The sequence below is a fragment of the Schistocerca piceifrons genome, chromosome 11, assembly GCF_021461385.2.
Source record: "Schistocerca piceifrons isolate TAMUIC-IGC-003096 chromosome 11, iqSchPice1.1, whole genome shotgun sequence".
NCBI lineage: Eukaryota > Metazoa > Arthropoda > Insecta > Orthoptera > Acrididae > Schistocerca > Schistocerca piceifrons.
The window spans coordinates 72,043,680-72,187,858 of NC_060148.1; the positions used below are offsets into that span (position 1 = coordinate 72,043,680).

General features: G+C 43.5%; 1 protein-coding gene across 2 annotated transcripts; it reads right to left on the reverse strand.

The window, feature by feature from the left end:
• Nucleotides 1-30,977: 30,977 nt before the first annotated feature.
• Nucleotides 30,978-96,782, reverse strand: LOC124719967 (ankyrin repeat domain-containing protein SOWAHC-like). 2 transcript variants are annotated; one of them, XM_047245185.1, is made up of 4 exons: nucleotides 96,541-96,782; nucleotides 51,031-51,604; nucleotides 47,163-47,309; nucleotides 30,978-31,405 (listed from the first exon to the last, which is right to left on the reverse strand). In XM_047245185.1, the coding sequence occupies exons 2-4, from the start codon at nucleotides 51,591-51,593 to the stop codon at nucleotides 31,018-31,020; spliced, it is 1,098 nt and encodes a 365-aa protein (XP_047101141.1). In that variant the 5' UTR covers nucleotides 51,594-51,604; nucleotides 96,541-96,782; the 3' UTR covers nucleotides 30,978-31,017. The 2 variants fall into 2 exon arrangements, with proteins under 2 accessions (XP_047101141.1, XP_047101142.1); XM_047245186.1 differs by lacking the exon at nucleotides 96,541-96,782 and adding an exon at nucleotides 88,506-88,652.
• Between the last annotated feature and the right edge of the window lie 47,397 nt (nucleotides 96,783-144,179).

The following is a 144,179-nucleotide window of genomic DNA, read 5'->3' on the forward strand; positions in this document are numbered from 1 at the left end:
TACGTATATCTGCCAACTTTCATGCTGACTGACGAAACGATGTTGAATTTATTTAAAGGTAGGCCAACCCTCCGCCATCCAGCATACGTTGGCTTTTATGAATGCCTTCACCACGAAAACATACTTACATGAGCCAACTCCCAAGCTGATCAGTCAAACGGTGTGTAATTATGTTGTAAGGTACTCTCCATCCACCATACGCCGTATGAAATTTCACGTAGACGGTGAGGTTCCCCTTGTTTTGAAGATCAAATGTACAAAATTTCATCAAAATCGGAGCAACACCGTGGTTTTTGTTGAAATCCGTAAGTAAAGTACCCTCCACCATGCACTGAACGAAGTTTTATGTAGACAGTGACCTTCCACTTGGTTTGGGAAATAGGGATTAATTTTTATACGCCCCGCTCGCTCTATGCCGACTTAATTGCAAAACATAAATAATAGATTCGAACAACAGAAATCATGTAATGAATTCCGTCGTATGAGGGGCAACATAGCTATTAAATAATAGCAACGAGATTACGAGAGCAGTCACTTTCAGTGTTACGTAAAATAACGTTATACATTGTAAATTATCATGACACAAAATGAAGATGATAAGCAATGTGGGACTTCCTTCCGTTTGCGTTTGAAACTCTCGGAGAACTCATGTGTGGCGAGGAGTGTGGGAGGGGAAAGCAAGGGGAGCCTCAATTTGTTTTGCCGGCCCGGCCCTCTGATAGGTTTAGTGCGAAACTGCTCCTAGGAAACCCAATGGTAGGAAACCCTACGACACCGCCTGTACGACGCCCGCAGCTCGTGGTCTAGTAGCTGACGTTGCTACCTCTGGATCACGGGCCCCCGGGTTCGATTCCAGGTCGGGTTGGTGATTTTCTCTGCCCGGGGACTGGGTGTTTGTGTTCTCCTCATCATTCGTGAAAGTGGATAGACTGGACTGTGTACAGATTGGGAATGTGTACTGGCGCTGATGGCCGTGCAGTTGAGCGCCCCCCAAACCAAACATCATCACCGTGTCTGTGCGACACGCGGGACGAAGAGTATAAAAACAAAGACAACAAGAGAGAGTCGTGGTGAGCAGCTACTGCAGCCGTTTTGGCAGAAAGGGGGATGGTCTAGATGACAAGCAGAAACCAGATCTTGGCGAGTACTAACAGTAAAATGTTTTTTTAGATCCATAAACAGTGTACAGATTCACGAATAAAATACCAACAAGTGAATTGCTACACTAATAAAACTACGTCTTTGTTCGAGGATGTTACCGCAACGATCTTGCAGCGCTACAGATCGAAGCCATGATACAGAAGTAATCAGCAAAACGATCTGTGATACTTTTCCCATTATTATTCCCTTTTGTCTCATGTGCAGGAATACTTTCCATACTGCATGTCAGAGTGTCACCGAAACTGTAGCCATCATGTTTGTGAAGTGCGCAACGTGCCTGAATGACAGTATCTGCCACATTCACATTAACTTCGGTTGGACGACGAAAAATTCTCCATTTATTAACTAGAGTGCCAAATGCACGTCCTACATGACGATGTCATCGTGACATCCTCTAACTGAAGACTTTTTGTTTATTAGTCAGGTTTTTTGTGGGATATGGTCTCATTAAGTTGTTACTCATTGTGAGAACCTCATCAGCTACAAACACGTGACGTATTTTCGGCCACAACGATCACTGGGAAGTGGTGAAGCAGCTGGCAAATTCAAAGTTTGATTCTAAATGTTTTTAGCTAATGCAGTAGCTTTGAATATGTTAGAGTCTCCTTGATGACCAAATGACCAAGCGTTTATGAATCTGAAACAATAATTGCTGTCTGATATGGCCGTCAGTACAACAGAAAAGTACTTCTTGCAATTGTAATAACCGCTGCCTGATCTGCACGGTTTAACGATTGTGACGTGTTGTCCGTCTGTGGTTCCCGTACAGTGAGGGAAGTTTGCTGTCTTCTCATGTTGGTCGCTAATAGTCTTCCACTCTTCTGTGGTGAGTTGCTTCACGTATTCCTCTCTTAACATCTGCCAAATGATCGTCCATGTGTGTCTAATAATGCCAGCAATTGTAAATCGGCCGAGCAGAAATTTAAAATGTAGAGAACGCTTCGAATTCCCATGCCCTAGATACCTGTAAAATTTGACTTGATGCATTATAAATAGTTGGCGAAAGCCTGCGGATTTTCTTTTTACTAATTTTTTGCACTTTGAGTTTCGGGAAATCAGTTCCACTTTAAAGTGTGTTTTCTGTGCGCTATGCCATTTATTTCTGATGATTTACGTGTGTGATGTGCTAAGTGATTTGTTGTCTTTACTGTAATGCATAAAAGCACATGCAATTTTTAATTAATGATCGATCTGAATATAAAGACCAATTAAAAATTGCACTTTTTTTTATATGTTACAGTAAAGACAACAGAACAATGGAGCACTTCACACATGCGAAACGTCACGAATAACTGGCGTATCACAGAGAAAAAGCAACTGAAAATAAGAACCGTTCCCCGAAACACGTTGTGGAGAATATAAATAATAAGAACATTGTGTTTCAAGAAAGGGCGTAAGGGAGAATTACACATTATTGTCGTTGGATGTACAACTCCACTGGTTGAGCTGTAGTAGCTCGTTCAGTTAACGTACGAGGTGTACAACCTAGCTTCCGCCGTTTGCCGATAGGTGACTACAACGGTAAGTAGCGGTCGAAAGAAACAGATGGCAGACGTCAGGCAGTTAGCTTGGAACTCGGTCAACATTAGTCGATTTGTGTCTGCATCATAAACTTGTTCTTGATTGAAAATGTCAGTTTACGAGACTAATCCTCGTCATTTGCGGGAGGTGTTACTGTTTGTTTCAATATGAAGGAAACAGCGGCTGAATCTCATCGAATGCTCTCAAGTACGTATGGTAAGGACGCTATTAGTGAAAGAACGGGTCGCGAGTGGTTTCAACGGCTCAAGAACGGTGATTTTAACGTCGTGGACTGGCATAGTGGTGGAAGAGAGAATGTTTTCGAAGATGCAGAATTGGAGGCGTTGCTGAGTGAAGACTCGCGTCAAACTGAAGAAGAACTGGCACAATTAGTGGGAGTGACACAGCAAGCCATTTCAAATGTCTCGTGGTTATGGGCACAATTGAGAAAGAAGGAACTCGGGTCCCGTATGAGCTGAAACCGAGAGACGTTTGAAAGGCGTTTGTGTGTTGGTGAACAGTTGCTTGAGAGGCAAAAACGGAAGGGATTTCTGCATCGCATTGTGACCGGGGACGAAATATGAGTTCATTACGTTAACCCTAAACGCAAACAATCACGGGGATATCCCGGCCATGCTTCCACGACGACGGCCAAACCGAATATTCACGGCTCCAAGATCATGCCCTGCATCTGGTGGCACCAGCTCGGCGTCGTGTACTGTGAGGTTTGAAAACCAAGTGAAACAATGACAGGTGCTCGATATCGAACGCAATCAATGTGTTAGAGCAGAGCATTTAAAGACAAACGGCCGCAATACAGCGAGAGGCGCGATAAGGTGATTTTGCAGCAGGACAACGCTCGACCCCACGTTGCAAAAGAAGTCAAAACGTACTTGGAAACGTTAAAATGGGAAGTCCTACCCCAGCCGCCGTATTCTCCAGACATTGCTTCCTCTGACTATCACCTGTTTAGATCAATGGCACACGGCCTGGCTGACAAACACTTCCGGTGTCATGAAGAGACCACAAATTGGATCGGTTCGTGGATCGCTTCAAAAGATGAAATATTTTCTCGACTGCCCGAAAGTGGGAGAAAGTAGTGGCCAGCGATGGAAAAAACTTTGAATGATAGATGTGTAACCAATTTGTTTCATGAAAGCCTCAAATGTTGGGGAAAAAACGGCGGAAGCCAAGTAGTACACCTTTTAATATTCGTTAAATTATATAAAAAACGTTATTTTTTCAGAACTTGTGGGAATAAGAACACCATTGCAGGTGATCTGATTAAAGTGATAACTCAGTCTCCATCTGGAGGAAGTACGCTCGTAAGACAAGTGTCCAAAGGAGATTTGGCACACTCTACACCCCGTGTGCCTGACACGGATGACATGTTTCTCGTGTCGCAGCTTCCTGTGATTAGGATACTGAAACTGCAGGTCAAACTTTACTTTCAGTTTAAATTTATTGAGCTTATAAAATCTTATGTAATGCCCAAGCCTTCCTCTTGACTGTTAGTGCATAAAGTCAGCGCCGGCACGCCAATCGGCAGTGTGTGGGAAGGCTGTGAGGAGAGGACAGCCAATCACACGCTCACCGACCTCCCTCCAGGACGACAACGCTACAGCAGCGGCTCCTACGTGAAGGGGACATAAGCGCCGCGCCCGAATGGTGGGAGCCCACTTCGGTAGCAGCTTCTACGTTAGCCACTTCGTTAGGAATCTTTATGTAGCACAGACGAAGAAGATTGCTTGTTTTGTATGTCTCCCTTTGCTTCCCCACATCTATCAAAGTTAAGTATTCTATTTGTTTTGATGTAATAAAACTCATTAATACGAGTTGTTTGATTGTTTGTCTACCGAACCGAGTATGCAGGATTTCTAGACACGACATCCACCATCTTCACCAAGTGGCACCACAGTTAAACAGCATGCAGTACAACACTACGAAAGCAGCGTATGAAACTGTGAAACGTCCCCTTTGAACAATTATACACGACTGTGCTTAAACTGACACACAGTATTTTTAGCGCAACGCAATCTGACTTTAAAAACATCCCTACAAAAGAATGGCCCTGACTAACATCAAACTATACCTTTCATAAATCACTTACCTCACAAAAATCTTCGCTACTCAAGCTACTGCAATACAGCGAGCGCCACTACTGCCAGCTAAATGAAAGATTCAAACTACTGAAGGCACTAACTACTGATAGGGATAGTTAGCAAATGAAAGATATTAATAGAGAACAAACAATGTACTTACCTTAATATCATTATATATATATATATATATATATATATATATATATATATATATATATATATATATATATATATATAGAGCAGTTCATGACAAATTTCAAAACTCTGCCATCTCTCTCCCCACATCCACCACTGCTGGCGGCTCACCTCCAACTGCGCAACGCTACGCACTGTTCACAGCCAGCTGCCTAACACTACAATGGCGAGTATTACAACAATGCAAAGCAGCCACAGACTGCACACAGCACAGCCAGTGATTTTCATACAGAGGTGGCGTTACCAACATAAAAACCTAAACAGCCTACTTACAACTGTACTGAACAAGGTGAACAAGAATGTTCTGTTACTCTTTTTGAGCTTTAATTGAGCTTTAATTGTATTCCGTAAAGAATTTGGGTTCATGGACTTTAACATTATGCACTAATATTAATTAAAATAATTTTTAACGATCATAGACACGGAGATGAGAAAATAAAAAATAAGATATACCTTAAAGCAACTGCGAGTATTTCTTCTGCACTGATACGTCGCCTCATAGACGTAGATGTGTTCCTTTTAAATTCCGTCTCTGACCATGCTCAGAAGCATTTCAAATCAGTCAACAGACATGCTGTAGTATTCGAAAAATTTGTCTGGATTTGCCTTCAGTTTTCTGTGTAGAAGCACAAATTTTCCCTTTGTCGATCTCTCGCTTGGCATACGATGAATCAAGTGGTTTTTCTCATATAGTAGTTTTGGGCCCCTGTGGACAACTATCGCAGCACATCATGCGAGAACCGCATTCTTGTTCAATCAACTTGCACTCACAGTTCCAGGAGATGTTTCCGCAGCCTGCACCGGCGCGGCGCACTGCGTGAGAAGTGCGCCCTGCGGCTACCACTGAACAGTCTTGAGTGTTGCGTGAATTACGTCACAGACGCGAGCGAAAAACACGTTTGCGAGGCTGTAGCCTTGGAGCCTTCTATAGTTTTATCTCTGCTTTCTCTGGTTATTCCGCACCGTTTCTTCTTCGTGCTGCGTCTGAGCAGCATATTGCTATGTTTTAATTTTTGCCATTCTTTTGTGCTATATGATTTACTAATCTCAATCTCTTAGCTGCAAGTATGTTGATAAACATTGTAGGTACATATCTACACCTACATCTACATGGATACTCTGCAAGTCACATTTAAGTGTCTGGCAGAGGGTTCATCGAACCACCTTCACAATTCTGCATTATTACAATCTCATATATCGCGCGCAAAGAACGAACACCCATTTCTTTCTGTACGAGCTCTGATTTCCATATTTTATTATGGTGATCGTTTCTCCCTATGTAGGTCGGCGTCAACAAAATATTTTCTCATTCGGAGAAGAAAGTTGGTGATTCAAACTTCACGAGAAGATTCCGCAGCAGCGAAAAACGCCTCTGTTTTAATTATGTCCACCCCAAATACTGTATCATTTCAGTGACTCTCTCACCCCTCTTACGGGATAATACAAAACGTGCTCCCCTTCTTTGAACTTTTTCGTTGTACTCCGTCAGTCCTATCTGGTAAGGATGCCACACCGCGCAGCAGTATTCCAAAAGAGGACAGACAAGCGTAGTGTAGGCAGTCTGTTTAATAGATCTGTTACGTTTTCAATAAAGTCCAGTCTTTGGTTAGCCTTCCCCACAACATTTTATACGCATTCCTTCCAATTTAAGTCGTTCGTAACTGTAATTTCTAGGTATTTGGTTGAATTTACAGCTTTTAGATTCGACTGATGTATCGTGTAGCCGAAGTTTAAGGGATTCCTTTTAGCACTCATGTGGATGACCTCACACTTTTCATTATTTAGGGTGAATTGTCAATTATTACACGATACAGATATCTATTCTAAATCGTTTTGCAATTTGTCTTGATCTTCAGATGACTTTATTAGTCGATAAATGACAGCGTCATCTGAAAACAACTTAAGACGGGTGCTTATACGTATAAGGAACAGCAAATGGCCTATAACACTACCTTGGGGAACGCCAGAAATCACTTCTTTTGGACTCAATGACTTTCCGTCAATTACTACGAACTGTGACCTCTCTGACAGGAAATCACGAATACAGTCACATAACTGAGACGATATCCCATAAGCGCTCAGTGTCAAAAGCCTTCTGGAAAACCAGAAATACGATATCAATTTGAAATAACTTGTCAGCAGCACTCAGCACTTCAAGCGAGTAAAGAGCCAGTTGTGTTTTAGTATCACTAAGAATTGCAAATAAAAATGTGTCAAGAAAAGGGAAAATCCAGGAATGACAAGTTCGAAACAGTAGACAACTGTATCATTCACTTTCCAACCCCTATTTGGACGCGTTGGAATCTGTGGGAGGGGGTGGGGGGTGAGATAAGCACCCGCCAAGCGCGCCGGCAGAGAGGGGGCCCAAAAGCTGACCGCCAAATATTAATACAAACAAGACTGTTTAACCGTGCAGTACTACACCTATGCGAAATCCTCCTGAACTGGGAAACAGTTGATAATTAAATATTAATGAAATACAGCTGCAAATTGCGAATGCCATTGTACAATTACAGTCATCTTGGTCTGCTTCGTTGCATCCACATTCGTCTCGTCCTGCAGCGTCACATTCGTCGTCACAAAAAAGTCGGTCGAGAATCTACTCGTACGGTAATTTTTTCACAGCCATTTGCAGCAAAACTGTTTGACAAAATAATAAAAAACTCTATCATTCATCCCTTGGATTTGTGTAATTTATAATTATTAGAAGTTCCTCAATTTTTCACTTTGGACTTGTTTTCTTCCTTACGTCCATGTGTTTTTGAATTTCAAATTCATTCCTATTGAGTTCTTGGCTGTGAAGTTATGTGCACTGATTTTCTGCTTGTATGTTGTACATGTAATTGCCAGTAGGTCAACACCGATTTCTTTAAAATCACTTCGGGTGTCTACTGGGCAACGTATTTTAGATTGTCGGATCCTGTTGACGATGTGGAAGATTTTCTTGATCAAGCGAGAGTCGTCCACTCCTGCTATATGACCGTAGAATTCTATGCTTCTTTTCGGTGCAAGTGAGGCGAACCACACAGTCAGCGAATATAGTTCTTCCGAGCTTTTGTCTCCCAGATATCATTTGAATTTTTGTCTAAATATTTGCTGTTTTGTCGTTTTATTTTCTCCGTGTCTTTGACATCGGTTGGCCCCTCCGTCACGTGGAGTACTTCTGTGAGGCCGACTGTGTGGTGGTGACAAAGGTTGGCTCTGATGCGCAGCGACTTCTTGTTGTACACATACCACGTAATTGCGCAGGCTTGCGCAGTTTTTGTTCACGTGTTTTGTAAGCTACTCTTCCGTTGCTAGTGTTTCCAGCATTTTCCTCTAGGTACCTCAAGTGTTCTACTTGTGTGGTGTTACCACACTTGGTTGCAAGTGGGGAGAATTTTGGGCTCTTGCAGTCTGTGTATTGCGTTTTTTCGTAAGAGATTTGGAGTCCGGTGTTGATGGCAGTCTCGTGGCATGGCTGGCTTCTTTGCTAGATCGTCAGCAAAAGCAAGGCACTTGATGTTCATTCGTTTACCTTCATTACCATTCTCATTGCAGGTAATTATTTCTCCCGAGTTTTACGATCTTATTGAGTACTGTTGAATAGGAGTGGAGGTAGTCCAGCTCTAATTTGAAAAGTTTCGAAGATTTCACCCATGAATTTTACTTTAGAGATTACCTGTCAAGGCCTGTTCGATTAACATAGTCGTCTCGTTATCCACACCGTATTCACGAAGTATATTGAACAGGGTGATGCGGTCTAACGAGCCGTATGCTTCTTTGAATCTAAAAAAGTGAAAACTTTGCGGTTTGACTTTCGGTGTTGCAGTATCGTCTTGAGGTTCCAGATCTGTTATGCACATGGTCGGCCAGGTCGGAAGCCTGCCTATCAAATGGTCTGTCTATTGCTCCAGCCCAGTAAGCAGAGCATCTGAGACAATTGCTAGAAGTGAAATACGTAACTGTTTGCGTCTGTATCATCCACCCTTTTGTGTAGTGGGTGGATCAAAGCAGTTTTCGAAAACTGGTATGATGCTGTTTTCCCATATGTTGGCAATGATGGCTGGTAGACTGTAAACCATGAGTTCGCATGCGATCTTGAGCATTACACTACTTCCCACCTTGTGTATTTTGTGCCTATAGACGCTTTCCTCTGTGATCTCTGCTGAATATACCTGTGCTTTTTCCATATCAATTTTGACTTGTGCCATCAAAGGTGTAGTGGTTTTGAGCCTCCGTATGTGTCTGAGTATTCTGTCGGTGAGTCTGGTCTGTGGGAGTCTGCTGGTGTGCCCGTCAAATTTTAGTCACCTTTTTCTGATATCTGCCGCAAGATTGGTCAACTTCTCTGTCGTGTCTCTGGAATGAAGCCTGTATCCTTTGTCTCTCAGTTTTGGTCCAATAATTTTCCTCGTAATATTTCTTTCCTCAATGAGGACCTTCCCTAGGTCGCCCTTTGTGTGTAGCGTCAGAGTCTCGCAGAGGTATAGCACCTCAGGTTTCATTACAGTATTGTAGTGACGAATTTTGATGGAGGTTGGACAGACATTTTTTCTTGTAGATATCCAATGTCTTGTATAAGGCTAAGGTTAAGTAGTACGTAAACTTAGGGACTGATGACCTTAGCAGTTAAGTTCCATAAGATTTCACACACATTTGAACAACATATGTGTGTGCCTGTCCTGTCTCCCTTCTTACGTGGCGGATGGATTATGGCTTGCTTCCAGTCGTCCGGTACTCCTCCTTTCTCCCACCAGTATTTCGTAACCTCGTAAAAGGTTTCAGCTGCCCGCTCCCTCCTAGTTTTCACATCTCAGCCAATACTCCGTCTTCTTCTGGCGCCCTGTTGTTTCTCGGCTGGCCACTTCATTGTTGAGTCTAATGCAGTTCTATGGCTCTCAAGACGGGATTTCCTTTTGAGGCTGTCTGAAAGATTGTCTTTGTGTTGGTTCCTCGCAGTTTAGAAGGTTGTTGAAGCATTTTGCTAGTAATACAGAGTTGTGTTTGTTGTTGGTAGTCATTTTGCCTTTTGAATCGTTGAAGTACAACTGCTTGTACCCTGTTATTACTGCTTTTAAAACTTTTTAGAATTCCTTGTGTTGTTCTGTCTGGAGTCTGTATGTATACGTTTCCCATATGTTCCTAATTATGTCATTTTGCCATTGTTGTGTTTGATTCTAAATCGTCCCTGCCAGAAACACCCACTTTCCCATAACGAGCACCAAAACATATACTGAGATTAGTGAACACAGGATTGTCGTAGCGAAACTGAGTGTTGAAACTCCCCGACGAAAGATTCGTAACCCAAAGACTGGAAACTTGCACAGGTCACACCGATACTTAAGAAACGCAGTAGGAGTAATCCATCAGTTTACAGGGCCATATTACCAACGTCTATTTGCAGCAGGATTTTGGAACATATATTGTGTTCGAACATTATGAATTATCTCGAAGAGAACGGTCTATTAACACACAGTCAACACAACTAGCTTTTATTCACACGAAGTATTGAGTGGCATTGACAAGGGATTTCCGATTGATTTCGTCTTTGTAGAGTTCCAGAAGACATCTGACACTGTACCTCACAAGCGGCTTGTAGTCAAATTGCGTGGTTTTGGAATATCGTCACAGGCTGGCCAGTGACTTGATTCGTGATTTACTGTCACAGAGTTCACAATTCGTATTAATTGGCAATTGATCCTAAATAATGAAAAGTGTGAGGTCATCCACATGAGTGCTAAACGGAATCGGTTAGACTTCGGTTAGACGATAAATCAGTCAAATCTAATGGCCGGAAATTGAACTAAATACCTAGGAATCGCCGTTACGAACAACATAAATTGGAAAGAACGCATAGGAAATATTGTGGGGGAGGAGAACCAAAGACTGCGTTTTATTGGCTGAAGATGCAACAGATCTACTACAGAGACTGCCTATACCACGCTTGTCCGTCCTCTTCTAGAATACTGCTGTGCAGTGTGGGATCATTACCAGGTAGAATTAACGGACTTCATCGAGAATGTTCAGGGAAAAGCAGCACATTTTGTATTGTCGAGAAATAGGGGAGGGAGTGTCACTGAGATGATGCAGAATTTGGGGCGGCCATATTTAAAACAAAGGCATGTTTCGTTGCGGCAGAACCTTACCACGAAATTACGATCACCAACTTTCTCCTCCGAATGCGAAAGCATTTTTTTTTTCGCCGACATCCACAGGGAGAAACGATCATCATCATAAAATAAGGAAATCAGGTCTCGCTCGGAAAGGTACATCTGTTCGTTTCTTCCGCATTCTGTTTCAGACTGGAATAATAGAGGATTATTGTGAAAAATGGTTCGATGAACACTTTGCCAAGCACGTAAGTGTGATTTGCAAATTGTCCATGTAGATGTAAATTACGAGTTTACTACGAGTGATATTGTAGTGGACATTAAAGGACATGCATGGTGCTTTCACTTGCACGCGTAAACTGTGATAATTTGTTTCATGCATGTATGTTTTTTTATGTTGTTACTTTCTTTTTTGTTAGCTCAATTTATTTGCAATATAGCTTATAGCTATGTAATTAATCGCATGAGCTGCAATCGAATTTTATTGTATGTGTACATTATCTGTCTTTTTTGTGATACATTCTTTGGTTTAGGATTGAACCTCATTGTCTTTAGATGTCGCCTCTAAGTAGCATCTGTGAGTCAGATATGACGTCCAAGAAAGCCATAGAGTAGAAAAATCTCTGGTTTGAGCATTGCGTGGTGTGCATGTTGTCAACATTAAGCTGAAATTGTCGCATGATCTCGGGATGCCGTCAAGTCTCGTCGTGTGAAAACATTCCACAATGCATTTCAAATGGCGGCATTCAGACAAGTCGTCAACAGACCGTCACGTCACGTCACGTCACGTCACGTCACGTAACCTCACGTCACGGCAGGTCAAGGTTTCCAGGGAATAAAGTGTCGACTGTATCATCATCTGCTATCAGCGTAAGTTAACTCGTTGTATAGTAGTGGAAATTGTGCTTTTGTAACTTCTTACTCTTCATTTTATTATTGTGCTTTGATTTCGTGGCAAATTGTAAATGTTCGATGCCGACTTGGAGGTTTTTTGCACTGGATGTTCTCACACAAGCAATGTGAGATATCTGAAAGCGAAAAATTGTTTAGGTTTGGCAATAACAGAAGAGACGGCCACTCACCCATAACATAGAAATGTGGATGTTTTGAGGTGTTGCTTCACGCCTCAGCACTTCAGCAAACAAGACTGATCAAGAACACAAGTTATGAGGTTTGCTTTGGCCATTAATAACCTTGTTTCCTCAATTGAAATACTGTACTCTGACACGGACTAAGCGAATTGACGTTACATGACGTGACAGACAGTGTGAATACACGCTGACGTGACGGTGCTGCGACGTGATGTCTGCTCATTTTGCTCGTCAAAGCTGAGAAAACAATTTATTCCAAGTATAAAATGCAAGTTGTTATGGTGTCTGCAAAACGCCTGTCCCTAATACACAGCACATACGATTGGAATCTATCTGAACTAACAATTTGGCGACATTCAAAATTTATAGGACGTTTTACGCACAAACCTATGCCAACCCAAGGATACACAACCACTGTGGCAATGTGTGTCGACAACAGAAAATAAATTCTGTGCGTGTAAATCCTCACGCTATGGTCAAAGCGGAAGGTGAAATCGAGCACTAGAATATGTTCACTGTTTTTTTCCGTTTATGTATCATTAAATGAGGCGTCCTTATCATCCTTGTGCCAATGTAATTCGCATCCTTAACACCAGTGCAGTACTCCCATGTTATCTTGGCTCCTCATCTCCCTAGAACTGAATTAGTAGAGACTGCGCGAATTTGAGCTGTCGGTATGTTGACTCATGTCACTGTCAACTTTGGCATTCAGGCCATAGGCTTTACACTGTAGTGATCTGCCACATATCAGTTACAACGCAAACTATTTTTATGGCAAACTTTCGCAATTTTCTGTACCATGGTATGTATGAAACATGGACATTTTTCTCATTTAAACCAGTAAAGACGTGGGTATTTCTTTCGGCATGATGTCATATTTTTGTGCTACAAACATACTTTTTACACCTTGTGCTCACAGATAACACTGCCCTTCCACAGATGTATTTACAAATGTATTCACAGATAACATAGTTCTTCCAAAGTTGTTTGATTTTATGTACCTATGATCTTCCTGTGGACTTGGATTGTCCAACATAGACATGTTATTCATCTTTGGCCATGTCAACCAGTATCTTCCATAGTATAATTTCAGATCAGATTCATTACACATGTAACTACTGTACTGATGTTCATTCTGTGGCTCGATTGTTTAATGACCGGAAACCATATTTGCTACCTGTCTGTCGTTGACTTGGACCATTAAGCACTTTCTTGATGCTCAAACATCCATTTTAGATCTTGACGATGCCTTCACATACACTATGTGGTCAAAAGTATCGGGACACCTGGCTGAAAATGACTTACAAGTTCGTGGCGCCCCCCATCAGCAATGCTGGAATGCAATGTGGTGTTCGATTTGTTATCATCCACAACTCCAAATGGATTACACGCTTTCTCTTTAAAGTACTTTAATCACCACATGGGGTCGCAGTAACCTTGAAAATTAAATTTCAAATGGTCTTGGGAAATCGTAAATTAAAAAAAAAAAAAAAAAACAGGAGAAAAGTTGTGCATAATTCGGGCTAAGCTTGGCACCACTTACTCAGTCGTATTCCACGCTAAACTCCAGCCGTGACAGAGATCTCGTTCAGACACCGACTTCAGTTCTCCAGTCGCTAGGCTGGAGTGAGAGCGGCACTGTTGCAGGGACGTCGCTAATGAGGAAAATGGAAGAGGAAAAGGGGTTGATTTCGGAATCCCAAAGTGGAAGGAGTGAAGATTAAAGAGAAAGGAAACAGAAATAAACACGGAAACACTATCTAATACAACGTTTCTGGCGATTGGCAACCCAGTGTTGGACGCCATTAATTGGAAAGGACCAAAATAACTCTTGGCCCCACCCGATTCTGCCGAAAGCCCGCAGAAATTGACAGGTATGTGGTATTAACGTCGGAAGAAAAACAGTACATTGCCTCCTGTGGGGTAAACGTTCGTCACAACTAGTATTGCTGTGTTTGGGACAGAATTGTACATTTCGATTTGCAGCTTCAGAGTGAATAATGTAACAGTTTCTGAAACAGCCTGCTGGACACCCAGTACTTGCCGCCTACCAGAGTGGAAACTTTCTGAGCCGAATTACCTCTCTAAGTGTGCGTCATCATGGTTTCGTGCAACTTACATAATCGCGACCTTTGGTCGTATGAATAAAACGGAGAATGTACTTTATACTGGGAATTGTGGAGAACATTCCCAGGTTCGCGCGAATAAAACGAGTCGGAAAATATACTTCACCCAAGAAATTTCTCAGCTTGAGTAAATGGGTGGAAGAAGTCGCTAAAAACAAAGAACATGCTACGATTTCGTATGAATAAAACTAGAGGAGCGATCACGAACCGTGAACATTTTCCGTTTTTTGAAGTGTGCTCTGTAGCATACATCGAAATGACTAAGTTTTGATGGCGTTAGCTTTTGCAGACTTTTTGGTATTAAAGGCAAAGTTTATATTGCCTGTAATGTAAGAAGGTATACGTACCCGAAGAAATACAGAAGAGAGGAACCGTAGAAACTTCTACGAGCCTTACAATAAAAACATTATTTGCGTTGCGAATTTCCTTCCAAAAAATCATGAAAGAAAAGATGAGCGACCTTTCAAAAGAAGTGAAAATTAAAATGGTTTCTTCTTTTTTTTTTTTTTTTTTTGCTACTTAAGAGACTCAAGTTTTCACACTGATGTACGAGAAAACTTTGGTATACACAGAACAAGTGCGCAACTGACATTTCCGGATATTCTCACACCGTAAATCTTTCATTTTGTTACGTTAGAAATATAGGCGGATCAGAAAAATTAACAGCTGGCTGATTACAAACCTAGCGATCTGCTTCTCGTAACGAACCCGACGGGCGATCGCTTGCGACCTTGACACGCGAGCACACCATTCTGCGTCGTATTTGAACAAAATTATCTCTTCTTAGAAAACTCGGCCATAGTTCCGGTTTGGAGTCGATGAAAAATGATGTAATTTTAAGATTTCATTCACATAATGTGTTCACCTAACTTCAGTAACAGGAAAGGTTCGTACGAGTCGTATACTCAATACGATCGCAGAAAATGCGTTTTTCCAATTGTCTTTAATCGTCTTAACTATTTGCTGCCGCACATAAAAGTGAAATCTAAACGTAGTGCAACTCTTTACAGAACACACTGACGCCAGTTCCATCTTCGTACACTGAACGGTTTGCCTGTTTGAGCGAGCTGAATGAAGTCTGACGTTACGCGTGACACGGCAGACGACACACACAAGAGAACCTTCTCAGGGAGGTGGGGAGGAAACTCTCTCGCCACAGAATACGCTTGCGATTTTTCATTCATGCGAAACTGAAAACTTTCTGAGAGAATATTCTTTTGCTCTGATAATCTTCTCCGGAGAAAGATGTCTTTTTATGTGTACGACTCTTTATCCTCACTATTCGTCCCCATCAATGCGAAATCGAAGGGCGTACCCACGACATAAACTAGAGCAATTGTGGCGGGAGGGGGCAGGTCATACTATTCGCAAAGAACTGGGAGTAGGCAAACCAGGCATCATTTCTCGATAGAGAAAACAGAAAACTGGCGACAAACTGCTTTCAATGAACATTTTAAACGTAAGAATGCACTCCCGAAAGAATACAATAATTTAAGTTCTTGGATTGGACTCAGATGTTTCTGATACTTTCTTTTTTTAAATCTCGCAGTATTCTTTCACGTAGTTTCGGTGTTCGCTCAGCAGGAACAACGCAGCCACTCTCCCTGGTCTGTCTCGATTCGGTTCTAAGGCAAGTCTTTGCTGGTCGTAGGGTATTGAAGCATCGTTCCATAGCCACCGTTTCCGTGGAATAGTACTCAAAATATTTTGTGCTTCTATAATGCTAGAGAAAAGATTCTTGCCCTAGTGAAACAGAGCAGCGACCTATAAACCACTTAATTTAGAGTCAGAGACACACTTTCTCCTCGATCAGTTGTACTGCGCGTGCAGCTGAATGGCAATGGCCTTAAAACCGTGAAGCTTTTAAAACAACTCGGTGTTTTTATGGAAGTTCAGTGCGCTACTTTTGCACATATTCAGGGGATGTAGCTTGTTCAGAGCAAGCGCTGGAACACTTTCAGGGGAAACTGAATACTTAACGCAGACGGGAGTGATTCGATATACGGTAATACGACCGAACGTCATCAGCACTTCGTCTCAATTTATGTCAAATTTTTTCTTTCGAATTTTTACTTACGAGCCAAAAGTCAAAATTTAATTTCTACCTCCGGTCCCCCTGCAGGAGCAGCCTGTGCTTCTACAAGTGATTCCACACTCATCGTGTCTCGTTCACTTAGGTCTGCACTCAGATGGTCGATAACCCATGCCGTGTGTTCACCCACCGACTTACATTGCAGGACATCCACAACGGGTACCACAACTCTAGAGACCTCGCTACTACTATTCTGCGAAGAGAAGATAAACTACACCTACGTTGTCTTTAACATGTGGATAACTGAAAACCACTTTCTGTTACTTGGTAAGTAATTATATCTGATTAACTTTTTACAGATTCATACACGTCATGTAGTAATACGCTTATTCTCCTGTTCTTCATCAGCAGCATAACAAGTACCGCCTGCCTGCCACCATTAACTCTACAGTCGACTGCCTTTCATCTGAAAACAGAACATGCCCTGCTCGAAAGCTGCCTTTGAGATGTAGGGATGTGTCTTTCTTTCTTTAATTTGATAAAAATGATATCTACAAATTCCTATACGAAATGTAGTGCATCTACACAGATGGGTTACTGCTGCTACGATGGCAGCTTATCAACATTTAAGTGAGTCTGAACGTGGTGTTATAGTCGGTGCACCAGCGATGGGACACAGCAGCTCCGAGGTAGCGATGAAGTGGGCATTTTACTGGACGACCATTTCAGTGGTGTACCTACAATATCAGGATACAGGAAAACATCAAATCTCCAACGTCGCTGCGGTCTAAAAAACATCCTGCAAGAACAGGAGCATCAACGACTGAAGAGAATCGTTCGACGTGACAGAAGTGCAACCCTTCCGCAAATTTCTGCAGATTGCAGTGCTGGGCCATCGACAAGTGTCGGCGTGCCAACCACTCCTCGAAAAATCATCGAAAAGGTGTTTCGGATCCGAAGGCCCACTCGTGTACCCTTGATGACTGCACGACACAAAGCTTTACGACCGTCAACACCATCACTGGACTGTTGATGATTGGAAACACGTTGGCTGGTCGGACGAATCTCGTTTCACATTGTATCGAGTGGATGGACGTGTACGGGTGTGCATACAACCACATGAATCTGTGGACCCTGAATTTCAGCAGGGGACTGTTCCAGCTGGTGGAGGCGCTGTAATGGTGTAGCTGGAGTGATATGGGACCCGTGACACGTCTAGATACGACCCTGACAGGTGACAAGTACGTAACCATCCTGTCTGATCACCTGCGTCCATTCACGTCCGTTGTGCACAACGACGGACTTGGGCAATTCCAGCAGGACAGTGCGACATCCTGCTCGTCCAGAGATGCTACAGAGTGGCTCCAGGAACACTCTTCTGATTTTAAACACTTCCGCCGGCTGTCAAACTTGCAGCACACTGTTCAGAGGAGATCTCCAGCCCCTGGTACTCTTACGGATTTACGGACAGCCCTGCATGATTCATGGTGTCAGTTCCCTCCAGCACTACTTCAGATATTAGGCGAATCCAACCCACGTCGTGTTGCGGCACTTCTGCATAAAATATGTCGACTTGAACAGCAAATATTAAGTGTGTCTTTAGGGTTACATCTACTCCTTTTCCTGAAACTGCTCCTCTATCTTTAGTCTTTTCTAGTGGGACTGTAGGGCAAGAATTATTGGGACTGCGTTTATTACAAGCGGCATAAATAATCAATGTAACTCGAAATCCATAATCAATTACCGCGGTGAAATTATGTGAGTCAATTGATGTCTTTTTAATTCCATGATACACCTCTTGCGGCTGTTTTTTCCCTGCAATAACGTGTCTCTTATGCCTTGCAACGTGATAATATGTTCTGTTACTGTGTTCATGTGGTAAAAGTGTGCAAATTGATTAAATCCTAAAATTAACTATTGATCTACTTAATAAAAACAAAGTGGTCCTCGTGTGTTAATGCTCCTGTTGGTGAAATGATCCCTGTCCATTGATGATTTTCGTAGCAAACAGATCCTGGAATGGAAATACCTCACCTCGTAACGTACTTGTTTTGCAAGTAGTGGCGACTACTCGCTCATAAATTATTTTGCAGAAAGCTTCGTCCATTTCGTGCTCAGGTGAACGCCAAGTCAAGTTACAAATGTTGTTTACATTGGTGCTCAGGTGTACTCAGAATACGTTACATTTCGTTTGAAAGAAGTGTGCGCAAGTTGAGAAAATGGTCTACTCCATTATTGTCAACTAGCTATAAAGTCATCAATTGAGGGAAATAATTACATTCATTGCTTTATTTTTTATCGTTGTTCTGCACAAAATCTCGTGAGACTTATTGTGATTACGTCGAAGCAATGTCTTTTCGTGGTTTTCACACACGCAGCTGTTGGCCTGAGAGTACCCAGTAAGCTATGCAGCACATGTTGGAGTGTCTTCCAGCACTCGTGACGTTGTAACAGCTCTCCAAGTGAAAGCGTCGTATCGTGACTGTGTGGCAGGCGGCTGAGAGCAGACTTGGTGCACTCCGTACGTGTCAGCAACAAACCCAGTGACAACTCAGAGCCAGACCGCTCACAAAAGGTACCTCCATGTTACTTTAACAAAATGTCTGTGAAGTCATCTAAAATCACGGTAATCGATTTGGCATGTCGTGATAAAAAGAAAACTTTCATAATACGTTCAACTTTCTCACAGTGCAGAGAATAACTCTACTCAAGTCTATCAATGTGCTGGCTTCACATAGTACGTATATTCTGTTACAATACAGTGAAAGCAAATAAAGCCAAGATGTTTATCTAAAACTACGTATGGTAGATTCTCGGATTACATGACAAAGACTAACAAACATTTGTCACGAATATCGACATTGCAATTTAAACAGATGTGTCCGTAGTAACATGTCAAACAGAAAAATCATAATCGAAATTTGTTTTACTGTGCTAGAAAAGAAACATTAAAATACAGTAATCATTACATGTATAATGCATTACGAAAATATCAATAGGTAAACATTGTGTTATGCAAGAGTACAATAGTGATTTCTGCAGAGTGCGTGTTTCTATGTACTCGAGTAAATGCGCCGAAGTGTACAGGCTAAAGGAAAGGAACAATGTGTTGCTGCATTCTCTGTTGTCTGTCAATCACACAAAAAAAGATAAAGCAAATGAAAATGTGTCCACAAAACCTTAATCTATGCACGTGCCAGTTACTTATAATTACCCCAAATGCGAAATTTAAGTGTTATCAAGAAGAGTACTTAATACTTATGAACAACTAAAGGCAACGTGCAGAATAAAAATAATTAAGAAATGATCTCTTTCCGATGAAGTCGATTAAATGTGGGTGAAAAGTAATGATAAATGATATTATTCTGTGAATGAGAAGAAAATCGATTAGTGGAAGCAAAGTCACAATTTCATCAAAGCAAGTAAATCGTAATAAGCGTCTTCAATCCTGCAGGTTGTTATTCCCAAAGAAAAACATGTAAATGTTTGAAAGAAAGTGTTTATCTTCCTGTAAATTCACAGTTTTGTCTTGCCGCTTTGTAACACCTTATCGCAAACCATTAGACATTCCAGAATGAGAGTTTCACTCTGCAGCGGAGTGTGCGCTGATATCAAACTTCCTGGCAGAGTAAAACTGTGTGCCAGACCGAGACTCCAACTCGGGACCTCTGCCTTTCGATGGCAAGTGCTCTACCATCTGAGCTGCCCAAGCATGACTCACGCCCCGTCCTCACAGCTTTACTTCCGCCAGTACGTCGTCTCCTACTTTCCAAACTTCACAGAAGCTCTCCTGCGAAAGGCAAAGGTACCGAGTTCGAGTCTCGGTCAGGCACGCAGTTTTTATCTGCTGGGGAGTTTCATTAGAAATTCTATTCATCAGAGAAACACACCAAAACACAATCAACAAAGCATGCTCCAAAGGTTAAATCATCACGCAATACCTAACACTCCCAAACATCAGTGTGCCACACTTCATATTATAAATCATAAACATCTGCATAATAATCATGAAAAGTTCGCTATCCTCACTTCCTGTTGTCTCACCATATCTTTGTTGCAAAAATCCATAAGTCATTGCTGCACATGCTCCATCTATAATTAATCCTTAAGTCTTCACATACGACGCAGAGTAAAATTCTTACAGTCAATGAAGAAACCCTGGTTATAGCTCAGGATTAGAGTATCCCAGTGGAAGACGAAGAAATTAAATATCTTCTCCGATAGTTGACAGTACGTGTCGAACCTGTGCAAATATTCATACTCTACCTGTTTTATCAGTACTATCTGGAATCCGTTATCGCATACTTCTGTACGTTAGCCAGTAAGAGAAAATGCATTATGACGCGCAAAATTCGATGTTATTGTTTCTCACGTTGCTTTTATCTTTTGTGATGCCTTTGTCTTTGGCGAAAGAATGTTTGTCTTCTTTTACGTAACCTTTGTTTTTAAAATGATGTACTGTAACGATCGGGGTCAGATGTTAGAACACGGAATGATATATATACTCTGTAACAATCATGAAACAGAGAAAATAAACATCCGAAATGGCTTGTGCTGTATGAGATAAAAATGTTATTGTCATGCGCACATACATGTCAATGAAACTACGTACAAACGGTTGGCGTCATAGGGAAACGAAGTGTAGTATATCGGTATGGTGTTGTCTTCATGAGGAGTACAAAGTCAAACAATTACACAGTGAACGGTTTTGTATTGGTGATGTGATGAAGACCTGTCGAAGCTTTCGTTCTGAGTGTGTCAAGATGTCCTACGTTCCGAAGTGGGATTCGTCGATTCCGAAATGGTCCGTTATAAGGCAATGCAAATTTGTGACACCTGTTCTTTGCTTTACTAAGACAATGGGCGTGTTTAACCAAAAAATTACTGTCCAACTTGAAATTTTTTAGTGTGACTTACCTTCTGTTGTAAGGTTTTCCTCTTCTCAGCTGCCTCTTTTGTATTAACTGTTCCAGTGTCTGTCAGTTTACGATGACGTAGACGCTGTGACTTGGGGAGAGACACAAGTTCTTTTACTTTGTCTGGCTGATTTTTATCCTTCAAAATTAAATGTGGCGAGAGCAAAGTTGTATCAATAATAGTTGAATTAGTGGTGATCTGAAAAATCTGTCCAATGGAGTGGGTTGTTTGGTTCGTCTGTTGCTGCTTCACGACTGTCTTCCTTGGCTTTGACTGTCTGCGAAACGTCGAAATTTAATCCTTCATCCGCATTGACTGTGGCAAAATACGTGTCAGTTAAAAATGATGTGTACCATTGGTTATTTTTTGTGTATGAAGAAAGCTCTAATCTGTTAATTTCCCATTCGTGTATTGAAATGCTCTGCTGAAAGTGTAATGCACCTTCATAGTCCGAAATGGCATCATGTTCTGTTAAAAAACCCATACGCAGCTTAGCTTCAGTTTTTAAAAAGTTGGACGATCCAAAAATCTGCATAAATTGTGTGGCTGTGAACAGCAAATTTTAAGTGTGTGTGAGTGGTTTTTACATCTACTCTTTTTCCTGAAACTGCTCCTCTAACTTTAGTCCTTTGTAATGGGATTGTAGAGCAAGAATTATTCGCATTGTGTTTATTGCCCGCTGCATCACTAATCGATGTAACTGGAGATCCATAGTCAGTCAGTGTGGTGAAATTATGTAAGTCAGTTGGTATGCTTCTAATCGCATGATGCACATTCTTTTGTGGCTGTTCTTTTCCCTGCAATTACGTGTCTCTTGTGTCTTCCGACGTGATAATATGTTGTCTTACTGTACTGATACCGTAAAAACTGTAAACTGATTAAATCCTGAACTTTACTATTAATCTCATTAATAAAAGCAAAGTAGTCCCCGTGTGTTAATGGTCTGCAAGTAATGCTGTTCGTGAAATGGTGCCTGTCAGTTGATAATTTTCGTAGCAAACAGATCCTGAAATGGAAACATCTCACCTCGTAATGTAATTGCTTGGAAACACAGTGCTTGGCTGCTCTCTGCGCTCCAGTTGCAAATTTCTGACTCCAGTTGCTGAGAGCCCAGTGCAATGCTCCAGACAGCGAGCAAACTGTTTTACACACACCACTGAGTGAGAGACTGCTTTGAATAAAAATGGCTTGGACCGAGGATGTCGTGAAATATGCCTTTAGCAAAATGTTTTTACATTATCAGATATATTAATACCTGTATGCACTTCATATTACAACATTAACACTGTCAAAGGAAGACACCGATACCAAAATCTTACTCTCACAAACGTCAGTGAAATTATTGACAGACATGAAAAAACCCTCAGAGTGAAAATTAAACATTCTTTAATGAAAAATCTCAATTTCCTTGATATGGCTGCCTAATTCAACAATGAAACTAATGTAACTAGCGCGACTGCAGTGCCACGAAATAAAAAAATGTTACCTTCATTTGCTCTTCATATTCTTTTCTGATACCCTTACACCTCATTTCATTCTGAACCGTTAATCGTATCTCTCTCCTCTGTTTCACAGCATTCAAACACAAAGCACTTTACTTAAACGCAGGTGCACTTAACTTCACGCCTGCACTGCCCAGAGCCCCCTGCTCGGCGTCTCAACTCACAACTACCCCCCTGGCGCTGGAACTCCAGCGCCCCTCTCTGTCCCCGGCAGCGACGACAAACACGTGGACACCCTCCAGCGACGCAGCTGCTCCTCCCTTTTTCCGCTTGGTAGGTAAACAGACCTGGTCAGACACTGTTCATATGGGACCCTGCTGCCTCAAATGCTGTCTCCTGTTCCTTACCAGCAGGTTAATGAGCGCCACGTCGCTACCGCCATTTATTCTGATATCGACTGCATTTTATTATTATTATTTTTTTTTTTTTTTTTTTTTGCCAAGGAAAGATGCCCTGCCCTGCTCGAAAGGAGGCTTTTAAATGAAGAGAAATAAGTACTTCCTTCCAGCACTGGGTAAGTAATTACATGTGGTTAACATGTTTTGATATTACTCTCTGCAACGTCAAAGGCTATTGTCTACACCTTCCTATTTGGAATGTGGTAACGGGGGGTATTCTGCTGTTCTTTATCAGCATTTAGTCTACTCTGGCGATGACTGCATTTTATCTGCAAATGGAAGATGCCCTACACGAACAATCTTTTTGGGAACATCTTTTTTATAACAAATTACATCTGGTTAACGTTTTAAACATTACATTCTGCTGCCTCAAATGTTTTCTACAGAGCCCCACATGAATTGTAGTAATAGCACTGTTCTTTTCCAGCATGTCATTAATGTGTTCTGGCTGCCACCATTTCCTCTGTCAACAACTGTGTTTTATTTGCAAAGTGGAGATGCCCTGCCCAAAAGCACGCTATGAAACGTACAGAAATCAGTACCTCCTCCTTTCATTTGGTCAGTGATTACATCAGGTTTAGACTTTCAATACTACGTTCCACATATTGAAAATGTTACAGTTCTCTTGACGATAATGGAAGAGAAAAACGTTGTAATTTTGTGTCGCGTCACCAAGACCTCAGTGAGTGTGTCTGCAGTTTCTCTGCCTCAGTCTGTCATCAACTGGAGGCCGCGGCAGGCGCCTCTTGCCGACACACTGTGGTGACGTCACAACACCACCGCCCACACACGCTGGCCCCGCAATCGAGTGAGTCTGGCCTTGTTGCCTCTCACCGGAACAACAAATCAACACTTTGAAGTCTGGGAACAAACAAACTGAAAGGCATTTACTAAAAAATATCTTAATACACAACTAAATTAAATTACTATTTTTTTTACAAATAATTTGTATACGTAATTGGCTTTCGTGTGAAATGGTTCAAAGCATTCTGGCATGCACAGCGCAACATCACACACTGGACAACAGTATGTTGTTTCTTTCCTTTCCCACACTCCAGTTTCTTTTTTAACTTTGCTACCAGACACTTTACACCAGGCTGTTCCAACCGAGCTCCAGGGAGCCGGAGCGCTCCGGAGCGCTCACTGCGGCAGCTCGGAGCCCACGTGGAGGGGGAAAGCGAACCCACTGCTCCCTGGCCGCTTGCAGACGTAATAACCCGTGCTCAATGACAGCTATGACTAGCCGCGGGAGCCCTGTACCTCTGCTGGAGGATACCTTTCTATTCATTGAGAGGGATGGTCGTCTGCAATGTCTTGTACGTCATAAAGTATTTAATTCTGCGAAGAGGTGCAATATATAACGACATTATTCACGTCTTCACGCAGCGCACTACGATCAGGTAGAAGGCGTTGCACGCAGAGACCTGGTAGCCAGGCTTAAGAACGACATACCAGTAGACGTATGTTTAAAAACGGATTCGTAATACGGAGGGTATCAAAACATGCAACGTAGTTCGTGTTCTGTAATGCGTTTATAATTTTCAGGTGAATGAGAGCGGAGAAAACACTACTGAATCTGCAATTCGAGCAAGCTACAGGGTCGCTCACATCACTGCGACGAGTGGCAAACAGTTTTCGGTGGGACCTCTCGTAAAATCGTGCATGGTAGCAGTTGCAGAATGTTTGTTTCCAAGGGAGGTGCAGGCAATTGAAGGGGTTTGCCTGTCGAAGCAACCAATGTCTCGTCGAATCCTGGACATGGCGGATTTAGAGACACAGCTCAGGAAAAAGGCGGAGAGCTTTGTTGCATTTTCGCTAGCGCTTGACGAAAGCACCGGCATATCGGACTGTGCTCAGCTTGCAGCCTTTGTGCGTGGTGTCGACATGGAGCTGCAAGTAACTGAAGAACTCTTGGATGTGGTAGCACTCGATTGCACCGCAACAGGACGTGACATTTTTGAAGCTGTTTGTGAGTGGACAATATGAATTTGCCGTGGGATAAGCTCCGTTGTGTAGCGACAGACGGTGCACCACAAATGATCGGGCGTCACCAAGGTTTTGCTTCTCGTTTGAAAAATAAGCTCAGGGATGAATTCGGGAAAGACATTTTGACTCTTCATTGTTTTATTCACCAAGAGGCACTGTGTGCTGAAACAGTAGAGCTAGGTGGCGTAATGAAAGATGTCGTGAAGTGTGTGAACTTTGTGCGGCGTCAAAGGATTCCTGAAAGATGTGGAAGCGGAGTATGGGGATATATCTTACCACAGTACAGTTCGTTGGCCGAGTCGGGGAAAAGTTCTTGATGTTTTCTTTGCCATTCGTGGGAAAATATCCCTTTTTCTCGAAATGAAATGGGAAGAAATGCGTTGTCTGAAAGGTATAAAATCGATATCAGACCAGGCGTTCCTAGCTGATATAACTATGCATCTGAATAATTTAAATCTGTCACTGCAGGGCAAAGGGCAGCTAATCGTTGACATGCACGACCAGATCAAAGCGTTCATGGAAAAGTTACGTTTATTTGAGAGGCAGATGAGTAATGGAAATTTAACGTTCTTCAATCGTCTTGCTGCTTTAAAACTACCTGAAGGCACTACTTCCGGATATTACCAAGCAAAGTTAAAACAGCTCATCACGTCGTTTGAAACACGATTCCGAGACCTGACTAGTTTGGAAATGGAACTTAAGGTGTTCAGCACTCCTTTTTCAGTTTCCCCCGATGGCTTGTCACCGTCACTTCAATTGGAGATTATTGATTTGCAAAATTCAACTTTGTTTAAAGAGAGGTACTAGAATACGTTGGATTTGTCACGATGGTATCGTTCATTACAGCAAAAAACGTTTCCCAAGCTTGCTACAGTCTGGAACCACGCGACCGCTACGGTCGCAGGTTCGAATCCTGCCACGGGCATGGATGTGTGTGATGTCCTTAGGTTAGTTAGCTTTAAGTAGTTCTAAGTTCTAGGGGACTGATGACCTCTGAAGTTAAGTCCCATAGTGCTCAGAGCCATTTGAACCATTTCCCAAGCTTCATAACAATGCCGCTCAGATCATGTGCATGTTTGGATCTATGTATTGTTGCGAGCAGCTTTTCTCAGCAATGAAAAGAGTAAAAAGTAAGGAACGATCGTTTCTTCAGGATGCAACAATGAAGGCCATCTAATGAAAAGAAAATGTCAAGCTACAGAGGCCCGATAAATTCAGTATGCAATTTCTTGTAAAACAGTTGTTTCTTATTTATTTCCTGAACATCGTATTTAATGATGTAGCACGTCACCACGTCTTAGCATCTAAGAGTATGCGGTTGTCGATCTTGTAAGACGCAGCTGGCACATCAGAACGCTTGCCTTGCCGCCTGCCTCAGCCAGCCGTGCCACGGGCCGGCCCACTGGAATGGTCACAGCGAGCGACACGGCTCCCTGGAGCAGGGAGCGCTCCGCGGCTCACAACGGAGCCGACGAGCTGGAACAGCCTGCTTTACACCACCTCCACGGCCTCGCTTTGCTGTCAGTTGGAGGAAATTTTCTTCCAAAATGTCGCCCAGTTAGTCTGTCGCCTGCAGTCGAAGGCTTCCCGCCTACTTGTTCCTTTCCAGCCACCGTGGCCAGTGTTTCTCCAGTTAACACACATGAGTTTATCTGGAGGACGTGGCTGCCTGTGTAGCATTTTGTACATAACTGTTTACTATTCCCCAAATGAAAATTCTGTAGATAAGTAAGTCAGATGTAGGACTTGCCAACATGTTTTGTAGTATTTACAGTGTGTTATGTCATGTGAACGAATTTTTTTAAAATTATTTAGTGCTAATTACTAATTATTCTTACAAGTTTCAAATAATTCAAAATGTAATTCACACTTTACTTCAATCCTGTAGGCGACATTTGTAAATAATTTCCGAACACCGGATATTGCAAGATTCAGCCGCGACTCACTCGCGTTACGGAAGAAGCGTTTGTACCGAGCAATGAAATGTATATTCACCGATGTTATGTGGAGGAGGTTACAATTTAATTTCCATTATCCTCTGCCAATTATTTTGGGACGAGGTAGACCTTTTGCTTTCACAACTACAGTGTCACGGTCAGAGAAGCTGACAGGGGCTGCGTCGTAATCCTGCACAGTTACTCACAGCCCGCTGTGGTGTGGAGTCTGTCAGGCCTCGAAGCCGACACTGCGGAGACGTGCGTGCAGTGAGTGCGTGTGGCGGCGCGCCGCTCAGCTACGGCTTCCGTGTCCAGACCTGCAGTCAGATTTTGCAGGGCGCCACAGAAGGGTGTCGCACCTTCTGAGTCGATGGCTGAAAAATCTTTCCCTTGGAGATCTCTTGTTTGATGCGGAGGGAGTGCAGAGGTTTAGAGAGGTGACCACATTCGCAACGCCTGTCACAATGCGTCCTCCCGGCTCTTTTTCTGCATCTTTTAGTTACTGTGTTCGTGAAGAGTTACTCACCGCAAAAGGCGCAAAATCTGCATTACGAAACTCTGCACTTGGCCGGTGGCCACCCGAGCGAGAAGCAGAACGGGTACTTCTGCGCATGCGCGGGCGTATCGAATTGGTCTGCTGGTTCTGTGATGCTGGCACCCTTTCTGCCTCCAGACGGCTGTCGCGCTGGACCTGTACCGTACGTTTTTGACAGTTCCGTCACTCTCTTAATAGTAACTGGTTCCAGAACAGAGGAGCGTTCCGTTCGGACAGCTAGGCCCACAAATTTAATTAGAATCAACGTTCATGTCGCGCTGGACCTGTTGCTGTTTGCACGGGAATAACAGTGTCGTAAGCGTTTCTGCCTTACAGACAAGACCGAATGTTTACACGGGCTTTCGTTACATAGGGAGTAATGCAACATGTTACAGATACGTTGCTCTTTCCAGAAACAACTGTTTCTTTGGCGTCATTTTTATCGATGAAATTCGGATCTCGGAAATTCCTTTGTTATCTCGTGATCTGGCGTGCGCAGACGCATACTTAAATGAAAAGAAGTGCCGTAAACTCATCGCTGTGAAACCGGGCTTGAAACGCATTTGGTCGGTACACACCTGTCTGAAGCTTATTTCACAATGCTCTTCAACTTCTTCCACTGATACCCGCGCTGTTGGTGCTGCAGAGGAAAGGTAACCTGAAGCCTGTTTCTCGTCGCTCTTGCTAAGCACAATAATATTCCCAACTTATTTTCTATTTCTCTTTACGGTCGTATTCAGTAACACTGTAACGGTCTTGGCATAGCTGATTCCCCGTTCTACCCTAACAGATTCGAAAAGTTCGGGTCTATTTGTCACTTGCAAGTGTAAGATGCTGTCTTCACGACTCGTTTCTCAGATTAATGGCCCGAGGTAGTTTTTGAGTGAAGCACTTGGATCAGTTTCTCACGATTCCCTGGCCCTGCCGTCAGTGTCAGCCACCTATGTCGCCCACTGCAGAGGTGGCAGGTTAAAGGTTCCACCTAAAACTGTAACATGGCGAGGAAATGCACGCCAGATGATCTCCGGGTTTCTTACTTTCCATTCAGAGCTCTTAATAGACGAGTAGTTCAAAGATATTTCTAGCATCGCTACTGCAACAGGAAAAGGCCGGAACAGCTGTGGTACTCAAACTACCCTCCGCCACACACCAGAATGTATCTGTGAAATTATCATTTCAGACTTTCCGAATCCCTAAATTATTTCAGAAAGGCGTTATCTTGTGAATTTTGGAGCAGTTTTGACACAAAGCGGGATGCGTTACATTTTATCTTCATTTGCACTATAAATACGGTAGCAGATCTGGTGCAGTTATTGTTTACAAGTCTGAAGATAAAGATTTACAATATTCAGGACCAATATTTTAAATTGAGTTACCTGTTTTGCAGATAAATGGTATGTATAAATTACATTGAAAACGACCTCCTCTCTCGCAGGCGAATTCTTTGATGTACCGGCTAGCCTGGATTTCGCATCGTGTAGCGTGTGCTTCGCATACTTCCGTACAAAATTTAATTTTTACACATTTCTGTCGCACTGGACTGAGATTTACGTATTTCGTTATCAAAAATTTTAGCCATTTCTCAGATACCAACCACACACTTAGAAGCACTAGTTTAAATAAATGCGAACACGTTTCAAAATATATGACGTCTGTTTGGACAGCAGATGTCTGCCGTGAGTGCTATTGTGTTTGACGATGCGAAGAACACAGATGGAGTTCTGGGCTGTTCTCCGTCTACTGAAGCGTGCCATACCGTTCCAAAGTGCCGTAATAGCAGAGTGCAACAGGTGAATGGCGTTAGGCGCGATCCGAATTTTGGGGAGTCACCGTTTTTTCAGGACGCTCTAGCGCGGTCACCACTCGTTGTCAGGAAATCACTGCTGATTGCTGCATGTTGTAGAAGAGTTTGTCCAATTTAATTTTGTGTCGGGTTTTCAACTTTGAGAAACACGTAGTCTTTGTGAAAGAAATTAAAATCTGAGAAAAGTCGGAAAATTTTGAGGCTTTCGTTGTTAAGTCGACATATTACAGGGCAGGAAGCATTAAATTTGGATTTAGGAGCCCAAAACATATGATTATGGAATCGCTGAGAAAAGACCTGCCGCAGTTTCTTGGTAAGTGGTGTCATTCCACGTAGGGTGGCTCTGGATAGTTACTCCTACGTAACTTACTGTTTCCAGCAATTTGTGATCAGCAGCGTAATTGTACAGTAGTGGATTTCTTTTCCTGTGTATGCACAGTATATTACATTTATTTATGTTGAGGATCAACTGGCAGAGCCTGAAGTATTCATCAATGCCGTGGAGGTCACTCACCAAGTCAATACTGTCTCCTGGCGCCGCTGCTTCCTCACAGAGAATGTTGAGGAGCTTGCGTGTGTAACGCCGCCACATGAGGGCCACAGAAGCTCTTGTTCAGAATGCAGTCTGCCGCTTTGGTCACACATGCACGCACGGGGATGCCAAGTCTAATTGTGTCACAGCAGACAGGGGAATGAGTGTTCGAAGTGTGGTCTGCTTCCAAAGCGTCTACAGAGACGCAAAAGTGTAATTTGGGGAAACTGCCGTATACTTCCAGTGATGGCTGCATGTCCCACGTGATTGAGTGTAATTCCTTGAGAGATGGTAGGTTGTTCTGTAAGAGCAGCAAGTGAGGTGTTTGGGAGTCGAATGATTTTAGGTGGTTCTTCATATTTGAAGGTGAGCTGGCAAGAAGGCTGCAGATGGTGTGAGCATGATGTGGTGTGAGCACTGCTACCAATGTGACATTACAATTAAACACGAAAAGTACTTGTGCAATGCACACACGTAAGTGAATTCAGTGTGAGGTCGCAAGTGATGATACATTCTAAGTGAACAGCTTATATGGCAGTAATATGAGAATGGTGCAGTTCGCAGTGATGTAATGTAGCAACATAAGACACTGCTAGCAAATAGTTTGCAGTAATTAGGTAATGTAGGAGACTGGTGGAAAGAACTAACATTAACGCACAACAACCGGTATTCTCGCATTTGTGTCTTGGAAGAGATTGGGTGTTTACATTTCGAAATACAGGCGGTTGTGAGAGACGTCGGCTGTATTCTTGTAAGCTGTTTGAATATTGTATGTGGGACGAGAAACACAAGACAGAGAGGGAGAGAGAAGTGGAGTTTATGAATGATGGAGTATTTTGCAATTGTTGCCGAGCTTTTGCAGAAATTGCTTGTGAAATGTTTTACAGAGTGAATTCTGAAAAGGAAGGTTTGTCACGTTGGTTTACAGATGTCTCCTGTTGTTGCAGTAGTTGTGGTGTTACTGGAGAAATTGTGTGGACTTCAAAAGGTAGAAATGAATAGAGAAAGCGATCTTTTTTTTTCAATTTTTTATTTTAATATCATGTAGAATGAAGTGCAGGATGCCATTTCCTCTAGTGGCGTGTATTAACTCTGTGTTAGCATGCTGACGATCTCCTGATGGTTGTACCGCCTGGCGATGTCCAGGGCGGTGTTCCCACTATTAGTCCTCACCCCCCTGTCGGCTCCGGCCTGCAGCAACGCAGCCGCCGCTTCTGCGTGGCCATTCCATACCGCCAAGTGCAGCGGCGTCTCCCCCCCCTGACTCCTGGCGTTGGGGTCGGACGCCGCAGAGAGCAGCAGCCGCACCACAGCCGCGTGGCCTCTCCATGCAGCCCAGTGCAGGGCGGTCCCCCCGGCCCCGCTCCTCGACCCCACGTCCGCCCCAGCCGCGAGCAACGCCCGCACCACCTCCACCTCCCCCTCCTTAGCCGCCTCTATCAGCCTCCTGCCTCGCTCCTCCTCAGAAAGGCTCCTGCACAAAACATCGACACACTTACTCTCTACTATCGAGACACACACACCAAATTAAAAAAACTGTCACAGCCGCAAAACTGCCAACAATTCGGAATACACTTCTTCCGAGCGACAAGTCACAAATCTAGAAACCTCGCTTCTGCGATACGGGTTAACCAGCGTATTACAGACAGATCCACAGCACTAGCCCATAATCAAAAACTTCAGCCATCTCCCATTAAAAATAGGTGCACTCCATCCCGTAACAAATACATTTGGCACATTCCCTCATAGTTCACTCCACAGATCCGCCTCCTTTCACCTCGGCATGCAGTTGCTACCCAATCCTTCATCTACATTCAAATAGACCCCTAAAACTACCTTCTCTGGGTACCAATTCCTTCAGTCACTTAGGAAGAAAACACTAGAAACTAAACGTATCTGTAAGTACTGAAATACAATTTCCTCACCAGACAGCTAAGTGATTCAGACCAGTAACATGGAAATTTCCTGACATACCGACAAAAGATATAAAAGTCACTCCTTCGTACACAATAAGTTGGTCGACATATTTCAAATACAACAAGGGCACCAGGTCGACTCTCCCTGACACACACACACACACACACACACACACACACACACACACACACACACACACACACACAAACTACCCGCTGCATAATAATCATCACATGTGCTCATATAATCATGCATGCAACAAGAGATACATCCACTGGAACATTCATTTCCATCTACTTACAAACTTTGCAACCCACCATATGGTCTGTGGCAGGCGGCATCCTGCACAACTACTATATTCAGTCATGTTAACTTTGTGCAACTTTTTGCATTTTCTGAAAATTCTGGACACAAAATAAGTTACACACCACCACAGAAGGCGTAAAACTTTACATTTATACTTAAAAAGTTCTAAGTAAACTTCAAGTGTACACCAGCTACGCTGCTTCCGAGTAAAATTTCTCTTTCAGTAGTAGTACAAACACTTAAACCATAACTTTAGACCAGTCTCAAAAAAGTACTGTATTTCCTGTATCTAATGCAATGCATAAATTAGATCATGCCAGAAAGAAATCAGGTGGCTGTAACAAATACAAACAGAGTGTTGATTCATTATCGCATGTTCACTTACAAATATCAAAATACTTGTATAGATCCGGCATTGCTGAACTTTAACCAATGTCGCGGGAACCTCTCCCCACAGCTGATGCAAGTTAAAGGCTGATCCCAAGCGAGAGAGCCAGTAAGAAGCTCCAAAGACAAGTGAAATACCAACTAGAAACTACAGACGTAATAAAACTGCTGCATTCAGTACAAAATAATCAATGTAGGTGGAGCAGCAACCATATGAAACAATAGTAGTAACTGGTACATATAAAAAGTTCTCAACTGACTGCAGTCATCTGCTTTTTCCGTTCCGCTCCCAAGTAGAGCGAGGGAGAAACGACTGCCTGTATGCCTCTGTACGAGCGACAACGCCTCTCACCCTATCTTCACACGCCTTGTCTCAAGTGTACATTGCCAGAACTTGAATTGTTCTGCAGTCAGCGTCAAAAAACAGTTCTCTAAATTTTCTCAACAATTCCTCGAAAAGAATTTCGCCTCCCCTCCAGTGATTCCGATTCGAGTTCCTGAAGCTTCTGCACAATACCTCTGCGTCACTCGAAACTACCGGTAGCAAATCTAGCAGCTCAGCTCTCAGTCCTATAGCTGTGTTCCTTTAATTATACCTGTTGCCGATACCAAACACTCTAGCAGTACTCGAGAATAGGTCGCACCAGCGGCCTACATGCAGCCTCATCTACAGGCCAACGACACTTTCCTAAAATTTTCCCAACAAACTAAAGTCGACCTCCCGCCTTCCCTACCACAGTCCTCTCAACCTCGTTCCATTTCGTATCACTTTGCGAACTTTCGCTCAGACATTTAAGCGACGCCTCTGTGTCTAGCGCAACACCTCTACTGCTGTACCTCAACATTACATGTCTGTTTTTCCTACTCACCTGCATCAACTTACGTTTCTCTACATTTACAGATGGCTGCCATTCGTCACACCAACTAGAAATTTTGTCCAACTCGCCTTGTGTCGTCCTACACTCACTCAACGACGACATCTTACTGTACACTAGGGGACCACCAGCAAACAGCCGCAGATACCTGTCCACCAGATCATTTATGTATACAGACAGCAACAGCGGCCCCACCACCCTTTTCTGGAGCACTCCTGCCTCTGGCGAACACTCGCCACTGAGGACAACATACTGGGTTCTGTCACTTAAGAGCTGAGGTCCACTCACATACATGGGAACCTATTCCACACGTTTCCATCTTCTTCAACAGTCGACAGTAATCCACCGTGTGAAATGCTCTGTGGACATGTACGAATATGTTATTCAGAGATGATCGACAAGCGCACCACATCACAGGAAAATCTGCACAATGCAAAGAATTGCGATCTTTGGGGTAAAAATGGCTCAGTCACCTCTGTTGCAATCACGGATTGTATTAAAGAGTCGGCACAGAGAGAACTGGGGGCTAATGTTGCCAGTCTCAAAAAGAAAGGATTGTAGTTTACACACAAGTCAGCCTTGCCGCTATTGGACGCATCAGAAAGGCGACCGAAAATAAACCACGCGGTTTGCCAGAGCCGCCAAGAAAGTGCACTACGAAATTTGGAGTATAAATCCATCATTGCAAGCAGTTTATCAAAATAGGTAATTTGATCAACCATAGAGACTTTTGTATGGCTAAAAACTAGTGCCGACATTACACAAATTAGTTGTTGCCGTAAAAACAAAAAAAAAATTACTCGTATCACAAGAATGGTTGCGCTTCAATCCACCCAATCAAGGGGAACTTTTACCTCTTAGAGGAAACACAATGGAAGACCAAGTCTTTAATTGTCCGGTATAATTGCACCACATTTCGTTTATAATCGCTTTGGAATATATCCATCCATTTAGGAGGGAATTGTAGATGAAAATGCCTTTAGATGAACAGCTATTTGGTACTGATGTATATTCGTAATTTATGTAGCAACCTTGGCTTTTGATTTCTGTTCCTGTGTTGATGTAATTTACTCCACAATGTTGTGTTTCGGGAGATGGCTATCGTCTGCTGTCTCGCAGTGGTGCCACCTCATTTACCCAAAAATGAACGCTGCCCGGATGGGCCTGCACAGTGCGTCGCCATCGATTTAAGGCGCGCGCCGCGGAAACGCCGACACGGCATTTCGGAACCGAGGCATATAGGAAAAGCAGGCCGGCCATTCCGGCCCCAAGCGAGTAAAAAACTCGCAGACGCCCTCGCGCGCCTTGACGTCACGGAGAGGAGAGGAGGCTGCAGCGCCGAGCATTCAGTTTTGAGACAGCCACGAGCAAGACTCGCTGTAAGTGTGCCGTGGCACATTGCATCAATGGTGCTCGGACGACGACGGACGTTACGTATCACGTTTTTCCCAAGGATGAGCACTTGCGACGTGAATGGATGGTTCGATGCAAACGCAAGGACAAAGTGAATGCGGAAACTGCACGTGTGTAGTCAGGTCACTATCGGCCAGAAGATTGTGAACTGGATCTGAGAAATGAGCTTCTAGGGTTATCTTCAAGAAAGAAGTTATTACCAGCAGCAATCCCCTGCATAAATATTCCGAACTGGCGTGGACAAGAAATTGTGGAAAGCGGTGATGCAAACGAAAGGGTAAGACGTCTGCACATACATAACACTTTCAATAATTGAAACTGAAAAATTACCGTAATAAAAACGAATTCACATAAATGCGATGCCTTTTGACGCATTACTATATTGCTTTACGGGAGTGAATGACTCGCTATATTGTACAGGCAATAAATAATGTTGCTCAAGTGTATTTGCTTTTCCTCCTGGATATAATAGCTACATTTGTCTTAGAAATAGCCGTTTTTTTTAAGTATTCTCGATATGTTGAGTATTTTAAAGCTAGTATATAGTTAAAATGACAAAATCATCATATTTCGCGTAATTTGTTTACATTTACTTCTGTAACAATAGCTGATGCTGACCAGTTGACTTGGCAGCGTAGTGGTGTGGTTTCTGACTCCCATGTTGGAGGTTATGGGTTCGTATACCTGTATTTCCTCTTACATTGTATATTTACATTTTATCAAACTGGGCTATTGCAGCCGCTTATGCCACTCATATTTAATCGCTTTCGTCAATTGATCTGATTTTTAGTGAGAAATTAATGCAGTTGCATAGTAATTTTTAGGAGTAGTAGGCCTACTCGGTAAATAATTTTACGAATAATAAAATTAAAATTAAATTTATGCTTTAGAGATCCGGAAGACGTGCACAATGCTGTGGAGTAAGAAGTTTGCAAAAGCTGTCTCTGACAGCTTTAGAAACTGTGCCGCCGAAAGAAAGAAAGTCGACCGAACCGCATGTACAGACTGCGTTCATGAACCCACTGAAGTAGTGAATAAGAATTTGGGAATTAAGGAACTGAGGGCCGAGACTGAACTTTTAAAAAAACTGAATGCACAGAAAGAAGCGGCACTAAAAAATGTGATGCAGCCTTACGAAGTAAAACGAACTGTCTCCGACGTGTTCTTTCGTCGAAGCGGGCAGAAAAGTCATCTGGCGTGAAAGCAAAAGTCGTATTGCACAAAAGTGTAAATAGTGTATTGTCAAAGTGTTTTACACCGGCACAAATAAGATGTCTATTAAATGAAAATAAAAGGGCAAAGTGGAATTCGGAGGACATTGCCCATCCATTAACTTTAAGAGCTCTGTCACCTAAAGCATACACTTATTTGCGAAAGCGAGAAATTCCTTTGCCTTGCAGGGCAACCCTTCAGAAACGGACGAAGGAATTTAAATGCAGAGCGGGTATTCTTTAAGATATCCTGTGTTCATTGAATGAGGGGTCAGGCAGACGAGTGTCTCTCGCACCCCGCATTTACATTGATGCCACCCTTACCATCTGACACTCCACTGGGAACTCCTGAGGACGTGATTTTGAACGTGGCTCAAAATTTTGTCTTTCTGCGCTGCAGTGCATGGCAAACGATTCTGAAAATGTGCGCTCGCTTCATCAGGTAGAATACTAACGGTACTGAATTACCAATGTATGATTTGGCACGATATGAAATTATACTGTGGGACCTTACTTCTTCCACGGGGTGATTAAATGGAAATACGTATGCACATATTCTTACTAACATCGAGCCTATTCTTCTGGAGGTAGTTCCGTGGACAACCGACAGTGTATGTGGATCGAACACGACCACTGCCCAGACTCTTCGCCTGCTCCAAAGCGACCAATGAATGGAAAGTTTCCTGGCCGTTGTATGGGACGGAATGCTGCAGTACAAAGGCCAGCCAGGTGCCCTGATATGACTCAAATGGATTTCTTTCTACGGGGAGCACTGAAAGATAGAGTCTGTCATGAAGGGACTTATGTCAGATGATACGCGCCAGACCACACGACAACGTATCATCCAATGTAGCTTGTCCAGTACATCTCTCTCGCTCAAACAGCGATTCCAAATGTGTCTAGCAGTCGATGGTGTGCTATTTCATCATATTGTTCATTAAAATGTGAAACCACACTTCACTAAGGAAAGTATTTAGTTTGTGGATGACAAGGCATCAGTTGTTTTGAATAAATGTTTAGCTTATTTAAAATCTATTCCGTCTACGTACAATTTCGAGTAGTTTCTGATTTCTAATTGACAGCAGGTCTTTTGCGCTGTAGAACCACCCGGGTGCTTCCAGGCAGAGACAGGCTGAGCTGACAGAAGGTCATGGGATAGCGATATCTACGCATACAGATGGCAGCAGTATCGCGTATACAAGGTATAAAAGGGCGGCGGGTTGGCCGCGCTGTCACCTGTACTGAGGTGCCTCCTGGGAAAGGCTTTCCGACGTCTTGATGGCCGCACGACAGGTTTTAACAGACGTCGATTGCGGAATGATAGAGCTTGCCTATGACTTGATATTTTTAAAATGTACAGTATCCGATGTATCGATACAAAATAAAATACCGTTATCTGCTCCCCATGTATCGACAAAAGGATTGATATATCAGCGCAAAATCATCAACGTGCCTGCCTATAAAAATATGGGCTGCACGTTGTAAGTACACTCCCGGTTTTAGAGCTGTCCGTTGGAGTATTGATTTATTATTGGATACTCTGTACATCAACAAGCTATCCCCCTCAGAGCAAGAACTGAAAGGAAAACGACGGATGTTCACGCCTCCCGACAACCACCGTGCAAGCTGCGGTAACTGCATGTAAGTGGCACACTGAAAGGTGTCTCGTGGGTCCATCGTTCGGTATCGTCACGTATCGGATTTGTCCGCAACACTTCACGTCGACTTCCCTGCTTTTTCATTTCTGCAAACGCCATCAACCCTGCAGCTGTAGCGCCAGAACTGGGTCGTGAATCTGAAAGTTTGCCGTTTCTGTTGGTAGCTCTGGGCGCCGATTACGCCAGCAGTTCCTTGAGTCCACTGCAGCGACCAGTTTTGTCGTTTAGAGTTTTGTTCATTTTCAACGTCTGTTTTTGAAGAATGTCGATGTGAAGAAAGAGCACACTAGTTCCGATAAAAATTGTGTAACGCAACAGTTGTCCTGTTTCTTCACATTTGAAATCGTCTTATTCCATTCAAACCGCCCCTCCCCCCGGGGCAATGGGTGTCACATATACTTGCCTCACATAATCAAAATTACACACTGGACCTGATGAAAGTTCAAAAAGCGACAACACTCCTTTACACAGTGAAAGTAAAATTGTGCCTCAGTACAAATTCAAAAAAGCAACTTCAATATTTTCCGGAAACTGTGAAAAAAATCTAAATTAGAGAGACTGTCTTTAGTTGCCGTGGCGAGAAGACTTATTTCTAGTGATGCAGAATGTTGTCTGAATAATACACCACTGGCCATTAAAATTGCTAAACCACGAAGATGAAGTGCTACAGACGCGACATTTAACCGACAGGAAGAAGATGCTGTGACATGCAAATGATTAGCTTTTCAGAGCATTGACACAAGGTTGGCGCCGGTGGAGACACCTACAACTTGCTGACATGAGGAAAGTTTCCAACCGATTCCTCATACACAAACAGCAGTAGACTGGCGTTGCCTGGTGAAACGTTGTTGTGATGCCTCGTGTAAGGAGGAGAAATGCGTACCATCACGTTTCCGACTTCGATAAAGGTCGGATTGCAGCCTATCGCGATTGCGGTTTATCGTATCGCGACATTGCTGCTCGCGTTGGTCGAGATCCATTGACTGTTAGCAGAATATGGAATCGGTGAGTTCAGGAGGGTAATACGGAACGCCGTGCTGGGTCCCAACGGCCTCGTATCACTAGCAGTCGAGATGACAGGCATCTTGTCCGCACGGCTGTAACGAACGGATCGTGCAGCCACGTCTCCATCCTTGAGTCAACAGATGGGGACGTTTGCAACACAACAACCATCTGCACGAACAGTTCGACGACGTTTGCAGCAGTATGGACTACCAGCTCGGGGACCGTGGGTGCGGTTACCGTTGACGCTGAATCACAGAGAGGAGCGCCTGCGATGGTGTACTCTACGACGAAACTGGGTGCACGAATGGCAAAACGTTATGTTTTCGGATGAATCCAGGTTCTGTTTACAGCATCATGATGGTCGCATCCGTGTTTGGCGACATCGCGGTGAACGCACATTGGAAGCGTGTATTCGTCATCGCCATACTAGCCTATCACCTGGCGTGATGGTATGGGGTCCCATCGGTTACACGCCTCGGTCACCTCTTTTTCGCACTGACGGCACTTTGAACAGTGGACGTTACATTTCAGATGTGTTGCGACCCGTGGCTCTACCCTTCATTCGATCCCTGCGAAACCCTACATTTCAGCAGGATAATGCACGACCGCATGTTGCAGGTCCTGTACGGGCCTTTCTGGATACAGAAAATGTTCGACTGCTGCCCTGACCAGCACATTCTCCAGATCTCTCACCAATTGAAAACGTCTGGTCAATGGTGGCCGAGCAACTGGCTCTTCACAATACACCAGTCACTACTCTTGATGAACTGTGGCATCGTGTTGAAGCTGCACGAGCAGCTGTACCTGTACACGCCATCCAAGCTCTGACTCAATGCCCAAGCGTATCACGGCCGTTATTACGGCCAGAGGTGGTTGTTCTGGGTACTGATTTCTCAGGAACTATGCACCCGAATTGAGTGAAGATGTAATCACATGTCAGTTCTAGTATAATATATTCGTCCAATCAATACCCATTTATTATCTGCTTTTCTTCTTGGTGTAGCAATTTTAATGGTCAGTAGTGTATCTTCCAACGGAAATCGTAGGGTCAGTATTGCCTCATATTCCTAGACATCAACAAAACCCAAACTGATATTCCCCGACATCAGCTTCTACGAGTTTTTCCATTATTCTGCAAGGAGCTGATGTTCATACTTTGCAACCCAATGACTTAACTGGTATCTCATTAGTGCTCACACCTGTCACCAACTGCTTTCTTTGGAACTGAAATCTCATTATTTTTGAAATGTGAGGGTATTTCGCCTCCCTCATACATCTTGCACACTAGATGGGAGATTTGTGTCATACCATATGGGAGAGTTTTGCCATGCCTTACTCTCCCAAAACTGTCAGTAGCTCTGAGAACACCACACACACACACACACACACACACACACACACACACAATTTCTACACAGTCCTCCTTAGCCATTTTCCACTTCTCGTCAATAATTTGTTAAACATTCATATTTCCTTTTGCCTACTTTATTTGCTGAATTTTTATAGTTTCTTCTTTTTACAGTTGAACTCAGTATCTCCTGCATTAACCAAGGATTTCTATTTGATCTTTTTCTACCTTCTCTGAAAGCTACCAATTCATCCCCAACAACTTTATTCTTTGTTTTTCATTGTCCTAGTTTGTTATTGTGTGTGCTGTAAGTCCATTGCTTCCTTCTCTAACATTAAGTTTCTCACTTTTTTCGTTGTAACATAACCTGTTGTGTTTGCATCCTAAACATTTCCCCACTTCTTACCTTTCAAAGTCTTGCATCTCATCCTGGTGTTCTATTTTTTTCTGCTTTGTTTCACATTCTCTACGGAGCATACTGATTTTGATATCAGCATGTGCCGCATAATCATTACTATCATCCTGGACACTAAGTATACAATTCGACACTATCAATGATGTTTTCAGTGTGCATGTAATACATGTAGGTGTGTGTCATCTTATATTTAGCGTTTTTAAATTTTTTTTACTTGTAGCTATGTACTTCCTGTGCCAAATTACGCATTATTACCCACATGATTTGTATGCACGAAAATTGAAAAATTTATGTTTGTTGCCTGGCAATTGAAATTTCGTAAACAGATCTCATCGCAAAGAAAACCGCCTTTGTTTCAGTGACTGCCACACCAACTCGCGAATCATGTCAGTGACACTCACCCATATTGCGCCATAACACGAAATGAACTGCCCTTCTTTGCACTTTTTCGCTGTCCTCCGCCAATCGTACCTGGTAAGGATCCCACACCGCCCAGCAATATTCCAGCAGAGGACGTACAAGTGTAATGTAGGCTCTCTTTGGTAGGTTTGTCGCATCTTCCAAGTTTCTGCCAACAAAGCGCAGTCTTTGTTTCGTCTTTCCCACAATATTATCGATGTGGTCATTCCAATTTAAGTTGCTCATAATTGTAATTCCTAGGTATTTAGTCGAATTGACAGCCCTTAAATTTCTGCAATTTATCGTATAACCAAAATTAAGCAGATTCCTCTTAGTACCCACGTCGATGACCTCGCACTTTTCTTTGTTTGGTGCCAACTGACACTTCTCGCATCATAAAGAAATTCTCTCTAGAACATTTTGTAATTGGAATTGATCGTCTGATGATTTTACTGGAAATTACAGCATCTTCTGCAAACAGTCTAAGGGGCAGCTCAAATTATCACCTAGACCCTTTATGTAAATCAGGAACGGCAGAGGGCCTATGACACTACCTTGCGGAACGCCGTATATGACTTCTATTCTACTCGATGATTTGCCGTCTATCAGTATGAACTGTGACATCTCTGCGAGGAAATCAAGAATCCAGTCACACAACAGAGACGATACTTCATACGTATCAAATTTGATTAATACTGGATGTATACGTGGACAAGGAAAAATTCCCAGATTTCCCGCTTAAAAATACTCTCTCCCACATGAAAACACTTTTTCCGTCTTAAGTGACGGTATATTATCCCTCGGAAGTGCAAAACTTATCAATCCTTTGAATGGTTATGGTTTTGGACATGGGCGTAGAATTTCCCGGCACTTTAGAAAACGAAACTCAGGGAAAAAGTCACATTTTGGAAATATCTTTGATGTGCAGCAACATGTACGTTGCGTATTTTCGTATTACGACAGCACACAATGGAATTCCACCAAACACCGCATTTTACTTTCCGAATCACTCAAATCGAGATTGTGATGCGCTTTTGTAAGCCAGTCACAGCTCATGTCACGTGATCTCGCCAGCTCATGACAGCGAGTACTCAGGGCATAGGATGCGTGATGTAGTCAGCCAATAGCAACATCCCTGTTAAGCAGCGGTAACACACAAGTTAATGGCTTACATTAATATACATAGTGTTGCTACAAGAAAAGCAAAGCTTCCACATATAATATTGGTCACTAAGGTTAATAAGCTGCAAGAGAAGCTTATCTTTCGAAATGATGTCGATTTTTTGCGCGTGTTACACTTTCAGATACATCACACAAATGTGGCAGTAAAATTTCTAATAATGACAGAAATGTCTGATCTCCAGGGTTCGAAATTCTTCTACATGGTTTGTCATTAAAGAGTTGATTTTGAAATGGAGTCAAACACTTTGTGATTTAAGAATTTCATGGTACATCCTCGCGCATAGTCCAACTTACGTTAAAAGATATTTACTTTGAAATTAACGCTTTTCAAACCAACATTCGCAATATTTTTCCACGACCTGCTGGAAACAGGTTCGTTCCAGCAGCTGCCGGAGAGCGCCAGGTAAGAGGCGCCCCGAGCTTGCGCAGCTAACATGACGTAGGAAGCCCGTATGTACGTACGTGTAAAACATTAAAGGATCTTACATTACGTTGTAAAAGCAGTAAGACGTCACAGGGTACTCCAAGAGATCAGAATTTCGTGAACCATACTAAAATGTGCACATTTAAACTGCTACTTAAAGCGCACATTCGTATGTCCAGATTCAGATGTAAATTTTCTTGGAGTACCAGTACTGCATTATCTAATGTTTGGTTCTTTATTATGGCATAATGCCATACGTGCTAGAAGATGAAAACTTGCACTTGAAATACAGCGACTAGTTGAAACTAGCCAGTACTGTGGAATTAAAAATTTCGTTTCAAATACATTGGATGCCTCTGCGGAAAAGGTTAATAAAAGCCGAATTACTTCAGCAAAGCGACAAAAGTAACTTCATTGTTCTGCAAGATAATTAATGCTTGACTGTCAGAGAGGTGGAAATTGTATTAAAATCTGGAACTAATGACATATTTTAATCTTCCATAATTGTGTGAACGTATTTTAATTCACTTGATATCTCCCAGCCACAGAAACCACTCTCTTTCATTTGACATGACAGCAGTGAACAAAGAGGAAACAGCAAAGTCACTAAATGTGAACACAGATCACCCCCCCCCCCCCCGTCCCTCGAGCGCTTGAGATAGGGCGTCAAAAAAAACTTTTCAAAAAATGTTCATTTTGTAGAGCACTTCTTCCTGAAGAGTCCTATGCATAAAACATATAACTTCGAACGAAGAAATTTAAGACGCGTTATTTGGTCTTAAGTGTGCTGAAGTGCAGTGCCACGCCTCTTCACACAGCGTTCTCTTACTGCACTGCACATCACTGCACTTCGCACTGTGGGACTCAAATGTCTATTTTGTAACGGATGCCATCGAAGTACATTCAGGACAGCGAAAATTAAAATGTCCTTTGATTTTAAACAAAATAACCTCACAATTAATACTGGATGGAATTATTTGTAACCGGAAGAAGAAGAACTCTTCAGAAAATCTGGATTCTTTACTGCCTAATAGCTGATAACTTTCTGTTCAGTGTGACATAGAATCAAGTATAGGATAGACAAAACCAGATAAGACAAGAGACAAGCAAGACAGTACATATTTCTTCAATCCTTGCGTTCTTTTCTCACTAATCTTGCTCCAGCTTCACTTGCCGTGCTTTCCTTTCTGCGAAAGAATCTGTTACTTAATCAAAATTCGTCAAATGTTTTGCTACGTGAAAAATCGAGATGTCGTTGTCTAATACTCAAAAAGCTTTTAATACAAATAGTACCAATGACTGGTGTTTCTCGATCTCATTACGTCTATTTTCACTGTTTGCAGGACGAAAGAAAATAGGCCTTTCTAATATTGCAGCAGCTGTAACACACACGAAACAAGCGAGATTGTTTTGCTAATAATGGTCATTTTTATAATACGGCAGAATATAACTCTGCCAAGTAATAATATGAAATGCCTGTATGGCCTACTGCAAGCAAAAGGCTTTATGTTAGGAAATAGTTTCATGTTTCATTCATAAGCTCCAGTTTCTTAAGCATGAGATCGAAAAGTAGAAAAGTAGTAGTACGAAATTTTTGTATAAATTTGGAACCGCCCCGTTTCTTCCCCTTCCTCGTTCTAACAAAATCTTCTTATCCCTAATTCTGTAACTATTCCTATCATTGTCAAAGCTCAATTCTCCAGTTAACTCTACTAACTCTGCCAGAATCACCGGTTTAGTAATTATCCAGCGATTATTCTCCGGTTAGGCGTTATTACGTGTTCGTACAAAGCGTTTTCCGCACTACTCCCAGAATGGAACTTAAGCGGCTGCTAACCAGGAAATGTACAACTTGCCCTCTCTAGTGTAGCGACCTGGTCAAAAACTTTCTGTCAAACTTTCATTTTCTTTGATACAGCGACAAGATAATACATTAATATTTTGTATCTGTTATTCCTGTTGGTCGTTCATTACCACTCTGGTAGTCTGAATCTATGGACGTAGCTATTCGCTCATCATCTGCATACCAGTCAGTCACACACACATACTACATTCACCCGTGCGGCTTTACTCCGCTCAGCTCGTGTAGCCCCGTCCCCTTTTGTCTGCAGGAAAGTTTATTTCCAGATGCGACGAGGATTCCCCTGACAGGTACATCACGTACACTATGCACGCATTCAAAAATCAACTTACGATTCATTCAGAAATCAACAATGTTCACAAATCAACAGCGATGAGCTTCAAACTCTTTTGAATAATCGATAGACCAATGTGCGCTAGATGCTAGGTGCTTTGTGAAACAAGATTATTTTTCCTCAACAATACGAATTTTCCCACCCTCGCCACAGAAATTGGAGGCCGGTTCAGATACTCTGGTTTGCTGCGTGCAGAACCAACAGCGACATTTGTTTCCAGAAGCGGGAGAAGGTACTACTCAGAAGCGACTCAACTCCGCATGCGCGTGATTCCGCTCGTAACTGCTTAAATGAATCTAATGTAAACAGTTGTGACTTAACGCTCATCAGAGGTAATTTGTTGTTACGAAGCACTGCATTGTCTTCCTACAGCCTTTCACACATGTTGCTGTTGGCAGACACTTGTATGAGCATTGTTTCGTTTATATATAAAGCATCCCCTCGTTCATATTTTGTTGCTGCAGTATTATTTTCCAGCAGCGGGATACAGTAATGTCCTTAGTTAGAGTATCGGTTATTAACAGTCACAATGACAAAAAATTAACTGAAAACTACATCAATGAAAAACTCCCGGGATTCTAGAAAATTCCCGTTTTTCCCAGTTTTCTTGCGGATGAAAAAACTCCTGGGTCTTTCCGGGATCTTCCGGGCCGTATACACCATGTAATAGTCTCTTGTTAGGAATGGTATCAAAACCCTTCTGGAAATCTAGGAATATGGAATCGATCTTAGATCCCTTGTCGACAGCACTCATTACTTCATGGGCATAAATAGCTAGCTGTGTTTCACACAAACGATATTTTCTGAATCCGTGTTGGTTATCTATCAGTAAGTCATTTTCTTCGAGGTGAGTCATAATGTTCGAATACAGTATATGCTCCAAAATCCTACAGCAAATTGAGGTCAGTAATATGTCTCTGTAATTCAATAGGTTACTCCTATTTCCTTTCTTGAGTATTGGTGTGACCTGTGCTACTTTCCAGTCTTTAGGAACAGACCTTTCGCCAAGTGAACGGTTGTATATGATTGCTAAGAAAGGCACTATTGTGTCTGCATACTCTGAAAGGAACCTGATTCGTATTCCATCTGGACGAGAAGACTTGCCTTTCTTAAGTGATTTGAATTGTTTCACAACACCTAATATACATAATTTTTCGTGAAGGAATTAAGGAAAACTGTATTTAGTAACTCCGGTTTAGTGGCACCATCACTGAGGAAACTGCTGTTGGGTATATATAAAACTGAAGTATAAAATGGTCCATACTTGATACTGAAATCCACAGGCTATGAAGTCATCTTGCAAATGTATCAGTTCACTGTGAGATGTCAATATATTTTTCAGTACGACCAACTATCTTTGCCCACGTCAGTTGCTCATTTCTGAAACTATGCAAAACTTCTCCTCTGTGAATCAAATCCACTACTCATCACACCTGGTGACCTCCATCGTCCATCGAATACAGGAGTTTGTTTACGAGTGACGAGCCATACAGTGCTGTACGCATCTCCACTCAGCCACACCCACTGCATTTCTCACTTCTCGAGAGCAGATACCTCAACCATTAGACCAGCTGATGCGTTTGCTGGCGTAGATGGAATTACCATTGTGGATCATGTTTTTTACCCATGGTTTGCAAACACTACCGCCAGAGGTTCTCATGTACATCCTCTGCAGTAGGGTAACATCCACCGATTCGATTTCCCTTTTGCTACTCTTCCCACAAGTCCGCCGGGATAAACTCTAGTGCAAGTGTCGATGAGAAGCTGAGTCAGAAGTGGAGGTGTGCTCAAGCAGCCGACTGCTCAAGGAGACTGCCTGCAATAAGCAGCAAATCTGGGTTCCTGTTCCAGTGCGGCACAGATTTCCAATAGTCACTACAGATGTAACTCACTAGGGAACCATTTAAGGAATATTCAAATTACATTTTAAGACAAACCCGAAACAAGCTGCATCCTCATACCGGTACTAAATAATAACTTGTAATTATTACTTTTATTTCTGTTTACCTTTCTTTCGTCATTTCTTCCCGAGTGTCTTCAATAACTTATATCTACAACCATTCACGTAAGTTTTGTTGAGTGGAATTGTGTGAAACATCCCGTTTGCATACCCATTTAATTCAGAATCAATTTGTAAGACACACAATCATCACTAAAAACAAAATCTAGATTCAACAGATCAATATATAAAGAATCTTTGGAAATGGGTATGATTTGTACGTGACACTTCCTACGTAGCTAAAGTTGAGCGACTCTGAACTGAACTTAATTCTCACGGCAAATACAGAGAGCGAGAAATCTTCTGCACATGTGCTCAATCTTCAAAATATCATAGCCAAAAAAGTGAGAAATAAGTGATGTTTAATGGCAACTGTAACCTCTATCCAAAAACTGAAGGAATCTGTATTTTATTTTATTTACTATATCGGCTGATTAATGCCAAAATAAGCAGTACTCTGAGGGTAAGACTTGGGCACGTGTGGCAACACAACTTACCGGAAGCGACAGACGGCTGCGTCATCAGGTGGAGGGGTGTGTCGGGCAGACGTGGGAGGCGCAGCTGCAGCAGGAGTCCGGCTGTGGCCGCTGTGGGGTTGACTGTCAGAGTTGGGGGTGGACCCGCCCCCTGTGGCGGCCGGCGAGCTGCACAGAGAAACACTGTGTGGGTGGGCGTGTTCACACAGGGGCTCACTGCAGGCGGTACAGCTGAGGGACTGTCCACCGGGGCAACAGAACGCTCAGTGCCAACAACACCAGCCTGTCACTTAACGTGACTGTGCCACCAATTAACTGATCTTTTTCTACACTACTTCTGCTATATACCCCAATGGCATAGCTTGAGATGCAAAACAACAAATTGTTCACAATGAAGCACAAACCAAATCCCAAACATCAGGGCCAACAATTCTGCTGCCCTGACAGAACAACTATCAGACACAATTTAGAAGCAGTTAAAGTCATCTGGCTGCTACTTTTGGTTGTGAGGTGATTTGAAAACTGATATATGGATGCTGAATTATATCACTGGAGGAAGAGAGAGAGAGAGAGAGAGAGAGAGAGAGAGAGAGAGAGAGAGAGAGAGAGAGAGAGAGAAACTGGTAAGTTGGGGTATCAACTTACTGTTTAAACTATATGGTCATGGATATGGAGGCGCTCTGATGTGAAGCCCGAGGGAATGAAGAAGATGGACAAGAATTACAAGAGCTATGCTATAAAAGTTATCGAGAGTATATTCAAAATTTGCATTTCAGTAAAGCAAATAGAACTGTATACACGCATGTAATGTCTCCACAATTCGATTCCTTGAAAAGACAGCAGTGGTGATGTGTTTCATAAACAACAATTTTTGTGTTGAGCAGTTTGCAGTAGAGGCCACCATTAAAAGAAAAAAATGGATTACACAGTGTATGCAATTTTATCTGATGGACAACGTTTACAACTTGCGAAGTAACCTGTAGTCTACTGAATATGGATTTTTTTTTTAAATTTAAAAAGAAACAAAATAGACTTGTCTGGAGCATATGTATCCGAGAGAGAGAGGCAACAAATGATAGCTGGATGAAAACGTCACATCAATACTGACATTGTGGGAGATATGTCTTACACCTGTAGATGAACAGCGAATATAATCTGCTGTATGCCCGTAGCAGGAAACCTGATAGGATTCCCTGGACGACCTCTGGTAACGCCACAAGGAACTTCAAAAAAGACAGGGGGCAGAGATTTCCTGTCTGCTTTGTTAAAGGGAATGCACGGAAAATATTCAGGGCGATAGCTGAACAGAGACGAGAAGGAAATGTGATTGTAAGGCACAGCCTTGAGTGTGACAATGATACTGTGCTGGCTGGAGTATTCTCTTCTTGTTTGCCCCCAGTGTGCATGAGTAGCTCCAGTGCTCATAGCTCCTGCTTTACTGGATATCTCAGGGAGACATACCCTGCTCTTTGGGGCCAGTCACCCAGGGGTAGCGTCTTTTTTAGTAATCAGGAAAGTCTTCAGTCCCAGGTTTGAACCTCACCATCACTTGAATTTTGAATACGAATCATCAGCATTGGTGTCTGAAGACTTCCAGCATCAGGTGTCGCCCTCTTTCAGCCAACAGCCTTTCCAAAGAGGGCGGAGGGGCCGACAGAGGTTCAGGGCACTCTCTTTCCCTTGAGGTCTGAAACTGCTCCTAAATGAGGAAGAATTGGCAATGATCAAAGGTTGAGTAACCAACGAAAGGATAACGTTCTATGATTCTGGAGCTGGAAAGTTAGGAGTTCGAATGTGGTTGGGAGCCAGAAAATAAGAAACGGATTTCTGGTCACATGAGAATAGGGTAGTAGCAACAGCAGTAGGATTCAGTATCAATAGAAAGGCAGGGCAGAAAGTGAGTATAGATATGTTCTCATGAGAATGAAAAGCAAACCAACAACATGCATAGTTCAGGTATACATGATGACGTTGCAAGTTGAAGGTGGAGAGAGAGAAAAAGTGAGGATATTGAACAGGTAATTCAGTACTATGTAATAGTCATGGAGGGACTGAAACGCGATCATAGGGGAAGGAGTAGAAGAAAGGGTTACACGAGAATATGTACTTGATAATAGGAATAGGAGAGAACAAAGGCTAGTTAAGTTCTACAGTAAATTTATCGTAGTAATAGCTGGTATAGTCTGTTCAAAAATAACTAGACGAGGAGGTATACTTGGAAAAGGACCGAAATACGGGAGGTTTAAAGTCACACCATATTATTGTCAGGAAAACATTTTGAAATCAGATACTGGACTGTAAAGCATACCCAGGAGTAGATATAGAGTCATAACAATTTAGCAGTGATTAAGAGGAGGCTCAATTTTACGAGACTCGTCAGGAGCAATCGATGTACAAAGAAGTGGAATACAGTAGTACTAAGGAAAGAAGAGATGAGATTTATGTTCTCTGAGGCTACAGTTACTGCAATAATAAGCAGCTCAACAGGTAGTTCAGTTGAAGAGGAATGGATATCTTTAACAACGACAGTAACAGAAGTTGGAAAGAAAAACGTAGGTACAAGGAAGCTAACTGCGAAGAAACCATGGAAAATATAAGAAATCCTTCAGTTGATCAATCAAAGAAAAAAGTTCAAAAATATTCAGGAAAATTCAGTAATAGAGAAATATGTTACTTAGGAATTAAATGAATAGGAAGTGCAGAGAAGCTAAGGCGAAATGGCTGCACGAAAAATGTGAAGAAATCAAAGAAGAAATGAGTCTTGGGACGACTGACGCAGCATATAGAAAAGTCAAAGCAATCTTCCACGGAATTAAAAGCAAGCGTGGTAATATTAAGAGCACAATGTGAATTCCAGTGTTAAATACAGAGGCGAGATCAGATAGTTGGAAAGAGTACACTGAAGGCCTCCCTGATTGGAACAACTTGTGCGATGGCGTGACAGAAGAACAAGCAGGAGTCGGTATGGAAAATATTGGTGATTAGAATCAGAATTTAAAAGCGCTTTGGAAAATTTAAGATCAAAGAAGGCAAAAGGTATAGACAACATTCAATCAGAAGTTCTAAAATCATTGGGAGAGGTGGCAAAAGGTCTATTCTCACTGGTGTGTAGAATGTATGAGTCTGGCAACATACAATCTGACTTTGAAAGAAATATAATCATCACGATTTGGGAGACTGCAAGAACAGAGAAGCGTGAGAATTATCGCACAATCAGCTTAACAGCTGAAGCATCCACGTTTCTGACAAGGATAATACACAGGAGAATGAAAAGAAAATTGAAGTTCCGTGACGTTCATAGGATTTGTGGTCCTGGAGAAAGCGTTCGGCAATATCAAGTGGTTCAAGATGTTAGAAATTCAGACAAAAATACATGTACGCTATAGGAGAAGTCAAGTAATTTGCAATATGTACAAGAGGCAAGAAGGTAAAATAAGAGTGAAAGACCAAGAATGAAGTACTCGGATTAAAAAGGGTGTCGGACAGGGATGTAATCCTTCGCCCCTACTGTTCAGTCTATACATCGAAGAAGCGATGACGGAAATAATGGAAAGATTGAAGAGTGGAATTAAAATTCAGGGTGAAATGATATAAGATTTGCTGATGACCGATTCTCTCAGTAACAGTGAAGAAGAATTACAGGGTTTGCTGAATGGAATGAACAGTCTAATGAGTACAGAATATGGACTCAGAGTAAATCAGAGAAAGGCGAAATTGATAAGAAGCAGTAGAAGTGAAAACAGCGAGAGACTTAGCATCGTGACTGATGATCAGTAATTAGATCAAGTTAAGGTGTTACGCAACATGGGCAATAAAGAAACCCATGACGAACAAAGCAAGGACGACGTCTAATTCACACTAGCACTGCCAAAAAGGGAATCGTGCTTACCTGGCTTCTGCTGGTGGCTCTCCGAGCATACTGCTGACTTCAATGACTTCTTGCGGGTACTCGAGCACAGCGTCCGCCCAGCCCCGCGTGGCCATCACCTGCAGGTGGTCCTTTATGAAGGCGACGGCAGCCCTGGTGGCGTCCGGGCACGAGTGCCTCACTGCCGTGACGGCCGTCGCCGCTGCGGTCTCGACGGCCAACTGCGACATCAGCTGCCGCTCGCAGGCAGCCTTCAGGGCCGACAAGCCGTATTTGTCGGCCGCCGAGAGCAGCTGGGCGGCCGTGTCGGGCAGCTGGGGGGCCTGCAGGGTATACGTGTAGGCCACCAGGAGCCTCAGCACCGGGCCCTCCACGTCGTCGATGCTCACCTGGCCGCAGCTGGCCTCCAGCATGTCGTGCGCGAACATCGCTGCGAACACGGGGCTCGCGGCTGCCAACACGGCCCTGTGAGCCGCCACCCTCGTCTCGCCCGCCACCAGCGTCACCAGGGAGCCTTCACCCCCGTCTAGCAGGGCGGCCAGGGCCTCGGTTGTGTTGTTCTGAACCTCCGTAACTGCCGACATGGTGGGTGGTCCTGAAACACAGTGCCACTGAGCAGCCCTCACACTGCACCCTCAACACTTGTACGAGGCGCATGCATACCTGTATGAAACAGCAGCTGTGAAAGTGTTGTCCACCCTAAATCAATTGCAACGTCACCAGTTTCCTTAAAATGACAAGGGCCCGTACTGCTTTGCGATCACCTAAGGTTTGTGACTACCAGCGTGGTGCTACGATAGACTGCTTTCACCTTCTAAAAATGTTATCGTTCTCAGTCAAAAGATGGTTTATTTATGTCATAGCAAAAAAATTAGCAAAGCAACAAACGTGTTTCAGCCATAAAGTTACACGACTTATATTTAAATCCAAGTTGGTGGCACCTCTAACTAGGAAAAATTTTCTTCCTCCTTATCTCAAGTTCCTCAGATCCGTGACACCTGATCAGAAGCAATGTACATGTAATGCAGAAATCAGTTTCCTCGGTGAATGTCTCAGGGTAGGCACGATTAAACTTGACCGGCCACCGTGGCCGAGTGGTTCTAGGCGCTTCAATCCGGAACCACGCGCCTGCTACGGTCACAGGTTCAAATCCTGCCTCGGGCATGGGTGTGTGTGATGTCCTTAGGTTAGTTAGGTTTAAGTAGTTCTAGGTTCTATTGGACTGATGACCTCCGATGTTAAGTCCCATAGAGGTCAGAGCCATTTGAGCGGTTTTGAACCACTAGTCTAAATTCATTGGTATGTTTAACTCTCCTTTGAACAGATTGATACCTGCGTCTTCTTTCTTCAGAAAAAGATGCAGCGCCCACCTCCGTGGTAAAGAATGCTGCATAATACAATCATAAATCATGTCGCCATTTTATCCGATTGTTGCGAGCTACGGTGTACCCAGTTATTTCCAGGTTGAGCAGTTTAGGAATGAAACTCGTTGCCTCCATTTCCAGAGCATGTGTTGTGGAACTTTCGCACAAATATAAATTTGCATCTCCTTTTGGCGTGGACGTGTTTGTATAGCATCTTTGCCCCACAGAACGTTCGGGTACTTATTAGATGACACATACGTCATGGCTAAACCAAAGTAAGCTGTATCACAGCTCCGACATCACTCTTGACTCTCCTGGTCGTATGAGGGGGCAAACGACGGAGTCAGTGAAATAGTTCCACACACTACAGTGTAAACTGGCTTCCCAAATTCAGACAAGTGGGTTTTGCGAGAACGGCGTCCACTTTTTTCGAAACGTGCCGAATCAGAATCTCCATTCCACCAGCGCAAGACGTCTGCCGGATCGTTACGGTGCCAGCAGAGCGCCTAAGAATTCGTCCGAAGGCTTCTGTCGCGCCCGCCCGACGTGGATCGAGACGCCGAGGCAGTGCTGTACAGCGTAGCGCCGGACGTCAACGCAGGGTCGCAGGCCGACACGTACACTGCAGGCTTCTGGAAGCCACCCGACCAACCCGAGTCTTCCTTCCCCATCCCTCGTTAGTTAGTTGTACATTTGCTTGCGTTTTATATCGCTTTGCGGGTTTTTTCGCCTCCCCATACCAAGTATGCACTCAATGTTATAGGCTCAAGACTCTTGACACTGGCGTTGTAATCGCATAATGAACGACTTTTTACTGTTGTTTACAGGTACTGTGACCGTATTTTCCTACATCCAAGTGGTGCTGCATGTAAATAAACGAAGCGGTAAAAGCTGTAAAGCGGTTTACATTTCCATACAGTCTTCGAGCATCGATATGTTCCTCGTCTAAGAATCAGACGTCATTGTCTTATAAATGTTTAATGTATCCTGAGATCAGTGGTGTAGTATTCTACTTTATTGTCACACTCGCAATGCGACAGTAGTTTACACTGAGCTTCCGCAGAGTCTTTCACTCAAACGGTTTTCTAGGTCATCACAACTTTGTCGAGATACTGAGCGGGATCGCGTCTGAATTATTAGTAGACAGAGAGCCATGGTCCCGATCACCTTCAGCATATTTTGGAGACACAATCTTCGTGCGTGTCTGCGCCATGTAACCGGCAGAGAAACGTGTGTGAAATGCAAGTAGTGGACTGGATATGCAGGCCGTGGCGGTGAGACTCTCTGGAGTCGCATTCGGGAGGACAGTGGTTCGACCACACACCGTGCAGTGGTCTGCAGCAGGTCTGCAGCAGGTCTGCAGACGAAGGGCGAATGAGTGGATGTGGCTGCTTGTCATTTGTGTCTTCTGCACCGGTTCTCTGTTTGCTGTCCACCCACACAGGTTTTTCTTCATAGAGTCTCTCTCAATAGGAGTTCCGTGATGGTGCCTCTGGTTTGGAGCCGAGTGGAAGGCTTAAACCAGAGGCTCAGACGATTCTGCGGAGATTTGGGGTGCAAATTTCTCGACCTCCGCTATCGGGTGGAGAGACGTAGGGCCCCCCTGAATAGGTCAGGCGTGCACTACACGTGAAGCGGCTACAAGGGTAGCGGACTATGTGTGGAGTGCACATGGGGGTTTTTTAGGTTAGAGAATTCCCTCCCTAGGCCTGACAGGATGCCTCCTGAGACGCGGCAAGGTAGGAGTAGGCAAAATGCAACAGGGAATAACAATATTAATGTGCTAATAGTAAACTGCAAGAGCGTCTATAGAGGTCCCAGAACTGTTCTCATTAATAAACGGTCATAACGCCCATATAGTACTAGAGACAAAGGTGCCTGAAACTAGACGTAAACAGTAATTAAATCCTAAACTTTGATTGGAATGTATACCGCAGAGACAGCCTGGACAGTCAAGGGGGGAGGCGTGTTTATAGTGATAAGAAGTGCTATAGTATCGAAGGAAATTGACGGAGATCCGGAATGTGAAATGATTTGGGTGTAGGTCACGGTTAAAGTAGGCTCAGACATGGTAATTGGGTGTCTCTATAGGCCCCCTGGCTCAGCAGCTGTTGTGGCTGAGCACCTGAAGGATAATTTAAAAAATATTTCGAGTAGATTTCCCCACAATGTTATAGTTCTGGGTGGAGATTTTAATTTGCCGGATATAGACTGGGAGACTGAAACATAGATAACGGGTGGCAGGGACAAAGAATCCAGTGAAATTTTTGTAAGTGCTTTATCTGAAAACTACCTTGAGCAGTTAACAGAGAACTGACTCGTGGCGATAACATATTGGACCACCTGGTCACTGGACTCGCATTCGGAAGGACGACGGTTCAATCCCGCGTCCGGCCATCCTGATTTAGGTTTTCCGTGATTTCCCTAAATCAATCCAGGCAAATGCCGGGATGGTTCCTCTGAAAGGGCACGGCCGACTTCCTTCCCCATCCTTCCCTAATCCGCTGAGACCGATGACCACGCTGTCTGGTCTCCTTCCCCCAACCAACCAACCAACCAACCACCTGGTGACAAACAGACCCGAACCATTTGAAACGGTTAACGCAGAACAGGGAATAGGCCATCATAAAGCGGTTACGGCATCGATGATTTCAACCGTAAATAGAAATATTAAAAAAGGTAGGAAGATTTTTCTGTTTAGCAAAAGTGACAAAAAGCAGATTACATAGTACCTGACGGCTCAACACAAAAGTTTTGTCTCACGTACAGATAGTGTTGAGGATCAGTGGACAAAGTTCAAAACCATCGTACAATATGCGTTAGATGAGTATGTGCCAAGCAAGATCGTTAGAGATGGGAAAGAGCCACCGTGGTACAACAACCGAGTTAGAAAACTGCGGAAGCGAAGGGAACTTCACAGCAAACATAAACATAGCCAAAGCCTTGCAGACAAACAAAAATTACGCGAAGCGAAATGTAGTGTGAGGAGGGCTATGCGAGAGGCGTTCAATCAATTCCAAAGTAAAGTTCTATGTACTGGCTTGGCAGAAAATCCTAAGAAATTTTGGTCCTATGTCAAAGCGGTAGGCGGATCAAAACAAAATGTCCAGACACTCTGCGACCTAAATGGTACTGAAACAGAGGATGACAGACTAAAGGCCGAAATACTGACTTTTCCAAAGCTGTTTCACAGAGGAAGACTGCACTGTAGTTCATTCTCTAGATTGTCGTACAGATGACAAAATGGTAGATATCGAAATAGACGACAGAGGGATAGAGAAACAAAATCGCTCAAAAGAGGAAAGGCTGCTGGACATGATGGGATACCAGTTCGATTTTACACAGAGTACGCGAAGGAACTTGCCCCCCTTCTTGCAGCTCTGTACCGTAGGTCTCTACAAGAGCGTAGCGTTCCAAAGGATTGGAAAAGGGCACAGGTCATCCCCGTTTTCCAAGAAGGGACGTCTAACAGATGTGCAGAACTATAGACCTGTATCTCTAACGCCGATGAGTTGTAGAATTTTGAAACATGTATTCTGTTCGAGTATAATGACTTTTCTGGAAACTAGAAATCTACTCTGTAGGAATCAGCACGGGTTTTGAAAAAGACGGTCGTGTGAAACGCAGCTCGTGCTATTCGTCCACGAGATTCAGAGGGCCATAGACACGGGTTCCCAGGTAGATGCCGTGTTTCTTGACTTCCGCAAGGCGTTCGATACAGTTCCCCACAGTCGTTTAATGAACAAAGTAAGAGCATATGGACTATCAGACCAATTGTGTGATTGGATTGAGGAGTTCCTAGATAATAGAACGCAGCATGTCATTCTCAATGGAGAGAAGTCTTCCGAAGTAAGAGTGATTTCAGGTAAGCCAGGGGAGTGTCATAGGACCGTTGCTATTCACTATGTACATAAATGACCTGGTGGATGACATCAGAAGTTCACTGAGGCTTTTTGCAGATGATGCTGTGGTGTATCGACAGATTGTAACAATGGAAAATTGTACTGAAATGCAGGAGGATCTGCAGCGAATTGACGCATGGTGCAGGGAATGGCAATTGAATCTCAATGTAGACAAGTGTAATGTGCTGCGAATACATAGAAAGATAGATCCCTTATCATTTATCATTTAGCAGGTCAGCAACTGGAAGCAGTTAATTCCATAAATTATCTGGGAGTACGCATTAGGAGTGATTTAAAATGGAATGATCATATAGTTGATCGTCGGCAAAGCAGATGCCATTCATTGGAACAATCCTAAGGAAATGCAATCCGAAAACAAAGGTTACAGTACGCTTGTCCGCCCACTGCTTGAATACTGCTCAGCAGTGTGGAATCCGTACCAGATAGGGTTGATAGAAGAGATAGAGAAGATTTAACGGAGAGCGGCGCGCTTCGTTACACGATCATTTAGTAATCGCAAAAGCGTTATGGAGATGATAGATAAACTCCAGCGGAAGACTCTGCAGGAGAGACGCTCAGTAGCTCGGTACGGGCTTTTGTTAAAGTTTCGAGAGCATACCTTCACCGAAGAGTCAAGCAGTATATTGCTCCCTCCTACGTATATCTCGCGAAGAGACCGTGAGGATAAAATCAGAGAGATTAGAGCCCACACAGAAGCATACAGACAATCCTCCTTTCCACGAACAATACGGGACTGGAATAGAAGGGAGAACCGATAGCGGTACCCAAGGTACCCTCCGCCACACACCGTCAGGTGGCTTGCGGAGTACAGATGTAGTTGTAGATATGCAGGGCGCGGCGGTGAGACACTCTGGACTCGCATTCGGGAGGACAGTGGTTCGACCACACACCGTGCAGTGGTCTGCAGCAGGTCTGCAGACCAAGGGCGAATGAGTGGATGTGGCTGCTTGTTATTTGTGTCTTCTGCACCGGTTTTCTGTTTGCTGTCCACCCACACAGGTTTTTCTTCATAGAGTCTCTCTCAATCGGAGTGCCGTGATGGTGCCCTAGGAGAGGCATGACCTTTAAGGTAGCCCTACCGGTCTTCATTACCGAATGTTCCACAAATTGCAACAGGTATTTAGCTGTCGGTGTGTCGTTTCCCAGGAAAACCGTGAGGAAGTGGTCTCATTTCGTCCATCATTAAAGTTGTTTACAAGCTTTCCAATGAGTACGACTTGCATTAAACTACTTTTCAATATTATATAATTTCCAATGGTGGTCATGTTTTCTTCTACAGAGTAATTTCCGTGTGTGGGTCTCACAAGTCAGAAACGATTTCACGGTGCCATCAATTTGGAATCTTTACAGTCGCCTCATCAGTATGAATTGCAGACTTCTTTATTCTTTTTCCATCCGAATTAGAAATTAATCAGCGAAAGAACTACGCCCTCTTGGTTTATTAATGACTAAACATTTGGCTGAGCTTTTGATATATTATCAATTTCTTCCACCCCTGAGAGGCGTTTTTGATGTGATGGGGCCTTCCACTGTAATTCCACATGTCTGATGGCATCTGGTCTTTATCAACCAACTGGTCCAGAAATAGTCAAATAATCGACGAAACTAGTTTTTCAGACAGTATTTTCTGAATAGACAGCCAACCATGGTCCAATATTTCTAAGACAATATATCGTAGTCCGCATAGATTGTTAGGTAACAATGTCTTTCTTAGTTTTTCTTAAGAGGGGACTTCTTTCCACGTTGATTAAAATGAAAATTGCAACTCGTAATCTCTGGTTCAGGAAATAATTTTCCAGCTGATGGGAATGGACATTAGCAACTTCCAGAGTCAGTATGAGAGAACAAGGTTCGATCCGAGCACATTTTTATTTGCCAAATAATAGTAATTATTAGGACTATATAGTATGTCTCAAATAGTGAGGTGCATTCTGACTCCTAACATGTACACAATTATCTTTCATGATTCAAACCAACTGTTAGCAGTGGTTAAATTGTGCTCTGTGCAAAATTCTGCCAGGCAGCTTCCCCTTTCATTCCCTTAATTCAATTCATTTTCCTCCAACTTTCCTTCCACTTCGTATTCCGACTATCAATTTCGAGTGCCGCATCACAAGTTTTCATCTCGCTTAAAGATCTGAGCAATTTCTCCTCTCTCAAAAAGCATTTCCTTAATCTCTTCGTCATTTTCGGAACTAGTTGACGTGCAAGCCAGTACTTCTGTAACTGGTTTGGCTGTGTGTCTGTCCTGGCTGTGGTAGCGACTTCACTGTGCTGCTCAGAGAGCTGTCACTGAGTTTCTTTCGGATGAAAACCAGAGCATCTTCATACCCGCTTGCAGAATGTCTGAGGAGATTTGGCAGTGGACAGAAGCACCGTGAGTCGTAGTGCGAGGTGTCTGTCAGCGTCAGAAGAGCTTACTGGTGATCCACGCCTGGCCTAGCAGCGCCATCGTCGCAGCAAGGTTGTGCACATCTGGCCGACCTCCACGTGTCGGTCAGCTGCAGACGGCTGTGACTCCTGCGATGTGGGGACGTGCTCTCATTCAGGGTGACCGGTGGATCACTCAGAGCTGAACAACCCGCATCTCGCACCTTCCGACTTCCGTCTGTTTCGTCCAACGAAGGATGCACTCCACGGCAAGCAGTACACGGATGACGGGCAGGTCACTGATGCAGCAAGACGTGAGTGGTTGATCAACTGTTTATTCACTATCAGTTTAATGGAACTACCAGATGAAACTGGCCATGTCAGCTATATGAACACTTTTTCAACCACTCTCTGGGTTTGCAATGTAGCTAATTATTACGAATTGTCATGTTACATCGAAAGCGGAGCTGGGAGGAGAGCAGAATTTTGGTTCTCACGCTGGCCCAGCTGATTTCAAGTGAATAACTTCAGTACTTTCGGAGATATAAATTTTTACCCAAGGGACGACTGTGATGGATTCATCTATAGTATCAATTGAAACTACAACCAGAAGTACAGGTCCATAAAATCTAATTGTCCGGAATTTTCTTTCGTTTCATTACCACAGATTTCTGACTAAATAAAAAGTACTTTGGAAAATTATTATCTGAACGTGTTTCGGCTACGCACGTGTTTCGCAGGGTCTGAGGAGATACGTTGAAATTTTATGGAAATTAAGTAAATGTATGTGTGAGAACGTTTCTTGTACAATAGTGGAATTTGTGGCGTATGCCCGACTTAGTTTGGTTTTGTAAAAGGCATCCAGAAGGGGAGTTGAGTATTAAACTTGTAAGTAATTTATGTTGCGGAATGGAATCTAATTTTGTCTTCATTAAATTTTATTTTGTTTCAGAATTACGCGATTTCTCGTCTAAATTACCTGCAGTAATCTGACTGGCTGTTATTAAAAATACCTGAAGTACACAAGTGCTCGAAATGATCTGATTGGCTGTTTAACATATTAGCCAATAGGAATTAAGCATATCCCGTGCGTACGAGTATGGCTTTGTGCCTCCGATCTAGGAGCCGATTAAGTTGTTCGGGAACCATCTTCTGGTAAACGCCTATGTTAAATCGCGCTGATCAAATTTATTCCAAAATAAAGAAATTTGCGCGTTTTATTGCTTCTGTTGCCGTTGACAAAGAGCGACTACAGTACTGAATATTTTGTGAAAGCCTGAGATTTGTGAGTGATTTATTTTAGGAGATATTCGCATGTGAACATTTTATTTCGTACACAAACATTGCGCGCCGTGTTTCGTGCAGATTACGAGACATTATATGCATTATAGGAATGTTTCTATACTGCGTCTGGGTGAGTGATTGCCGCAATTGTTAAATCAGCCCAGAACATTGCCATTCTGCATGCTTTTCGAGGAGCTAAGGACTGCACTGAGTACAGGTTATTTCTGGAGGAGACAATATTCCATAAAACCACATTTAGAAAGTCTGTAGAACCAACGTCAAATCCTGACTCTGCGAATACATCACAACCCCATTCGTATGGCTCTCGCACAGATCACGAAGACAAGTTTAGACTGATTACTGCACACACTTTAATGATTCTTCACACACCCCTGAACGTGAATGGACCATGCGGAACTCCTAGTAAGTGATACGATGGATGTACCCACTGCCATGCACTTCACAGTCGTTTCAATGGTGTAAATAAATGAGACTCAGTTTGGGAGGAGGAAGAATCACACTACCTTTTAAAAGACTGTAACTGATTGGTTTCTCCAGTAAATATAAGAGCCTTGCTGCTCTCACACGTAAACAACTTGGGTAATACATAACGAGTCCGTAATTATGAGCAATACATCATCCATCTGCGGTAACTATAGACTTTGCATTACTGTACTGAAACTTCCTGCAGAGCTGAAAGGAACATTTACAACTTAACGGTCGTTAAATACTGGAAGAAACCCATAGTGTGTGGCGTTTTCAGTCCTTATTACGGCCATGTGCTCCCTCTGAACGTCATCACGTCACCAGCGCACACAAATGCAACTGTGAGGCTACATAAATGGACGGCTGTGTGTCTATCAAACGTCAGTTTTCGTCACTTGGCTTTTTCCCTGTATGCAGACATCGTGAAGTGATCAATGGGCAGAATTACTCACAACAGAGTCAGTGCCCATACTGACACATACGATGAGTTTCATTATGCACTTAGTCGGGGAACTGCGATTGTGGAACACTATTGCATTGTAGGTAACATATGAGACACGTCGCCCGGCTAAAAACCAGGACGGCCTTCCCGAAAGACACACGCGCGAGATTCTCCTGTCCTCCGGCAAAGTGGCTCTGCTTCCCCACTCAAACCACCAACCTCCGAAAACCATGCAGTCCTTAAAGGACTGCTTAAAACCTATTCGTGGCTCAAAGTCAGATCCCTTATCAGCGAAGAGCCGTCGAATGACATCAGCTGAGTGAAAAAAGCTAGTCAAGAGGTATCGATTATATTTATCATATCACCCACCAAATGTCTGAAGTACGGCAAGCTGCAATCATTCTGGAGTGTTCAACATGGTAGAAACAGATTTCCTCTGGAAAAAATTAACAGCAGCTACTGCACCTTAAACACATTCCCGCTGGGAATCGAACCCGGGACCCCGTGCGCGGGAAACGAGAACGCTACCGCAAGACCGCGAGATGCGGACACCTCTTCACTGTGCACGCAGCAGCCGGTTTCCACCAGCCTCGCCGCGTGACGTCACCCGCTGACCCTGGACTGGCGACCCGCAGTTGTCTCCACTGCGCGGACGCCCGCTTCCCGCCCACAAACCGCTGTTCCGCAGCGCCAGCGCGTCTCCTCGAAGCTTCCAGGCTTGCAGCGAAATGACGACGACGAGAAAAATCGAGAAACTGCGGCCAATACAGACGCCTTACCGAGGATCACCCTACCCACGCGCCATTCGCTAGCGTAACAGGAGTGAAAAGATAATATCAAGAGAAATCTTGTCGAGATCAGTATCTTAGTTGCCACTAATGTCCGCTGTGATACTATCAGAAACCGACAGGGTCCCCCCCCCCCCCCCGTTGGTAATTGTTACAGTATTACATCGGCTGCATTCTAGGGCAGGACCAGAAATTCGAGGGTATTTTAGTCAGCACGTACTCCAAACTATGTTACCTATTTCATCGTCAACACTGTCATAGTTCGACTTCTTAACGTACAATAACATCTGTTTCGTAAAAAAGCATTCCTGGGGGAACCCGTATTTCTCTCTCGTTTCTGTTCTGCCACTTAATAGCAAGCTGAATCTATCCTACCTACATGACCTGTATAAAGGTCAAAGCTGCATGTCGCTGCCTCGTGGTATCACCGAAACAACGAGAAAACTCGTTCGTTCTGAGATTAAACTGAGCACATAGAATAGTCGCCCAGAACAAGGTTGCAACCCTCATTTTTACAGAAGTTGGGTTTTACATGGAATAAGGTTCCTCACAGTAATTGGCGCAAGGTAGGGATACTGGAACTGTCTACCAACTCTTGTGTTGGCGTCAGATTGCCAAGTTTGCGTTGCACAGAACGAGGGTGTATCCATACGCAAGATGGCGGACACAGCAAGTACCGGTACACTTATTACGGTCAGTACTCAAAAACCGGTCACCTCTGTACAACATGACTGTAGAGGTCTGGTCTCTTGAGTATGGAACTGTAGCGTGTCTGCCGATTCATGTGCTTTGCATCGTCCGCCATGTTGTAGTTCGGCAAACATATTTCCATCGGTCCCTACGTGATAAAGAATTGCAGAACCATTTCTTGTTTTGAACTTTATGTCAACATGTGATGTAATAGCCTGATGTGGAAGCCGACTCCGGAAGTATTTTCTTTTCGTGTTCTAGTGACGTTTCCTAGCAGCCATGTTGCAGTTTGGCAAGAATCGAAATACGAGCACCTACGGCTGTCACGACCTGACAGCTGAAGTTCAACATGGAGGAAGTACAGAGATCACTGTGAGGAACACACGAACAGAGGCAAACAGTGTAAACAACGTGTGAGTGGGTGGCGTTACGTGAAGCGTAAACGACTCACGGCTGCTGGAAAACAGTACACTACTGGCCATTAAAATTGCTACACAAAGAAGAAATGCAGATGATAAACGGGTATTCATTGGACAAATATATTATACTAGAACTGACATGTGCTTATGTTTTCACGCAATTTGAGTGCATAGATCGTGAGGATTCAGTACCCAGAACAACCGCCTGTGGCCGTAATAACGGCCTTGATACGCCTGGGCATTGAGTCAAACAGAGCTTGGATGGCGTTACAGGTACAGCTGCCCATGCAGCTTCAACACGATACCACAGTTAATCAAGAGTAGTGACTGGCGTACTGTAACAGGCCAGTTGCTCGGACACCATTGACCACACATTTTCAATCGGTGACAGATCTGGAGAATGTGCTGGCCAGGGCAGCAGTGAACATTTTCTGTATGCAGAAAGGCCCGTACAGGACCTGGAACATGGGGTCGTGCAGTATCCTGCTGAAATGTAGGGTTTCACATGGATCGAATGAAGGGAAGAGCCACGGGTCGTAACATATATGAAATGTGACGTCCACTGTTCAAAGTGCCGTCAATGCGAAGAAGAGGTGACAGAGACCTGTAACAAATGCCACCCCATACCATCACGCCGGGTGATACGACAGTACGGCGATGACCAATACACGCTTCCAATGTGCGTTCACCGCGATGTCGCCAAACATGGATGCGACCATCGTGATGCTGAAACAGAACCTGGATTCATCCGACAAATGACGTTTTGCCATTCGTGCACCCAGGTTCGTCGTTCAGTACACCATCGCAGGCGCTCCTGTCTGCGGATGCAGCGTCAAGGGTAACCGCAGCCACGGTCTTCGAGCTGATAGTTCGTGCTGCTGCAAACGTCGTCGAACTGTTCGTGCAGATGGTTGTTGTCTTGCAAACGTCCCCATCTGTTGACGCAGGGATCGAGACGTGGCTGCACGATCCGTTACAGCCATGCGGATAAGATGACTGTCATCTCGACTGCTAGTGATACGAGGCCGTTGGGATCCGGCACGGCGTTCCGTATTACCCTCCTGAACCCACCGATTCCATATTCTGATAAAAGTCATTGGATCTCGACGAAAGCGAGCAGCAATGTCGCGATACGATAAACCGCAATCGTGACAGGCTACAATCCGACCTTTATCAAAGTCGGAAACGTGATGGTACGCATTTCTCCTCCTTACACGAGGCATCACAACAACGTTTCACCAGGCAACGCCGGTCAATTGCTGTTTGTGTATGAGAAATCGGTTGGAAACTTCCCTCATTTCAGCACGTTGTAGGTGTCTCCACCGGCGCCAACCTTGTGTGAATGCTCTGGAAAGCTAATCGTTTGCATATTACAGCATCTTCTTCCTGTCTGTTAAATTTCGCGTCTGTAGCACGTCATCTTCGTGGTGTAGCAATTTTAATGGCCAGTAGTGTACAGAGGTATCAAAGAAGGGGTGTTAATAGTCGCAAAATCACCAGATGAGGTATGTAGAGCAAGATTATTTTTCAAGTACTTGTTTTTTTAATCTACATGTGACCCTTACAAGTGCTTGTTAGTCAAATAACGAGGTCAGTACACTTGTTTCATTGTAACTTTGTCATTCGCGGTATAAACCTGTGTGCAACAGAATGTTTCCTTCTTCCTGAAAAAGGAAATTAGTTTTGTCTGTTACAACCTTGTTCTGGGCGGCTATGTAATTGTAATAGTAGTCTCTACTTTGCCGCTCTTTATACTGAATTCAAGGTATTACTACCGGCAACAACTGCAAAGTAAAGCTTACTCACTTAATAGAAAAGTACGTATGTCACTGGATACGCGATGTTCTGTGGCTGCAGGTCCTAGCGCATTTAGACGAGCCTCGAAATAAAACACGACGCTGTCTTCAGCTTTAGAAATGACTTCCACAGCTCAGGGACATTACACAGCTGAGTGTACCTGGCGTCAACATGACAGCGATTACATTCTTAGACCCAAATCCTACGCATTAGATCGCATGCATTACGACAATTCCAAGCGTAAGAACTAGGAAAAACAAATAAAAGGTAATTGTCATCGTCAAACAGGAAAGCGGGACTATGACATACGACATATTTCTTTTAACGATAGCTTACTCATGACCATTTATGCTTCTGCTCTCTCTCTCTCTCTATCTATCTCTCTATCTATCTCTCTCTCTATCTATCTATCTCTCTCTCTCTCTCTCTCTCTCACACACACACTCACACACACACACACACACACACACACACACACACACACACACACACACACACAGCATTAATAAACTAATTATACAACAGTCTACACAAATGAAGTAGTGGTCGGTATTATTTCGAAAGTACGAGTATCGTGAAAGTCTGTGGTGATTTGATGTATTTAACTTGTTGAACTGTATTGCCAATGAAGGCAGATCTAATTACATGGCGATGTCTTTCGAACGACGTGATCTCTTCCTCTCACAAAGCACAAACGGCCAGCTGCCGTATTCCTGTCGCGCGCATTATTCTCAGCTCACTGAGCAATGTGTTGTCACCTTATCAACTGTTTACTTTTCTCAGCAACAACCGTTTTATTCGCGAATCCCATTGTCACTTTGCAAGCCGTTCAGTCAGTAACCAGTATACGGCGTGTGCGTCTCGTATTGCCCGACGGCTACGCTCGTCATTAGTTTTAATACTCGTCAGATGAAGAAAAGGAATAAAATACTTTGTAAAGTTTCCATTCCAGTCGCTCAGTGTTAAAAATACGATGGGTTATGGGATTCAATCACAATTCCAACAGCATTGGCGGTTTATTTTTGTGTCAATTGCTAACCTTTCCTAATTCGAAGAAGCATCACTATTTTGTGAGTAACGGTCACATTCCTCTTGTTGACCGGTTTAATTGTACTTCTTGCCAAAACACACTATAATTTTAACATTCATTTTTGGAACAGCTACTGTGAAAGAATTCTGAAAGTGTCTCATTAAACAAGTATTTGGCGACCAGAGAGCTCAATAGCTTACGAAGAACCTCATTGTGTCTACTTGTGGTATAGTTCAATTCTTTTATCTCGGCGGTTCGCGCATGCCCGCCCAGACGCGGGAGATTGCTGCGTTGCCAGTTGCACGCACCAAGAGAAGCAACGCCATAGTATAGTATAGTTCGCAAACTTACGTTTATGGGGGAGCGCGCAGTTTATGAAGTAAAGCCGCCACGGCCGCATTAACCCTTTCGCTGCTACAGAGACGTGCTCCCCGCATTCCGCGCTGTGCGCGATTTTGTCATCACTGCACTGCTCGCCTGTGCAGACACATGGTGTTCCCACTGCTTTGACACACTTATTCGATTTCACACAATCTATCTGGCCCAAAAATTTGATTTTAACACATCATCTTCACTGATAACTTCCCCCCATAACTGACGATTTTGTTTCGATGTTCAACGCAGTTATTGCGCAGATTAAGTGTAGTAAACCATTGCACGAAATTTTGAAGTGTTTGCAGAGGCAAAAGTCCACAGCGTATACTTTCCGTATAGTCGATTTTAGTTGCCACTAGAAATTTCAAATAATTACATTCAAACGAATGAAATTCATGAAGACACTTCGATATTGTTTTTAAATAAAGGAAATATTAAACACCGCACAATGTTTGAACTCAGAACCTTTTGCTTAGCAGCCAAGCACCTTCACCATTACGCTAATGCAGCTCGTCATTCAACATAATTCCTGGAGGACTTTAAAGTATCACGCAAAATACCGACAAACACTGTTGGTATGACTATGAATTATTCACGTTTCGTGGAAGTACAATAGGAAATAGCCGGCCGTGGTGGCCGAGCGGTTATAGGCACTACAGCCTGGAACCGCGTGACCGCTACGGTCGCAGGTTCGAATCCTGCCTCAGGCATGGATGTGTGTGATGTCCCTAGGTTAGTTAGGTTTAAGTAGTTCTAAGTTCTAGGGGACTGATGACCTCAGAAGTTAAGACCCATAGTGCTCAGAGCCATTTGAACCATTTTGAACAATAGGAAATAATTACTGCTGTTCTTTATTGTGAAAAAGCGGTTAGTGAGAATTTCCTTGCTATTGCCTGAATTAGGAGGCTTATTGCTTGTTTGGTGTAATTAATTAATAGAATATGGAGCAATTGGTATAAAGAATGCTTTTTCCAAACTATTTTATAGAAAGTCTGCTATCAAGACATTGCTTCTGTTCAATTACTTTATTAATGACTGAACGTTTCTAAAACTGAAGACACTCGTCCGTGCTCTGCACTGCAGTCGAACTCTGGCAGCGTCGTTCTCTGTTCATTGGCTGACTTGTTTTGTGACGTCAGAAGCGCAGAACGAACCTAAACTCGGCCGCCATCGTAAATGACGCGCACTTTAGCATAAGAGAAGAAATTTCCTGTTTATTTTCATACTAGGAATGTCTTGTTTCGCTAGCTGCGATAACTCATAGATTTACAGTCGTTGGAATCTATTAACTAAAATAGAAAGCACAACTTCAGATGAATCGCCACAGATAAGAAAGTTCGATGTGTTTACGAACCGGTAAAGGTAAAGTAATCTCCTTGTGTGCGATCATTCGCCAATACTTCGTTTCCATGTCTGTAGCGGTTTATGAGATATGAGGCACGTTCTAAATATTTCATTCCTGCAGGCGAGAGATAGGGAACGAACGCGCTACGCAGGATCCATTTTCTCGAGATCGAGACCGCCTAACAAGTCTAAACAAAGATTCAAATTGTTAACTAAATTTCATTGTTGTTGTTGTTGTTGTCTTCAGTCCTAAGACTGGTTTGATGCAGCTCTCCATGCTACTCTATCCTGTGCAAGCTGCTTCATCTCCCAGTACCTACTGCAACCTACATCCTTCTGAATCTGCTTAGTGTATTCATCTCTTGGTCTCCCTCTACGATTTTTACCCTCCACACTGCCCTCCAATACTAAATTTGTGATCCCTTGATGCCTCAGAACATGTCCCACCAACCGATCCCTTCTTCTAGTCAAGTTGGGCCACAAACTTCTCCCCAATCCTATTCAATACCTCATCAGTTATATGATCTACCCATCTATCTTCAGCATTTTTCTGTAACACCACATTTCGAAAGCTTCTATTCTCTTGTCCAAACTAGTTATCGCGCATGTTTCACTTCCATCTAAATTTCATACCGAGGAACATTTCATACGCACCAAACATAAAATCATAGCGAGCCCTATTTTTCACTGCAAACTTTTCGATTTTTGCGAAGCGCCTTACGAAAACGTGCTCCTTTGTCCCACTCCAGTCCAGTCCAGCCTCCCGTCTCCAGGACAGAGGGAGGCTCCCTCCCGCCTGCTGCTCCCCCCCCCCCCCCCCCACAGCCGCTCTGACGTCACGTGACCCCCCTCACCCTGACCCTACCACAAGCAACGAACACTGCAAGCCGTGACCTTCGCGCTTCGTGTAGTCTTATTTTGTTCCACGTAGCGAGCACACGCAACGCTTCCCGCGACAGAACGCCGCGTTCCGAATAAACAACTCCGTCCTCTGCTTGCGCCTACCTCCGCTCAGCCCTGTTCAGTAACGACACGACTGAGATCGTAAGCGCCTGTTTTAATACCGGAGGCCCTGCTTTGCAGTTTAACTGCAAACTGTGCTTTGCACCGTCCACCTCTTTTCCGGACAATACAGGAATTACTTGTAGACGGGATACGACCGTAAAATTTTGCATGTACTTATGAAAACAGCGCCATTCGTCACGTCAAGGCTGGCTATTGCATCTCTCATACTGTGAGAACAGACACTGCCACACACATACTTCTTTCCAGAGCTCCTGGGTGACGCCTGCACACGTTTTGGGACAGTATGTGACCGCCGTGTCGGCTGCTGAGTCCTGACTGCACTGCGCCGGGTTTCTCCTCGCACTTTTCGTGATTATTCACCATCGCTGTTGGTCCGAGTATTCAGCTTTCCTGATACTCGTTAATAGGCGACGATAAACTGCTGTGACTATAATAAACATCAAATAAGGATGTGATTAATAAGTAAGCTGACTCATTCTCATTTAAGTAAATAGGATTCCTCCATTATTAATCTTGAGCCACACAGAAAAAAGATGATAGTAATTCTCTTTTGGCCTCATTAGAGAGTAACCGTCCACAGACACAATTTGCATGATTCACGTCTAGCTAGGCGGTAATGATCATTTGGATATTTTTACGCAAAGAAGTAAAAAGAGGAAATCACTTGTAGAGGCGGTAGATGGAAAGAAATATTCAATACTAATTTTCATAATAGGAAAAGATAAAGAGAAATAGCTTTTTGAAACTTAAATAAGGAGACAAATTATGCGGCTGACTTGCCAGTTAACTTGTCGGCTTGCAGTTCGCAAAATTTACACGACAAAAGAAAGACGACGTGAAGATCGAAGCCATTTTTTGATAAACTGTAAGTACAACAATATTTGCTATCATTAGATTTGCATACGTATTCAGAATTTTAAGCGTAAATAAACGACAGACGGTATCATTCGTGAGTGGTAACGAAAAATTATATTACCGGTACAACTCTGCGATATAATAGAGGTCCAACTGCGCTTAAAAGCACGTTGCATCACCTACTGTGGCATATATATGAGCTTCTCGTCTTATGGCGGAATCAGTTTGTGTGCGCTGTGGCACCAAGAAAGATGTTTCGTAGCAAAAACTTACGTGTATTTCATTATCCAATATAAAACTAAGTTATCCAGCTGAAGTATTCATCTAGTTTAAGCCACACCACATTTTCTCCATCTATATGAGTATCACGCAATTCGCTCGTAAGAGCCTGGCAGAGGGTTCATCGAATTACCTTCCGACTAACTCTCTTTCCCGTTCCACTTCCCAACAGCGCGCGAGAACGGCGGACACTTCAAAACGACCCACGACAACTTGTCTCGCTACCCTGATCATTTCTCTCCGTGCAGGTGAGGATCGCCAGAATATTCTCGCATTCGCGAGACAAACCTCGTGACTGAAATTTCGTGAAGAGATGACACCGCAACGAAATGGCCTTTTACTTATTGCCAGCCCAACTCGCGTATCATATCCGTCACACTTTCTCCCACATTCGGCAATAAAACCAAACGAGCTGCCCTTCTTTGGACACACTCGATGTCCTCAGTCAGTCGCACCTGGTCAGCGTCCATCACCGCACAGCAAACACTCCCAGCGAGGCAGGACAAGCGTAGCGTAGGCAGTCCCTTTAGTAGACCTGTTGCACCTAACTGTTCTGCGAATAAAACACAGTTTTCGGTTCGGCTTCCCCACAACATTTTCTGTGTGTTCTTCCCAATTTAAGTTGTTCGTAATGGTAATTACAGTCGGTTCTCTATTTCGCCTCACACTTCTCCTTACCTAGGAGCAGTTGCCACTTTTCACCAACAAGTTATCGTCTCCAAATCATTCTGCATTTGGTTTCAATGTTCTGCTGACCTTACCAGAAGGTAAATGACAGCATCATTTGTATACAATCTAAAATGGTTACTCGCATTGTCTCCTAAAGCATTTACGTAGATCAGTAAGAGCAGAGGGCCTTGAACACTTGCTCGGAGCACGAAAGATCCACCTTCTGTTTTACTCCACGACTTTCCTTCAATTACTACGAACTGCCACCTTTGTGAGAGGAAACCACGAATCCAGTCGCACAACTGAGAAGGTACTCCCTGGGTGCGCAGTTTGATTACCAGTCGCTTGGCCACCGTCAAGAGCCTTCTCGAAATTTATAAATATGGGATCAATTTGAGATCCTCTATCAACAGTGCTCGTTGCTTCTTGTGAATAAAGAGCTAGTTGTGCTTTACAAGAAAATTTTTCTCAATCCGTGTTATATGTGTGTGTCAATATATCTTTTCCTTGAGGTAACTCATGGTCGAACAAGGTGTAATTTCCAAAATTCTACTGCAAATCAATTCCAGTGATATGGGTCTGTAGTTCATGGCATTACTTCCATTTCCTTTCTTGAATACTGGTGTGACCTGTGCGACTTTCCAGCCTTTAGCTACGGATCTTTCGTCGAGAGAGCGGTTGTATGAGGTCCAAGGGACCGTGCCTTGATACTCAACATTTACTTTGCCAAAATAGAATACTGAATAAGTGACGGATTAATCACCTTTGAAGTACTACAACAATTTCTGAAGCGAGCCATCAAACAGGTAACTGTACCTTACAGCGTCACTGAGTACGGCTGTAAATGCGCATAGAAAGAAAGGCAGATTATCTGAGGGGTCAGCATGAAAATATCACCACAGGTGGCTGTGTTGAACACCAGTGGAAAAAGTTCTAGAGTCCTGTGTGACACGCTTCAGGTGTGTGTGTGTGTGTGTGTGTGTGTGTGTGACGGGCAGAGTAGTGGGGGAGGGCGAAGACCGGCCGTGGTTCCACATCAGCGTTAGAAAGCAACACAACTCAACTGCAAAACTACACGCGGCCAAAGCCCCACAGCAGAATTAAATTAGCGTACGGTGAGCCTTATGTGCAGCATTCAACGAATTTACAAGTATAATTCTGTCGATCGTTTTAAGTCAACAAATAGGTCGAAACCATCTGTCCAGCTGCCCCCCCCCCTCCCCTTGTATACTTCCCTCCATTACTAAATTGGCGATCCCCCTGTCTCAATGTGCCGTATTAAGCGATGCATTCTTCTAGTAAGGTCGTGCCACGAATTCCTTTTCTCGCAAATTCTCTTCAGTATTTTATTAGCTACGTCATCTACCCATCAACTCTTTAGAATTCCTCTGCAGCACTGCAATCCGAAACCTACTATTCCCTACTGTCTAACGCGTTATCGTGCACATTTCACTTCCGCACAAAGCTACGTGCCAGACAAATACCTTCAAGGAAAGACCTGCAAAAACTTGAATTTATATTGGAATTTGAAACCTCTCTTCTTCAGAGATACTTTTCTTGGCCACACCAGGTTGCATTTTATATCCTCTCTACCTTGTTCCTCATCAGTTATGAATAAATAGCAAAACCCTTCTACTTTTAGCGGCGTTTCCTAATTTATTTCCACAGCATTGCCTAATTTTATTCGGCTACACTGCATCGCTTGATGATATCTTCCTTCCACGACACTGTCCATTCCGTTTTGTCCTCAAAACATTCATTTTGCTCCACGAACTTTAATTCCTTCGCCACATTTTTCTTTGGTTTCTTTTACCGAGTGTCCAGTGCAACGACCGAATAACATCGGGGATAAGCTATAGTCTTGTCTCAGTCGCTTCTCAAACACTGCGTCCCTTTCATGTCCTTCCCTTCCAAGTCTTGTAACTGCTGTCTGGGTTCTGGTCAAGTGGCGTAGAACCATTCGTTCCCTGTTCTTTACTCCTGCTGCCTTCACAATCTCAAAGAATATTCCAGTCATCATTGTCAAGTGTTCGTATGTATAAAAACGTAATAAAAACAGGTTTGTCTTTGTTTAATTTTATCTTCTAAGAGGAGTCATAGGGTCACTACTGTCACGTCCCTACAATTTTCTGCAGCACAAACTCATCTTTTCCGAGGTCAACGACTTCCAGTTTTTGCAAGCTTCTGCAGATATTACGTATCAGCATTTTGCCACCATGACTTATTAAACTGATACTATTTTGGTAATATTCACACCTGTCAGCACCTACTTTGTTTGGAATCTGAGTTATTACATTTTAGCACAATGGTATAAAAACGGCTATTACACAGAGAGGCCCCAACGTCTTCTCAGAAAACTGTTTTACTGACGGTGTTAGTCCTAGTTCCGCTTTAACCATCGGAAGAATATCAGAATGGCGGATATCGAAAGGTGCGACCATGTGATAGAAAAGCAACTGGAATCAGACAGGAGATAACGCCACTGCGCATTTTCCGACAACTGTCTCGAACCGCTAATTCGAGAACCCACACAGAATGGCAACTGATTAGACTATAAACACAGGGATTAACGATCACGATTTCAACGTAGGGGCGATGGTTACTGAAGCCAATACATCCTTCACCAAGTCTAGGAGAATATTTACGATGCAAAGAGTAGCTAAGCAGGTGTTAGTATCTTAAGACAATGTGCATCATTTATTTTCGATATGATGGACGTGAAGGAATTATGGGCAAAGTGTAAAATGACCAGATGGATAGAAAGTAATGTGCAGCACAATGTCTACCGTCTTTCAGGTTTTGGGTTACGTAATTACTGTAATTACGTAAAAACTGTAATTACTGAAGCCGGCCGGAGTGGCCGAGGGGCTCTAGGCGCTACAGTCTGGAACCGCGCGACCGCTACGGTCGCAAGTTCGAATCCTGCCCCGGGCATGGATGTGTGTGATGTCCTTAAGTTAGTTGGGTTTAAGTAGTTCTAAGTTCTAGGGGACTGCACAGAACCATTTGAACCATTTTTGTAATTACTGAAAAAATGTGAAGTCACTAAAGCAAAGTCAACAGTTAGCAAGCTACTAAAGCGACCGCAAGATTTAATTGAAACAAAAATAGCTCTTTTAAGCAATGACACAGCTATATTTGAATTTCACTATCGTTTATGACGAACACGCTTCGTCGATAAACTTTGATTCTGACACGACATTCTTCATCTAGCAGTACAAAATGAGTCCTGAGCTGAAGAGCGATCCAAAAATAAAAAGAACAGCTACTTCCGGCCACTTTACGGTGTGTGGCGGAGGGTACTCGGGGCACGAAGGCCATTCTGCGCTCCGTCGCCGCGTCAGCCTTGCTGCCGCACACTCCTCTCCCCCACAGCAACAGGTACTTTTTTTCCGCGGGTGTGGCCGCACTGCGCCAGCTGCCCGGGGAAGTCCCAGCCTCTGCGGAGCCTGGGCTGGCCGCGGCGGGCGGCCGCTCCCCGGTGGCAGACCACGCTCTCTCTCTCTCTCTCTCTCTCTCTCGCAGTGACTGTGTGCCTCCTCAGTGTTTCAGCCTCGCAGCCGGAGTATTTGCTTCTGCGCCTATCAGCAAAGCGTCAACCACACCCGCGTATTCAGGCTGTCGAGACGTTTACGCCCCACATGAGGATGCTAACGTGGAAGCTTCACTCTTGCCAGCTAAGGTATCCGCCCACGCCTTACGGCAGAAATTTCAACATGTCTAGATACGCAAGCTTCATCCATCGTGCTTTACAAAACTAAAGTGTCAGCAAGTTTTACAATAGTATAAGCAACCCGGCAGTGGCAACGATTCACTTTAGGTTATCTCCTTTATACACAACATGTGCAAGCGTAACATCTGACACAGTAATGAAAAACTTACGAAATCGCCATTTATTCTGATTTTTTTCCGATATACAAGTTGTTAGGGCTTGACAAACATATCCCTATATATAACGGTAGGTTCGTGTGGATGGGAAAGTTTTACATTTATTGGATACTGTATTAGAATTTCGCGATTCCGGACTGACCGCCGCTGTTTGCGAAACACGAAAATTTGGGCCCGGTCTGAACTCTAACCCGAATGCCGCACAAACTTCCACAGCTCACGTCAATCCGGGTTCGTAGAATGCGAAACCATTTGGTAATGTTTACCACAGCTGCAATCGTGAGAAGAGTGTGTCTGCATCTCTCAAGGGCACTGAAGTGTGATCCGGAGATGAAATTAACACGTACATTGCAAACATGGAGTTGAATTTATTTCAGAACTACGTATCACTGTATTTCGATTTAGAATCTCGTTGGGTACACGGGAATATACAATTGGAATTATCGTACATTGACGGAGACTAATGGGTTACGATTTCCCACAATACTGTTGTCACAGCGTACACATGAGACTGGAGCTATGGCTTGGCCCAGTTTAAAAGTGTGCTCTCTTCATCAGCGGAAGGGTTAGCTTCCGTTTTGTTTTGCAAAGACGCAGTTGTATTTCTTGCACGAAAGGACGTTTCTAAGGGAACCTGTAGTTTTCTTTCACTTCTATTCCGAGCTCAGCAGCGAACTGCAATAGCGAGTGACGTCGGCATGAGAGCTTCCTGCAGCACATTCCTGTTTTCTGGTATCACGAGGTCTCAAAACGACGTCGTCCTTATGTGTAAAACACAGCCGGTATCGGTAATTTCGAAATTTGTCTGTGCCCGTACCTCTTCAAACTGATGTCTGCATGTATCTACCAAAACCAGGTATCACGTTTTTGTGAAAAAAGCTAACGCACTCTAGAGAACAACACGGGCTGCATGCCGTGCAGACAAATATGGCCGCCGATATGCGGCAGTCGGTGTCGGCAGCTTCGGCAGCCTTTAGTGCGCACCGCGAATACGGCACGACGCTGCTTTCAGCTGTAGGGACAATCTGTGTGCGCCTCACGCCGCCCTGCACGGCGCGTGGAGCAGCCACCAACGACGCTCTTAAAGCCCAACTCCAGAAAATAAGCTGCTTATGTGTGAGCAGTAATGAAGAGGAGACGAGGTTATTGCAACATTTTCAACATTTCGCGGCCCTGTCAGCAACTGCATAAATATTAATTTGAAATTAACAACAGCCTCAGTTGCAATGTTTACCTAGATTTACCTAGGTTTCAGTTGGGACAACCCAACCATCTTCAGAATAAAAGGAACTACGATTTGTCCATACAGGGCAACGTCAGAAACTAGAAACTATAATACAGAAATACGTCGCCACATTGTAATAACTTACCCGGGAAACAGCCACGGCCCCACTCCGCGACCGCAGTACGGCAGCAACGGACGTTGTACTGGTACTGTCCACAGCCTCGAGAGCGCATGCGCGACACACTGTGTTAACACTCGTACCAACGTGTACTGCTAAACTTAAAATTTTATGAACAACCAGGTGCGGCTAACGAAGTTGACGTACACGTTGTCCAGTAAGGAGCACAGACAAAGCGACTGTCTGAACATTTGTAATAATTTGTTGGACGTCAAAAGTGAAGGGACCAATGCGTTTACTATTTTAAGCCAACCTAGCATATTTGAGCTAAACATCGAACTTGACCGCATGGGGATAACTACGGGTTTGAAATACCGGATAATCCCAGCTATTCGGCAAAACGGGAGTGCTAAAACATGTTGATTACTCCCTACGATTATGGCGGATGGAATAACGGTTGAACACCTTCAAAAAAGTTTTTGCTTCGCAGCTGCAGCTGGTCGTTGAGAAGGTAATTTTTGTCATGTAGTACGTGAACTTCGCAGTGCAAGAGCTGAGTATTATTCGGAGGGTTGGGTGCGTGAGCCGTTTGCACCAAGTGTTCAAGCGAATGTCGACCCACGCTTGTCATCTGCAACTTAAGTAGGGATAGGCTCCTTATATCTCTTTAGTAAGGCTCTTCCTGTTTGGCCGATCTAAAATTTCGGACAATTGCCACATGCAACCTTGTAAACTCCGGATAATGACAATATAGGCTTTTTCAAAGTGTGAATCAGGTTCTTCTGCAGCCTACTATTAGTAGGCAAAATTGTCTTGAACCCCTGGTTCTTTAGAAGACGCCCTATTTAATATGAAACTTTACCTATGAAGGGACTAACTTCCAGCACGATAACCTAACGTGGAACTTTTACTTTTATTACTATTTACTTTCCTGTCAGAGCCGTCTCTTCATTTCAAGCTCGTAACCATTATTTCGGGCTGCTGTTTCCAGGGTTGCCAGTTCGTGTTCCAAGGCTTCTGCGGATGGGGGAATGGATATCGCTCTATGTATACTAGAATGAAAAAGTGCCATTTTATGCGCCAGCGGGTGTGCAGAATCGGCAGATATGCCAGTTTTCAACCTATGCTTCCTGGAGATGATGTATTCAATGTGATCATCTACTATAGATAACGTAAGATCTAAGTAGTTCAACGTCCTACTGGGCGACTCGTTTTCAAGACTAAAAATAATTTTCTCGTGGAGATCGTTAAACAGTACAAGTATCTGATCTAGGTCTTCTTGGGATTAGTCAATCACCAAGAGAATATCAACCACGTATCTCGGCATACAACTTTATTTTCTCCGCCATCTCTATATTATTAACAAAATTGAGATTCTATCGTATCCATGAATATATCGGAAAGAATCCCTGCTAGAGGGCTACCCAGTGCTAACCAGTACGGTTGTGAGTATATTTTGTCTTTAAAAGAAAAGTAATTGTATTTCAAAACAATGCGCGGGAGATTCATGAGCACATCAATTTCAATATCTGACAATTTCTTATGGAAGTGTAAGTCCGATCTACAGGTACGTTGGTGCGGAGGCTGGAAACCTCAAAGGGGGCCAGCTCGGATGTGGCATGGCAGATTACGTTATTCAGTTCATTTACCATTCGACAGAGTTTCTGAAAGTAATTTTTCTGGAGAGCGAAGTTGTCCGTAATTTTGTAATGTAAACAGATAGCCAGCTTGTGGTACGTACTATTTGTACTGTCCATGATCGGACGTATCGGATGGAAGTTTTTGTGAACTTTGAATTGTCTCGTTAGTATGGGAGGCTTCGGGTTCATATTCAGGAGCGATTTCTTTAGAAACACTCCTATTAATTTATTAGTGTTCTGCAAACCTGTTCTTATCTCTTTATGTAACGCTTGAGTAGGATCTGATTCGATGGGAGTAATGCCATTTTGATCGAAAATGCTTGTTTTTTCTACGTATTCCGCTTTGGAAGCTATAATTAACGAGTTCCCGTTATCGGCTTTCGTAATTAGAGCGCCATTATTCTCCAGTTTACGATTAATACTTTTCACCGGTCTATAACGTAATGCTTTGATTGAGCGACAGATCATTCATTTTCTAAGATTTTACAGGATTATTAGCCAAACCGCGTTTGAACTTTCTTTGGCGTTTTGGTACACTCCAAACCTAATTTAAGGCCTACTATGAAATTGCCTACCACGTGTGGTTCTTTAATCGCAGGTGCGATATTGAATTTCTGCGCTTTGGACAGTAACTGCGTCTTAGCTGTTGAAAACATTATAGAAGTTTTATTAATAACACGTTCACAGAACGTGTGTGTGAAACCTGTATTATTGGAACATCCTTGTTGGTTACCTCTGATAACACCCTTGGACAAATTTGACAGTTTTTTCGCATGCCTTGCAGCGATTTCTTCTTTCTGTTTGGCAATGACATCAGTGGCCTGTGCCCAAAAATCATCTATTTGATAATTGGAAGACTTCGAATAGTGCGTCAATATTTCAAGATTGAACAAATAAGCTTTCTCGTTTAATTAATCTTTCTTTGTATGCAATTCCACAACCACAATTCTGTTGTTGAGGATCTGAGCTATGAATTTCTTTTTGAAAGTAGGCGATTTGTAATATTTTCCTACAGAATTTCGAGTACTAGAATGGCCATTTCATTTACTAAAAAGTGTAAACGGAATAACGTGACCCCCAAGTTTGTCAGCGGATATACCATGCCGCAAAAAACAATCTTTGTTTTCGTTGAACGGACAGCACGGCTCTCATCAGAGACCCATCTGAGAAGAAATTCCTATGTTCTAGGTCAAAATGCGAGTACATTTTTGTTTTGTATAATATCTTCACATCCCCCCCTTGGCGCCCCCCCCCCCCCCCCGCTCCACAGAGACAAAACGCGACGTTGTTAAGGCGGTAATGAACTGAAGAATTTCGAAACACTGGCTACTTCTAACAGGGAAGAGAGGTGGTGAGCCCCACACAGCGTATCCCAGACCGAACTGTGTTCACGGTCGGTGCAGCAGTGTCCGCAGTCCGTGTTTAGCGTCCCAGGTTCGATTCCCGGCCGAGTCGCTAATTACCTTCTCTCGGGGTCTGGGTGTTTGCGCCGCCCCCGTAACTTCGGGTCATCTCCACCGCCGAGCAGATCGGCCAAGTTGAAGGAAACCTTCTGCCTGAAAACTTCCTGTGGCGTACACATTTTTTACGCACCAATGTTTTCCGGCTCAGCGTGAAACATCGCTTTCAAACGATATGAAGCGCACAAAATGCACCGTCATGAATGTAACTGTATACCCTCATGTACATAACCGTAATACGTTATAGTGCTCCTTTCCAACACACTTCTCGTGTATCAATCAAATCTAAACCTAAAGCACCACAAAATTAATATCGTGATGGGGCATGCAGTAAAACTAAGTAACCACCTACAGATCCAAACCTGAGACGACTCTGCGGAATGTGGTGGTGGGTACTTTGTTCACCGAAGCCGCTCTTCGCTGCGCCGTGACGTCAGTGTTGCTGCTGCCGCCGTCGCCCACCTCCCCCACCACCCCCGCCGACCAACCGTGTGCTCGCAGCAGCCGGTTTCCACCAGCCTCGCCGCCTGACGTCACCCGCTGACCCTGGACTGGCGACCCGCAGTTATCTGCACTGCGCGGACGCCCGCTTCCTGCCCACAAACCGCTGTTCCGCAGCGCCAGCGCGTCTCCTCGAAGCTTCCAGGCTTGCAGCGAAATGACGACGACGAGAAAAATCGAGAAACTGTGGCCAATAAAGACGCCTTACCGAGGATCACCCCGCCCACGCGCCATTCGTGGGCGGAAGAGGAACCTAAGTTTTTCCTGTCTGTTCCCTTGTGCTGCGCCGAGTACGATGGTCAGAACTTATTTTATGGCGGCTGTTTTTTTGCAGTAACCCTTATATATTTGCGCTGGTCACTTTCAGCGGTTCCCAGTAAGTGGCTGTTGTCTGCGCTCTGATTCGTTGATGCAGAAGAGACTGACCGGTCGCCGTATTCGGTTTTATACTACCGGAGCACTGGTGCCACATTTAGTGGCTTTGTATTGAACAAAGAGCAAGGAAAAAATCCCTCGAAATCTCGTAGTTACAGGTACGAATTCTTACAATATAACCGCGCAGAATATTGCTGTATGACGTCATCCCCGCAAGCTGCACTTACTTTAGGTTCAGATACCAAGTTTAATTTCTGACGCTTCAAACTAAGCACAGTAAGAAACTAACTACAGTAAGGTCCGCACTGTGGATCACTACACAAAAACTGTCAAGAGTTGACGCCATCGTTTTCTTTAGTCCTGTCTGAAATATTTCGGTCGAGAAAAGTCACTTTAATCTTTGCGTGAGTTTATAAGAAACTGCACCGTTCATCATGTAATGAATATATTTTTAAAGCATCTACATAAAAAAGAGGCTACAAAGATGGTAGTAATTCTCTTTTAGCCAATTTAGAGACTAACCGTCCATAGATATAATTTTCATATTTTACGTCCATCTAGGTGGTAACGATTATTCGCATATTTTTATGTAAATAAGTAAAAAAGAGGAAATAATTTGTACACGCGGTAAGTATAAAGAAATATGGAATACTAATTGCTGTAAGAGAAAAAGAAAGAGAAACAGCTGTTTGAAACTGACAGATAAGGGGACTGAAATCCCTGATTTGCCAGTCGTCTCGTTTCCTTGGAGTTGGCAAAATTTACACGACAAAAGAAAGAAGACATGAAGCTCGGGGACATATTTTGATAAACAGTAAGGAGAACGATATTTGCTATCAGCAGATTTGCCCAAGTATTAAGCAGTTTAATCTTCAATAAACGAGAGACGGAATTATTCGTGAGTGGTAACGAAAATTCGTTGTATCAGCTGTGCAACTCAGAGACAAGCAAAGGTCCTGCAGTGCTTTAGAGAGGGCGTTACTTCACCTACTGTGGCATTTCGTAACTTGTAATCGCAGTTTTACGTACGGAAAGGAACGACGCTTCAGTGACACTGTAAGTGAACTAAGGGTAGGTAGGGCGTGAATTACAAGTTAATGAACAGCAACACTGACAGCTCACCATACACTAGGTATTTACGCGTTAGAAAGCACTTGTGTATAAATTTCTCAGCATTATTTTGGAAGAAGAATAAAGCCATTGGTGCAGTGGTTTTTCGTACTTGGCTCTCCACATAACGAACTTCTACATCCAATTTTAGAACTCCAACACTTACACTCGACGTATTAACGATACTGCGTCTTTGTATACGTCAGTAACACGCGGAACTGCATGGGTTACATGTACGTACATAATTAACTTGTGTACCACAAAGGAGTAATATGGGTTCAGTAGAAGTAGGCATATACTCATCATTTACGTACATTATCTTTCATTGCTTACGGAAAGATTCCCGACACTAAGGTACACAGTGTATGTACTGGGATTAAAGTCAGCACGTGAAGTGTAACCACGGGTGTTCAGAAAGTACCAGATTCTGTGAATTAAAATTAGGGGCACCAGTGATTAATTGTAAGGGCACAGAAGTACTTTGATGGTTAACATTTCGCGGGTGTTCCTGGAGGCACATTACGTGTACAGATATTACGTACGTTATTGAAATAATCCGTAAATGCAATGTTGTCAACCAGACTGACTAAGAATTTAAAGACTTCTTGGCCTTGTGTAAAATGAGCAAGGGGATCGAGACCATGAGTTGGGCTGCTCAGCACCGTACTGGTGTAGAAACTAAGGACGACGGGTAAAAGGCGGAACAGAGGGCTACCGTCAACGATTCACTCGTTTCCAGAATTCACATTTTTCCGAAGTATTAGATGTACGAATATGATTGCATGCCATTACGATTTCAGCGCCTTGCCAAAATGCCGACAAGGCAAGACTTTTCATGTGTTGGAACATGCGAGGTATTTGACCAAATGTGGCAGCTGCAAAAAACCGTATAAGGGGGTGGGGGGGCTGAACGAGATTTCTGTACGCAGTCCACACAAGTCAACAGCACGCAATAGCCACGAACTCTGAACACCGCAGCCAAGTGTGTGGAAGACAGTGCGTCGGCGGTTACACTCCAAACCGTACCGTCTGGATCCGTTACAACAATTAAAAGCGGACTGTTACGGCCGGTGCCTTGAGATTTGCGCCACATTGCAGGGATCAATTGCGGATGGACATTTTGCCCCCACGCTGATATTCAGCGACAAAGCAACTAACACTTTTCTGAAAAAGTTTATCTCCGCAATGTGAGCGAGTGGAGTACTGAAAAACCTCGTGATTTCGACGCATGAAGGAGATTCGCCGAGGGTTAATAGGCGAAGCTGAATGGGCCGTTTTAATACTGTGAGACAACTGTGGCGGGTACATCTTATCTCGATATGTTGCAGTTGTGGTTGTTTCGACTACTCATTCCTTCAGGGAGCATCGATGTTTGTTGCTACCTGAACGACGAAATTTCGCATCGCTGGATTGGCCGTAGGCGGTTAACGCAAGTACTGATCAGCTTGCAGAAGCACTTAATGGATGTTTGAAAATCTGAAACTGGTCACGGGTTTGTGTAATTAAACTGTGTCTGTCGTAATTGCCGTTGTCTCCTATACTTTAGTCATAATGTTTATAATTGTACTACAGTCCTGTTTCTCTTAATGTTTATTTTCGAAAATCTAGCGATTAAAATAGGGTTTCATTGCACTGTGGCTGACTCAAATGAACTTGAAATATTAGCAGAAGGCCACTCGATCACTGACTACACAAAATAGAGGCCATAATGGATGTTACCGGGAACTCGCGTCACACGTATGTATGCACGATGATCTTCAGAGCCATTTTGTTTCTTTTTAGACCACTCGGCCAATGGGCTTGCGAAAATTTGAAAGGGCGCGAAACACAGGAACGTAACAGTGAGACGCAGTACAAAAAACAGACAAAAAACACCGTGGACGGGAGAGCGCGGTCTGTACTCGTCCGGAGAGTGGGGGCTGCCGCGGGGCGCCGTGCTCACGTGTCGGGGGCGTGCGCGGCTGGCCGGCCGGCTGCACAGACTGCACAGGCTGCGTGCGTCTCTCGCACACGCAAAGTTGCACAGGTGTGGACCTGCCTCCACACTAGGGACAAGCGGTGCCCAGCACTGAACCTGCCGATTCCAAGTGTGCGTCACCAAAACACTCTTCGAAAGCTAACATGCGTGAAATACGTGCCACACAAAAATTGTTACTGTAACATTTCATTTCTTTGGCTCCGCTGACTGACAACCACACTGTAACCTGACAACCTGTACCAGAACTCTGGCCAAGCAACGGATCACTATTCCACCACAACACTTTACAGAAAATAATATAGCAGCCACGCGTTCTGTTGTATCCGTGAGTGTGTGTGTGTGACGTCACGCAGCACACCATTACGCCACGGGTCAATGTCGACGGCCGCTATCAGCAGCTGCGAGCTGCTCCAGTTTAGGCAGCCGCCTGTACTGGAAATACGGGTACTTGCAGAACCTTGATGCTTTGAGGAAAGTGAAACACACGAAGAAGTCTGAGAAAACTGCAGATTTTTTTCACAGATTAACTACTAAATGGTTTATGACCACATGGGCCACCAAGGCGACAGCGAAAATTTCACGAACCGTTTTTTTCTCCGTCTGAGACATTCAAGTACCGGGTGCTTGTAAGTAAAATGCAGCTACTGACCCAAGTCCACTGTGGTCTGAGTATGGTAAGGCAGCGAAATACTGTAGACATGCTAAAGCGTTAACGCGAAACCAGTTGGCGCCGGAGGAAATCGATTCCAATACCAGGTGCGAATCTGTCACTGTGCAACACCTCGCGGAAGTCTCCGGTGCTCACACTGAACAAGTTCTGCAACTGGCGGTTAATAATATCGACATTCTGCCTTTCTCACTTGTTTGTCCCTTTCCTGTCCACACTCCGTTCCCAATGCATTAGATATGGGAACATTTCTTTCCAGTGTAAATCGGTTCCCCAAGGGCGCATTAGCATACCAAGTTTCGCCGCCATACAGCAGTCACAGCCGACGATGGGCCTCTGCTAGTGGCTCAACTTCAGACTACAAGCACACAGTGGTACAGCGAATGACGGACATTTGCCACGCTGGACATATGCAACACTTGACTAGCTTGACGAGCGATCCCTCAGGTTAGGGACGCCCTTCCTCGTACTACTTCTGTCCGCTTTCGAACCGCCGTCTTCACATCTTACTCAATACAACCAGTACATAAGGGACCTCCTTCATCGACATCTTGGGGAAATACAGAGCTTCTTCTCCGAAATCGAAACATTTATAACTTTTGGGAAACGAAAGCAATACCGACGATTAAGTCAGATAGTGAGATAGAGACAGCCCATCCAAGGGAACAACAAGGACGGAAACATGTAAAAGAGTGCGAATGTACGCTAATCATTTCTTTTTGATCGCTGCATTTGTGCCTACTTTAATTACTAAAACTGCATGCCCAAAAGACAATAAGGAAAGAAGAAATGGGTATGTGAACGTTTGAAAAGAAGAACGACATACTCCATATTAATATACTCTCTAAAATCCGATATCTCTTGCGGCGAAACATTAGTTAATAAAGTGTAGCGGGACAATGTTCAAAACATGACTGAAAATACGCTACTAAATAGAGATAAGAACTTCTATGACTGACATGTCATCTAAAGTCTACGTACATTTTTAAAATGTTAGAGATAAGGAACTGTAGTAATACAGAATGCTATGCTTATAACGTTGTTGTTCTACATTGTTTAGCTCTGGTATTTACAGTCAGAGACAAAACATCCTAGGTTTTGGAGGGAAAAACCGTAATTGTAATGATCTGCACTACAACAGAAACAAAAAGCACAACGTAAGGAAAAATAATGTAATGCCTGTTCCAACTCACAAGTGACATTGAAGTAGATAGTTCCTGTGACAGTGTGGGCAGAGGTTATATTCGACTACCTGAATAAAGTAATAACTGGCTCCTTTTGCCGACCCCCGGACTCATATGGAACAGTTGCTGGACAGTTCAAAGAGAACTTGAGCCTCATCACAAATAGGTACGCTACTCATACAATTATAGTTGGTAGCGACTTCAATCTACCTTCCATATGTTGTCAAAAGTTCATTTTCAGACCCTATACAAAACAACTTCTGTAATTGTTCTAAATGGTCTCTTTAAATTATTTTGAACAATTAGTTCACGAGACCATTCACATTGGAAATGGTTACGAAAACACACTTGACCTCTTAGCCACAAATAATCCTGAGCATCACGACGGATACAGGGATTAGTGAACACACAGTCGTAGCGAGGCTCAATTCCGTAAAAAAGAAATTCACCAAAACTAAACGAGAAATATATCTATTTATAGAAGCTGCTAAAAATTCGGTTGATTTCTTTCTAAGAGACACTCCCCAATCCTTCCAAACTAGGAAAGTTAAGACCACATGAGGCTTAAAGTTCAAAGAAATGTTATCAACAGCACTCTAGAGATTCGTACCAAATAAATTAATAAGAGACGGAACTGATACCCCATGGTACACAAAACGACAGAAAGCTGCCGCCGGAGCACCGAAAAAGGCAAGAACGCAAAATCTCCGAGATTGGCGAAGATTTACTGAGGCTCGAAATGTGGTGCGAATTTCAATGCGATATACATTTAATAGTTTCCACAACGAAAGTCTCTCTAGAAATGTGGCGGAAAATCCAAAGAGATTCTGGTCCTATTTTTAGTAAACCAGCGGAAAGGCTCAGTAAGTAGCTTTACTACGCCGCGGGTGAGGAGGGGGAGGGGGGGGGGAGACAAGGGACCCAACCCTTCGGAGCAGCTAAAATCGTGGCGAATGTCCGCACACCGGTACAGCACGGTTCCTCGACACCTCGCCACCGCCTCCATGTTGAGTCACGTTTACTGCCGGCCCAAGTATCATGTGAGACACCACAGTGTGAAATTTTATGCAGCTATCACATTTTGCTGGTGGACAGAACACCTAATGAATTGAAAGCACCCGGAAACACTGTACACATTCCCAAGTCACGATGACCTTACTCCCTTATTATTGGATATCTGTGTGTGAGCTAAAGAGCTGATTCCACACACTCGCGATTAAATGGAGGCCTTTTTAGGAAACTGTTTTGGCTGCCGCTACTGTTCATCCGTGAACGCCACAGTTTTCTACAATTCAGCAAATCTTATCTCGCTACACACGATACGTTTTGAACAGGTCTTTAATACTGCGTGCATGAATTGCGTTGTGTATTTTGTGATAGGCGAGTATAAATACGAAAACCACCACACATAGTTCCACGTCACGAAAGTGAAGGGCATTTACAGCACCGATTCCGGGTTACTTATTATACATAAAATTCGCGCAACTTTTATCAAATCATCCTGTCCCTCACGTGTGACGACAGTCACTTTTCCGTGACGTCACGCGTTCTTTGCTGGCAGTGGATGAGGGGAGCACACTGAACAGTCGTCGTGTTGATCTACCCGTTTCCGAAGATAAAACTGTCAATTTTATGGTTTTGGTATTCAAATTTGCGTTTTACGACGATGTGCAGTCTAACTGATACATGGCATTTTTGAACTCTTCAAGACAGGGGTCGTCTTCAGTACTTTGTCATGCCGAAGTGTCTGTAAATGCGACGTCAGTGGCCACCGACGATTCCGAAACTGTGACTTACCATCAATAACGGGTAAGGCTTCTGTAACAGTACCTGGCTAAACGAAATAATGTTTACTGTAGGTTTCTGTCAAACATAATTAGCAAATGCCCCCACAAATGTCATAATTTTGACGTGATTCAGCCCTCTGACGGAACAACAAATCTATCTCGATTCTCACAATTGTTGCACTGGAAATGGCACAAATTAAATCTAGATTCTGCCGCCGTTACAGGCTGCACATAGAAATCTACACTGCACTTTAATCGTGTAATTTGAACGTGAAATGAAGAAGCTGGTAAGTGATGGCGTCAGAATCACCGACATTCATTCCTCCCTCACATAATACACGACTGAAGCGCAGGCCGCACACAACACGGCGCCTCTCTCAGATGGCTGACGCGTTGCTTGGTCGACACACCGGGCTCTCTCATCAGGCAAATAGTAACACGAGAACAGCCCAACAAAGCGACGCAGCGTTGTAGAGTGCTAAAAAAATTTCATCAGCAAATCACAAACGAGGAGACGTGACAGAGCGATAAAAAATACGAAATGTTTATTTCGTGCAGTACAAACATTACGATAAATTCTCAAGAATTCGCCAAATACTATGCAAATGGTCGCCTCTGTGTAATGAGGGTGTTGGGGAAAGCTACAGATTGCTCGTTGACCATAACCTTAATTCCAGAACATTGTGAAAATACGCAAATGAAGGCGAGTGCTGCGTCTCATCGCCACAAGCGTGTCGGCGTCACGCCACGAGTTGTGATTCGCGAACGGATTTCAGGATCCGCAACGCCCACGCACGAAACAGCTTCCGACGTCTCATTACTTTGCAGACGAGTTTACGTGTGTAACATCTGACGGAAACACGGAAGCGTCCGATCCCGCCCGTCTGCTTTGGCCCATGACGTCACAAATATGGCGGAAACAAAAACAAACACACACACTTTCCACAAGTAGCCTAATGACACTAACGGGACAAGCGCGGGAAATGGGGTGTTTTGGGTGGGGGGCAAACTAAATATAAACAAATTTAGACGCCTTGCGTAGCTACAACGTGTAAGTGAAGACAGCCATCCATGAATACCCACCCACCTCCCCAGGGGTCGGAACCCCTGCAACCCATAGAAGATAAAGATGCTTCAGTAGCTGATTAGTGTTTTTTTTTTAATCTCACGGGATAGAACGAACAGATCAGAAAAGTAAATAAAATAAGATAAAACAGAACTGGAGACAGCCACACTCAAACCAAACTCCGCGCCGTGATGACGTCACATACGACAACACCCTTACGTCACGGGTCAAAGCCGACGCGTGGGATTGGACGCTTCTGTCGACCCCATCTGACGTTAAGCATGTAAGCGAGATAAAGTTTACAAACGGTTTGAAATTGTTCTTAACGTGTGTTCGAAAGCAAGTGCTCATTCTGAAATACTGGGTAAACACAGTCTGCTTAATTTGCGCTCCTTTTTAAAGAAAAGCCCGTTTATCGCGCGTCTAAATTTTTGACACGTCATGTCTGCTGAAGTGTGGGCCGTACGACGACGTAATTGTTGCAGATACCCTACGGGGTGCGGCGATACTGTGTGCAAACTGCGTCGCGAATAGCTAGGTACCGATAAACTACAACGATACGTCTGATTGACTCCATGAACAGCGACAACGTGGCCGGGGGGGGGGGGGGGGGGGAAGGGGGGCGGGAGGTAGCGGAAATATCTCTCCAGTTCTCGTCGTCTTCCGTGCAGTTTCTTGGAAGTCGGTAACTGCCCTCATTCTGAAATACTGGCTGAATAACGTCCGCGTATTTCGGCGCCCTTAGTCACGTTACCTCGCGACGCGCAATGTTTCCAACTGCGGTACTTCTCTTACTGCGTGACAACAGCAATTTAAGATTATACCTCTGAATGAGTACATCACGACAACATTTTAGATGTCTGAATTCGGCCACATTACGCGAAACATTAAAAAATAAATTTCTGCCACGCCTGCAAGCCGCTACACGCCTTGTCGCATTAAAACTCGCTTACTCCAAAAGTTCTGCGTTTGATGGTTTCCGTAAACTTGCGTCCTACGAACATAATCAAGAACGCGAGGTTTTCATTTTAAATGCCTGTTGTACGTGAATTCCGTGGAAATATACACTGGCACATCGAAACACTAGCCGGCTGAATGTGGCGTTATTTTCCATTCGTTCCACGTTATTCTCGCTCAAGTTTTCATAGACTGGAGCAAGGCCATAAGTAACGACCAATAAATCACTGAACACTCAAGACGGTAATTTAACACACTGTTAGCCACCCCTTTGTTCGTAGCGGTCGTAATTTTTCAAAGTAAGACAAAGTATTAGACAAGAGCAGTAAGTGAGTTACGCGACAAAAACCACACAAAAGCGTGCAGAACATCCGCCGCTCCCATAAATTCCTGCCTTACCTTTCTGAGGTATTCCCGTGCAGACACAAGATACACAAGCTCTGTCTGGGCAGGCAGGACAACGTGGCACGCCGCTTCCCTCCAGGCTGCTGCGTCACAACTGGACCGCACAGACAGCCGGCTGCCCCACCCAGCGCTGACGTCACGGGTCGGCGTTGCCAGCTCGCGCGGCAGGCGAGGGAACGGCTGCAGCAGGGCGTCTACGTCTGTGTCGGCACTGCCGGACCGCCTGCGTCCCATCCACGCCACAGTCAGTTATCTCGAACCGCGCTATACAGCTGCCAACACACACACCCTTCGCCTGGCGCCCCAAAAACCGGATTTCGTCAACCGATTCTCCAGTACCGCTTTTGGTGAACGCAAAGATGGAACAAAGACGCTGCATGTTGGTCACGGGATGAGGACAGGTGTGAACACAACATCTTCCGTCATCGTGCTGAGAGCCAGTGACTTACGCGCGAGCTTCGCGATTCGTATCTATCATTTGCTACTCCAGAAATGACGGACGAATGTGACAAGTTTTCGTTAAAGAACGTTACAGGGATATCAATGCTGAGATCGTCGGTGCCTGGGCTCACGTACTACTTTAACTTCAAGTTACACTGAGGACGACACATTTACCCTCAACGTGTGGACCAACTGAAATCATTCTGTGATTTCGTTGATACCGGATACGGCAAAGTTCTAGGTAGTTTTAAAACTAGATGGTTGTCATTGTTGCCAGGAGTTACGAAAGTTATTGAACCTTTGAAATCTTGTTTTCTATCTCAGAATAGGTGTCCCACGTTGCTGAAACAAATTTTCGAAAACCAACAGTCACTTCTTTGGCTTCATTTCACACAATGCCCATTGAAAATGTTTTTAAATTCAATCCAAAAGTAGGAAATAACCACGGTTTCAGCTTGCTTCAAGAAATAATCAATACCATTTTAATTAACTTGGAAAAGGAAGGTACTTTCACACTGTCAAAATACGAGCCTTTTAGCAATTCTAAGACACTTCGACACTTTTGTGACTTGTTTGGAAAAGTAGAGTTCTCCACTTCAACCTCGATATTTCATTGGAGAACACCAAAAAAAAAAAAAAATACTGTTTCTTGGGCTGAACTTTTAAATTTTCTGATATTTCTTAAGGCAGTAGACTCATGTGCAACATTTCAGACGAGATAGGATGCGTGAACAACATTGTATCCCAGAAACTTGAGGAATTGGAAAAAGCTAACTTGGAAACAGTTAAGAGACTGTGCGATATATTCCACAAACTTAAAAGTACAGGTACTTCATGTAAAAATATAGACACGCTTGTGAGTTTTGCTCCTGCTGTACCAGACAAATATTGTTGTGGAAAGAATATTTTCAACTGTGAAGTCCCTTTGGAGGGTGGAATGTGTAGTGCTAGAACCACTTCATTCCCCACAGGTGTTAGTGTGTCTCATATTAGAGGCCAAAACCGAACTTAAAATTCTTTGTCAAGTACAGAGTAGAGTTGCTCTTATTCAGTAACTGTACTGCCTAATTATTGGATTTATAGTGAATTCTTGCAACGGGTCTTTGTCCTCAGAAGTTGACTGTCTAAAGTAGTTGTTCTCTGTCCCAGTGTACTTAAAAGCAGAACAAGCAAGCATTCTTCAAAACTATATAATGTATGGATGGTCAGTGTCTGCATCAAGTAAATCCTACCCCATATTTAGCAGATTGGGTTCCACATTTGGAGGCTGCATTCGAGAGAGACGTACCATATGTTGAAGTTTAAGCACCATTTAATATTTTCGTGTGTTTTAATTCAGACATAAATGTCGAGTGGCTCTTTACATACCACCTCATAGAGCCACTCTGCTTCCTAGTCAAGCTCCCTAAAATCATTGTTCTTATCTTCCCTTAATAGCGATCAATCAATAAAATTGTAATATGTTGTCTTGTGTATCCAGTACGAGGATATTTCATTCCTTAGCTCATACAACAGCCTGACAGGTGGTGGTTTTCTCTGCTATTTTTCCAGTACATGAACGAATTTCAGCCACAATCTAAGTTTGTGTGTCTGGTGCGTGCTCAATGAAATGAAAATAACCTCTGTTTGCCTGGTGGCTGTTGGTATTTGAAGTCAGCAACAGGTTTCATTCGGAACACCGACTTTGCCATTAAATCTGAATTTTGCGGACAACAGGTAGCCTTCATAATGGCGAGACCCTTTTGCACATGATTTCGGTCACCCCAGGGATCTTATATCGATGCTGTGACATTGTTAGGGTGTACTAACACGTAAATTTTATTTTCTACAGATCTCTCAATTTCTTCATTGTGGTTGATCAGCGTTGTTGCTTGCTTTATGAAACAGTGTCGTCTTTGATGCCTGTTTTGAATTTTGTGTGAAGTGTGTTTATGGTACTTTGGGAGCTTTCGTCGTAATCCTTTTCATTGGGGAGTTTTTCAAGTGTAATTAATGCTCGTGTGACGATTTTGCGCTGCGAATTGCGTGTGAAGCTCATTTTCATTCTACTAGGTTGCTTGTGATGAATACTCTTGTTTAGCCAGTGTGATGAACTTAGTAAAAATTTAGCATGTTATTTAAGTGAATCTGTTTCAGATAGTGTTTTTTTCTGTATAAGATTTTCATTTGCGTTTTTCGAAAATAATTACGTGTAGTCGCTCCAAAAGCAGTACGAGGAGAAAAGAAGAAAGGTGGTGAGGAGTCAGTAGACGAAATGCCCAAAAAAGAGACTGCGACGGTACAGAGACGTGGGAGATGGATGCTCCCCACTTTTAGCCACGAAAATGTGCAAAATGAAACAGTAGATTCCTCCGATGCGAGGCAAATGAGTGAGCCAGACTTCAGGGGTGCAGCGGAGATGTTTAGATTTAAAAGATGTGCACAGCCTGTTGTTTCGGGTCGAGTGCACAATTTACTAAGTGTGAGTGCGGGCGAGGCTGAAGCAACGATAAGTGAACAGAGGGCAGCAGAGAATGTAGCTCTGAGCAGAAACAGGGTTGAGAGTGTAACTGATATGATACGCGAGTTGGGCTGAGAGTCGCTGAATTAAAGGCAGTCTTGATTGAGGAGAGATCTATTTACGAAATTTCAATCTCCAACTTTCTCTCCCGAATGTGTAAATATTTTGTCGACACCCAACTACGTAGGAAGAAATGATCACGATAATAAGAGACATCAGAGATCGAACGGAAAGATTTAGGTGTTCTTTTTTCCCACGCGCCATTCGAGAGTGGAATGGTAGAGAAGCAGTATGAAAATGGTTCGATGAACCCTCTGCCCAGCACTTGAGTGTGAATTGCAGAGTAACCATATAGATTTATATGTAGATGTGATGAGTTTCATATTTATATGCTTTAGGTATTCAAACCAAACAAAGAAAATTACGCACCACGTGGAGCGTAGAACCACCGCCCGCCGGCACACACGATGGTCAGTCTACGACCCTGTCTATCACGCCACGCATGTAGTTAACACTTCCCTTATTTCTGATACATAGTCCTACTCGATAAGTCAAAAGCTGATTTTTGTCTGTAATCTTGTGAAGAACATTAACTACTTGTTTCTCGCCATTAACGGTGTTCCACGCGCGTGTTTCACTACGAAGCAGGAAGCAGTGTCGTCCATTTTCGCGGTACGTATGAACAGCGAGACAATCAGAGCACAAGTACTGGTTACAGAGAGACTGTGACTGTACACAATTTAAGATAAAAGTTACGTAGGTAAAGTACGATTAAGACAGACGTTGATGGCTGTTAATACGTCAGAATGTCTGAAAGGTTCTTCCGTACTGACATACTAATAAGCTACCGAACACTTACGTTGGACCTACTTCCAAGAGCGGAACACCACCAGTTTAAGAGAGCTATGGCTGCTGATCAATCATCCCGCTTGTGTCAGTTCACATCTGGTTTGCTCTTATGATGAAGTACATGCTACATACGAACCCCGTAGCTCCACCCTTTATTTCGCATTCACGTTCATTGTCTTACCCGTCTCACAGCCATACCACCTTACTCCACACCAATCTAGACCTCTCGCTGTGCTACGGAGTACTGAAAGCTTGTTCCCAACGAATAAGTAAGAGTCTCAGCCAAATATGTATTTTTCCTGATAGACTGAAATACTCTGTTGTTCAAAAACTGCGTAAAAATGAGGGGTCGACAGAAGCGTCCGATCCCACGCGTCGGCTTTGACCCGTGACGTAAGGGTGTTGTGTGTGACGTCACGACGTCGCGGAGTTTGGTTTGTGAGTGTGGCGTGTTTGTAGATGTCGTCGTGTTGTGGTTTGTTGTGCTCTGGTGGTACGTTCAGGGTTTTCGTTTGTGTGGTGTAATGGGCTCAGTTTGCTTTTGATCATTATCCAGAATTGTTCGAGTGTTGACTGTGTTTGTGGTGGAATTCGTTTCAGTGAGTAAACTGATTTTGTGTGAAAGTTAATTTAGTGTTCGCTGTACATCGTGTGGTAATTTTAGTAAAATTAATCGGTTGTTGTTTTTGTTCAGCAATGGATATGACGGATAAAATTAACAGTGCACAGGTCAAGGGAAGTCGATCCCAATGTGTGGCTGTGTATGTTGGTATTGGTATCGGGAGATGTTTTTGAGCTATATAGGCCAAGGAAAGTGTTTGATCCTAATTTATGGGATCGGGAGCTGCTGTTGAGCTATATAGGTCAAGGGAAGTGTCCGATTCCAGATGATATTGTGTTTAGTGGTATTTGGAGAGTTTTGTGTTTTGTATTGGGGTGGGTGTCTAAATTAGTTTATATTTAGTTTGCCCCCACCCAAAAACACCCCATTTCCCGCGCTTGTCCCGTTAGTCTCATTAGGCTTTTTGTGGAAAGTGTGTGTGTGTTTTTCGATGTATTTTCGTCCTCATAATGTGTACGTAACGACTTTATATTGGAATCGTGGTTATGGTCGTTTCCGCCATATTTGTGACGTCAAAGCAGACGGGCGGGATCGGACGCTTCCGTATTTCCAAAATGGGGATAGGTCTGATGCTAACAACTACCAGCCAGTCTCACTTCTGATAGCTTTATTCAAAAGTCTTGAAAAAGTTATGTATTCAGGAGTAGCATCACGTACCTGTAAAAATGAAGTACTAACAAAATGTCAATTTGGTTTTCAGAAAGGCTTTTCAAGAGAAAATGCTATATATGTGCTTTCACTGATCAAATATTAAATGCACTGAATAACCAAACATCACCCATTAGGATATTTTGTCACCTCTCAAAGCTTTTGATGGTGTGAATCATGAATTTCTTCTACACAAGCTTAAGTACTGTGGCATGAGTGGGACAGTGCACAAATGGTTTAATTCATATTTAACTGGAAGAATGCAGAAGGCTGAAATTAGCACTACAGATTGTCTGCAAAAATCAGCAGAGTCCTTTAACTGAGGAGGTATCAAGAATGGTGTCCCACAGAGTTCAGTCTTGGGTCCCTTACTGTTCTCAATATATATTAATGCATGCAAAGCTAGTTCTTTTTGCTAATGATACAAGTACAGTAATCACACTCAAGGAAATTGTAAATAATGTCTTTCACAAAATTATTAAGTGGTTCTCTGCAAATGGACTCATTAAATTTTGAGAAAAAAGTGTATGCAATTCTGTGCAGTAAATGGCGTAACACCATTGATAAATATAGGCTATGAAAGCAGGTCTATTGCTAAGGCAGAGTATTCAAAATTTCTGGATGTGTACACTAATGAGACATTGAATTTGAAGAAACATCAATGATCTGCTGAAATGATTAGGTTGAGCTACTTATGCTACTGGGGTTATTGCAAAATTTTGGTGATGAACATCATTAAATTAGCCTACTATGCCTATTTTCATTCACATGGTATCGTATTTGGGGGCAGTTCGTCACTAAGAGGAAAAGTATTCATAGCATCAGGCTAACAGCTGGAGCCCACCGAAGATGACCTTGCGGACATTTATTTAATGAACTTGAGATATTCACAGTACCCTCGCAGTACGTATATTCATTTATGACATTTGTCAATGACTCACCCCAATTCAAAAATAACAGCAAAGTGCATAGCTACAACACTAGAAGTAACGAAGATCTTCACTACTCTGGATTAAATCTCACTTTGTCACAAGAAGGTGTGAATTATGCTGCCACAAAAATATTTGGTCATTTGCCAAATAGAATTAAAAACCGGCAGATATCCAAGCAACATTTAAAAGAAAATGAAAGTATTCCTGAATGACAGCGCCTACTGAATAGATGAATCTTTAGACATGAAGTATTAACTATAAAAATATTTACTATTTTGTGTAAAGAAAACTTATGTTAAAGTGACATCCCACATCATTACGAAATGTATTAATGCTCTATGCAACAAGGATCAATGTATGTATGTATGTACGTATGTATGTATGCAGACCAATTTGTCAACACAACCCATATTTCAGGGAGGTGAGGAGGTGGCTATCGTATCAGCCCTTCTTTGTGGAAGTTTGTCTACAACCACCTGCATTGCTATATTTCATTTACTTCCTCAAAAGACGATGAAATTACTCTTAACGTATTGATGTCAAGAGATCCGCTTGCTATGATATAAACTGTATTTTTCTCTACGCAACAGCAACACACTTTATACTGTAGGCAACTACAGATGTAACAATGCGTTCTTCTTAAAGCCACAACAGTTTAATAATTCTTTATTTGTCCTAATAAAGTATTACTCAGGAGCACCGGTTTGGTTTGACAAGAACATGTATGTGAAACTTCAGTTTCTCCCAGCTTATTTTTTGATGCAACAGTCCACAGGTGAACTGCCTGTTCGTAGTGTCCAGCGTGCACGCTATGAACCGAAAGTACAGCTATGGACTGTTCCATCAAGAATATGTATAATAGTTGAGTTCTGCAGTGAGATTTGTAACTGATACTCTGTATTTTGATATCGTTCTGAGCACTGACAAACGCTTGTCAGAAAGGATTCTGAGGTTGGCTGGTTTTACTGCCACACTGTTTCAGTACTGGGCCTTTACGTGGGATACTGCTTCACTCGTCCAGATACCCCCTTATCAGAAAACCGACTACTTTTCTGGTAAGAGTACGGCACAGTCACTGCCTGGAGATGCACGATTATTAACAGAAGTGAAGACTAAGCCCCTAACGCCGGGAATTTTGTCAACTTTTCTAGCAAGAGGATCAATTTTAGGTCAACGTAAGAATTCATTCATTTCTGCACTTACACATATAGAACAAAGACGAAATGGACGATAACATTAATGTCTTACTGACTACCCAACAGACTAGCTTGTCACCAAAAACATTTCTCTAGAAAAGTGAAGATATCGAAATTAAATGGAAGAGCGTTCTGTACTAAAGTACATTTGCGTGACTTAACGTGCTGACGATTGCTAATGCAGGACTGGGGGAAAGACGCGAACAGATTAGTTGTACTAAATTCGGCAGTTTTCGTGGAGCCGACGGCTTCGGGAAATATCTGATTCAATGCTCCACTATGGAACTGTCAAAATGCGTCTAGCTTGGTTTGATTTCAAGCCATTAGGAATAGGATCAGACTCTCCCAAGGTCTACGCACTATCCTGACGTAAAGTAATTGTTTAATTCCTCAATAGTCGAAGTTGCCATAGCATCTTATCTACTTGCAGAAGCTGTGTTCCGTCATTATGTTCTGTTATTCCTAACACGCAGAATAATCAATTTATGGATCACATGTGTACAAATACGAACCTATATTTCGGGAAAAAAATTCAACAAAATGGCGCGAATACGAGTAGAAATCTCGTCCGAGCCTATGCTTTTCACTCATGCCTAATGTCCGTAGAATAGCAGAATTAATAGGAATGTCGGTAGGACTTAAAAATAACAAGATTTGTAATACGAAATTCGTTAGTATTTTGAGAGCGTAGTAACCGAACGCGGTTTGCTTTATAAGCGATGGTCTCCATAGTGAACGTAAATGAAACCTTACAGCTACCGTGACTTTGCAGAAACAAACCAAAAGAAAACAAAGAAAATAATTCAATACTGTGGGAACGCATGAAAACAGTCGTCCTTACCTTATTAAGGGTGTGGGTGTAGCAGAAGAAATTCTCGGCGCAGAAACAGCAGCACGAAATCCCAACGCAGAACGTCACACTGTGCACGACTCGCTACAAATGCGACAGACGCCTGGGCTGTGGCACGCAGTCAGTGCTGCCAACGGCTGCGAGGCCGGCAGGTACCAACTGCAGTCTGCTACGGGGGCCTCACACAGGGGGCAGCGCTTCCAGGGACCCCGCGCAGAACATGCGAATGTAATACGAAGACCGTCGTCCTAATTTTGTTATTGCTGATAAATTCAGAAAAATAAAGTAATTAAATTTCATCATTTTTTCACTTGCTATTGGCTTTTCTTCATAGGTAAGACAGACTCTGCGGTTAATTTGGCGCAGCGTACAAACCATGCTTACAGGTGTATGAAAATCTAGAATTTTCCAAATCTATAAAAACTCTGGTAAAAACTGAGATAATTGACAATAAAATTAGATTTTTTATCTAAACATAAAGTTTAAAATGTAACAGCTTACTCATTTTTTCATAAATTAAGTAAACTCTAGAGCTTCATACGGCTGTAAGTATGGTTTGTATGCTGTGCCAAATTCATAATAGAATCTCTCTTACTTATCAAGAAAAGTATACCTATAGCAACAAATGCAGCCAATAGTGGGTGAAAAATGTTGAAATTCCACATGTAAAAAGAAAATTATTTTGTTATGTTTTTGAACTTCCACTGCTATGAGTGTGATTTCTGAATAAAATGTCCTGTGGTGCCTCTCCTGTTACAAGTCGGGTCGTTTGACGTCCTACCCCCTTAAAGACAGCACAGCTGTTCATGCGCCCAGTATGTGCGGCGTTCCTTGTAAATGTGGCAGCATTTACATGCGTCAGACAATTCACAGTTGCAGAGCGTTGTACTGAGCATAAGATATTAAACAAGGGGAGCTTGTCAAGTTGACCATAACTGAACTTTACTTGGAAAACGGACGTGAACTACAGTTCGAAAACACGAGAGCCCTAGCTCACGTGTCAAACATACTGGGATTCCTTTATAAAAGAGATGAATGAGATTAGCTGGCCGGAGTGGTGGAGCGGTTCTAGGCGCTTCAGTCTGGAGCCCCGCGACCGCTACGGTCGCAGGTTCGAATACTGCCTCCGGCATGGATGTGTGTGATGTCCTTAGGTTAGTTGGGTTTAAGTAGTTCTAAGCTATAGGGGACTGATGACCTCAGAAGTTAAGTCCCATAGTGCTCAGAGCCATTTGAACCATTTTTTGAATGAGATTAGAGTGATCAGCAACAGTTTTAAAAGAGACGAGGGGAACACAGTTATTAGAGCGTGGGCGCGGCCATTGTATGTTGAAAGGAAACAACGGTGGGCGCTCGACGTTTTCAGAGAGACGGGAGCGGCAGCTTCAAACGTGGCGCCGGCCCCTGGTTCCAGATGACGTCACTCGGTCCAGCGGCGGGCCAGCGCTGCTACACTATGTGACCAAAAGTATCCGGACACCCCCAAAAACATACGTTTCTCATATTAGGTGCAGTGTGCTGCTACCTACTGCCAGCTACTCCATATCAGCGGAACTCACAAACTTCGAATATGGTCAGGTGATAGATGTCACATCTACATCTACATCTACATCCATACTCCGCAAGCCACCTGACGGTGTGTGGCGGAGGGTACCCTGAGTACCTCTATCGGTTCTCCCTTCTATTCCAGTGGAAAGAAGGATTGTCTGTATGCTTCTGTGTGGGCTCTAATCTCTCTGATTTTATCCTCATGGTCTCTTCGCGAGATATACGTAGGAGGGAGCAATATACTGCTTGACTCTTCGGTGAAGGTATGTTCTCGAAACTTTAACAAAAGCCCGTTCCGAGCTACTGAGCGTCTCTCCTGCAGAGTCTTCCACTGGAGTTTATCTATCATCTCCGTAACGCTTCCGCGATTACTAAATGTTCCTGTAACGAAGCGCGCTGCTCTCCGTTGGATCTTCTCTATCTCTTCTATCAACCCTATCTGGTACGGATCCCACACTGCTGAGCAGTATTCAAGCAGTGGGCGAACAAGCGTACTGTAACCTACTTCCTTTGTTTTCGGATTGCATTTCCTTAGGATTCTTCCAATGAATCTCAGTCTGGCATCTGCTTTACCGACGATCAACTTTATATGTTCATTCCATTTTAAATCACTCCTAATGCGTACTCCCAGATAATTTATGGAATTAACTGCTTCCAGTTGCTGACCTGCTATTTTATAGCTAAATGATAAGGGATCTTTCTTTCTATGTATTCGCAGCACATTACACTTGTCTACATTGAGATTCAATTGCCATTCCCTGCACCATGCGTCAATTCGCTGCACATCCTCCTGCATTTCAGCACAATTTTCCATTGTTACAACCTCTCGATACACCACAGCATCATCCGCAAAAATCCTCAGTGAACTTCCGATGTCATCCACCAGGTCATTTATGTATATTGCAAATAGCAACGGTCCTATGACACTCCCCTGCGGCACACCTGAAATCACTCTTACTTCGGAAGACTTCTCTCCATTGAGAATGACATGCTGGGTTCTGTTATCTAGGAGCTCCTCAATCCAATCACACAAACGGTCTGATAGTCCATATGCTCTTACTTTGTTCATTAAACGACTGTGGGGAACTGTATCGAACGCCTTTCGGAAGTCAAGAAACACGGCATCTACCTGGGAACCCGTGTCTATGGCCCTCTGAATCTCGTGGACGAATAGCGCGAACTGGGTTTCACACGACCGTCTTTTTCGAAACCCGTGCTGATTCCTACAGAGTAGATTTCTAGTCTCCAGAAAAGTCATTATACTCGAACATAATACGTGTTCCAAAATTCTAGAGATATAGGTCTATAGTTCTGCACATCTGTTCGACGTCCCTTCTTGAAACGGGGATAACCTGTGCCCTTTTCCAATCCTTTGGAACGCTACGCTCTTCTGGAGACCTACGGTACAGAGCTGCAAGAAGGGGGGCAAGTTCCTTCTCGTACTCTGTGTAAAATCGAACTGGTATCCCATCAGGTCCAGCGGCCTTTCCTCTTTTGAGTGATTTTAATTGTGTTTCTCTATCCCTCTGTCGTCTATTTCGATATCTACCATTTTGTAATCTGTGCGACAATCTAGAGAAGGAACTACAGTGCAGTCTTCCTCTGTGAAACAACTTTGGAAAAAGACATTTTGTGCCATACGTCTGCACGCGAGATTTCCACTCTCCTAAACATCCCTAAGTCCAATGTTTTCGAACGCAAAGGGACGCGTCCAGCACAAAAGCGCACAGGTCGACCTCGTCTGTTGACTGACAGAGACCACGGACAGTTGAAGAGGGTCGTCCAGACAGTCACACAGGAATTCCAAACTGCACCAGGATCCACTGCAAGTACTATGACAGTTAGGTCAGTGGTGGGAAAACTTGGAGTTCATGGTCGAGCGGCTACTCACAAGCCACACATCACGCCGGTAAATGCCAAACGACGCCTCGCTCGGTGTGAGGAGCGTAAACATATGACGATTGATCAGTGGAAAAACGTTGTGTGGAGTAACGGATCACAGTACATAATCTGGCAATCTGATGGCAGGGAGTGGGTATGGCGAACGCCCGGTGAACATCATCTGTCAGAGTGTGCAGTGCCAACAGTAAAATTCGGAGGCGGTGGTGTTATGGTGTGATCGGGCTTTTCATGGCGGGAGGGGAGGCTTGCACGCCTTGTTGTTTTGCGTGGTACTCTCACAGCAAAGGCCTGCACTGGTGATTTAAGCACCTCTTTGCTTCTCACTGTTGAAGAGCAACTCGGGGATGGCGACTGCACCTTTCACCACCATCGAGCACCTGTTCATAATGCGCGGTCTGTGGCGGAGTGGTTCACGACGGTAACATTCGTGCAATGGTCTAGCCTACACAGAGTCCTGACCTGAATCCTATACAACACCTTTGGGATATTTTGGATCGCTGACGTCGTTGCAGGCCTCACCGACCGACGTCACTACCTTTCCTCAGCGCAGAACTCCGTGAAGAATGGGCTGCATTCCGCAAGAAACCTTCCAGCACCTGATTGAACGTGTGCCTGCGAGAGTGGAAGCTGTCATCAAGGCTAAGGGTCGGCCAAGACCATTTTGAATTCCTGTATTAGCAAGGCTAGTGCCAAGAACTTGTGAGTCATTTTCAGCCAGGTATCTTGATACTTTTGATCACATAATCTAGTTAACCGCCTCTTAACAGCCAATCATACACAGGTGCGGAATTACCAACAGAAATGTCCATCACAGAAAAGTAACTCAGCGACTCATAAACTATTGGATTAGAGCAGGCGGCACTGAAAACGATGAGACAACTAGCTGTTAATTAAAGTACTGGTCAAACAAAATGTAGAATGATAATGAGACTGCATGGTAGGCTAAAAATGACTGATGAAAACCAGTTAGCAGTTCATTACCATAGCACCAGCACTGGTGGTAGACATCCAAACAGTTGTCTGTACGTTGTCAGTTTGGATGCTCCATACTCAAGGGGCTGATTTCATGTATCAGGGTTTGACTTGCAATTGCAGACAAGTATATGTGATTTTGACCACTACCAGTATCCCCTGTTTTTCTGTTTCTTTTTTTTAATGAAGCATTACCACTATTATTATTGAGCTTATAGAAAACAGGAGATTATACAAAAATGCAACTGATGAACAAAGAAAAGCTGAATACAGAAGACTAAGGAATTTAGTTAATAGAGAATCTAGGAAAGCAAAAGAAAATTTGAAACTTCCTGGCAGATTAAAACTGTGTGCCGGACCGAGACTAGAACTCGGGACCTTTGCCTTTCGCGGGCAAGTGCTCTACCAAGTCAGCTACCCAAGCACGACTCACGCCCCGTCCTCACAGCTTTACTTCTGCCAGTACCTCGTCTCCTACCTTCCAAACGTTACAGAAGCTCTTCTGCGAACCTTGCAGAACTAGCACTCCTGAAAGAAAGGATATTACGGAGACATGGCTTAGCCGCAGCCTGGGGGATGTTTCTGGAATGAAATTTTCACTCTGCAGAAATGTGCAGGGAAGTGGAAGAAAATATGCAAAACGTAAGAAACTGATTTAGCCTACAGAAAGGCAAATCAGTTTTTTAACAAACGTAAAACAACACTCCTAGGCACAATAGAAAATAAAGAGGGGAAATTGCTGTTTGGTGAAGACTTAGTGAAGAGATGGAAAGAATACATAGAGGTGTTGTACGCCGAAACACCTCTTTCCGAGGAAGTAATAGGAAGAGAAGAGCAAGAAGATGAAGGTGACAAGGGAGAAGCCATTCTGCAAGAAGAATTTTACAGAGCTCTAAAAGGACTACGAGACAACAAAGCAATGGGTATTGATGACATCCCTACAGAACTAATAAAGAACGTTGGTAACAGCACGAAAATGATGCTGCTTAAACTCATTACGTCCATCTACAACACAGGAGAGATACCGACAGACTTCCGGAAATGTATCATTGTTCCTATTGAAACGGAACTTGTTGTACCGTTCCAATGTTTTATTAAATTACTAGCACGCAGAAATTATTTGCAAGAGTTTCTTCTCTTGCAGGTAATAGCTGGTGTCCAGACGGAGAGAATGGACTAAACAGTGTTATTTATGGAATTTTTTTATGTTGTGTACCACGTTTCCCATTTTCTTTTCGTTAGTGCGGCCTGGACGGTATAAATGAGTGAATGTGTGAACTAGCAGAAAGCTTTAGGCACAGATTGTAACACTGCACGAATGGTCGTCCTGGCTTAAGGTAGTACAAACCCCCCAAGCGTGAACAAGTTTAGCAGAGACCAAGTTTGGAGGTCAGGGCAAAGATGACACGTGGGCGCGCGTACTGGCTCTGTCAGGTTGACACGCCATCCACACCACGTTTGTAAGCGGAACTGTTAGGCGAATTCGCTTGGAAGAGCACTTGTTCCTGGGTCGTGGTGCGGGACAGACATGGAGACGCAGCTCCCGTCTTGGTAATGTTAACATAGGTATTAGATTGTCTCAAATCTGCTGTGTAATGAAGTCCAGATGTTGAAATCAGGTGCGAGATTACCACTGAACACCATAAGAGAATTGCTTTTCTTAATTTACTCGAATTTCAGTAGACCTTGCGTCAGTGCCTTGTTCAGGCAACGCACCATGTGCCTTAAGCTCACGGTCACGTTACTGCTCTGTGCTTAACGGAAATTCACTCATTCAATGTATTTTAATCTGCTCTTCCATTTACAGTAATATTTAGGGGATTTTTATTTATTTTCCATGTGTTTTCTTTGTGAATGGGTTTCGCGCCACGTGGTCGGTTGGAGCAACCGCTGCATTGATAAATTGTAGTTTCGATCTGAAAATATATTGTGCACGATGAATAATCATACGATAGTGAGCGAGTGTAAAATAGGGAAGGGATAATCGTGTGTGTCCATATTTTTTCTGGGCTCTGTTGCCTACTGAAACTTGGCCATGTGGGTTGAACAGCATTGCAGTGATGTTTCTTGTGCACCCCCATAACGATCTGATTTCTTGGCGATGTTGTGCGTTAAGTAAAATACTCGTGCCACTAGGAAAAGTATCGGATTTTAATGCTCACTGGTTTTACTCCGTCCATCATAAAAATAGGTGGCAGTGAGTACCCCAGGCGAATTCTGGGTCATGAAAGCAAATAAAAGCTGTATATTGCCTATTAAGCCCTGTATAGGTACCTTCTGTAGTGGTTCAAAAAAAATGGGTTATCCGTTGCGTTCAAATTTCTACCAGTCCGTTAAAACCTTCCGCTAGAAATTATTAATACCCAGCAATAACTCGCAGGGGCCAGTAATTTCGTGGACCACACGAACTTAAGAAACCATTTACTACAGATGGTAGCTTGCAGGAGCGGTAGGAGATGTCAAAGCGACGGTAACCTACCTACGTAGGTAGACTTTTACCACCACCAGTACTGGAAGGTTATGTTGCACGTGGCGACCCCGCCTGGATATCGAGTCACAGGTCCTTTTGATCAGTAATTAGGTTGCATTAAATTAACAAAATTGAATGAAATAATAATTTTTTTTCTTGTGTAGTGGAGCACAATTCTGCTTGTGCTGAATAGAGCGTTGCTTCTATCTATGTTGTGTTCTGCTGATTTTGTTGTCTCTTGGCCTATAGTTGAATTTACGGGTGTTTTGGTACATGAGATCGGTTAATTAGATATTTCTGGGTTATTTTGTTGTACGTTGTATAGTGTGGAGGGGACAGTGATTAAAACCGTAAACATAGGTAATGAGTCAGATTATTACTAGAGTGCGCGCGAAAAGCATAGCAGAGATGGATATGTTGCACGACGAAAACGGTGGTGTGTGCAGCACGCAGGGATTGCCGGCTGGTGCGGAGTACCAAACCGGGGCGAGCTGACCGTGGGCACAGAGTAACAGAGTGCCGCGGGCCACGGACAAACAGTGGAGCCTCGTGCGTTCGTAACGGGACTCGGGCCCCAGGCAGGTCGTGCGGAGGCGACCTCGGAAGCCACCAGCACGAGTGAGGGTGCGACTCAGGAATGTGCATCCGAGCCAACTTTCACAGCACAGGCTAGCGCGGGAAATACGGGCCACGAGAACCCACTGCTAGCAAGTGTTTTGCAATTCATGAAGCAGCAAGCCGATCATCAGAAGAGGGTAAATAAGGCGTTAGAAGACTCAAATAAGACTGTAAGTAGGCTGTTTATGTTTTCTCTATGTAAGTAGGCTGTTTATGTTTTCTTATTGGCAACGTTACGTAGCGCTCAATATGAAAATCACTGGCTGTGCTGTGTGCAGTCTGTGGCTGCTTTGCATTGTTGTAATACTCGCCATTGTAGTGTTGGGCAGCGGCAGCTGGCTGTGAACAGCGCGTAGCGTTGCGCAGTTGGAGGTGAGCCGCCAGCAGTGGTGGATGTGGGGAGAGAGATGGCGGAGGTTTGCAATTTGTCATGAACTGATATATATATTATGACTTGTGATGATATTAAGGTAAATACATTGTTTGTTCTCTATTAATATCTTTCATTTGCTAACTATCCCTATCAGTAGTTAGTGCCTTCAGTAGTTTGAATCTTTTATTTAGCTGGCAGCAGTGGCGCATGCTGTATTGCAGTAGCTTGAGCAGCGAAGATTTTTGTGAGGTAAGTGATTTGTGAAAGGTATAGTTTAATGTTAGTCAGGGCCATTCTTTTGTAGAGAATTCTGAAAGTCAGATTGCGTTGCGCTAAAAATATTGTGTGTCAGTTTAAGCACAGTCATATATAAAATTGTTCAAAGGGGACGTTTCATATGGCGACCCTTAGCCTAGGATACCTCACTGGAATCTTCTGATTTTTTCTTGTAGTTTGTGTAATTAGTGTAGATTTTGTTTATTGCTAGTGCGTAATTGTAGAGAGAATCTCCTTTGTAGTTGCAGTCTTTCATTGTTGTACTGTAAAACAGTTGTGGCATGCATGTAGATTTGCACCAAGTATTTCGCAGCTGCGCTGGTAATTAACTAGATATTATTTTCAGTGCTATGTTAATGTGTTCTCTTATTTTTGATCTTCAAATTGTGCTTTTCTTTGTTATCGTGTGAAATACTCTGACAATAATGGCGTGTGAAAAACGTAATACTAGGCTCCAAAGTAAACTGAGAAATGACAGTGAAGACGAAAGCAGTGTGTTAACGCCACCATGTAATGAATTAACAAATATTCAAAGTAGTAATTTGGTAACTGTGCATAGGGAAATGGAGCGGGCGTCAAATAATGGTGTAGACATTGAAACATGTAGAGAACAGGGAAGCATTATCGATCGATCGGTCGGCAACAGCTCGCCTCAGGAATCCGAAATGACAGGAAACAATCTCGCAAATACTGTAGATTCAGGTTTTGGATCCTCACCGTTTTCTCAAATAAGTCAAGACACATTTTCTGCTTGTCAAAATGTGAATGTTGCCGGTGCAAATGCACTGCCGAACAGCGTAGAGAAACTGATTCCAGACACTAATACATTATTATTGCAATTAATGCAACAAATGGAACAAAATCAGAGACAAACACAGCAACAGTTAGACACAATGGAACAAAATCAGAGACAAACACAGCAAAAGCTTCAAAAGTTAGACACAGTGGAACAAAATCTTAAAAAGTTAGACTCATTGGAACAAACACTTGAACAAACACGTGAAGATTTAACTACTGAGTTACATAACATTGAATCGAAATGTCAAAAAGTCTGTAATGACGTAAAAACACAAATTTGTGAGCATTTTCAACCTATTTTTTCGCGGCATGAAAATGCATTACAGAATCACGAAACAGCCATAAAAGAACTGCAAATTATTGTTCATGAAAATCATGAGACCTTGCAAGCTAAATTTGACTCAGTTGCATCTACCGATTCGGTTACGCAACTTGCAAAAACTCAGGAAAACTTTAAGGACACAGTAGATACTCTGAAACTTGGTTCAGAAAAACACACTGAAGAAATAGGTACACTATCGGAGAAAGTAGCCGAACTTTCGGATCAGGTCACTAACTTATCTACAAAGGTAGATGATGATCTGAATGACACAACACCCGTAGCCTTCACTGACACAGAAGAGTATGAACAAATAAGAAAATTCAAACAAAATCAGAATCAAATTAATACACAACACCAAAGAGAAATCCGGGAAGTACAAGATCAGCTGACACAGGTAATACAAGAATTACGTATTTCAGAGGACACTCGCGCTCCAACACGGGAAGAGGGACTTAGAAACACGGAAAAGCCGCAAAATAATAACACAGGGCATTTCGGAAATTATGAAAGAAATTGGCAATGTGCACCGAATTTTGAGATGGAACGGCCGACACGACCTAACAATGACCAATATGCGACTCGCCGACATGACGATTTTGACTATAAGCTGTTCATTACTACACGTAAATTCAAAACATTTAAGAATTCTGGCAACGACATTCATCCACAAGCATGGCTCCATCAATTTTCTCATTGTTTTCCTCCCAACTGGTCATTGGAGCACAGATTAGAATTTATGTGTGGCCACTTAGAGAATGAACCAGCTGTGAGAATGCGATCGGTCATTCACGATTGCCACAGTGAAGGAGAATTTTACCATGCCTTCCTCTCAGCATATTGGTCGCAAGCTACACAAGACCGTGTAAAACATGGCATCATAATGATGAAACATTTCGAACAATCTGAATTCTCCAGTCTTGTGAAATATTTTGAAGACATGTTGCACAAGAATCAGTACCTGTCAAATCCATACAGCCCCTCAGAACTCATCCGCATTTGCGTAATCAAATTACCTGAACATTTACGACACATTATTTTGGCAGGACGTTGCAAAGACGACATTGAAGCTTTTCAGGGACTGTTACAAGAACTGGAAAGTGACACTGACAATCGCGGAACGCAGGAGCACAACAATTACAGATCACATCAGTCGCAATTCCGCGATGAAAGAAATAATAACTGGACGCGACAAGGCTATTCTCACAACACAAATCGTGACCAAAATAGACACCACCCGTATGACAACCGTTGGCAGAGTAGTAATAACTACAGGGAAAGATCACCTCTCCGTGGTAATGACTATCACAGAGACAGTAAGAGAAACTGACTATGGAGAATAGGTAAAGAATGCATTGCGAAGTTATATAAAAAGGATTTGGGCCCAAATGAGTATTGTACAATCAGAAATAATTATTTTGAAAGAAATATGAACAGAATACAGAAAGCATGCTTGGATAATTTTTTTGGTGGAAACAAAGGATGAAATAAGAGGAAAGATATATGAAGTTTTGGGTTGGACTGCAGTACCAAATGTTACACTGAAAACGAACCCTGTCCTTTCCTATTGGTGTTATCCCACTATGTGTTTGTGTACCCTTGAGTATTTGTTTTCTTCCTGTCTCTGTGTACTGTTTCATAGAATTTTTTTCTCTTCTAATACTAAGCTATATTCACTATGAGGAGGAATACTGTTATCCTCAAATATAAGTTGCATTAATAATATGTTATTTTCTTTGTAAAGTTGTTTACAATTTTGTTCTGTTTCAATGTTCATGTGTGAAATTAATGTTTCGAAAACTATTCTCATTATTTTATGTATGTACTTATGTCACTATTTTTGTAACACTCATGTATATGTTTATTTCTATTCTTTTGTAAAGCCTGTACTACAAATGTTATCTGTATTATTATGTTTTTAATGATGTATTTTGTACCTTTGTAATTGTATTCTTATGTTATAAAATTGTAATTGTCACCAGTTCATGACATTTTAACTTGTTAGTTACATTTCACTGCACACGTTTCTGTTGGTCATAGTATGTGGACAATATATGAGAAGTAGGGACTGTTAGTGTTTGCACGTGTGTTAATAACTCAGCAAGGGACTGGATAACAGCATTGCTGGTTCTAAGGACAATTTCAAAAACTTTGTGAGTGCACAAGTGGTGGTTTATGGACTTGCTATATTATCCGCAAGACTCTTCAATGGTAATTGTGCACCTGCACAGTCACAACAGATGGCTGCTGGCCATCTCTTCAAGGACTACAGTGGGTCTACATCTTTGATGATCCATCAATACCATTATTTCTACAAGGACTGCAGTGGGTCTGCACCTCTGGTGGCCCACCAATACCATACTCTCTACCAGGACTACAGTGGGTCCGCTCTGTGATGACTTACCTACCAATACTCTTCAAAACTTCGAATGACTCTGCTGTGGGTTTGCTCCATTGTGGCCCATTACCTGTCAGCATGTCAAGAGCCAGCACTGTCTTTCCTTTGGAAGGACAACACTACTTCTTCAAGACTGCATGGAAATCCACTACTTCTGTGTGCATTTTCTTTTACTGCTTAGACTTTGAGAAAAACACTGCTATTTTACTGTGATGAATCAGGACTGTCTTTATGGACTGTGACAAAATTTTAGCTTTTGACCAACGTTGTATCAATAAGTGTGGGCATTTGATATCTTTGTTATTGTAATTATGAAAAATTTTTTTCAAATCTGTATTGGGCACTGCCCAAACCAATTTGTAAAAATTTTTGTGGGGAGCATGGGGGCTATGTAAGTAGGCTGTTTATGTTTTCTCTATGTAAGTAGGTTGTTTATGTTTTCTTATTGGCAACGTTACGTAGCGCTCAATATGAAAATCACTGGCTGTGCTGTGTGCAGTCTGTGGCTGCTTTGCATTGTTGTAATACTCGCCATTGTAGTGTTGGGCAGCGGCAGCTGGCTGTGAACAGCGCGTAGCGTTGCGCAGTTGGAGGTGAGCCGCCAGCAGTGGTGGATGTGGGGAGAGAGATGGCGGAGGTTTGCAATTTGTCATGAACTGATATATATATTATGACTTGTGATGATATTAAGGTAAATACATTGTTTGTTCTCTATTAATATCTTTCATTTGCTAACTATCCCTATCAGTAGTTAGTGCCTTCAGTAGTTTGAATCTTTTATTTAGCTGGCAGTAGTGGCGCTTGCTGTATTGCAGTAGCTTGAGCAGCGAAGATTTTTGTGAGGTAAGTGATTTGTGAAAGGTATAGTTTAATGTTAGTCAGGGCCATTCTTTTGTAGAGAATTCTGAAAGTCAGATTGCGTTGCGCTAAAAATATTGTGTGTCAGTTTAAGCACAGTCATATATAAAATTGTTCAAAGGGGACGTTTCATAAGACATTACTGGACTCAAACAATTATAATATAATTTGACCTTACAAATTAATAACTCAAATAAGGCATTACGCGAGGAACTAACAAGAAAATTAGATGAACAGATAGGCGCAATTAATAGCCGTTTTGACGAACAAGAACGCAAGCTAGGGCACCAACAGGAACGCCTAGAAGCGTTAGAAACCCGAGTCGAAACAGCCACTGCTGGAAACCAGGCACTGGCTGACTCCATGTTAAAGGAGTTACAGTCTGTGCAAACCGAAGTCAGCGAGGCCACAAACAGACTCGAAAACCGGGTCACAGTGCTTGAAAGTGATCTGTCCCTGCGAGAAATAGTGCTTCCTTCCGAGTCGCGAGTTGGACAAGTATAGGAGAGCGTCTGCAAGGAACAGAGAGAAGTGGTTGCTCGTGTGAGCGAACAGGTGGCCGCTCACGGTGAGCAGCTAACGGCGCAAGCAGACGAGACTGATAGGGTCATCAATCAGGTAGGCGTCCTGACGAGTGCGGTAGAGGAAATCGCGCTGAAAAATGGAACGGACTCGGATAGGACACGGCCAGTACCTGTCGCGGAATCCGCAGAAATTCAGTCACTTCTGCAGTTTAAAAGGGTGCAGGCGGATATTAGCAAATGCAATCGGCACACGATAGCTGACCTGCATAATAAGCTGCAGGAAAATGAAAGCGCCAACGGCAGTAATTCTGTTAGTAATGCGGCTAGGGGAGCAGAAAGTTCCAGCAGTGAACGTAGACGCAGAGAAGAAGAGGAATACCGTGATTTTGAAGAGAGACTCGGTAATTTGAGGCGTAATACGGAGCCGCCTACTCGGACGACTGATCATGGTATGAATTTTTGATACTGATGCGGAAGAATGCAGGAGACACTTTGTCTCGGTGCAATCTTATTTTCTTTTCCCCGACCCGACCCACGACGTAGCGCCCTCGATGTGGCTCAATCAGTTTGAACACTCGCTCTGCTCGCTCCTGGGGAGATGTGCTAAGAATAAAATTCTCGTGCAGTCACCTGAGAGGTGAAGCGGCTAACCCGATTACAAATAATGCTTAAGGACTGTCGAATGTACGAGGACTTTAAGGCGGATTTCCTCAGCGAGTTCTGGTCTCGGAGCACGCAAGAGCGGGTGAAATTGTGCAACTTAACGCGAGAGAACTACGTACGCAGTACGTCCAGACACCCGGTAGGGTACTACAAAGACATGGTCAAGAGCAATCACTTCCTTGATGCACTGTATGATCCTAAGATACTCAATAGTATCTGCCTTACTAAACTCCCGCGCAAATTGCGTAAAGAAATTACAATTGCGGGAACAGGCATGGACGAAGTTAGTGGCTTTCAGAACCTGCTGCAAGAGTTGGGTACTGAAAGAAATATAAGTGAGCAGCAAAACGCCGTTAGGTTTGAAGGAAACCGCGACGAGAATGTCGGGCGAAGGCGCAACCAGAGTTGGAGACCTCAGTTTCCCGGTAACAATAATCACGGTCGTGGGCATGATAGGCGTAGGCGCGCCCCTTGGAGCCCGCGACACCGCAGCAGAGGCTGGGGACGCCCTAGGGAAGAGCGGTTCCACCGTAACGAGCAGAATTCACGGCACGCAGCAGGCGGGAGGTCAGAGGAGCCACGTAACTCCCGCGGTGATACGGAACGCGGAGACGGAGAAGCGTGACAAGAGGTGACAGGGGCTGACACCATTGCCATGCCGGTGAAGTTCACCATGTCAATGCAATGTGCTTGGAGTACGAGGACATACGGGACATATTGCTGGAGGAGACAGTGGTAGTAAACTCGGTCAAGTGCCCTACGATCAGCATTACAATTAATGGGCTTGCAGTTCCTTGTCTACTAGACTCGGGAAGTGAGGCATCGGTGATGAGGGAGTATGTTTCCACGCGATGCAGCGTGGGCAGTCCGTGGCCGACTCTACCTTTACAGAAAACAAGAGTAAGGGGTGCCGTGGGGAACAAAAGTGTAGAAACGAAAGAGCAGGCGTATACCGACTTTACTTGTCAGTCGTGCGAACTTACGGCCGTGTTCCTGATTGTGCCATTACTTGCGGTTGAGGCAGTGCTGGGACTTGACTTTTTGAAACATTATAAGGCCGTTTTCGACTTTGAGAGGATGTGCGTCCATCTTAGCGGTCATAAAACAAAAATGACAGTCGGTTTCGATGAAGGTCGCGTAGGAGAAGGAGACGGGTGTGCGTCCCTCGGTATGTGTGTGATGGGCGAGGATGGTGGCGCCGAGGTGTGCCTGTGCATGCTAGACACCGAGGAGGGAGAGCAGACTGACGCGAAAACGGCCGAGGAGGTAATCCACGAGAAAACGCGTCATTTAGGATCGACTGAATTGCGGGAACAGCTACGCGAGATTCTCACAATGTACCAAACCGCGTTTGCAGATTCACCTGGCCCTATTGAAAATTTCGAGTATGAATGCAAAGTGAAGCCCCATACGCCGTTTGCAGCGAAAACATATCCGATACCTACTGTTCACTGCGCGGCTGTGCAACAGGAAATCAGGACTATGCTGCAGCAGGCCATAATAGAGCCTGCAATAAGATCTTACAATAGTCGTATACACATTGTGGCGAAGCAGAACGGGTCGATCCGTCTAGTTCTGGATTCTAGGCAGATTTATAATATTATTCAGACGGAAACCGATCGGCCAGAGACGCTCGACACCCTGCTCCAGAAATTTCATGGGGTACGTGTACTTACGTCAATCGATTTGCGAAAAAGCTACTGGCAAGTAAAGTTGGCGAAAGCATGTAGGAAATACACGGCATTTCTCTGCTTTGGCAGATCTTACCAGTTCCGACGGCTTCCGTTCGGGTTGAGTGTCTCTTCTGCCGCTTTTAGACGCGCATTGGACACGGTTTTACCGGAGGCGCTCCGTAAAAGAATTACTTGCTACATCGATGATGTGTTAATCGCGGAAGAGTCGTGGGAAGAACATCACAGAGTGCTCGCGTCATTACTGGAAGGATAAATAGAAATGTCAGTGTCAACATGGCCAAGTCTGAATTCGGAAGAAAGGAAATTCACTTCCTGGGCCATAAAGTCTCATCAGAAGGCAACCGTCGTGACCCCGAGAAATTGCGAGCAATAAGGGAATATGCGACACCACGGACAAAGCGCACGTTACGCGCCTTCCTTGGGTTAGTCAACTTCTACATACGTTTTATTAAGATAGAAAGTGTTACTACCCCAAGATTGTGAAAAATAACAGGCAAAAGAACAACCTGGAATTGGGACAGTAAGGCACAAGAGCAGTTCGATGCCCTGAAAGGGGCATTGTTAAACGCGCCTATCCTGATTCACCCCGACTTGGGGAAGGAATTTTGCATGTCGTCCGATAGCTCGCGTGATGGCATAGCCGTTACCATTTACCAAGAGGCAAACCGGGACGGAAATATTCTCACGCAAACGGTGGCTTTCGCAAGTCGCGTTTTAAACCAAGCCGAGAGAAACTACACGGTGACCGAACTAGGGGCCTTAGCCATTGTATGGGGGTTCACTAAGTTTCGGTACTACCTGTTTGGGCGAACTACTAAGGTGTATTCGGACCACAAGGCTTTGCAGTTTCTCATGACGGCGAAGCTTACGCACAACCGCCTACTGCGCTGGGCCCTGTATCTTCAAGAATTTTCATTCAAAATTTTCCATATTCCTGGCCCGCTAAACGTGGTAGCTGATGCCTTATCGCGAGGTCTCATTGGACTCACGCAAGGGAAAGATGACGAATTCAAGGAGAATAGGTTCGATGTAATGTACATGAGCCCAGTGACATTTGAAAACTATTCAAGAGCGGCGCTGAGTAGCATGACAAGAGAGCAAGACAGCGATGAGGTGTGGGGCAACATTAAGACTCAGCTCCAGGACGGTAGCGCCGGAGAGTGGCGTCGGTTTTACGCGCTAAGGAAGGGCGTGTTGTTTTGCAGAAGGGAAATCAACAGTGATAAATGGCTGGTCTGTGTGCCGGGAGAAATAATCAATAAATTAATATGATATACACATCTCAGTTACGGCCACTTCGGGGTGCGGAAGTGCTTTATGCAGCTTCAGCATGGAGCGTAGAATCAAACGAGTATTGAGAACGTGTAAAGTCTGCCAGAGAGAGAAGCACTCGACCCAGTGTTGTCGAGCACCCTTACACCCTATAATACGAAATCGGCTAAAGGAATTAGGAGCGGTGGACCTGTTTGGGCCGGTCCCGCAGTCTAATCAGGGTTATAGATATGTTCTGGTTGCGGTGAAGTTAGTCTCCAAGTTTCTGACATTTTCCCCATTGCGCTCTGCGACCGGAAAAACAGTCGTGTCTGCTCTTAAGAGGCATTTCCTAAGAGAGGTAGGAAGAGTCGAGAAACTAATTTCGGATAATGGTCCACAATTCCGGTCGAGATGTTGGCTAAACACTCTGAGGCAGAAAGGGATAAAGCCGGTGTTCATTTCCCGCTGTTTTCCCGCCGGAAATCCCGCAGAAAGGATGACAAAGGAAGTAGTAAAACTGTGCAGAGTCTACTGCCACAATAAGCACCGTCAGTGGGACCAATATCTGGCAGACTTCCAAGGAATCCTGAGCGAAATTCCACATGGGACGACGAAGCTCAGTCCTACACTGGTCCTGAAGAATCAGTCACCTCCCAACAGAATTAGGGAACTGGTTGATTGGCCACCAGAAAGGCGACAACGACACAGGGTAGTAGTAGAGTTAGCAATTGCAAATATCAGGAAGGAGGCGTTAAGTAGAAAAAGGCGACAAAAGGGACGCGTTAGACAATTAGTACTGGAAATTGGCGATAAGGTTCTCGTGAGGACTCATAGATTGTCCAAAAGACACCGGCATGTTAGCAGTAAGTTTTTCAACGTGTATTCAGGACCCTCTAGGGAACGCCATTGAAATCGAAACTGTCAGGTCTCGTAAGCCAAGACGCTTGCACCACATATCCAACATAAAAAAATGGATAGAGTAAGAACAAGGGACAGGAGGGTCATCCTGTACAGGCAACCATTTAGTTCAGTATAATCATAGAACTCCACAACATCTTGGGCAATGGATTTGGTACTCTTCTTGCTGTCCTTGCCTGGTCATAAGCTAGAAGCTAAGTGTGTAAAACGAGTGTCGAAGGAAGACATTCGTACGCTATGGTGGTGATTTGCTCTGGAGAAGCGAGGATCACTCGTAAGGGAAACGAGAAGTAGTTACGCTGGGAAAGGTAGACCTTTGCAAAGTATATTGATGGGGAAACGCGCCATAGATGCGCTTATGTGGTAGTAAAGGCTCGCGCCGAGGTAGCAACGGGACCAATTGTCGGTTGCAAAAGGCACCGAATTTTTTTGTGTGGTTGTGGTATTTGTGTTTTAGTGTTGTGCAGAGACGCAGCGCTATGAAGTGTTACCGACTTATGCGGTGATGACTTTGAGAGACCCCGAGAGCGAGCTGAACTTGGTAAGGAGTATGTGACACACCATAGCAAGGACAATCAGACGGAGGCAAGTTAAGGTTCCTGGAGGTAAACCATCCAGAGGAATGAAGGCACGACTGAATGACGAGGAAGCCCCAGGGAGGTAACAGGAGGGAGTACCGATTGCAGTCATGAATGACATCTTGACGTAAGATGATGACACTCTAGATACAAGATGTAAAGTGGTTGAATGAGGACAGTAGGAAAACTTCAAGCCATAAAGGGAAACAAACGTTCAGAACGATTGTATGACAGGTGATTTAAGTGGGCTTACGGGAACTGCTTTACCTTTAGTCCAGCCCATTCCACTAGTCATGGTGCTTGCAGGACAACAAAGGCAACCACTTTAAGGGGAGCCGGAGGTGCCTATGCTGGCCATGTTAAAATCACTAAGTTTGAGGAACATTTATGAATAAACTACCAAATAGAAAAATTTGAATTTTTTTTACATATAGAATGGTTTAGTATTGCAGTTATGACAGAGGGATTTTGGAGTATCTCTTCTAGTTTCCTTCCAATTATTTTTCTTACTAATGACCCAAATTTTTTTTACAAATAATTGCTTTATAATTAAACTGAAATGAAACTACTGAACATATTGCCAAATGGCTGTGTCACAATGTAAGTTTGACCACTAGGAGTGCTGTATAAAAATTTCATCTCTCTAGCTTGAGTAGATTTTAGGAAAATGTTCCTTATATTCGAAAAATTCTAATTTATGGGAAATGGCTATCAAAGTTTCTCAATACATTCCTGCACTATAGGATGGATTATGAGGGTCTTCTTCTTCATCCTCCAAAAGCTTCCTGTTCTGTCTTCTTTTCTAGCCTGTTGTTCCATCATACTTTATATGCCTTTCTCTCCTTTCTGCTCCTCTTATCTTTTCTCTGTCAATATTTCTTAGTGCTCGTACAGTGTTCACCCCAGCTGTAAATCCTAATGCCTTCAGAACTTCACACTTCACACTGTTCCCTTGGTTGTAGATTGCTATTGCATCATAAATACCAAAGTGCAGTGTTCTTATGCTTACAAACACCCTTTTAGGAATCACTTTCCAAATCAAATTGTTTACGCTCTCATTAGCATTCTGCGTCTTTCTGGGCAGACATTTGTGTAACAATTCTGGCTGTGCTAAGTCATGAAAAATTGGTTTTATTGCATTTATCACAGCCGCTGGTAAACCATGTTTGTGATCATAGTTCTTTTTTGCATTATATTTGCACCAGGAATCTTTTGGGCACAGGCTGTGTTGAGGGTATTCATTGGAAGAGGCAGTATGAAGGAACAATGCCCACACTGCTTTTCGCATGTCACTAACATTACAAGTATTTTGCCTTATAGCATACCCATAGTATCTCTGTAGACTTTCAATCACCTCATCAGTAAGCCTGCCTCTCCCTCCTATTGTCTTTCCATCACTGAGCTTACTCGAACCCAAAGTTTGTCTGAGCCTTCGAAGTTGTGCACCCGTACGCTTTTGCACATGCCCAATGCATTCCAACTTTTCAACTACAAATTCATTTCCATATGGTTTCAGTTCCTGTATAGTCTTGAAACCTTTGGAGTCACCATCCCCAAGGTAGTATTTGCTAGAAGATGTCACAGGGCTATGGCCGGCCATGTGTTGCTTAGCAGAAGAACGCACTGTTTCAGTAATTGTAGTATTGCAAGTTGGTATTAGTGTTAATTTTCTTTTCCCTACGTTCTTCCTCTTCTTATATACACGGTTACTAAAACGTGGCATCGTAACCAGAACAACGCTTTATACAAGAAGTATAATATTACCAACAACAGGCGCAACACTGAACTAATTCGAAACGGTAAACAGCAAAGAGACGATGTTCCGCGCTCTTAGCGCTTTTTTGGATTTCACCATCTCCGGCTCCCCTTAACAGTGTGTTCACTGCCAATGGATGACTAGCTTGCCATCAGAATTTCGCAGGAGACAATGGCGCTGGGCGCAATAAAACTTAAGGAGACAGCGTGTGAGGAATGAGAGTCGGCAGAGTGTAATAGGCTACCCCCCAAGTTACTTTGGAAGAAAGCCCTCCCCGACAATAACCCTAGATTATGTGTGTGTGACTTAGCAGTGCTGTGTGGCTACTGAAGTGTAGGAAGTGCCAGTGATACCCGACCTAACCAGAGAGCTAGCCCCTTCTTTCAAGTGTTTCTGTATCATGCCACTCTAACCTCAAGAGAGAATCTTGTATCTTATTCATGTGAATGTGTTGAGTAAGATGTATAAAGTGTTACTTGTCCTAGGTTAGTCGTGTCATTGGTTTATCCTCCTTTGACGACTTCGTAGCAGATTCTGAGCAGAGAGGAAAAGGAGAGGACCATTGGCTTTGACATAAAGTATTATCTCTAAAGTTAGAAGTATAGTAAGGTGCATGTCGTTAGTCTGTCATCTACCAGCCTGAAACTGGGGATGTAAGATGGGGTAAATTTTCTGCCCCAAATCAAAATGTATGCCTAATGAGTTAATCAGAACCTAGGCCGACAATGTTTCTCTCAGTCCTGTCTGGCCAGAATTAAGTGTGTGTCATGACAAGGCGGCCATAAGCCTCGGTGTAGCAGAGATAAGATACTTGATCTTAACTGGACCTAAGACATGTGTAGAGGGATATTGTTTTGTGAGCTATTTGTGCCTATATAATTGTTCATGACATTGCTTTCATGGCCCACGTAGCTTTATTGCAATCAATAATGAGAATGCTTTATTAAGGGTTTAGTGATAGGCTAGCAGACTCAATAACTAATGAAACTGAAATTAGAGCTTTTATTAGAGTTTCTGTTAAGACGAATAATAGAAAATGTTTTGTAGCCCCTGAAGGAGATATATTTTTATTAAGTGATTGTTTATTCATTTTTGATGTGATGTTAAACAGTAACTGCCACCCTTGCTATAAATGTTTCATCTCACAGTGTCTTGACATAACTAAGAGTGTTTCCATTATGTGCATTTATTTGCCTCTGTAATTACGTGAATATTTACTCATTTTAATATTTTGAACAGTACTTCTGTGATGCCTATTGAGAACCACTAACTGCCCCCCTTGTTATGAGTGTTCCAATTCACAGTGTGTTAAAACAATTAAGTGTGTTTCCGTAATGTGTACCCATCTGTATTGTACAATTGTGATTAATTACTTAAGGTGATATCGTTTCTAGAACCTTCAAGGATGCTCTGAATATTTGTTGCAATAATTCATTGTGTTTGCGTAATGTGTACCCATCTGTATTTTATAATTGAGATTAATTACCTGAGATGATGTCACTTATAGAACATTCACAATGCTGAGATTATTTGTTACAATTGTCACTGTGTCAATGATATTATTTTGTGCGGTCTTGGCAGACTAACTGTCCAATGTTGTACTTTGAACAGTGCCTAGCAAGCATGTTAAATATATATATATATATATATATATATATATAAAACGGATTGGTGCAGCGTGGAGATTAGGGTCTCCTCCGCGTGGCATCAATTGAAAAATGTTCTGGACTGTCGTTCCATCGGAAAGCCAGCCCCAAGTCCATTTTCTTCGAAGATACCAGAGTGTGATGAAACGGAACTTGTTGTACCGTTCCAATGTTTTATTAAATTGCTAGCATGCAGAAATTATTAGCAAGAGTTTCTTCTCTTGCAGGTAATACTTCGGCTCGTGTCCAAAAGGAGAGAATGGACTAAACAGTGTTATTTATTGAATTCTTTTGTGTTGTGTCCCACATTTCCCATTTTCCTTTCATTTGTGCGGCCTGAACGGTATAAATGAGTGAATGTGTGAACTAGCAGAAAGCTTTAGGCACAGATTGTAACACTGCATGAATGGTCGTTCTGGGGTAGGGTAGTACCAACCCCCCAAGCGTGAACAAGTTTAGCAGAGACCAAGTTTGGAGGTCAGGGCAAAGATGACACGTAGGCGCGCGTACTGGCTCTATCAGGTTGACACGCCATCCACACCACGTTTGTAAGCGGAACGGTTAGGCGAATTCGGTTGGAAGAGCACTTGTTCCTGGGTCGTGGTGCGGGACAGACACGGAGACGCAGCTCTCGTCTTGGTAATGTTAACATAGATATTAGATTGTCTCAAATCTGCTCTGTAATGAAGTCCAGATGTTGAAATCAGGTGCGAGATTACCACTGAACACCGTAAGGGAATTGATTTTCTTAATTTACTCGCATTTCAGTAGGCCTTGCGTCAGTGCCTTGTTCAGGCAACGCACCATGTGCCTTAAGCTCACGGTCACGTTACTGCTCTATGCTTAACGGAAATTCACTCATTCAATGTATTTTAATCTGAAACTTCCTGGCAGATTAAAACTGTGTGCCCGACTGAGACTCGAACTCGGGACCTTTGCCTTTCGCGGGCAAGCGCTCTACCATCTGAGCTACCGAAGCACGACTCACGCCCGGTACTCACAGCTTTACTTCTGCCAGCACCTCGTCTCCTACCTTCCAAACTTTACAGAAGCTCTCCTGCGAAACTTGCAGAACTAAACTTGCTGGCAGAAGTAAAGCTGTGAGTACCGGCCGTGAGTCGTGCTTCGGTAGCTCAGATGGTAGAGCGCTTGCCCGTGAAAGGCAAAGGTCCCGAGTTCGAGTCTCGGTCGGGCACACAGTTTTAATCTGCCAGGAAGTTTCATATCAGCGCACACTCCGCTGCAGAGTGAAAATCTCATTCTGGAAACATCCCCCAGGCTGTGGCTAAGCCATGTCTCCGCAATATCCTTTCTTTCAGGAGTGCTAGTTCTGCAAGTTTCGCAGGAGAGCTTCTGTAAAGTTTGGAAGGTAGGAGACGAGGTGCTGGCAGAAGTAAAGCTGTGAGTACCGGGCGTGAGTCGTGCTTCGGTAGCTCAGATGGTAGAGCGCTTGCCCGCGAAAGGCAAAGGTCCCGACTTCGAGTCTCGGTCGGGCACACAGTTTTAATCTGCCAGGAAGTTTCATATCAGTGCACACTCCGCTGCGGACTGAAAATCTCATTCTGGATATTTTAATCTGTTCTTCCATTTACAGTAATGTTTTGGGGATTTTTATTTATTTTCCATATGTTTTCTTTGTGAATTTGCTTTCGCGCCACATGGTCGGTTGGAGCAACTGCCGCATTGATAAATTGTAGTTTCGGTCTGAAAATACACTCCTGGAAATGGAAAAAAGAACACATTGACACCGGTGTGTCAGACCCACCATACTTGCTCCGGACACTGCGAGAGGGCTGTACAAGCAATGATCACACGCACGGCACAGCGGACACACCAGGAACCGCGGTGTTGGCCGTCGAATGGCGCTAGCTGCGCAGCATTTGTGCACCGCCGCCGTCAGTGTCAGCCAGTTTGCCGTGGCATACGGAGCTCCATCGCAGTCTTTAACACTGGTAGCATGCCGCGACAGCGTGGACGTGAACCGTATGTGCAGTTGACGGACTTTGAGCGAGGGCGTATAGTGGGCATGCGGGAGGCCGGGTGGACGTACCGCCGAATTGCTCAACACGTGGGGCGTGAGGTCTCCACAGTACATCGATGTTGTCGCCAGTGGTCGGCGGAAGGTGCACGTGCCCGTCGACCTGGGACCGGACCGCAGCGACGCACGGATGCACGCCAAGACCGTAGGATCCTACGCAGTGCCGTAGGGGACCGCACCGCCACTTCCCAGCAAATTAGGGACACTGTTGCTCCAGGGGTATCGGCGAGGACCATTCGCAACCGTCTCCATGAAGCTGGGCTACGGTCCCGCACACCGTTAGGCCGTCTTCCGCTCACGCCCCAACATCGTGCAGCCCGCCTCCAGTGGTGTCGCGACAGGCGTGAATGGAGGGACGAATGGAGACGTGTCGTCTTCAGCGATGAGAGTCGCTTCTGCCTTGGTGCCAATGATGGTCGTATGCGTGTTTGCCGCCGTGCAGGTGAGCGCCACAATCAGGACTGCATACGACCGAGGCACACAGGGCCAACACCCGGCATCATGGTGTGGGGAGCGATCTCCTACACTGGCCGTACACCACTGGTGATCGTCGAGGGGACACTGAATAGTGCACGGTACATCCAAACCGTCATCGAACCCATCGTTCTACCATTCCTAGACCGACAAGGGAACTTGCTGTTCCAACAGGACAATGCACGTCCGCATGTATCCCGTGCCACCCAACGTGCTCTAGAAGGTGTGAGTCAACTACCCTGGCCAGCAAGATCTCCGGATCTGTCCCCCATTGAGCATGTTTGGGACTGGATGAAGCGTCGTCTCACGCGGTCTGCACGTCCAGCACGAACGCTGGTCCAACTGAGGCGCCAGGTGGAAATGGCATGGCAAGCCGTTCCACAGGACTACATCCAGCATCTCTACGATCGTCTCCATGGGAGAATAGCAGCCTGCATTGCTGCGAAATGTGGATATACACTGTACTAGTGCCGACATTGTGCATGCTCTGTTGCCTGTGTCTATGTGCCTGTGGTTCTGTCAGTGTGATCATGTGATGTATCTGACCCCAGGAATGTGTCAATAAAGTTTCCCCTTCCTGGGACAATGAATTCACGGTGTTCTTATTTCAATTTCCGGGAGTGTATATTGTACACGATGAATAATCATACGATAGTGAGCGAGTGTAAAATAGGGAAGGGATAATCGTGTGTGTCCATATTTTTCTGGGCTCTGTTGGCTACTGAAACTTGGCCATGTGGGTTGAATAGCATTGCAGTGATGTTTCTTGTGCACCCCCATAACGATCTGATTTGTTGGAGATGTTGTGTGTTAAGTAAAATACTCGTGCCACTAGGAAAAGTATCGGATTTTAATGCCCACTGATTTTACTCCGTCCATCATAAAAAATAGGTGGCAGTGAGTACCCCAGGTGAATTCTGGGTCATGAAAGCAAAGAAAAGCTATGTACTGCCTATTAAGCCCTGTATAGGTGCCTTCTGTAGTGGTTAAAAAAAAAAACAACAATGCGTTATCCGTTGCGTTCCAGTTTTTACCGGTTCATTAAAACCTTCCGCTAGAAATTATTAATACCCAGCAATAACTCGCAGGGGCCAGCAATTTCGTGGTCCACACACATTTAAGAAACCATTTACTGCAGACGGTAGCTTGCAAGAGCGGTTGGACAGGTCAAAGCGACGGTAACCTACCTACTTAGATATTGCATGGGGGCTTAATTAAAATAAGATGCAAATATTTTTGGTAGCTGTAGGTCCGATTACGCAAGTCTCGTAAACGGCTGGCCCTGAGTGGTCTTATTACGCAATCTGACTGCATAGAACAACAACAAAGAATGAAATGAAAATTTTCATTAACACAATTAATTAATTAAGTCCCCAGCAACTATAAAACCAACGCCACAACAAGCACAAGTGTAGCTGTTCTGTATGTGGTAGTATGACTCAACGCACATCTGGCACGGTTCTTCTTCAACAAGACAAGAATTTTTAAATACCAATTATACTGACGTGATAAAAGAAAATTAGAAATACTATAATTGCGTAAGGAAAGCAGAATTACACTCTAATACAAGAACACAAGCCAGATGCTTTGTTGACTGAACCTGTAATGACACATTATTTAAAACATTGCAATAATAAAAGGAAAAGTGAATTTTTTACCTCATTTATATTGACGGAAAGCATTCTGATCGTTACAATATCTCCATTAGAATAACATCTGCTATCTCTCCCATCAAATAACTGCATAAAACATGGAACAACACTCTCCACTATCACATCTCACTCCGACTTCACGACAAGCAGTGTCCACCACAACTTCTCGGCAAGAACTGCTTGCCGCTACGTCTCAATAATCACTGCCAGTGGAGGCGGCGGAACAATACTCTCTGGCGCGATCTCTGGCGCTGTGGCTCAGTGTAGCCACCTTTCAATATACTTTTACCACCACCAGTACTGGAAGGTTACGTTGCACAATACCAAGGAAGACAGCAGCTACAAAATGTGAACAGTACCGAACTCTAAGTCTAATATCACATGCATCGAAAATTCTCATAAAATTAGTTCTGAAGAGAATTGAAGAGAAGGTGGAGGATATGCTGAGTGAAGATTAGTTTGGTTTCAGAAGGGGATTGGGAACAAGAGAGGCGATTCTGGCACTAAGACTCGTTATCGAAAGGCAATGACAGAAAAATAAACCAACTTGTATTGCCTCTGTAGACCTGGAAAAGGCATTTGATAACGTTATCTGGCAAGAGATTTTCAGAGTGCTGAGGAAAAGTGGAATAAAGTACAAAGACATCCGTGTGATACTCAGTTTGTATAAGAGTGAGGTGGCGGAGATTAGGGACTGTCACCAGGAACAAGAAGCAAATATTAGAAAAGGGGTAAGACAAGGATGTGCTCTCGCTCCTCTTATATTCAATGCTTGCATCTAGGAAGGTATAGACCATGTTCGAGAAACTACTAAGGTGGGTATCAAAATTAGTGGGCTGAAGATAGACATGGTACGTTATGCAAATGATATTGCTATAGTCACAGAGACAAAAGAAGATCTATGGGAAGTTCTCAGAACAATGGAAAAAATTCTATGCAATCAGTGTGGAATGAGAATAAACAAGAAAAAGACTAAAGTGATGGTATGCAGTACAGGAGCAGAATATGAACGTCTGGGAATGAGAATTGGAAGAGAGGAGCTGGAAGTCATAGAGGAATTTACTTACCTGGGAAGCAAAATCACAAGGAATGATAGAAGCTGGAAAGAAATTGCGACCAAAATACAAAAGGCCAAAATTGCATTTAACTGGTGGAGGAACTTACTCTCCGGCAACAACATCAGTCTGAAAATGAGGAAACGTATCATGAAAGCTTTCGTTTGGAGTGTGGCCCTACAAGGGTGTGAAACTTGGACAATTGGAAGAGAAGAGAGAAGACGGCTAGAGGCTCTGGAGATGTGGTGCTATAGAAGGACGATGAAGATCAGCTGGAGAGACAAAAAGTAACAAATGATGAGGTGCTTGGAAGAGTACAGGAAACCAGATGTCTGTGGAGGCACATCTAAACAAGAAGAGACAAACTTGTAGGGCACGTCCTACGACACAACAAAATGATTGGAACAACAGCAGAAGGAGCTACTGAGGGAAGTAATCGGTGGGGGTGACCAAGGATATCACACATGCAACTCATCATGAATGACGTTGGATGTAACACATACGTGGAAATGAAGACAAAGTCAGACAGATGAGAGGAATGGCGCTCTGCTGCAAACCAACCTCAGGGTTGAGCACTGAAAGAAAAGAAGACCAGTGTTAGAAGTCCGGGTGGGACAGTGGGTCCGTGTGATCCTGTGCACACCACAGATGAGGGCAAAGCTGCCCCGACTCCACCAGGGCCACACCTACGAAAGAAGTGTGGTTGCGGAAAGCATTACTTGGCTATTGGCCACTGCACAGTCGTTAAAAATTCTCTTCGTCTACATCTCCATTCCATACTAAAGATGAAAATGCATTTGACGTAATTGTCAGAACATAGTTACACTTTGAGTATGCGAGCTGGATGGAGACACAGTAAGTTAGTTTGGCTGTACAGACTCACTTCCAAGTGATACAGTGCCATTAACATCTGCAGGTGCATATAATATTTAGAGAAAAAGGAACTGTTTGGCTGGTGGATATTGGGTTTATTAGTTGCAACATCTTTCTTTTCATAATAAGAAAAGGAGTTTGTTATTAATTGCCTTTGTTTAGTAAAGAATTTGCAGAATTTTTACTCCTCACCATATGATGAAGCCGTAGTATATGCGGAAATGTTCTCCTTGTGTGACTGAAAAGTTATAGAGTGTGACTTAGACAGAATTTCTGTTTTGTCTGGATGAATGGGCATATTCTCTAAACGTAGAAAAACGTAAATTAATGCAGATAAGTAGGAAGAAAAATCCTGTAATGTTTGAGCACAGTGACAGTGCTGTGCTACTTGACAAATCCACGTCGGTTAAATATCTACACATGACATTGCAAAGTGATATGCAATGTAATCAGCACATTCAAACAGCAGTAAGAAAGGTGGATTTTCAGCTACAGTTTACTGGAAAAGTTTTAGGAACGTGTAGCTCACCTACAAAAGGAGACCACATATACAACACTAAGGCAACCCTATTCTTGAGTACTCTTAGAGTATTTGGTATCCTCAGAAAGTAATATTAAAGAAAGACATTGAAGCAATACAGAAGCATTCTGCTAGATTTGTTACCAGTAGATTTGATCATCGTGAGACTGCTACTGAGACGCTTCATGAACTCACTTCCCATGAAATAGCTACACCTGCCTGCAGAAAATTCTACAGTGAGCAACATATATTTTCCATAAATATCACAAACACCAGATAAATTAGAGCTCTTGCGGAGGCATCTAAGCAATCTTTTTTTCCCTCGCTTCGAGTGGAATAGAAAAGGAAATCGCTGGTAGTGGTACATGGTATCCTCCACAATACAACATACGGTGGCTTGCTGACTTATGTACATAGATGTAGATGTAACACAGAGTTTTCGGAACAGTATCAGAATGAACGTATTGTCTTGTGGGTCACCGTAGTGAATTTGCACTTGCCAATGGTGAACTGCCATGTTTCATTATTTACATCAGTGCTATGAGGAATAAATACAAAATGAAATAGGGGTAATGCAGGTATAGGTTTAATAATGAATAAAAAATGGGAGTTCGGGTAAGCTACTACAAACAACATAGTGAACGCATTATTGTGGCCAATATAGACACGAAGCCCACGCCTACGACAGTAGTACAAGTCTATTTGCCAACTAGCTCTTCAGATGACGAAGAAATTGAAGAAATGTATGATGAGATAAAAGAAATTATTCAGATAGTGAAGGGAGACGAAAATTTAATAGTCATGGGTGACTGGAATTCGATAGTAGGAAAAGGAAGAGAAGGAAACGTAGTAGGTGAATATGGATTGGGAACCCGCCTGGTAGAATTTTGCACAGAGCACAACTTAATTATAGCTAACACTTGGTTCAAGAATCATAAAAGAAGGTTGTATACATGGAAGAAGCCTGGAGATACTGACAAGTTTCAGATAGATTATATAATGGTAAGACAGAGATTTAGGAACCAGGTTTTAAATTGTAGGACATTTCCAGGGACAGATGTGGACTCTGACCACAATCTATTGGTTATGAACTGTAGATTAAAACTGAAGAAACTGCAAAAAGGTGGGATTTTAAGGAGATGGGACCTGGATAAACAGGAAGTGCAAAATGGCTAAGCAGGGATGGCTAGAGGACAAATGTAAGGATTTAGAGGCTTATCTCACTAGGGGTAAGATAGATACTGCCTACAGGAAAATTAAAGAGACCTTTGGAGAAAAGAGCTCAGATGGAAACCCAGTTCTAAGCAAAGAAGGGAAAACAGAAAGGTGGAAGGAGTATATAGAGGGACTATACAAGGTCGATGTACTTGAGGGCAATGTTATAGAAAGGGAAGACGATGTAGATGAAGATGAAATGGGAGATACGATACTGCGTGAAGAGTTTGACAGAACACTGAAAGACCTGAGTCGAAACAAGGCCCTGGGAGTAGACAACATTCCATTAGAACTACTGACGGCCTTGGGAGAGCCAGTCCTCACAAAACTCTACCATCTGATGAGCAAAATGTATGAGACAGGCGAAATACCCTCAAACTTCAAGAATAATATAATAATTCCAATCCAAAAGAAAGCAGGCGTTGACAGATGCGAAAATTACCGAACTATCAGTTTAATAAGTCACATCTGCAAAATACTAACGCGAATTCTTTACAGACGAATGGAAAAGCTGGTAGATGCCGACCTCGGGGACGATCAGTTTGGATCCCGTAGAAATATGGGAACACGTGAGGCAATACTGATCCTACGACTTATCTTAGAAGCTAGATTAAGAAAAGGCAAACCTACGTTTCTAGCATTTGTAGACTTGGAGAAAGCTTTTGACAATGTTGACTGGAATACTCTCTTTCAAGTTCTGAAGATGGCAGGGTAAAATATAGGGAGCGAAAGGCTATTTACAATTTGTACAGAAACCAGAAGCCAGTTATAAGAGTCGAGGGACATGAAAGGGAAGCAGTGGTTGGGAAGGGAGTGAGATAGGGTTGTAGCCTCTCCCCGATGTTATTCAATCTGTATATTGAGCAAGCATTAAAGGAAATAAAAGGAAAATTCGGAGTAGGTATTAAAATCCATGGAGAAGAAATAACAACTTTAAGGTTCGCCGATGACATCTGTCAGAGACAGCAAGGGACTTGGAAGAGCAGTTGAACGGAAGGGACAGTGTCTAGAAGGGACGATATAAGATGAACATCAACAAAAGCAAAACGAGGATAATGGAATGTAGTCGAATTAAGTCGGGTGATGCTGAGGGAATAAGATTAGGAAATGAGACACTTAAAGTAGTAAATGAGTTTTGGTATTTGGGGAACAAAATAACTGATGATGGTCGAAGTAGAGAGGATATAAAATGTAGACTGGCAATGGCAAGGAAAGCATTTCTGAAGAAGAGAAATTTGTTAACATCGAGTATTGATTTAAGTGTTATTTTTATTCAATTAACTGGAAAGAAAGTGATTTTTTAAATTTTTATTCCACTATCACGTTACTTTAATCAGTGTATTAATTGTTTCAGTTGTTGTAATTACTTCTTCCCGTCATTCTTTTTCCACTTCGAATCTTTGTGCATGTGAATATCATTATTTTCAATTTATCTATCATAATATTTAAACGCTTTAAAATGCCATTTTATCATTCAAAAAAACAAAAGACGAAACAAACCTACTCCTATTGACTGTGGTATGGTGTCAAAAACATATTTTTTGTTACAAGGTGCATAGCTTTTTTGGATGGCAACTGACACATTGACATTTAGAAAAAAATTCTTATTGCACTATGCACAAAACAACGCAGATGCAAATTAAGACGAAAGAAGGGTTATAAGTAAAACTGTATGTAGCAAAGTCAGGAATAAAAATAATGAAGGCGATAACATGGACGAGAATATAAGACGATAAAAGGAAAGAAATTAAATCGTAACCAATAAATCACAATAATTAAATTCACATGCACAAGTATCCCAAGTGGCAGAAAATTTTAGGAAGAAAAAATGAGAGCAATTGAAAGAATGAACAGTGTAAATAAATTGACGTTACAAAGGAATAAAAAATGTTACATTTAAAACTGTTATTTGAATAAAAATAACGATCAAAGTGATTTCAATAAAGATTAAAAAATAAAAGAATTCTAAGTCTGTAACGAGATACGAACCTACTCAACGCTCTAGTAGAGCTACTCACGAAATTCAGAAATTCTTTTCATCGATCACTCACAGACGAGGGCGCACCAGTGTGACCGACTGCAGGGTGTGACGCCTTGGACCATCACCGTATAATGGTTTCAAAAATTCGAGCCCACTCTCGGAGACATCTTCTAGTCAGAGACTCTTCAGTGCTGTGACGTCACGTTGTATCATAGCGACAACTCCTACCGATTTGCGCACACAACAGAAGCGATACAAAGCGTGCAGACGCGACTGTCGATGATATGTGCCACTCGATTGTGTTGAATGAACACCGAAAGATCTGTTTGCGTGGAGATGTGACAGAAAGCTGCTGCCGTGTTTGGAGCTGCCATTAGCTACACGGTGAATGAAGTTGCCTGATTTGTTGGCGTATCAAGGCGTATTTTACAACATGTCTGCAACGAATGATTTCCATCTCGCAAACATGTAATACGGCACAAAATTGCTACAAACCCGACAGAAATGTCAGCTGTTAGTCAATGCTTGTCCTTCCCAGTCAGTTTCTGAGCCATGATTGTGAAGGGAACTCCACGCAGTGGCAAACTTGAGTAGGAAACCTCGCTAAAGTCCATAAAGTCCATCCCTCGCAACGGCATGTAAAGCTGCACGTCTTCGATTTGCCACACAACGGCGCAACTGGACGTTACATGACTGTAGGGAGTAGCACGTTCCGACCAGTTTCGACTTTGCCCCTTTTCAAACAATGCAGGCCGTTGATTGGACCGACGGCTCTATGAGGCGTGTAGCCTGCAGCGTGTGGACGGCATAGTTGAGGCCGGAGGTGGTTTTGTGATGTTTTATGGGTGTTTCTCGAACCATAGATTGCGGCCATTGTGGTCTAGCGGTTCTAGGCGCTCAGTCAGGAACCGCGCGACCGCTACGGTCGCGGGTTCGAATCCTGCCTCGGGCATGGATGTGTGTGATGTCCTTAGGCTGGTTAGCTTTAAGTAGTTCTAAGTTCTAGGGGACTTATGACCACAGATGTTGAGTCCCATAGTGCTCAGAGCCAATTTTTTTGCGGCCATTCAGTCACATTACCTCGAACACGAACGCTGATCTTTATTTCAACATTATCGATACCAAGTTTTGCACTTTTTCCTACACCTTATGATGAGCACATGGTTCACCTTTGCATATTCCAATACGGCAACACCTGTTTTCCCAGGGCAGGCTCATGGTTTTCTGGTTACTTGAAGTTCGGCAGTATGTCGTACCTCGAATTGTCCGCTACGTTACACGATAACTGTCCCATAACACACGTCTGTAGCTGTTTGTGCAATCATCATTCTCGCAGTCTCACAGCTTTTGGCTCCCAAACATCAGTGAATGTCTCTAGCTTGGTCTAGTACACCCGAAGAAACTCTTGGAATCTCTCCCTTGACGAAATGAGGTGGTGCCACACAGTATTGGCTACGAGTCTACGGGGGTCACTAACATTTTGTCCAGTGCCCTTGAAAGCCTACCAGCTTCAACATTTTTTTTACTGAGCAGTCATTACTTGCGTTATTAGAGTGAACGAACGTCTCTGGAAGATCGCCATAGTACACCTGCCTAATATGGTGTAGGGACCCCTCGAGCAAGCCCAAGTGCCGCAACGACGTGGCATGGACTCGACTAATGTCTGAAGGGAACCGACACCACGAGCCGCAAGGCTGTCCACAAATCCGTAAGAGTACGAGGAGGTGGAGATCTCTTCTAAACAGCACGTTGCAAGACATCCCAGATATGCTCAGTAATGTTCATGTGTGGGGAGTGTGGTAGCCAGCGGAAGTGTTTAAACTCAGAAGAGTGTTCCTGGAACCAATTCTGGACGTATAGGGTGTCGCATTGTCCTGCTGGAGTTGCCCAAGTCCGTCGGAATGCACCACGGACATGAGTGGGTGCAGGTGATCAGAGAGGATGCTTACATACGTGTCACATGTCAGAGTCGTATCTGCACGTGTCAGCGGTCCCGTATCACCTCAAATGCACACGCCCCACACCACTGCAGAATCTCCACCAACCTGGTCCCCTGCTGACATGCAGGGTCCATGGATTCGCGAGGCTGTCTCCATTCCACTACACGTCCATCAGCTCGATACAATTTGAAACGAGACGCGTCCGACCAGCCAGCACGTTTCCAGTCATCAACCGACCAATGTCGATGTTGACGGGCCCAGGCGAGGCGTAAAGCTTTGTGTCGTACAGTCATAAAGGGATCACAGTGAGCCTTTGGCTCCGAAAGGCCATGTTGATTACGCTACGCTGACACTTGTTGATGGCCCAGCTTTAAAATATGCAGCAATCGGCGGTAGTGTTGCACTTCTGACACGTTGAACAATTTTCTTCAGTCGTCGTTGGTCCCTTACTTGCAGGATCTTTCTCTGGCCGCAGCGATGTCTGAGATTTGATGTTTCACCAGATTCCTGATATTCATGGTACACTCGTGAAATGGTCGTATGGGTAAATCCCCACTTCATCGCTACCTCGGAGATGCTGTGTCCCACCGCTCGTGCGCTGACTATAGCATCACGTTCAAACTCACATCTTGATAACCTGTCACTGTAGCAGCAGTAACCGATTTAACGACTGCGTCAGACACTTGTTGTCTAATACAGGCTATGCCGACCGCAGCGCCGTATTCTTCCTGTTTACATTTCCCTGTATTTGAATACGCATGCCTATACCAGTTTCTATGGCTCAGTGTATTACGGACAGCCAGTCAGTTATTCATATGTTCCATTGACCTCATTCACAAAGAAATGAATAAGATAAAAAATTATTTCCTGAGCTGTTACGAAGTACTTATTGAATGAATTGTGTGTAGTTCTTTTACTTCCAGACATTTATTGTTGTTATGGATCATCTATCGTACAGCAGTTGCTGAAGGGAAGCATCAGTTTGCTGTTAGAAGCATTTCCCTGCCTGCCAGACGGTTTTGTTTCATTCATATTTTACTTTGTCCTATAACGCTGCAAGTGAAGAATGTGTTAGTGTTGGTGTACTGCCCTGTATAACATTATCACTGTATGAAATGACAGTCTTCCTGTAGATCTGCTTCAAGAGCTGGAGGACGGTTCTTTTCTATCAGAAAAGGAACACAGTTATATCAAGGAACGAACTTGATACCGTAAGTGAACAGAAACACTTTCAAAAATCTGATACTGCATTAACAACACTTGACATCAACAAGAAATCAGTTATTTTACGTATGTCTTAATCACCCAGTGTTAGTGTGGGCCCTTTCTTCAATGACCTAACACAAGTTGTAGATAATGTCTCAATTACAAGAGCCGATAAACATATCGTTTTGGCGGAATGTTTGTCTTCAGTTCCAAATATTTTCTAGTTACATGCCTGATATGCCATCGTATTTTAAATGACTGGTGATTAAGCTTTTCCTCGTTATGTGTTGGAGGCCCATTACAGGAATTATGCTGGTATTTCTTGATAATGTGTATAGCTCATTCACAGACTATGTCGGCATCCTTCGTGTACGACATTCAACCAGACTCTAGGTTATTGTACTCTCGAAAGCTTACCAGTCTCCTGTCGCTTTGTACGTCTCTCCAGTAGAACGTAGTTCGAGTTGAATTAATTGTGCGATCCTGCCTTCATGTATATGAAATGTGACGGCAATATTTTCTATGCATGAGAATTATTTCCGTATTCTTGTTAAGAAATTCCATTTGAATTCCATCTGAAATGAATTTAATTTTACAAGAATTTTTACAAGACAGGAGAGTAAAGTAATCATCGAAACATGGGTAGAGCTGAAAATGTAAGCAAGTCTGGAGGAAATAGGGAAAGAACTCCAGAGACCATCAGTTGAGACAGAACGAAAAACTAATAAACAGTAATTAAGCTCAGGAGTGGATATCCGCCGCGATGTGAGTTCAAAATACCGGTACACGAAATGTACACTATGTGATCAAAAGTGTCTGGACACCTGGCTAAAAATTACTTACAAGTTCATGGCGCCCTCCATGGGTTATGCTGGAATTCAGTATGATGTTGGTCCACCCTTAGCCGTGATGACAGCTTCCACTCTCGCAGGCATACGTTCTATCAGGTGCTGGAATGTTTCTTGGAGAATGGCAGCCCATTCTTCGCGAAGTGCTGCACTGAGGAGAGGTATCGATGTCGGTAGGTGAGGGCTGGCACGAAGTCGGCGTTCCAAAACATACGAACGGTGTTCTGTAGGATTCAGGTCAGAGCTCTGTGCAGGCGAGTCCATTACAGGGACGTTATTGTCGTGTAACCACTCCGCCACAGGCCGTGCATTATGAATAGGTGCTTGATCGTGTCGAAAGATGCAATCACCATTCCCGAATTTATCTTCAACAGCGGGAAGCAAGAAGGTGCTTAAAACATCAGTGTAGGCCTGTGCTGTGATAGTACCACAGGAAACAACAAGGGATGCAAGTCGCCTCCATGAAAAACACGACCACACCATAACACCACAGCCTCTGAATTTTACTGTTGGCACTACTCACGCTGGCAGATGACGTTCAGCGGGCATTCGCCATACCCTCACCCTGCCATCGGATCGCCACATTGTGTACCGTGATTCGTCACTCCACACAACGTTTTTCCACTGTTCAATCGTGCAATGTTTACGCTCCTTACACTAAGTCAGGCGTCGTTTGGCATTTACCGGCGTAATGTGTGGCTTATGAGCAGGCGCTCCACCATGAAATCCAAGTTTACTCAGTTCCCGCCTGTCATAGTACTTGCAGTGCAGCATGATGCAGTTTGGAATTCCGGTGTGGTGGTCTGGATGGATGTCTGCCTATTACACAGCACGATCCTCTGTCAGTCAGCAGACGAGGTCGGCCTGTACGCTTTTGTGCTGTACGTGTCCCTTCACGTTTCCACTTCACTATAACATCGGAAACAGTGGACCTACGGATGTTTAGGAGTGTGGAAATCTCGCGTACAGACGTATGACACAAGTGACACCCAATCACCAGACCACATTCAAAGTCCGTGAGTTCCGCGGACCGCCCCATTCTGCTCTCTCACGATGTCTAATGACTACTGAGGTCGCTGATATGGAGTACCTGGCAGTAGGTGGCAGGACAATGCATATGTGAAAAACAATGCAATATGGAAAATGTATGTTTTTGTGGGTGTCCGGATCCTTTTGATGACATAGTGTATCGTCCAATGTTTGGAAAGAAAGAGATCTCATAAACCTGTCAGAATCTCTTTCAATGTGTATATACACCTTCATAAACACACTGTAAACTGCATGATGGGGATATAAATTATATTAAATTTTACAAATCTTTCTGGTGTTTGGAATCCGTAGGACATTTTACGGACTGTGAATTTAAACATCGTGGCTTGTAGGATTGGAGCAGCACTGAAAACAATCGAGACTATCAACTTTTATTTATTATAAAGCGAATACACTGTAGTTCCTTACTTCAGCTGTACATAAGATGCTACGCTAGGCCACTATCCGTGTACAACCTTTGCTGAAGTACCTGCTGATCACCCTCGGCCCCATGCAGAACCTGTAAACAACGTAAGCATCAGCATTTACAACGACGAATATGTAGCAACTTTTCCCTTAATAAAACAACGGATATTGGTATGGATTTTAAAAGTCAAAACTGTAAAGTTCGGGCACATGTGTTGTTACTACCAAAAAATTCTGTACCAGAGAATTAAGCGACATTGAGGTCGCATCCATGATCACATCCATTTGAGTCTCCGCCGTGGCATCCAGACTCAACTTGTGAAGTAACGGGCGAGTTGCGGCGCCCTGGAAATATTACGTGGCCGGAGTTGGGGCGGCCGCACAGGATGCTCGTCAAAGCCGCGGCCCGGCAGCAGCCACGTGGTCCCAAACGTTACCTTAGCTACCGCGTATGGTTCACAGCGGCCGGTCCAGCCGCGTGGCTGGGAATTTCTTGGCGACGCTCTGCGCCGGGAGGGCCAAAGATGGCGCACTTCGTGAAACCTTAATGGCAGACATCTCACAGTTCGTATAGAAATTAATAGTAGCCAGATGAATCATGATACGTCAAAAAGAAACGTGTACATTACTATTATTTGCACGTCGATTCTGACGGTGTGATCGGATTTTCAATATCTTTATTAGTTTGAAGTTTAGTACTGACCGTAAATTATACACGTAACACCCAGCAACGAATTTCCAAAATATAAATGCTTCTTCCGAATTTGTCGATCGCCGTGTCTTTAGAATGGTATGAGTGTAAACCTAAATTGGTATGATTTACAGGCATGTAACTTGAATAGTACATGAGTTATTGGAGGTCAAAGTGGCCGATTACTATCGATCGCGTCAGGCCATAAGTACTCCACAGTTACACAAATAAACGGTATCAGCATGCTTATAAATATATTTATTCGTCTATGTCTTTCTTTATATCCTACATATACTATTCATGAAGAAATTGCTTAAATATTTGCTGTGGTTTAGAAAGCACAGAGACATTAGGCTACTGGCCTACCTTTTGTTGCTATTACTTTGATATATGTTTATTTAATTTGTTTATGTATCTAATAATGTGGGTTAGAGCGTGTTTATGGTCCAGCCGTAGGAATATTTATTTAATTTCAAGTTCTTAAATGTAAATCCAGTATTTCGCATGTGCTTAAAAATGTGTGTGTGTGCGTTGGTTTGCAGACATGGCGCGTGCGCTCGTGGATGGGGAGACTGGATGGGAGCGTCGTCTCCGGAGAGGACACGGGGCAGCTGGTGAAGGGTGCGGCGCGAGGGACGGTCGCACGGGAGACGGCAGTTCGGAACAGGACGGCGACGGACGGACGCGGAGTCGTGGCAAAGACTGGGAGAGCGTGGAGCGGTCTGCGCGTGGTCGCGGCGGGTGGAAATACTCCGTAGTGCCCACTTGTGCACTTGTGAGATTTCCGTGGCTTCTACAGTGGAGACGTAGTGTGCGTTCAGAAGTGAATATCTCGCGAGCTATGCCGTTGTTCGTAACTAATTACGTGCAGTAGGAATCTATTGTTTCCCTGTTATTCAACTTATACTTTATTTAATTGCTGCACCAACGACACCAATAAGTCTTTTGCAGAAATATACCGTATTCTCAAAAGTACTTCTACTATCGTACTCCTCATTTAAAGTCGTTAAGATAGTACCTGCAGTTTTTATTTAATTGCAATCATTCTTTTATAAATTTATATGTTACTTTCATAATTCGCAATTGCCGAGTGATAGAAACCTTCGACCATTCGATTCATGTGTGTATTCTTGTAGTGTACTGTAGACTCAGCAGTATGTGGCAAGCAATGCGGCAACTACGTATCCCAGCCCCTACACAACGAAACCGGCCAAAACTTTTAATATTTCAACTCTGAGTCGGAGGGCGCGTAGTTGAGGGCCACCAACATCATTTCATTTCATACTGTGGGCATGTTTCCCTGAAACAGGACAGAGCCGATTTACTACTTTTTTTAATTTTTTTATTCATCAGTCTTCTTACTGGTTTAGTGCGGCCCGCCACGAATTGCTCTCCTGTGCTAACCTCCTCATCTCAGAGTAGCGCTTGCAACCTACATCCTCAATAATTTCCTGGATGTATTTCAATCTCAGTTCTCCTCTACAGTTTTTGTCCTCTAGGACCGTGGAAGTCATTCCCTTATTTCTTAACAGATGCCCTCTCGTCCTGTCCCTTTTTCTTCTCAGTGTTTTCCACATATTCCTTTCCTCTCCGATTCTGTGCACAACCTTCTCGTTCCTTATCTTATCACTGCACCTAATTTTCAACACTCGCCTGTAGCACCACGTCCCAAATGCTTCGATTCTGTTCTGTTCCGGTTTTCCCACAGCCCATGTTTCACTACCATACAACGCTGTGCTCCTAACGTAAATTCTCAGAAATTTCTTCCTCGAATTAAGGCCTATATTTGGTTCTAGTAGACTTCTCTTGGTCAGGAATGCCCTTTCTGCCAGTGTTAATCTGCTTTTGATGTCCTCCTTGCTCTGTACGTCATTGGTTGATTTGCTGCCTAGGTAGCAGAATTCCTTAATTTCATTTATTTTGTGACCATCAATCCTGGTGTTAAGTTTCTCGCTGTTCTGATTTCTGCTACTTCTCGCTACATTTGTCTTTCTTCGACTTACTTTCAATCCATATTCTGTACTCGTTAGACTGCTCATTCCATTCAACAGATCCTGTAATTTTTCTTCACTTTCACTCAGGATAGCAACGTAATCAGCGAATCGCATCATTGATACCCATTCACCGTAATCCTAATCCTGAACCTTTCTTTTATTTCCATCATGTCTTCTTTGGTATACAGTTGGGATGAAAGACTACATCCATGTCTTACACCCTTTTTAATCCAAGCACTTCGTTCTTGGTCGTCGGCTCTTATTATTCCCTCTTGGCACTTGGCGCTGTTGTATATTACCCTTCTCTCCCGCCGGTTCTAGCTGCTTCAGTCCGGAACCGCGCTGCTGCTACGGTCGCAGGTTAGAATCCTGCCTCGGGCATAGATGTGTGTGATGTCCTTAGGTTAGTTAGGTTTAAGTGGTTCTAAGTCTAGGGGACTGATGACATCCGATGTTAAGTCCCATAATGCTTAGAGCAGTTTGAACCTTCTCTCATTTTCCTCAGAATTTCGAACATCTTACATCCGTATCGACAAATCCTACGACAATATCTTGATTTTTCTTTAGTCTTGCTTCCATTATCAACTGCAACGTCAAAATTGGCTCTCTGGTGCCTTTACCTTTCCGAAAGCCAAACTGATTGTCATCTAACACATTCTCAATTTTCTTTTCCATTCTCCTGCATGTTATTTTTGTCAGCAACATAGGATGCATGAGCTGTCAAAATGATTGTGCTACAATTCTCATATTTGCTAGCTCTTGCATTTTGCGGAATTGTGTGAGTGATATTTTTCCAAACTGGGGAGGGGCAGTTGAGCTTGAGAATGTGATTAAATAACCGACGAAATGTTAACAGTGTAGGAGTTTGAGTGTAGAATGTCAGAAGTCGGAATGTGGTAGGGATGTTGGAAAGTCTAAAACTACAAATGCAAAGGCTCAATCTAGACGTAGTGGAGGTCAATGAAGTGAGATGGAGAGAAGATGTCTCCTCGTCAGACGAATGAAGGCTAATATTAACACTAACATAAAATTGTGTAGGCAGCAAGTAAGCTACTGTGCGCAGTTGAATGCTGGGATCTGTCGGAATTACGTTTTCGTGGAGATACATTGAGTCTCGAGGATAGAAGCCGAGACAATGAATTAAAATTTATGCCACGGCTGGGACTTGAACCGCGGTTTCCCACATGAGGTACGGGCAGTATTTCTCCGTTATATACAAAGCTGGGGTGCTACTTCAATATCGGAGAGCCTCAGCAATATCGACGACTTAAGGAAGGGAAAATTAAAATGGACTGAAGTTTGTGTTAGGGAGGGCATTGAACTATGGTTAACTGTGCACCTGGAGTAGCCACCATCGACGTGGGTAACACATCTGCATAGTAAGCTGGAGATCTGGATTCAAGTCCCGGCTTTAGCAAAAATTTTAATTCATTACTTCAGCTTCTGTCTTTATCAGTGGTAGGAGTTTCACAACAGGCTCGATACTAATAGAACATCAGCAACAGATATTAGGGTATACATGCTAACATCACATGCAGAAGATGAAGATATAGAAAGAGTAAATGAAAATATTGAATAGGTAATGCAGTGTATAAACGCGCTCAAAATATAATAATTAAGGGCGACTGAGAAGCAAGAAAAACCGTAGAAATATAAGAGAGATTGACGGGAAAATGTTGGTTCAGTAGTAGGAATGAGAGACCAGAAAGACTAATTGAATTCTGCAATAGATTTCAGATAATAATACCTGGAACACTGTTCAAAAATAACGAGCGGATATTCTTGGAAAATACCCAGACGCACAGATGAGACAGCATTTCGAAATCAGATACTGGATTGCAAGATGTACCCAGGAGCAGATGTAGACTTAGAACACAAATACGTAAGGATGAAGAGTAGTCTGACTTTACGAGAATCGTCCAGAAGATCCAACGAGGAAAAAGGTGGAATACTGAACCAATGACTAATGATTAGATACGACTGAAGGACTCTAAGGTTGCAAATATTTCGATAATGAATACCAGAATAAGCCACTCAGTTGAAGAGGAACTGGCCTCTCTAGAAGGGGCAATCCCAGAAGTGATTGGTTCTTCTAGAGACTGATAAAGGTACAAGGAAGGTAATACTCAGAAATCTCGAGTGACAGAAGAAATACTTCATCAGATCGAGGAATGAAAGAAAGAATATAAACACTCAGGAAATGACAGGAATACAGCAGTGAAAGTCACTTGGTAATGAAATAAGCAGGAAATGCATGGATACCAAGACGAAGTGGATGCATGAGAAATGGAAAGAAGTCGAAAAAGAACTTGTCGTCGAAAAGACTGATTCATCATTTTGAAAGACAAATACAAACGCAGATGGAATTAAAAGGAAAGGCGTCAACACTAACACGGCAGGAAGAATTCCACGGTGAAATGCCGAGGAGTTAGCGGACAGGTGGAAATACTACGTAAAGGCTCCTGTGCAGAAGTGGACATGTCTCATGATGTGATAGAAAAAATGGAAGTCGATGTGGAACATGTGAACCCATCTTCTCTAGAACCTGTCGTCTAGGGGTAGCAACTTTGACTAGTAGTCAAAACGTCTTCGATTACTTGTTCAAATCCAGCCGCTATATAAATTTCGCTTAGAAATCATCAGCAAAGTTGACCGAAGACTTCTGGCATAACAAGTCACCCTGACTCAGCCAATGGCCTTGTCAAAACTGACGGAGTAGTGGACAGAGATTCAGGGCACTCGCTTGCTCATTGGGTGGGAAAATGCCCCCAAAAAGGCGGAACCATTGGCGATGATCAACAGCATGAGGAATCAGAAAGGAATGGAAACCACTGGGCAAAAGACGCCTGATGTATATCTGCAGGACATGTGACTTTTAACTGTAAAAGTCTCATAATGACCTCTACATTGGCGCCGTGATTCTGAACTAGTCCACCGATCGAACCTCTAGGAGGGGACTGCAAAGGGGTAGGTCACCATAACCAAAAAAAAAGATAAAATCAACGAACGAGTAACATTGTTCGAGTCGAGGAGAGTAATGTAAGAACTCTGAATGGGTCACAGGGGTGAAACGGAATGAAGGTAAGGATTTCTGGTCAGGTGAATACATGATAATAGAACAACAGCAGAATATTGTGTAAAGGGAGAAGGATTATGCGTAAATAAGAAAGTAGGGCAGGAAGTGAGCTACTGTGAACTGTTCGGTGATAGGGTTGTTCTCATCCGTTTTGACAGCAAATCAATATCGACAGCGATAGTTTATGTATAAATACCGACGTCGCAATCGAAAAATGAGTATACAGAGGCTGTATAATTATAAGGATATTGAAGGAGTAATTCAGTATGTAAAGGGAGATGAAAATATAAGAAACATAGGGGATTGGAATATGTTTGTAGGGGAAGGAGTACAAGAAAGGTTTACTAGAGGATATAGGATAGACAGTAAGAATGAGAGAGTGCAAAGACTAATTGAGATCTGCAATAAATTTTAGACAGTGACTCTTTTCAACGTTCACAAGAGGAGGAGGTGCACCTGGAAAAGATCCAGATACATGAAAAGATTCCAGCTGTATTACATCGTGGTCGGACAGAGATTCCAAAATCAAACTGAATTGTGAATCATACCCAGGAGCAGATATGGACTTGTATCATAATTTAGTAACAGTGAAGAGTCGACAGAGGCTTAGGAGACTCGTACAGAAGAGTCTGAGCGGAAGGAAGTGGGGTATGATACACTCAGGAGTGAAGACACTCGTCTGAAGTTCGCTAAGGAGGCGGGTATTGCGATAAGGAACATTACAGCACGCAGTTCAGTTGAAGAGGAGTGGACATCTTTAAAAACGGCAATCTCACATGTTTACAGTCAGAGAAAGGCACAAGGAAGGTAACTACGATGAAACCTTGGGTAACAGAAGAAATAATTCGATTGACAAACGAAAGGAGGAAGTACAAAGCTGTTCATGGAAAGACAGGAATCCGTACATACTTTAAAAATGGACGTACATATAAGTGTATGTCCCACATACCCACCAAAAATAGTGAACCGATGTCAACCAAACTTTGCACACATACAACGTATTGCCTTGAGATAATCTCTGCAGGGCTAAGAAACGCCTACCTGTCAAAGAGATACGCGTGAAAAAGAAGTGTAGCTCGTTATGCGCGAATATCCATTCTTTATTCACCAGTATTTCAGAATGGGAACAGTTAACGACTTCGAAGAAACATGACACATAATTTCAAAACTTTCTCATGCCTTTCTCAAACCTTTCTCAAACCTTTCTCAAACCTTTTCTCGCTGTAATGATGAAAGTAAAAAGTTGGTAGCTTACTACATTTTCCCTATTCACGCCGAAAAAGTGCCACCTGAATCATGACGTTTCAACCTAAGTAATTGTTTACTACTACCGCTATTCGCAACACACGTCCAAACTAATAAACACGCATGCTGTTGAAATTATCTACAAAAATGTATAATTTAGGACACGCCGTTGAGGCGATATGACGTCAAATACAAAGATGAGTGACAAACTGTCGCATCATACACGACATTTTAATTTATTATTTTTATCCTATTAGCTCTACTCGCAACACATTTCGCAGACAGTATGTACATATGTTACCGAATATAAGTACAGAAATACACCGCCGAAAGAAAAAAAGAAATCGCTCCACCAAGAAACACTTGTGCGACATAAACGAAAGTTGGGTCAAATGGCTCTGAGCACTATGGGACCTAACATCTCAGGTCATCAGTCCCCTAGACTTAGAACTACTTAAAGATAACTAACCTAAGGACATGACACACAGCCATGCCCGAGGCAGGATTCGAACCTGCGACCGTAGCGGTCATGCGGTTCCAGGCTGTAGCGCCTATAACCGCTCGGCCACCACGGCCGGCTAAACGAAAGTTGGTAGCCGTGCTTAGACATCTGAACAATGACGTCTATTCGGATTTCGGACCGAACGAGATGGCATATTGGTTAGCACACTGGACTCGCATTCGGGAGGACGACGGTTCAAACCCGCGTCCAGCCATCCTGATTCAGGCTTCCCATAATTTCCCTAAATCGCGTCAGGCAGATGCTGAGATGGTTCCTTTGAAAGAGCATGGCCAACTTCCTTCCCATCCTTCCTTAATCCTATGGGACCGATGACCTCGCTGTTTCGTCCCGTCCCCAAAATTAACCAACCAATCGGATCTTGAGCCAGTCGCATTAGAGTGGCACTAATAGCGTTACTATGAGGCTTCAAATCAAGTTTCCTTTAAATACACGCCGTGACGGTCGTGAGTGTTAGTTACCTTTGATATTGGACCTGGTGAGTAGTTGTTAGTCAAGAATGCCTTTGACAAAAAGGCCAGTTGAGGACCAACACCCTAACTTGTGTGTGTGCTAGACATTCTGGATCTACACCTGGAGCTACAGCCTGTGGTGCGATTTCTTATGACTGCAGGAGCACTCTCGTGGCTATCCCGAGTACCTTGACTGCAAAACTGCATGTCAGTCTCGTGATTCGAACTGTTGTGTGGCCATTCATAAACAGCTCTCCAGGCGGTGTTTTCCAACAGGATAACGCTCGCCCACGTACATGTTCTATAGAATGTCAGCATATTTCCTTGGCCTTCTTGATCGCCAGATCTGTCTCCAATCGAACACATATGGGACATCATTGGACAAGCACCCCAGCGTCATCCACAAACAGCATTAACCTTCCCTGCATTGACTGACCAAGTGCAACAGACATGGAATTGCTTCCCACAAACTGACATCCAGAACCTGTGCAATACAATACATGCACGTCTGCATGCTTACATTCGACATCCTAGGGGCTTACACCAGTTAATTTGTATGCCAGCGTTTTAGCATTTCACATTTCTAATTGCTTTCCTCGCACCTATATCAAACTGTGATACTGCAAAGTTAATGATTTAAATATTTCATCTAAAGAAATTTATTCCCGAGATTTCATATCTCTACATTAATTATTTTATGCTGCTGCGACTTTCTTCCCGTCAGTTCAGAAGACACGACGTCACAAATATTGAGCCGTGGGAAAATGAAAGTGCAGGGCGAATTTCACTAGAGATATAAGTGAAATATGTCTGCAAATACACGTGCAAAATTTTAAATATACGTGAAACATATTTGACTTGCATGTACGCAAGCAAAGCCATAGGTGGAAAGTTTATCCTAAAACGCTGCAACTATTGCTGTCAAATGTGATACACTTGTTAGTTACTCTCTGCATAATAAATACTGTGGCAGTGTGAGCCAGAGCAACCTGCTGGGGTGGGTGTGATAGTGGGCCAGGAGAAGACTGGCAGACAGAGAGTGTGTGAGGAGATAGAGAAAAAAAAGGGAAACGACGTAGAATGATAAGAGGAAGGAATGGACAAAGAGGGGGAGGATGAGAAGATGGAGAAAGGAAAGAGGAAGAGATGTACCTTGACAGGGGAGAGGAAGAGACAGACAGAGAGAGTGGGAGGAGACAATGGTCAGGGGAATGGAGGAAGAGAAGATGGATAGAGGGAGGCGAGGAAAAAGGCAGAGAAAGGAAAGAGGAGGAGAAAGAGTGAATGGAGGAGCAAATGAACAGCGAGAGGGGGGATGAGGAGATGGACAGGATAAGGAAAGAGGAGGAAATGGAGAGAGAGTAGAGGGAGGAGGAGATGAACAGTGAAAGAAGAGTTGGAGGAGATGGACATGAAGAAGGGAGGACAAGATGGACAGAGCGAGGGATGGAAGTGGTTGACGGAGAAACAGGGCAGGAGGAGATGGACAAAGAGAAGTGAAGGAGGAAATAAATGGAGGGAGGTGGACGTGAACACAGAGTGAAGGAGCGGATGGAAAGGAAGGACTAGCAAATGAACAGAGAGGGGGAAGGGCACATAAACTGGGACAGGAGTAGCAGGAGCAGACAGAGGAGATAGAAAGAGAGGGAGAGAGAGGGCGGGGGTAGAGGAGATGGAGAAAGAGGAACAAGAACAAGATGGACTAATAGAAGACTGGAAAAATTCAGTTCTATTTGGTTCAATATTTTACTACAAATTTCAGACCTGTTATCTGGAAACTCTAAACAGGTCGTACATATTCATTAATCATGGTGACGTACAATGTTTTATGTATGTTAACTGCAACGATTGGTAGTATTAATGTAGAAATAAAACCGAACAGTTGAAAAATAAGAATCAATTTAAAAAATAACATAAAATAAAGGGACTTAACTGAAGTTCCAAGTGAATAACTTTCACCTTACATTACTAGATATGTTACTGGCAGACTCAGAACAACTCGAGGTTTACCGACTAACTACTACACGTACTTCCCAACATATTGTTGCTACACTATTCTACATCACCCACACTCGGCAATCCTCGAATCTGCGCATACCGATGTGGTTGACCGTAGAATTCTTTCGTTTCGTTTTTATTTTTTCTTATTTGTTCATATATATATACGTCTCTGTTAATGAAATGTATATGTGCCTATCATTACCTATAATTAAGGAATCGCTTCTTTGACCTGTTGACATTATTTTGATACTCAGAGGGTCCACTTGATCTTATAGACCGAAAATTAAGCAGTTGCCTTTTAGATATCTGGTGTGCCATCATATTGACTTTAGTCCACAAGTGTTGGTCACCTACGATTGTTTGCAGATCGCAGTCTAATTGTTTGCTGCCTCTCTCTCTACCTGAAAAAGGGGCATCTCAGAACGACATGCTTAGCCGAACCTTCACCTCACATTGGTGCGTTACCACATCCTATTCGACAATGATGTGTGGGATATGAACCGTGACCTGTTAATAGGTGCACCACACCTCAAGTAGGGGTAACGTCGCGCAGTTTGAGCCTGTTCCAGGTGCTTGGGAATACGCTGTAAACACGTCTCGTAGTGCTCCTAGGATCCCAGTCAGACTGCCATTCAATTCCAGGGTCCTAAATGTCTTTTATCAGGAAGATAAGTCCTTGTGATCTCGTACACACGATCACATTGCTCGCGTCCCGACCAATACAGCGGTGCCCTGTAACGTACCACGACATACACGTCATGTAGCCCGAAGATCACAACTAAACCCTCTACAGGTGTAGTGCAAAAGGCAGCGGCGAGCCTCAGAAGTA

Bases quoted from the DNA above. Each gene is read 5' to 3' on its own strand.
- LOC124719967 (XM_047245185.1), bottom strand. From the start codon at position 51,593: ATGTCGGCAGTTACGGAGGTTCAGAACAACACAACCGAGGCCCTGGCC. The intron at 47,310-51,030 runs GTAAGCACGATT...TTCTCTGTGCAG, and splicing joins GAGCCACCAGCAGAAGCCAG to CTCGCCGGCCGCCACAGGGG. The intron at 31,406-47,162 runs GTAAGTTGTGTT...TGTTTTGTGCAG, and splicing joins GCAGCCGTCTGTCGCTTCCG to GAGCCTTTCTGAGGAGGAGC.